The following is a 139,003-nucleotide window of genomic DNA, read 5'->3' as shown; positions in this document are numbered from 1 at the left end:
AATTACATGTAGCAGTCATCAAATTGCTGGATATGACTGGTTTTCTGTGTCTTGAAAATGAACAGAAACTGATCTATTACAGTAAAGATAATTCACTGACATTACTTAAATATACTTCAGATGGTATAAATAAAGTTTAAAGTAGGGGTTGTACAGAATGCTGGCCTTATTTGCAAGGTTAACTTATAGTGACTGTCTGTTGCAGTATAAGTTCTGGAACACATTAAGGGGAGAAAAGAAGACATAGAAGAGTGCTAATTATATTTTGAGTGTCTTTGAACAACTGTTTTAAAAGGATTGTAACCCTGAATTTTAAATGAAGCTAGTTTGAGTAGGCTACTACCTGCACAAAAGCCCAACAGCACAACCTCTGCTTTACAGCTGCCTTTTGTGTCATCTTTACAAATATGTATTAGGAGATGTCAGACCCAGCTGATTTACTGGCAGTAAATGAACCTGTACAACAGGGATTTTGCAAAGCAAGGGCTTTGTCTCCCACTGCCAAAACAACAACCCCAGCATAATATCACAGAACTTTTTCTGCTCCTTGGCCATCAAGAGTTGATCTGATAAGAGCTGTTTTGCAGCGTGGCTGGGAGGGAGAACCATGTCAGACCACACTGGCTATCATGCCACGTTACTGGGAGAAAGGAGACTGAGGCACGTGCAGAGCTTTGAGACACAGGTGTGTTCATGCATCCCTCTGTACTATGAGGTGTGTTAACAGAATTTCTCAAGGTGACACCACTCAGAGACATAAGAATACACAGTTCTCTACCATGCAACAGTGACACTCGAAGTTATGACTGGACCTCATCCAAGAAATAAAGCTGAATGCCTATTTCTTATCCAAGAAATAAAGCTGAGCTTGGCTGACTACAAAAAGGTCCACATGCAAATCAGAGCCCTGCATGTTCTGCAGAACAGCACAGTGTAGCACCAAGCTGTGAAAACCCAGGCTTGTTCTCTGTATGTGAGAGAAAAACCAGGAGAGAATGGAACTGAGAGACTCAGGTGAAGCACCTTTTGCATGTTTTTGTGGTGTTAACCGTGCTCTTGGCTGGACTGACATTGGTAGGCAACATCAGAACATCTAGAACCTTATGAACTGGTCATCAGAATAATTATGATCTGTCTTGAGCTGATCAGAAAGTTCTGAGTGACTAATCAATTTTAATAGTGTGCACTGGTTTTGAGTTCAAGGTTGATTTGAGTCCTTGCTTGGCTACAGGTGCAGCACACAAAATTGAGCAATGACCTTGGATAGAAATGCAATAGTCCTGAACCACTGGGTGTTGAATTAACACACCTCCAGCACTGTCCAAACTTCTCCAGAAAGCTGCAATTATACAGATCTTTCTTTTTGCTTTTCTATCTTTTTTTCCTCCATGTAAATTGTGCCTTGTTGCACAGTTATTTACCCTCTGGTCATATGCTATCATCATTAATAGATTGTTTTAAGGTTCTGGAGTGGCAAAAGTTAATCTTATCTCAAGCTAGCTTGGGAAATACTTGGAAGAGATTTCTGCAGTCAGAGCCCCAGTATTTATTCTGTTGTGACTGCATGTGCTGAATACTCCCACTTAATTCCTAAAGTAAATACTGTTTTTCAGCTTCTTAGCCAATAAGTAATGAATGCGCTGCTGTATTATCCCCTAACTGGTGCCTTTCAAATCGTCTCATGGTCTTTGTTCTCAAATAATCAGGAGTGGGCAGAAGCATGAATGTGGCTGTGTGTATTGGGGAAGAAAATAACTAAGTTGTTTTCAGGTGACTCCTTGGTTACTAACCCCTCTGTCCAAAAAATAGAGAAATTAGAGTGTCTTAAGTTCTGTTTAAAGGTCCACAATTTCATGACTTCTGCAGACAGGAAGTGACATACAAAGCTAAAAGTCCTCCAGAAAACTTGGAATTACCCTTCCAACTGTGGTGCAACAAACCTACAGTGCTCAAAATCCCTGTGGTTCCATGGAAGGACAGCAGCTCTGCCAGGCAGGAGCAAAGCAGGGTTTTACTGGTAAGAGCAAAGACCTTTGGCAGGGACGTTTAAGACCACAGGGTGCTCTCCTTCCATGAGGGTTTGTGTGTCTGACCTTTGAGGTTTGTGTGTATGTGTGGGGTTTGTGGTGGTGCTGTGGTTGTCACCCCTTTCCCAGCACAGCCTTAATTTTACCCTCTAGGGGAAACAATTTTCTGTCAGTACAAATCACTGATCCATACATGGACTGCCTTTTGGAGCTACCTGGAATTTCAGGATGGTGTAGGGCAGTCCTGATATGGCCATGATCATTTCTGCTCCACATTTTCCTGAAAACTGATGCATGTAACAGGTGCAAAGTGCTGAGCCAGGTAATAGGTTTTCCCAGCTTCCACAGGAATGTGTAAGATAAACTTTTAGGACCTTGAGAACTCAGTATAACAAAAAATGCCCAAATTCTGACTGCGTCTTACAATGACGTGAATTCTTTTCACACAGGTTGTTTGAAGGTAGAAATTAAGTGCAGAAGGTTATGTGGTTTTGTGAATGTTTTGGGGAATGTGCATGTGTATAAAAATACTTGTATGTGGATTTTTAGCCCTACTACATTTTAAACTCCCCAGAATCTTGTGCAGTTCTACTTTCTTACATATTTTAATCTTCATCTAAAAATGTCCTTGCAAAAAATCTGCTCTAATTACATTCATTATATCTGAAACTTCATTTGAATTAATCTGTATAAAGGCTTCTGCTCCCTTTCTTTAACTAACATATTTTTGCTATAACTGATTAGATGGGCTGTTTTGTCTGCAAGTTAGCTGCTTTTTGATACCTGATAAAATGAGCTTGTATATATATTTTTTTCTTCCTCACAGAGATTTTAATTCTTTTAACATGAGAATTTCAAAACATTTGGATGAAAGAATATTAAAGAAGCAAATCTGTTGTATAGTTCATAATTACATGTTTTTTTTCTGATTGTTTTGATCATGAAGTCTTACACAGCCAAATGCTAGAACTGTTGAAAAATGTAGAGGAAAATGTAAAGAATGAAATAACCTAAGTCCTACACTTGTTAAGCTAAATATGAGAGGTGAATGAAGCATGGGGTTTATATTAAAATTAAATTCAGAAGACAACTTCATTAGTTGTCTTAGTATTCTCAATATCACTTTAACTTGGAAAGCTAATGTATCAGTGTAGTAGTGTCAACAGTAGTCTAAAAACTTTAAAATAATTGCAAGTTTCTTATATAAAATCTGTTTGACACGGCAGGTAGATGAATGGTACATATTCTTACTTGTTTTTCTATTTATGCACTTTCCAAGCAATATGCACTGAAAATACGTTCAAAACAGGACCTTTTGTTCAAAACTTGCATCTTAGTTACCCACTATGACTTTTAATTAAAGTTATATTTTAACAAACCCCTAGCTTGTGCTTGTTACTTGATATTTGCCATTGTTTCCTGTAGTCTTTCTTTACACAGACAGAGAAGGGAAAAAGAGAAAGATGACCCAGAATTTCTCATTCTGATGGAAGCATTCAAGAGAGCAGAAATATTACAGAATACATTGCAGAAATTCACTTATCATAGACATGAAGAACATTAAATACTGTAAAGGTTACTATTTCTGTTTAGAACTTTATTTTACTGATATAAAACCTGTAAAACCTTACCTCAAATATGTTCATCTGTTTCAAATACATAATAATATTTCACTAACATGAAGCTTATTGATATAAATATAAAACCACCTTTCAGCAAAACAAATAAAACCCCAAAATGACAGAACAGGAATTTACTTCTACATCTCTTGAAGCTGAACACAAAAAGAACAAACTGGGTGTTATTAAAGATTTAAAGAAATAATCTTTACATTACATAGGCTTTTTTTTCTACAAATAGAAGCGTACCTGTTTTATATACAATAATGTGTGGTTGAAGTTTTTGCTTCTGCTTTATATGGTCATACTGCTCCTCAAGCATGCTTACATCCATCCTGGTGAGCTTCTTATCACCATCTGAAACCTGTGGCTCTGAGCTATGAGTCACTGAAAAATTACCAGTCACGTATTTGTAAGCCTTCACCATCTGTTCCAACAAGGAAGAAAAAGCCAAGCAGAAGCAGGACATTTCCTTCATTGTGCTGGCAAAAAAAAAAAACAAATCAGGTGTGAAGCATCTGAAATCTTCCTAAATCAAGGAGTGACTTTCTTCCAAGCACGGTGCCTTGTGTCAGGAGCTGTCAGGTCTGCACTGGAGCTGTGGATGTCACTCAGGTTGTTTTCATGCTGAGTGCCTGGAGCTCCTGCAGACAAGAGTTCAGGATCAGGACTGCATAGCTGGATTCAATGTTTACGTAAGGTTGTGAGCATATGAACCTTTGCCAAAAAAAACAGTGAAGTATAAACCCTCACTGAACACAGCCAAACACAGAAAAGGCTGGGTAATACTGGTTTATGTAGCAAAGTTAATTCTTAAATGCATGCTGTTGTGGAGGCATCCCCAGGCCAGGAGTTCCACCTGGGAAATATTTTTCTTTTTTCCTGTGTATTTTGTGTCTTTACCCCCCACTCTCCTTTCCTTAACTTTCAGTTCCCTTCTTGCTGATGCTTCTTGGGGCAGTGGGGTGGGAGGGGAGGATTTATCAAGCTTTCATACATTTGTGTTTATTGTTGCCTTTCAAATAATATGTTAAAAGTATTCATGCCTGGGTGCAGAGTCAGAAAAGTATGAACCAACAACACTTGGAATTGGGAGGCTGGAGACAGGAATGCCTTACTCTGACTCATTCAGGACTTCTGCTGTTCTCTAAAATGAAATAAACTACAGAAATAATAATTTTGTTAAGGAGAGCTGAGCAAACTTTTAAAATGCATGGTAAGCTGAATTTTAAAACTTAATGTTAACATTATTATCTCACAATGAGGCAAAAATTTGAAAAGCATGTGGCTTTTAATCATATCAGATAAAGTATAACACTTTACCTGGGCTGTGTACTGCAAGTTTTTATCCCTGAAATAGGTCCATCAAGGGCCCAAGAGAGTAGTATGTGAAAAAATTATGCAGTTCAACTGTAGTTTTAATACAATTGTGCATCTGCTCATTCTCATGCAGTGACACATTTTTGGTAAGAGTTTAAAAGGACTATCTAAAAACTAATTTGAGTAAACAGTCGGGTATTTCCTAAGAGCTGCTTTGAATGCAAGACTGAAGTTTTCTAACTAAAATGTCATCCTCTACAGACAATTTACCTTTTGTGTGGCATAAACCAAGTAGAGAAATAAGGTTTGAAAGCCAAACTGTTGATGGAAGGAGCAGAGAATTGTCAGAATGGTTGGCTAAGAAATGCAGGCTAATAATAATAAAGGCAAGGAGGAAAGGCACTGGGCACAGCTCTGACACATCCCTCGTGGCTGGGGGAGTGGAGGCACCAGAGCAGTGTCCTGTGCATCCCCCTGAGCCAGGATCACCCACAGCAGCCCTGGGCACCCACCTGCACCCCATGGAATTGGCAGAGCCTTCAGGGGTGCTGGGGGACCCAGCCAGCTGCTCCCCGAGCTCCTTCCTGGGAGCAAGGCAGGAGCTGCTGGCCTGGAGATGAAGGGTCCGGAGCAGCTGGGGATGAGGCTGCGGGCACAGCAGCAGGAGGTCCCCATGGAACCCTGGGGACACAGGAGCCAGGCAGGTGCTTGTCACAATGGTCTGTGTGAGGTATGGCTGGAGGAAACAGCAGTGGGTTTTTCCAGCTTTGTGGGCTTCAAGTCCTACGATACACTTAGAACTGTGAATCTCCTGTGCTGGACGTGGAGGCTCAGGTGGGTCTGTGCCAACATATCCAGATGTGGTATCCTCCATCAAGCACTGTGGCATTCACATTCGCTGAACAGAGAGAGACATAATTCTCTCTCCCAGGATTTTTCCTGGAGAAGCACAGAGAGAAGAAGAGAAAACAATTCTTATCTCTATTCTCTGCTCCTGTTGTTCTTGCACATGTGGAGTGTGTTAGGGAGATTGTTTACTGAGAGTGAATTCTTAATTGGATTCTGGTGATTGTTGTTTATATTAATTGGCCTATGAGGTCCAAGCTGTGTCCTGACTGTCTAGAGACAGTCACAGGTTTTTGTTTAGTATCTTTTTAGTATTCTTCAGTATCTGTTTAGTACAGTTATAATATAGTAATAATGTAATATAGTATAGTTTTAATAAAGCAATTGTTCAGCCTTCTGAATCAATGGAGTCAGATACCTATCATTCCCAGACATTGGGGTCGCCCTGCATTAGATAAAGCATAACAGAAGTCACTGAATCACAGAATATCCTGAGTTGTGAGGGACCCACAGGGATCATCAAGTCTGAGTGAATGGTCCATACAGGGATCAAACCCACAACCTTGATGTTATTAGCACCATACTCTAACCCACTGAGTTAAAGTCAGTGGAATTGTAGGGAAGATTAGTGGTTTGAAGTTGCCTTGAGTGAAAGAAAATGGTAGTTTCTCTTGGAAATGGATAACACTCCTGTCGCTTTGACAATAGGTTTTTATTTATCCATTGGTCTCTTTTCAAGATACTTTGTGAGGGGATGTTGTATTTTTCTAGCTGAGAAGAGTTTGTGTCTAGAAGGACATAAACCACAGCTGTTAGACTGGTAATAACCACTCACTTATGAAACTTGCACATGTTTGTGGTGCTATTGTGGCACAAGAGAATTTCATAGAATCATGAAATGTTAAGGGTTGAAAGGGACCTTAAGGATCATCTTGTCCCAACTCCCCCTGCCATGGGCTGGGACACTTCCCACTAGATCAGGTTGCTCAAGGAATTGTCCAACCTGGCCTTTAACACTGCCAGAGTTGGGGAATCCACAGCTTCCCTGGGCAATCTGTTCCAATATCTCACCACCCTCAGAATAAAGAATTTCTTCCTAATATCCAGCCTAAACTTCCCCTCTGTCAATCTGTACCCATTACTCCTTGTCCTGTCACTACAAATCCTGATGAAGGGCCTCTCTCCAGCTTCCCTGTAGGCTCCCTTCAGATACTGGAAGGTTGCAATGAGGTCTTCACACAACCTTCTCTTCACTAGGCAGAATGTTAATTAAATCCTCTCTATAAAAGTCAGTTGTGCTACAACAGTTACATCTGTGTAGTTGAGGTGGTTACATTCCCTTTGTGCACACATGGGAAGAACAGGAAGATGTGTTACAGCCTGGTAAGGAAGGTGTGTTGTTACATAGTATCAGGAAACTGAGTAATAAATTCCAGGTTTTGTTTCCTAACAAAATACAAGGGCTGGTTGGGAAGCAACAATATGTTATTATAACATTTATATATAGGAAAAAGATGCAATTTACTAAGACCCATTAAACAACAACAGAAATGAGCAGAGATTGTATTCATTTATTTTAAAAGTTATAAAAATATTAAAGATTTTGTAGTCACAATCTTCTGTAACTAGTAAAAGAAGTAAACCTTCAGCAGGTTGACCCATGTAAGTAGGAGGACTACTTTGCTATTTCAAGTTTTTGACTTAGTTTTAGGTATTACTGAATATCTTAAGACATATAACCCAAACCTCCTTGCAGCTTCAGAAATCCTGGGCCCTTTTCTATTTGGGAAAGGGTAAAAGTTCAATTTGTTGCAGGCTGGCATGCCTTTTGTAGCAGAAATGTGCTGATGTACCCAAAGTGCTGCAGTGGATGATTTCAGAGGAGGCTTTTGGCAGGAGCTTGAAATGTTGCAGCCGTTCTCTCTGCTGAGACTGTTCAACACACTTGAGCTTCCCAGCTGCCTGAGCTCAGCCAGTTCACCTGTTCCTTCATGTTCCTTGGGTTGCACATAAATGATTGATTGAATCAGGCTGAAATCCTGCAGATCTTGGGAATCCCCTTGGAGGTTCTGTGCCTGCAGGTGACAAGACTCTAGATCTGCAGTACAGAGTTCTGGGAAGGCTCAGTAGGCTCACATGTGTAAATCTGCTGTAGATGACTTGTTAATAATTACTCCTGCCTTCCCAATATGCTTGTGTCTTACAGCTGGGTGACCTACCTCAGCTGCAGTCCTTTCCTGCCTTAGCCAGGGAGAGAGCAGTAAATATAATACTCTGACAGACACTGTGGATACTCATGAATTTGGCTTCTCTCTACCTCAGAAAAAGCACATGTCATGTTAGAATTGTTCTGATGTATCATGGCTTTGTTAGATCTACTTTGATACTCTGTCTTCAGCAGTGACAAACACCTGGTGCTCTCTAGCAAGCAGTGCCTCAATTGCCTTGTTTGTCCAGTGTTCTGAGTTGTTGTCACATGGAGTCTGCCTCTGGACCTTCAGGCAGTTGGCTTATACATTGGGACAGGAGATTTAATTAACCTCATTACAGTTTGAGCTGGCATTCAATACAAACATTATTAATGGTCATAAAAGTTACCCAACCTTTTTAAAATTCCAGTCACACAGTTTGACTCTCTGACCTCCTGTGAAAGTGACTTGTGCAGCCTGCCTGTGTGTGTGGCAGGAGGAATTACTGGGATAGCATCCTTAAACCAGAAACACAGGCTCTGTCTTCAGAGATGTGAGCTTCACTTCTCATTAGAAGAGCATTTAACATGTAATGAGTTTATATCTGATCAGAAATCATTATTAGTTATTTGTGCTGCACCATTCCCTCAGCATCAGGAAAAGCCATCACACGTAGTCACGTGAGTGGTTTATACAAGTCAGTCCCCTCCCAAGCAGTGCCATGGGTAAGCAACAGGACCACAAAGCAGGTAAAGGAGCCAGATGGCCAGTGAGACAAAGGGAATGGGCCCAGGTGGTACAGCAGAGAGGAGGAACTGCAAACAGGATTAGCTCAGCCAATCCTATATGCACTGCAGTTTGTTTGCTTCTCAGGGAAAACTTGTGAGCAGAGTCTGCATAGAGTTGTTAAGGCTGGAAGAAGCCTTTAAGATCAGCAAGTCGACCCAGTATCACCATGTTCACCATTAAACAATGTTCTCAGGTGCTATTCCCCAAGTGCTCTGTAACCCTTTCCATGAAAAAAATTCCTAAAATCCAGTCTGAACCTCTCCTGGTGCAATGTGAGGCCATTTCCTCTCATCCTGCCACTTGTTACCCAGGAGAAGAGACCAAGCCCCACCTCACTATGACCTCCTGACAGGAGCTGTAGAGAGTGAGAAGGTCCCCCCTGAGCCTCTTTTTCTCCAGACTGAGCCCCCACAGCTCCATCATCAGACTTGTGGCCCATTCCCAGCTCAGTTGCTCTTTTCTGGACACACTCCAGCAAAGTCTTTCTTGTTGTGACAGGCCCAAAACTGCACTCAGGATCTGAGATATGATTGAATCAATCTCTGGAGGTGTGTATGGGTTTGTGTGTATGTGTGTTTGTGCAGGTACACTTTGCCATCAAGGCATGTCTCTTGTGTCTGTATATATACACAAACACATACACACACACATATATATATATATACATATGTGTGTGGTTTTTTGTGAATAATTTGCAATCAGGATATGATTCATAAATTAAATTGTAGCTCTAATCTCCATGACATCAGAAAATACATGAGGTTAATTGTGACTTTGATGTGTAGTGAGCTGATGCAGCTAATCCTTGTTATGCCACTGGGATAAACTTGAAAACAGATTACACACAGGTTCTGTTCTTACAGCATGGTGGAACAACTTCCTTTTAGGTATTACTAATAAATAAAAATAAATTCCTATTGTCATGCATGCACACCATGTGATTTCTTTTAAAATCAGTCAATCAATCTTTAAATCGAGTTACCTGGAGCTCCAGAGCCCTGTACACTTTCCCAGTATGCAGCAGGTGGCACTATTGGAGTGGCATGACTGTGTTTGCCTGAGACTGACACCTTAGAGATCTCCATTTGGGTTGCTCTAGGTTGCAGAGGAGTACAAGCAGCCAAGCCATTTTCTAGCACTGGCACATGTATCTCTGTGCAGCATCACAGGTTCTGAAAATCTATTGCCATGATTAGGTTTGTGTCAAAACTCGTTCTTTTTTAATTGAACAAATTCCTGATCAAAACATCATCTGAGTGGTTTTCACTTGATTATCCACTAAAGTCTGAAGTGCCCTATTTCCCTTAAGGCTTTTCTTCCATCACAATGGAAACAATTCTTCATTTCCTTGGGGCAAAACAAAATTTGAAATACTTCATAGTCCAAAAGCTGTGTCTTTTAGAACCTGAAGTAGATGTTTACTACCCTTGACCTTGGTTGCAAAATCTCATTTAAAAAGATGCCACTAATTTTATCTCAAACTAATTAATTTGTGTGTAGTAAATTAGTTTCTTTATTAAAAATTGTTTGGAGGACCTTTTAGGAATAATTGTTGATTTAAAGATAATTAAAAATGCTCATAATGCTTAACTGACTGAATGCACTTCCTGTAACACTGGGTTTTACTGCACACCTGAGACTAGAGGTATATTATTCATGATATTTGTGTGCTGAATTATAGACATGTTCAGCACTGTTCATGGAGGTTAAAAAGACAGAATACAAATGTCTGTAGATTTTAACTGGCACTGAGAAGGAGAATCAAAGTTACTGTGTTAGTCCCCTTTCTCTAGCTTTCTATAGTGCTTTTTAAATTTTTATTGAAGTGCAGTCCTCAAGTGTAAGAAAGTGACTATTTTATTGTTAGAAAATGTAATAGCACAAGGAAAGATAGAAACAAGGTGGCTGCTATTATTTGGATTCCAGGTAGTGTTAGTAGAATCAATAGGAATTGTTTACTTTTTAGTGAGATTTTTGATAAGAGCACACACATTTCTATTGTTTGAAAGCACAACCTTAAAGCATGCCCCAGCTATGGCTGTTGTGAGTAGAGCACAGGACTTTCTGATGGGGCAAGATTATTTCTGGTGCTCTCTCTGTGTCCTTGCTAATGGGGTGAAGGATCCTATGGTGGAAGTTTTCAAAATGATCTTGAGATGTTTCCTCTGATCTGATCTTTCCTGTGCTTTGAGATCTAAAGGGCTCAAGTGTGCCAAAGGAAGGGACCAGCTGCCCTTCAGGTCCCTCTGAAGGTTTGATGAGCTTGGGTTGCCTGTAGTCCCTCTTCACATTTCCTTGACAGGATTCTAAATACCCATTTTATTCCTTGTGCCTTTAGGTAAATATAATTAGGTAGTGTTTGTAGGTAGGCATATCCCAAATATCCCTGATCCTGCACTCTGCCTGGGTGTCTCTAAAGCTTAAATCAAGCACACCAAATCAGCATTGAGGATTTCATACCAAATATCTTATGCTTTACATGCTTTTACCAAGAAAGGTTGGACCAGCTGATCCTTGAGGTCCCTTCCGACCTGGTATCCTGTGATTCTGTGATTTAGTACTCACTCATCTGGCTTTGCAGGTGTCAGGAGCTTGGTGCTATCTGCAGTCTCCTTTGCAGAACCACATTCTTTTTTTTTTTTTTTTTTTCTTTTTGTGGATGGTAAATGTGGTCAAACAGAAATGACTGTGTTCCTGCATGTCAAATTCACTGCTACCCTTGAGGAGTTAAATGCAGCAGATGTTCTGTATGTGCTTTTTGTGCCTGACATAAAAACAGCATTTAAAAACCTCTGTTTTTCTGTCTTGACTTGCTGAGGATTAAATCATATTCCTTTGGAGTGTTAGTTGCTACAAAAAGTAAACTGAAATGCTGAAATTGCTTTGTTAGAAGGCTGCTCCCTCTGTTGGTTGTCTCATTGATAGGACTGGAACCTCTCCTGGGCAAACAAACAGCCTCCAAAACTGAGGATCAGGAATTGTTCATTTCATAGCTCTGCTATCCTTGCCCACCAAGAACTTCTGAAATTCCCTTTTAGAAGAGACAATGTGCAGAGGCAAGTCTAAGAAGAAACTGTTCATATTTACCAGTTAGACATTTTAAACAAATGAACTTTTGACATCTTCCCTCACAGTTCCCCTGGCCTCCTTCTCTTCTATACCAACTACTTTTCTGACTGTTTCCTATCCATGGAGTTATGAAGGCTACAGTTCTGGGAGGTGACAACAGCCTGTGGTTATTTGTTCTCCCAGAAGACATAACAGGCATTTAGGAATTCTGTGGGAATTTCAAGCAGCGTCTAAAACAAATTGTGTAAGCTATGTAACTTTTCCACCTAAAAATCTGCCTTCATTTTTCCACCCAAAAACTACAGGATTTTGATTGCAAGATTTTTGGTCCTTCCTGGATGGTGCTGAAAAGAGCAAGGTGGTTATTAGTGTCCAATTCAGGCACTGTTTGAGTAGGAATGAGTTTATCTTTGATTGCTTTTAATCAATAAGATGTACTTATCTGTAAGTGAAGTTTGATAAGAATCAAGTACAGCGTGAAAGAACTGGTTAATGTCTTGTTAATGAAAAGTTTTATCTGGATGACACCATCTTGCTTCTGAGATATTTGCTTTTGAGCACTAAAACACAAACCACTTTGGTATTCATCTTCAAGAAGCACTGCTGGATGCATAAGTTAACTTTAATAAGCCTTGCAAATGTCTGTAGTTAGGATAGTCCTCCAAAGAGGATGGTTAAGTAGTGTTACTATTGTGAGAATGAATATGGTCTTGAAGTCTGTGCAGAGGAGGAAAGTATCCTAAAAATAATTTGTTATTCAGAAGCATCCTTCATTTCCATGCAGAAATCTCATGAGGACTTTGTACTGCACTTCATAATCACTGATAGCCTAACAGAGTCAAGGAAATTACAACTGTAAAACTAGAGTATATAAACTAGAGTGTGTAAAACCAGATACAATTCCACAGTGCCTGATTCAGTACCCACTGAAGTCAAAACATCTTCTGCTGAATTCAACAGAAGTGCAATTGGAGGATTTTATGCACATGATCAAATAAAACCTGCAAACTGACCAATATCCATGAAACTGATGGTAGAGATTGTGTACTGAGCCATCATTTAAACTCTTTTCTTGTACCCATTGTTTTTGTGCTTGTGTGTGCTTTTGTATGGAATCCTGCACCAACTCCTCATAAGCTCTCTGTAAAGGGCAGTAACTGGTTAATGCAGTACCACACCTGGCATATTGAATATGCACATGTCAAAAAATTAACTCAGCCAGTAAGTTTGTGGAGTAATTACTATACTTAAATAATCAACATGTTTGGTCTCTATACAACAACTGTGCTTTGGGCTTCCTCTTGTGGAATTCATTTACAGGGATTTCACTGGATCTTTGATTTTGCCTTTATAGAACCACAGAGTGGGTCAGGTTGGAAGGGAGCACAGTGGGTCATCTGGGCCAACATCCCTGCTCAAGGGCTGTCCTAGTGCACATTGCGTAGAATTGTGTTCAGATGGTCCTGGAAAGTCTCCAGTGAGGGACATTCCACAAGTCCTCAGCCACTCTGGGCAGCCAGCACAACAACAAAGCTCTTGCTCACACTCCGTGTTCATGGCACAGTCAGTAAAAAACCAGCCACCTCAATCCATTTAAACATTCCGTTCTTATTCTTACAGAGTGAAGACTTTGCACTGCTTTTGGAGGAATGGACAAACATAATGGTTACCACAAGATCATGTGCAAAAATAACTTCAACAGATAAGCACATATTTAGGGAAACAAAAACACTTCTGGTATTATAATGCCATCTCAATAAAAAGAACAGAAACTTCATCTTTTATTTTATGGTACTGAGGTATTTTATATTTTCAGTACTTGGTTAAACATTGCTGGAGATTTTGTGATAAGAGGACTTGCAATGCCAAATAGAAAGGGAATGACCTTTTGGGCATTGCCATTGTTCAGATATTGCTCTAGCAGGTAGGTCCAGTGCTCAGGCTGAGACTATTTCTTTTTTTAACGTGATGTGTTAATGTGTTACTGTTGTGTTACTTGGAGCTTAACATTGTAAACATCTCCTTCCTCATTAGCAGCAGTGCACCTGACTCAGGTTTCTTGGCAAAAAAGGTTGGCTTGCATCTGACCCAGCTTACCATGCTTTGTGCTTCTGAGGCTAATTAAAGAGCCACAAGATTTCTTATTGGGCAAAGGATAATTGTGCCAGCAGAGTTAACAATGCTTGTACTGACACAGGCTGCTGTGGTTTATTGCATGTTTGTAACTTAAGTCTCTATTTGCAAGGACTCTTACCTGTCCCATTGCTTCTGCTGGGCCCACCTATACAATGTGGAATACCTGCTTGGGGCTTAGAAACACTTGGCTGCCTGCTACTTAAAATAACTGGTTAGGTGCCCAAAATCTACTTCTGGGAGCAGGAGGATTGTTAGCTTTGTAGTTGCTCATGGGTTTCCTGTGGAGGTGTGAGTCCTTCCACATCCCATTAAATTATGTAGCTGGTATAAATCAGGTTATCTGGACTGCTGTCAATACAGTCACCCTAATTTAGAGCAAAGGCCTGGTCTATCTGCTCTCTAGCTTGGCATGTCTCAGATGATGTGGTGATAATGAAGCCTGGAATTTAGGCTATCACTGTTTTCCAAGGAGTTCCCCTGTGCAAAGCTGAAGAGGGTGGTTAAATCTAAGTTCATATCAGTGAGCAGCTGAGATCAGAGGCAGGGTTTGATACTGGAATTGAGAATAAAAAGTGAAAAATCTCAGTCTGTAGAAATGTGGAATACAGTTAATTTGTGTTTTGCAATGAATTGCTATAAATGTGCAGTTGCAGTTAACTGGCAGTGGGGTAAGAAAAAATAGCTTTAATTGGCATCCTAGTTGTAACTTATCTAAACAGCCAGGGGCCTAGGAAAGCCTGGAAGTATTGCTTCTCCATCAGGTCAGAAACTAGTTAATAGGAAAAGGGGAATAAACTTGCTTTTCCCTTTACTCTGCTCCACTTGTCTTCAGTGATTAATCTGTGCTTTGCCTCGAGCTGGTAATCTGCAGTGGTGACATTTCAATTATAAACGGAATTTTGTCCATCCCCTCTGGAAATTCTGGATTTGTCAGTGCTAAAACCTCACCAGTACATGAATGCAACTTCACTGATAAATGCACAGCTAAACCTTCTTTGCTTTCAGGAGACATTTTTGGAGGCTATGGCATGAATTTGAGTGCAGAAAGAACAGCAGCAATGCACATTTTCCATAGTCAAACAATAAATCTGAGACAATGCTGCTTTGATGAAAAGATGGGCAACAGAGTGACTGGGTGAGGCCTTGATTCTACAAATTTCCTGACTTTCTTTTGAGAAACATGGGCAGTGAAAGTAGCAACAATAACATTCCCACTTTGTCCTTTGGTGGATTCTCCTCCTAACTTGTCTTGGCCCCTTATTCCTAATTAAGACTGATAATACAAGGGAGGTTATTCCAGTCCCAGCTTTTCTGTGCTGTTTAAGTCAAATTATTTCTTGTTTTTTGATACTATTCTGACCTGATTGCTGAAGAATAGAACTGATTCTTACATCCTCACAAGATTGCTTTTTTATTTATAAACTCTGGTTCCCTTTCTACTCGCCAATGCCTCCTTAAAAAAAAAAAAATTAAAATTCACTCATTTTTATTTTTCAGAAGTATTCATCATTCTTACATTCAGACTTCTGCTTCCAGCCTCAGCCTTTGAATCTGTCATTGTTTACAGGGACTGTGAAGCCAATGAAAGGGCTGAGCAAACCTCTCCTCTCTGGCTCACCAGCCACATTCTGCATTAATAAAAAACCCAGCCTCTGTGTGTTATTTGATCCTTTGTTTTCTGGTATAAATTACACGGAGGAAACAGTTCTTGGTAACATTTCAAAAACATTATTTCCTTCACAGCCTCTGGTTAAGTGAGACCTTTGTTCAGGACAGGTTCATCCAGCATGAGCTTTTCAGGGGCAGGCAAATTCCACCACTACCTTGTGGCCATTGTTCAAAAGGTTGTTCTTTACAACAATAACTAGAAATATTGTAAGTATAAACCTTTGGGTGTTAAGGCTTTGAGAAATCGCTGGATATATTTTTAAATGCTCAGTCTATGACAAAATTTGGTAGTATTTTATAGTTAGAATCACAGAATGTTCTGAGTTGGAAGAGACCCACATGGATCATCAAGTCCAACTCTTAAATGAACGCCCCATACAGGGATCAAAGCCACAACCTTGGCATTATCAGTACCATGTTCTGACCAACTGAGCTATCTCAAATGAAGTATCTGTACTGTAAAAATATTTTAAGATCCTGGGCATGCAAAACCTATTTGACTTCATTAAGGCTGTGCTGAGATACTGCCTTGATTGCAGAATGGAAGTGTATTTTAGATAAGTCTTCTTTTGATCAAGGAATACCACTTTGCTGGTCACAGGCAGATAATGCAAAACCCTAAAACCTTCCCAACCCTCCCAAGTGAAAAAAGGCAAACTAGAAAACAACAATTCAGCCAAAGTAACAACAGTGGGTTTTTTAATGGAATGCTGTGTGTGTTTGTGCTGATTAGAGTGTGATACCACAACAGGGCTGTGGGACAGTAATTGCAATAACACGATATTAAAATTTAATTAATTCCTTGGGACTGTGGCTTGAGGTTGCTCTTTTTGATTTGGTTCTGGACCCTGGGTGGCTCCTGCATGGCAGCTCTGGTGTTCTCTCACTGGGCTGGGTACTGCCCCTGGGGGTCCCTGGGTATGGGTGCTGGTTATCCATGCTCAGCTGCTCCATGCACCACCCTGGCACAGTGTGACCCACCATCCCATTGTCCTGATCCCAAGCCCCTCAAGATTTGAACGAGGGTCTGTGTCAAACTTTGCAGTGTTAAACTTAACTTTATTTTAGTTGCTAACCAGTAGCTGTAGCTGGACAGTTAAGATTAAGCAACTGCATTGTGAATTCTGTATGCTTGGCTAATCTGTTGTTTTAAGGAACAGGGAAGACAGTCCCAAGATGAATGGGCTGGACAAGAGCCACCAAGAGTGAATTCAGCAGAATTGAGCAGAAACTGGGGGAAAAGTGATCACAACAGCAAGTAATCTCAACCATCAACTCACTCCTGCTCTAAACGGACTCAAATGCTGGGAAAAGTCATATAATTTGTAACCAATAAAAGCTGACGCCTTTGTTATAATGTATAAACAGTGTAAAGGTTATAATGTATAAACAGTGTAAAGGCTGCGCTCCAGCCTTTTGTGGGTTACCACCCCGCTCCCTGCTTTGCTCAATCTGGAATGAAGGGACGGCATCTCCTCGCCCCGGTGTGTGAGCTGGGGCTGCGCAGCGGGGAACGGGCCGTGTTCGGGACAATCCCACCGCAGCATCACCCCACCACGGCCTCGATCCACCACCACAGCATCACCCCCGAGCTCTAACGGGCCGTGTTCGGGACAATCCCACCGCAGCATCACCACACCACGGCCTCGATCCACCACCACATCACCCCCGGAGCTCCTCCTGGCCCCTCGGTGCGAGGGATGGAGCGCTCGTCCCGCTCCCTGCCCCCTGAGCACTCGTTAACCTCGGGACAATCTCACCGCAGCATCACCCCACCACGGCCTCGATCCACCACCACATCGCCCCCCGAGCTCCTCCTGGCCCCTCGGTGCGAGGGATGGATCTCTCGTCCCTCTCCCTGCCCCCTAAGCACTCATTAACCGCGGTGCCGCCGCTCGGCGGGGCCGGGCCGGCGGCTCCTGCCCCGGGAGGGAGGCCGGGCCAGCAGAGCCGCCCCCTTCCCTCTCCCTGCCCCGGCTCCCGGCTGAGGGCCAGGGCCGTGCCGTGCCATGGCCGCTCCCTGCTACCTGGGCTGGGATTTCAGCACGCAGCAGGTACCGCGCCACCTCCCCCGTCTCTCCCCGGCTCTCCCCTCCCTCGGCCGGCGGCGGGGCTGCCCTTCCCTTCCCTTCCCTTCCCTTCCCTTCCCGCTGCGGGGCTGCGCTGCCCGGTTCGGCTCCGTTCGCGGGCCCGGGCTGCGGCCAGCGGGGGCTGCCCCGGAGGGATGAGCAGGGGATGGCGCCGCCGCCACTGCCGAGCCAGATCGGGGCCAGGCCTTCCCTCTCTCGCCGCTTCCGTCCCCTCCCCGCGCCTTCCGTCCCCGCTCTCCTCCTTCCCCGGGCGGGTTGGGTTCGCCGGGCGGGGCTGCTCGCCGGGCCCGGCCGGGGCTGCGGGGAGCGGGGCGGTGCTCCCTGCCCGGGGCTCGCAGCCGCTGCAGCCCCACACGGCCGGTGCCAAATTATTCACGGAATTACACAATCCTTAGGGCTGGATTGTCCGGAGAGGTTGTGAAGTCTCCGTCGCTGGGGACAGTCAATAGACGTCTACTCAGAATCCTCCCAAAGCAGGCAGGTTGGACCGGATGATGATCCACTATGGTCCCTCCAACCTGACCGATTCTGTGAGTCTGTGGAAGGGACCTCTGGAGATGATCCAGTTCAAACCTCCTGCCAAGGCAGGGTCACCTGGACACAGGAATAGGGCCAGGTGGGTTTGGAATGTACCCAGAGACGGAGACTCCGTGTCCTCCCTGAGCATCCTGTTCCAGTGCTCTGCCAGAGTCAATGTAACAAAGTTCTTCGTCATTTTCAAGCAGAACTTCCTGTATTTTAGCTTATGGCTGTAATAATTCCGGGTGATTTGTGTGTTTTAAGATGTCCATGGCCTGCACACAGTGCATGTACCTGGTTGTTCTCATATCCCCTTCACCTTCATCCCTTTCTGTTTGCCCCATCTGAAGCAGTGGGTTGTATATCCAAATGTGTCCTGCTTCCCCATCCTGCTAGGGATGGTTTAAATCTTGGAGGAGTGCTGTGGTCCTTCTTTTTATGCAGGCTGCATATGGCCCCTCTGCCTGCTGCTGTAGGAGCTGGGATTTGCATCCAAACCCAGATTCCCAGTGTCTTCGTGTGAATCAAGGCTCTGAACCTGGATGTTCAGGTTTCTGCTGGAAATTCTGATTTGTAGTCACAGCCAGATATTGCTGCACTGTGAATAGAATCTCTGCCCAAGTTGTGCAGAGACCTGAACATGTTAAAAATAGGTGTTCGAGCATAAATCACCATTATGGTTGTGCTGAAGTTTGGGAGCTTGAAACGACACATCCAGGTTAGGCTGATCAAGTGTTTTTATGGGGACATGCTGCAAGCAGAGAGCCAATTAAGCTGCAGTGGGTCAGAGCCATTTTTAAGCTAGTGCAGGTTGATAATGAGTTGTGCCAGGGCATAGATAATGGTTCTACACTACTGTGGTAAAAATGGGGATGGCCTTGTTATTTGAATGCAGCTCCTTGAGATGATAGAATTGTAGGTTCTTTGTTAATCAGTTCCTTTAGCAGCAGCTTGCACTCTCCCCCTTGGTTGAAATAGGCACAGAATGTGAGCTGCTTCTTGCTTTTCTTCTCAGCTCTTACTGTCTTTCTGCAGAACTAGGTGAACTTAAGTGAAGATAGATGAGGAAAGGTTGTGGTACCCTTCTAATTTGTGCTTACAAGAAGGCTTAGCTTTGTGGAGTTGGAGATGTTGCTTTCTGTGGCAGTAGCTCAAAATACACTTATATAATGCCCTCTGAGCTTTTCCAAATGGGCAGAATTTAATTTGCTCACCATGTGGGGAGCAGGAAAGGTGTTCAAGGTAGCCTAAAGGGTCTGTGAGGTTCCTTGGCAAGATAAGACAAAAAAAAAGGAAGTGACAAAAAAAAAAAAAAAAAAAAAAAAAAGGGAAGGTGTATGACATCTTTAAGATACTGTATTCTTTGGAGGAATTGGAAAAGCTGGCTACTGTGATGCAAGCTACGAGCCTGGTAACATGTTTGCCATTCTTTAGCACATCCCTGTAGCCTGATCTTGTGCATTACAGGAGAAAGAAAATACAAACAAACAAACCCACATGTTGCTGAATAGGTAACATTGTGGAAATTCACATAATAATTTGTTTAATGTAAAATTATGCCCTACTTTCAGTGAGTTGTATGGATTGGGGTGATTTTTTTTTTCATTTTGTCTGTGGGAATTAAATTATTATAAATGAGTCATCGGTTTTATTCAATTATTGCTAGATTTTGTTAACTTCCTGTTTTATATCTTCTAGTTGAAAGTCATTGCTATCGATGAACAGCTGAGGGTCATTTATGAGGATAATGTTCATTTTGATAAGGACCTTCCAGAATTTAAGTAAGGCTTTTTATATTTTATATTTTACTTGAATAATGTAATTTAAAGCTTTGGAGATTGGGGTGGAGGGGGACTGTTGCCCTTTTTGGTCTCACTGATATTTATGGAGGCATAGAAAAAAATCATGCCATACTCATGTTTCCCACTCTGCAAGAGAAGTATATGCTCTTGCCTTCCTTGAGTGTAAATATAACAAGAGCTCCCAACAGGAGACAAATTAAGAAAATATACTCCAAAATATTACATATAAATAAACCATTATTTTTCTTTTGGAATTTTAGACTTGTGGACATGACTGGGTGGGATGCTCTCAGAACAACATGTAAATTGCATGAGGGGAACATCTAAAAGGCATTTGGGATAAATTCAGTTGTTAAGATGTGGGATGACAGTATTTGCTTACTTAAATGATAGACTAGAATTGACAAATGTCATCCTCCAGTCACAGGTTTCAATAAAACACATTAATTTACTTGATGGTTTAACAGCAGAATTGAACCTCATCTTTGAGGTTCAAGTCACTAATTGTGACAGAAATGATTATGAATCACATGCAGCCAATGAGCAATATCAGCAATGGATTGTATCACAGATCTCTAGGATCAGGGCCTTTCCTTTAAAATCACTTACTTTGCAATTGTGTCAAACATGTCACCTCCTAGGAGCTGGATTTTACTTTTCCATGTTTCAAACACTGATCCTTGCTCTTAACATAAAAGGATTGCAAATTCTCTTGGTCATTATAAACTTGAAGAACTCTACTTGGCAGGGAAAAAAAAATGCTGAATTTACCAGGAGAAAATCCTCTTTTTCTGTAGGACTCAAGGTGGAGTCTACATTCACAGTGACAGACTGACAGTCACTTCACCAGTGCTTATGTGGGTCAAGGTATGAACAAACTTTATATGGATCAACTTTTTCCTTGCTGTTACAGAAATCAAAGTTTGTTGTGAGCAATAGTGGAACTCATCACTCAAATCAACATAGACCTTTTGCTTACATTCTCTTTCTTTGAAGTGTTGTTCTGTGTCTTTGGTATGCAAATAGTGATGCTATCAACAAACATAGTAGAAATTGCTAACATTTTGATGGGTTTTTTGTTTGTTTCTTCACTTTCTACTATTATAGCATTCTACGTGTGAGAAATTCCTTCCTGACTTTCTTTCATTTGAAAAAAAAAAGATTCTTTTTTTTCCATCTCATACACAAATGGGGCAGCTGCCACTTTGCCTTGCTTGAATCTGTGTTTTTGTAGCACCCATATTACTTAAACTATTTAATTGAGAGTAAGCTCTGCTTGATGTTGAGGCTGGTAAGTGGTGAAAGGGCAATTTATTCACTGGTTCCCAGTCAGTAACTTTGACTGATGTTGATTTTGAAGTACAGCTTTTTTTTTTTAATAAAATTTCTTATTTCTGTGCAGATTCTGCAATATTTACATGTAGGCACACAGTTTGGGGTAATTGGGAGTGGGGCTGAGCCTCCTCCCCAATGGGCTACAGCTGTGAAAAGCAGGTGAACAGCATTGACAGCAATGAGCCATGGAGTGCCCAGGTGTATTAATCACCAAAGGGGCCAGAGGACACACAGGTGCAGTGCATTAACATCAGGGGTATAAAAGGCTGGGCTAAAGAACAAGAAGGGCAGATGCCTGCAGACTTCTGAGGTGGGAGGATGGTCCTCTGTATGTGCAGATGCCTGAAGCTTTCTGATGTGCTAAGGTGTTACTGGGTATGAACAAATGCTTAAAGCCTTCTGGAATTGTGTGGTGATGCTCTGTGTGTCATGGCCATCTCAACTGTGACACTTACATGGTACTCTGTAAGTTTTTCCTACTAGAGGGATTTGAATAGTTAAAATGTTAGAAAGGTCACCAAACCCCCAGCTGGTGATCCACAGTAGCTGACAAGGGATTGGTAAATTTGCTTGCAGTTGGTTTTTTGAGCCACAATGAAGAGGCACTGTTGTGATTATTAAATTAATAATATAATGATATAGGTATATATGATGTTTGGAAGTCTTGCAGTGGTCCATTTGTCAAGAGAGTCTGGGAAATGCTGGTCTAAATTAAACTGTTTAAAGATAGAGTAATTTTTTTTGCTTTAAACTTCAGGAAAATGTATCAAGAACAAAATTTACCTAGGTGCTTGAAGTGCTGAAATCACTTGAATTATCTTTCTGTTAAAGACTCTGTGAATTTGTTGACACTGGGGGCACTGGTATTGAGGTTACCTAATGTCTTGTAGGATGGGGTGCAGGGTGTACCCTATTAAGATTTCATAAGTTTTCAAAAGTAAGAGCAGAAAAGATAATCTTTCTTTGTGTCTGGTACTCCTAAAGTGCTTTTTAATGAACTGAAGTTCTTTAATTTTTGCCTCTTATTTAGGATTCAAAGAGTGGATCTTTGTGATTTAGCTTCTTTAAAGATCTTATTTTTCCCCTGTGTGACTCAACTTTTCTTTTATGGAGTCTCACTTAATAAATTAATTTATGTAGATTTTTGAAAAGTCCATAGTCATTAACTAATTTTTCATTATCTGCCAATGAACTCTTATCAGTGATGACATGAACTTACTGTTTAATTCCAGATTGTGAGTATGCATAATTTGATAGGTCGTTACTGTCATTCTTGATTCTGTTTGTTGTTGTAGGCTCTGGATGTGATCTTGGAAAAGATGAAGTCTTCAGGCTTTGACTTCTCTCAAGTCAGAGCAATGTCTGGTGCTGGCCAGGTTAGTTTATACAGAAAAGTTCAGTTTTACTGCATTTCTTTGGTAGAGTATAAGGTTGAGTGATAAATTTAAACAGTTGTATGGCAGAAGACTGTAATGGCATAAAATAAGATCTAAACTTCTACATAAGCATCCACAGACATTCCTCAGGGAAACTGGACACCTGAAGCACACAGAGAAATCACTAGAAGATGGTGGGAGTGGAGGATGAGGTTTGCAATGTAATTGTTTAGATCAGCTTAGTGCAGAACTTCTTGGCTTCATGTTGTTTAAATTCTTTGTTCATTTTGAATTTCAGGCAGATCCAGGTGCTTGTGGAAAATAGTGTAGGAAAACCAGCAAGGAGCACAGTTTGCTAAAAGCACAGTAGCATCCCACTGAGCAGTTTTTTGTTGCCTTGGACAGGGATCTGCACAGAAACAACAAAACCCAAATGATGCAGAAATGACAAAAATGGTTCCATGATTTAGCCTGTAGAGCATAATGCCTTTTTTTATTTATTTATTTTTTTATTTATAGAACCCACCCTGACATTTGGTCAGTTAGCCAGTCTCCTCCTAGTACTCCAATGAATCAACAGAGGCTTTTATAACTTTCACAGATGATATTCAGGGTGAGGACAGCACCAAAGCAACAGCTAATTCTGACATGTGAGGTTTAGGTTATTCATCTTGATGTATCTGGGACTAATTAATCAAACCCCTTGCTTTCATCTCTATGTTTCATTGATTGCAGTTGAAAGTCTGAGTAAAGTGTCTGAAAATAAGAGCTGGTATCAAGGCTCTGTTATGAATTCTTCAGTGGAGCACAAGTTGAGGACTGCCAAGTAACCCCACCTTACTCAAGAGAATAAAGGGAGTGCATTTCCAGACTGCCCATATTCCCTTTATTTTGCCCCCTCCAGCAAGAGGCACAGCCTTGATGGCTCAGGGGTCTCTGCTGAAATAGCACAGAATTACATTTTGACTGTGGAGCCCTGGCTACAGCTCAGAGAGACCTCAAATAAGTTTCTAATGCCATTAGCAACGCAGTAATTGTCCCCACTAGAAAATTCTGTCATTCAAAATATTATTCTGATTTAGGGTCTGCTTTGCTCAGTCTTAAATAAGAGATTTTTGAGACCCTTGATTTGAAATGGGCCATTTTTTGGTCCTGGTGTGGAGAGAGCTCTTTTGTTCCTTAGAATATAAGATCAGGACTTTGAAGCTTTGGAGGGCATCTCCAGCTCCTGTTTGTGTTTCCTACAGCAACATGGGAGTGTGTACTGGAAAAAAGGAAGCATCCAGATTTTAAAGAATGCATCATCTGAACTGCCTTTACATCAATCACTAAAGGTAAGGTGCACAAAAGCTCTGAAGGGAGGGCTACACTGTCCTTTTTCTGATCCTTATACATTGCTTTTCTTCCTCTTGTTTGGCTGGCCTGCAAGCCCCTGCAGCATAAATGAAATGTCGTAGTTATTCCTTCAGTTGCAGGACTTTTGGCATTTCATTTTCTCCTGAATGGCTGTATGTTCTGCTTTAAAAGCTTACAGGTGCCAGTGGGTGTCCCAGGATCTTTCTGTGTCAGAGTAACAGCCTCTTTGTTCTTCTAGAAAATGTAATATTTTTGTAAACAATCTGTAAATATTTTACATTTTAAAAATATTTCTATTAACAAAAAATTGTGGTGAAAAGGACTGCTGTACCTGAGATTCCTTGCAGGATGTGCAAGTGATTTCATAAGAAAATATATCTATTTAAAAAGACCAGTTTACACTTCTATCCTTTCAGAGGCAAGGGTAATGCTGTGTGGACTTAAAATCCTAACCAAGTACCTTGTTGACCTCAATACTTTATGTGTGTGATTGGTGAGCTTTGAACATGGATTTGACAAGCTTTTATTTAAAAAGAAAAATTGGGAGGACTCAGCTTTCCTCTAGAAGACCCTTCTTCCCTTCCTTCAGTGTCAGAAAGGGCAGATATATGTTGAAAGGGAGACTATTGTGTTAAATGTGCTAAGTCATTAGTTTTGTAGCTATCTCATCTGTGCAAAACTCATGGAAATGACATTAAAAGCTGGAATAAATGGTGGATTAAGCCTCAGTTGAATTTCCAGGTGGTTATGCCATGCATTAAGGAGAAATGTGTTGTTAGAGCTGTGGGAAGATAATCTGATGGTTTGTTGTGGAGGGGTTTTGGCTGCCGGAGGATGTGCTGCAGGGTCTGTGCAGTGACAGCAGAAAAAAACCATGTTGCTTCCTTCTGATGCAAAGTTTGGGTTGAACTTTTCATCCCTGGCCAACCTTGTACCCAATATCAGCTTTCTGCAATTGCTGAGAGAAAGGCAGGAGGCATGTCAGAGAGCTGAGCTGATATGAATGGCTGCTGTATTTCATTACTCTAGCAGGGACTTCAGAGATCAGACTTGTTAATAGAGGGTGTTCTTGATTACAGGGCTGTTTTTCAGTCAGTGACAGTCCCATCTGGATGGATTCCAGCACAGCCTCCCAGTGCAGAGCCCTGGAGAAAGCCCTGGGGGGAGCCCAGCACCTGGCCAGTGTCACTGGCTCCAGGGCCTATGAGGTAAGGAAAGGATGGGAGAGAGTTCCCAGCAGAATCCCGTGCTGGAAACAATTCTGTCATTGCAGGGAGCTGCAGCAGGTAGCCATCAGCCATTAACTGTGAGAGACAGAGCTTTTGAAGAAACTCCAACCATACTGTGCTTTGCATTAGCCCCACAAAGGGAGATACAGGAATTTCACTGTGACGTGAACCAAACACTGGAAATTTTGCTTCAGGAAGCAGTTGGAGCATTTGGCCAGGGGTTCCCAAATGCTGTGTTGGGTGGCCATGCTTAAAGTCTCAAGGACCTCATTGTCCCCTGGGAGCATCTTGTGTGGCCACATTTCTACTGGAATGGAAACCCAGTTTGTGTTACACTTTTGTTTAGGGTAAATCCATCCACCTATTTGTGAATCATGCTCTAGGTTACTTCTGCAATTAAAAGATTGGCCTTTTAATATTCCCTGGAGGCTGACAAGCAGCTGTTGACCTAAGAGTGTTTCAGAGGCTTGGGGCACTGTCAGAGATATGCTGTCACTTGTCTCCTCTTCCTGAGTCTTCCCTCCTTGTAACTGTGACAATGAGTTCTGGAGTGGGAGCAGGACTGCCCTGCAGGCACCTCAGCCCCTTGTTTAATCAGAATAAGGCTTTAACCTCCCTGACTGATGTTTCTGAATCATCATTATGGCTGATGTTGAAATCAGACTTTGCATACCACTAACAGTTTATTTTTCACTTGTTAAATGTTAAGGTTTCAGTGTTAAAAGGTTTTTTGATTATCTGACCTAATACATGGATGAAAAATAAATATTCTTACAGCTGTTTTTAGCCTGTGCTGGAGTATATGCTTTGAGTATGTAACTTCTTGCTTTAATTTCAATTCACCTGCCTCACAGGCAGGTACATAGATTGTGTAGCTTAAACCTTTTCAAGGATTTGAAGGCAGCATTTGAATTGTGCTGGTTCCTGTGCACAGAATAAGTGTGATTCATTCCATTGAACTGTCATTTCTGAAATGTAAATTATGGATAGCAATGCTTTTCCACATGCCTTTTTTTCAAAAGGTGAACAAAATTCTCATAATGAGACTATGTGTTATACCCTGTTTAGTGCAGATTGCCTGCTGTGCACTGACTTTCATCATGCATCAGGCAAATTAAATATCCAAAGTGCAGTGTTCTGAACTCATTACACAGAGTTAATGATTATTGACTCCATTTAGGGTTTGTGTTTCTAAGCATTTGCATTTCTTTCTCAGCGTTTTACAGGAAACCAGATAGCAAAGATTTACAGCCAGAATCCTGAGGTCTACAAGCAAACTGAGGTTGGCTTAACTTCAATTCCCTTATTGAAAAACATTGTTGAAAGTCTTTTAAAATTTATTTTGTGCAGATGTTTTTACAGACCTTTTTGCTAAAGATTATTCTGATTCTTGGGTTTGAATTTAAGATGAAAATAGAATTTTTTAAATTCTGTTAAATTATTAGTGGTTAGGCAGATAAAAATCCAACATCAGTTCTACTTTGAGTGTTATACTTCTCGAGCTGGTGAATTGAGCTTTAAACTGAAGTTGTTGAAGGAGGAGAACCTCAGATTATCCCACTCCTATGAGGCTGGTGCCAGAAGGAGAAGGCCAGAGCCTGGAGAGGGATGGCAGGTCAGCAGGAGAGCATCTTTGATGGAACAGATTTAATGTCTGGGCAAGCACACATGGCATGGGAATAAACAGGAGTTAGGGGGTTCTGATCCTTTTGGCATTGTGGAGATATGGTGGGATGCTTCCTGGAGTGTGGGAATGGAAGGATACAGGCTCTCCTAAGCTAGTTCATATTCAAGGATCACCTCCTCCAAGCTCTGAAGTGATGCATCCCAACTAAGATTAAGTCAGGCAAAAACAGCAGGAGGGCTGTGTGGATGAACAAAGTGCTGCTGGACAAACTCAAACACAAAAAGGAAGCCTACAGAAGGTGGAAGTAAAGGCAGTAGCCTGGTAGGAATACAGAGGGCTCTTTGAGCAGTTAGGGATCAGGTCAGGGAAGCTAAAGCCCTGACAAAATTAAGTCTGGCCGGGGATATCAAGGGCAGTGAGAAAAGCATTTATAGCTATGTTGGTGTTAAAAAGAAGATTTTGAGAAATGTAGGCCCTCTTCAAAGGAAATGGGAGACCTGGTTAGCCAGGCTGTGAAGAAGGCCAGGTGCTCAAGGACTTTTCTGCCTTGACCTTCACTGGCAAGAGTTCCAGCCACATCACCTGAGCCACAGCAGGCAAAGGCAGGGACTGGGATGATGAAGAGCCACCCAGTGTAGGAGAGGATTGAGTTCAAGACCATCTAAGGGACCTGAAGCTGCACAAGGACCTGATGAAATACTTCCATAGGTCCTGGGAGGGAACTGGTGAATGAAGTGGCTAAGCCCCTATCCATTGTATTTGAGAAGTTGTGACAGTCTGGTGAAGCTCCCATTGACTGGAAAAGGAGAAACATAGACCCTGTTTTTATAAAGGGGAGTAAGGAAGACCTGGTTTTCCATTACTTCTGTTCTTGATAGCATTTTTTTTTTTTTGTGGGTTTATTTTTTTAAATCTCGCCCCTGTATGAAGCAGTTCATTTCATGAGAAAGTGAATTGCAAATTGACTCTATTTTGTTGGAGAATGCTAGATTTTCAATTTTTTCCCCTTTTCTTTTACATTCTCACTGTAACTAGTAAGGTATGAGATGAAACAGAACCCTTATATGATCTGGTCATAAGCTTAAGACTAAATTTAGAGAAAGATATGTTACTGGGGGGAAGTGGGACTGAGAACTAGTTAAACCAATTTTAGACTTTGAGGGCTGTTTGAACTGATGGCAACTTCTAGCAATAAAACTTATGCAAAATGCATTCAAGCACAAAACATCTCTCTGCCAGAGCTGCTCTTGGGGACCCTCAAGGAGCACTGAACAGCTTGGCAGTCTCAATGACATGTGGAAGGTGGATGTTTTTGCTTCTGCAGGTCAGCTTGCTAAACTGGCTGGCTGATTCACAGTTTAACTTCATCCTTTTTTCCTTCCATTTCAGGCAGCTAGTGCCCACTGGGGCACCACAGAAGGTAGGCCTTTGTTACCTGAGCACAATGTGATGTATTCTTGGGGAGAGATGCACGAAGAGCGAGTGCATCATTAAATTTCCTGGCCATTACAACCACCTCTTAGATCTCTGGCTACAGGCTGCCCTTGAATGCTGTGAAGAAGTGCTTTTGTGATCATTAATAAGAACCTGTCACTTCTGGCTCGCTCCACCTGTAGAAGTTTGATTCTGTTTAGTTATTGGGTGGCAAGCATATTTCTTCTGAGTGAGTCACAGCACAGAATGAGGGATTTGTCTGCTTCTGTGCCAGCTTCTTGGGGTCAGGCAGTTCTTGATCATGCAGAAAGCCTGGTTGTGGCTGGTTAACCTGGTGGTTCACACAGCAGATGTGAAGAGGAGGCAGGTTCATGGTGGATCAGTGTCCTGTGTCCTAGGGGGCATTTTTTGGCCAGCCCTGCAGTTGGATGTTGTGCAGCTGGAGCATGCCCTGAGGCAGAGCTGCAGGCAGGGGCTCAGTTCAAAGCTGTTTATTACCAGCTCCTGGCAGTAATTCCAGGGAGGTCTGGGGGCTCAGCTGGAAGGAAGGCAAGGGGTCCCAAAGAGGTGCTAAAGGTGCCCCAAGAGCTTTGCTGGAGCTTCTGAAAGTTTACAGACCTGTGCTCTGGGTGGGGCAGAGCAGGGTTCTGAGCATTTCCCTGTCATCAACACACAGGTGGTTTTGTGGTGTTGGGGTTTTTTTTCTCCTTAGAAAGTGTTTTTCTTTGAAAATGAGGGTTTTTTTTCCTTTGGAAGTCTTTCTGTGATAGACTGAAGTTGTGGATTCATGCTAACACAGTATGATAACATAGCAGGTGTGTTTTGCATGTTTGAGAAGGCAGAGCTTTTAACAGCTTTTATCATGGGGTTACTTTTAGGTTGATATGTGCTGTATTACTGCAACTGAGTAATCCTTCTAGATGTATATTTGTGTGTTTTCTGGGCCTAATCTTAAGCATCTATTAACATTTGCTGCTTCCAATAATTTTATTTGCATTCTACTTACTTTCTTTGAAGTGAATACTGATGTGACTCACTATTTCTCACTGGTTTTGTTTTTTTTTTTTTTTGCAGAGAATCTCTTTGGTCAGTAGCTTTGCAGCTTCCCTTTTCCTAGGAGCTTATGCACCCATTGATTACAGTGATGGTAAGTATGGGCTTTTTTCATAGTAAGTTTACCAAGGAAATTTTCTTTCCCATCTCCACACATTACAGATTGGGGACAAGGTGTCTGGTGCTTGTTTTCAATCTTTAAATTTTAATGACTAGTATATTAGATTTTAAGCTAAGTTACTCCTTTCAGTTTGATGTTTGCTATGCTCATCTCTCCCCATCATACTGATTCTCACTTCTATCAAATGGATCCACAGAAAAGATTCTTAAATGTAATTATAGTTTTTTTTTTCCATTATTTTGTGATGTATAAAGGAGTGGTGAAAGACCTTCTAGAGGCATCAGAAAGTTGTGGAATCTCAAACTAAACTCCTGAATTCTGATATTTGTTCTTTAGTTTTGCTGGTTTAGCTCAGAGGCGCACAGGATGTGAAAATGTTGTATATTGTGATGATTTCTTCCCCACCTAACTGGAGTATGGATCTACAACAGAAGTATATTTTCAAAACGAACCAGGAAGAAGAAAGCATAAATGAAGCAAAATGCACTAAACCCAGTTAAAAAAAAAATCTTCCATATCTCTCCATTCATCATAACAAAGACAAAAAGGAGACAAGTCTACTGTCTCCCTTTTCTGTTCTGTGTTATCTCAGTTATCCAGCTTTTTAATGGCAATTTAAAATGGCAATTACAAAGGAAAGCATTTTCCTGGGAGCTCTGCTGTTATTTCTAAAAAAACATTTCTGATTTCTGCTCTGAAACTAAGAGAAGGTATATTTCAGAGCTGAAAGGTTAGATAACAAGGCTCTCTACAGAATTTTTGCATTACAGAGTCATGGTTGACGCCCATGTGTTAAGACCAATTCATTTTTTCTCCTTTGTTATTCCATCAAATGTTACAGGAAAAGACAAGACACCTCAATTTTAGCTAATGGACAACTAACTTGCTATCAGAACCTCCAGTTACACTGGAGACCTCAGAAATGGCAAGGCAATCCATGCTTATTTCATACCACTTGTGAGATTATTAGATCTGTTTTCTGGTCCTGTCCTTTTAGCCAAGTATTTCACAGCTGAGGTGTTTTTTTTTTTTTTTTTCTTTTGTGTGTGTGTTATTGCAACAATAACTCCTTGGATATTTGCACTTTGCTCCTCAGCAGGTCCAAATGCTGAGCACTTGGGCTGCTCAGCCACCTACTGTATTTCAAAGAGAGATAGTGAGATATTTAGGTGCTTTTTCTGATAAAGAAACATACTGTTTTTTTATTTTTCAATGAGAATGAAGTTTTAATTTTGATTTGAATGTTTAAAACTATAAGCATTAAAAATATCTCCTGTTTGGGTTTGTTTTTTTAATTTTTTGGTAATGTTACTTTACCTTTTCTGCTTGGAAGCAAGTGGAGGAAAGCCATGCGTCTCCTATTTCAGAATGTGAAAAATTGTTGGAAAACAAAATATTTTAAAGTAAAGAAAATTTAAATCTCCTTAATTGGAATTTTTTTTTCAGAAAATGAGTCACATTTTTCAAACAGCTCCAGGAGAGTGTGCTCTGTTACACCTGTAGGTATTTACAGAACCTGAATAAATGTTATGTGCTGTTCAGAGCATGTAAGAGTATTAAATCTTTGTGTGAAAAAAGATAAGAGAGCTAGGCAGGATGTTACAGTTCTCTTTACAAGACAAAAGATTTTTTGGCATTGTAAGCTATATTTTGCCTCATTCATTCCTTTCTTCTGTTAATATAATGAGAGAGAATTCTAATTCCAGTAATAAAATATAAGTATAGTGGATGCAGTAGTTATTTGGATGCAGCTGAAAAAGTTGTTTTCTTGTCACTTACAATTTCTTGCAAGTCACTTGATCTTTTACTTAGCACCTGTGTATTGTAGTCTAAAATGCATCTCTCAAAATAATATTCAGATAATAGACCTATTTTTCATTTCTGTAGGTTTAACTTCAGGTCATATCATCTTTAAAAGACCCTGTCAAATTGTTTAGCTCTACACAATAACTTATCTCCAAATTGGCAGGTTATTGTGGGAAATGTGCTATTCAGTTTCAGAATTTTTTCTTTTTCTTCTTAAAGGTCCAATCTTTTAAGGTTCAAATAACTTGTGAATGGCTGAATACCCTGAGTGATTGATTTAAAAAAATGAAATTACCTTCTAGTGGGATGAATGATTTTTATTTCTATTCTGCAGGTGTTAAAAGTAAGATACATCTGGGACCTAAGGAGTTGAACACTTGGGGCATTGTTTCTTTTTAGAAGACACCTTAAGGAACAGCAATTCAGCTCTTGACCTAGAGAAACTTTATCTTTTGAAATGCTTTTCTAAGAGCCTTAGGCAAATTGTAGCTTGGCATACTTGTTTCTTGCTGTTCTACCAGAAAAGGATGTGTTGGACTGAAGCTTTCTCCAAAGGGGTTTGGTGGGCTGAATTTACTCCTCCTGTAGCTTGTGTGGTGTTAGTGGTTACAGTTCTCATGGCTTTAGCTCTCTGAAAAGGCAATCCAGGATTGCAGAAACAGATGCACTTAACTGCTTATAAACGTATGCAAATATTGATCTTTGCTTTGTGGATTAATAAAACCAGTTAGTCTGCATGGCTGGCTCATTGTAAAGGAAGTGTTTGTGTTCTCCCCTTTCCCCCCAAGTGTTCAAGCACTTCTGTATTTGTAGTAAATATTAGCAAGTCCTGCTTGTGCTCCTGGTCATTCTGTGCTAAAAGTCAGTGAAATATGGAAATTTATTATTCCATGTTTTGACCTTTTCCTCATTTCTTACTGTGCCATGGCCTTGGCTGTTGACCTTCACTGCTGATGGGGTGATGAGTCAAAGGGCTGCCTTTGATTTTTGCTTGTTTTCTCCCCTTACTCCTCAGATTATTACTGATTTTTGTATGTTGAACTTTGTGGTGTAGATCATGAGCAGAGGTGCTAGAGTTAGGAACTCAGAGTGAATAACTCCTTGTATAATCAGAGGAGAATTCAGTTCTGCTTTTTATTTTCTGCTGAGACTCCAATGCCCACAGGTGGACAGGATGAATCCAGCCCAACAGATTAATAGTTCTTCTAAAACATTTTTTTCACTAATAGTTCTTCTAAAACAGTTTTTTCACATTTTTAAAATTAGTTTGAGGCTGGGGCAAATTGCCTCACCTGTCTTTTCTCAGGGCATGTGAAAGTCTTTGTGCCACTGCATCTACCAGTTAATAAACTAAATTTTTGTTTCTGTAATGTAAACATTCAGTTATAAAGATTAGAGGCTTTTCTGTTTAATGTAGGAAAAATTGAAGGCTGCCCTAATGTCTTGTAAAATTGTATTGGAGGATTCTGGTGAAGTATTTCTCTAGGCTTGTGGAGTGTGGACTAAGAAGGATGATAAAAACTAAACAAAAACCTGCAGAAAACAACAGCTAATCTTTCTGTAGAGGAATTCTATTTATTTAATGATGCTGTTCCTCACTTCTTTAGTTTAGTGAAGAGGTTTTTGGCCTTTTAAATCATGGACTCTTCCAGGAAAATTTATAAATTTGTGTATTTCCTTGTAGAAAAGTCCTGTTATGCCTGAGAGCATGAAACATGTGGCTGCCTCTGAAAAGCGCAGGTGGTGACTCTGGGCTGAGTTTACCTTGTCAGGACAGAGTTTACCCTGGGAAGGAGGGAATGGCTGGAACTAAGAGTGATCTCTTATAGAGACATGAGAGATGCTGGATTAAATCTTGCCATCTTTCCTTTTCTGGGTGTGTAGTAGTGATTTTGATGGTAGAAAAGGGATCCTTTGCCTGTGGGAGGGTTGTTGCACTTCGTGCTCGGTCAAATTCCTGCTGCTTCAATGTAGACCAAATCTTTTAAATCTGTTTAATTTGCCTGAAATGGAATTGATTGATTTGGATAAAATTAATTCTATTTTTATGTTATTAAGTGTAATCCAAATATCCTGCTGTTTGGCTTGGGTTATTCCAGTGTTTCAGCTCAAGTGTGCAGCACTTTCTGTTTAAAACACCATGTGGAGCACTAGGTCCAGACAACACTGGGGGTGCTTAGGATTGTACTGATAAATATAAAGTTTGTTTATAAATGCTATTAAACCAATTTTTAAGCCTGTATGAAAAAGTCTGCTGGGAGTTGATAGGGTGGGCTCACTTGTGCTTGCAGAGTGTGTGTGGAGTGTATTGAAGGCTCTTTCTCAGAGCAGAAGCACTGCTGGAGCTTTGTGATGTGCTGCCTGAGGTGGGGCTTCAATCCTTTTCTTCCTCTGCATCCCAGCACTGCAAGCCAAGTCTTGTTCCACAGGAACTGCATGTGGCATCAACTTCACCATCTTTATGATTTGAAAAGCTTAAAAATGTATTGAGCAGAAGGAAATATCAGGTTTTCCACTGTGCTCAACTGAGGATGTAGCTGTGTTTCTGAGATAAATAAATTGAGGGCTAAGCAGTCCTTGGAATGAAATTGGTATTAATCTAGAATAAGACTACTCTATCCCTGAGCAGCACTAACCAGAAATACAGATTTTCAAGTCTAATCAAATGTGCAATTAAAGGCATCTTGGAATCATAAGCCAGTGGTCTGGAGTGCTCAGTATGTTATATAGGTTTGGCCACTAACCAACTTCAATTAGCTTTTAAACCAGCAATAAAACAGTGAGAAAAGAGCAATGAGAATCCAAACCAAAATTGTAAAGGCCTTTCCCAGATCTAATGATAGTTCTGGTGAGAAAACAGGTGACCCAAATCAGTTATTTAGGGGTTTTTTTGCATCCTGTGAATAATTTCACAGAATCTGACCTTAAGAGGTACTTGCAGATGTTGCAGACTTCAGTTGGGCTGCTCAGCATGCTTGAAAATCATGGCTTTGCTATTCAAAACCGGGTACCAAATTTTCCTCAAAATTAGAGGCTTTATTTGAGAAATTGAAAAGGGAAATGTTGATATGGAGGAAGATTAGTCAGTGTGGATTTAGATGCTAATAGGATACTCTGCTCAAAGGCAGGAGTAATGTAAAACCATCCCACTGAGGGGAGAATTTCTTCACTTTTAGGTCTCTGCTGAGCACAATGCATCTTCAAGGGACATTGCTCCATCACTTCTATGAAGTCCTTGTCTAAGGTGGAAGATTTAGGGGGGAGTTGATGGGGAGGCATTGATTGTCTTTACTCATAATCTGTGAATTGCCTAGTGCCTTGTACATCAGAGAAGCATTTTCTGCTACTTTTGCAGGTGAAAGCTCTCCAGAGGTTAAATTCTTAGTACCTTTAATTCTTAGAAGAGCTGAAACCATTCTCTTTAAATGGGAAACATACACCTGTAAGTTTTCTGTTGTCGGAATTTTCTGGTCTCTTGCTTAATCCTGTGTGCTTCCTCTTTTGATCTGTTCTTGTAGGTTCTGGTATGAACTTGCTGCAGATTTGGGAAAAGGCATGGTCAAAGCCCTGCCTTGATGCTTGTGCCCCTGGATTAGAGGAGAGACTAGGATGCCCTGTCCCATCCCACTCAGTCCTGGTATGTCCCTGGCCAGAAGAGTTGTAAGCAGCAAGAGGAGCTTTGCTGGGAGTTCTGCTAATGGCGCTTGGAGTGCATTTTTGTGTGCAATGCTGCTGCTTTAATATTTCCAGCTGTGTTGTGAAGGTGTTAATCAAGTCTTTGGGAACTGGCACCCATCATAGCTTTGGTCTCCTTGGGTTCTTGCATGCTCTGGGCTGTGTGAGAGACTTTGTGGTGGATGCTCCAATTATAAGAATTTTTGGGGTCCTCTCCCACACCCCAGAGCACCTGGTCACTGCAGAGCTGTGCATGGGAGTTTATTGCTGCAGAAACAGAACCCAACATTTGCATTTCTCAACAGAGATCTTGTTTTAAGCTGTTTGTAGAGTTAATGAGGTAATCTTTGTGAATAATTTGGGATATTTAAAGCTCCTGAGTTCATCTAGCTTAATGGTGAAATCAAATCAAGCCTCACATCTCCTGAGTCAATGAGTTTAGTCTTACTACCCAGCACAAAAGCAGCTATTCTTTAGCTGTGCACATGTGAGGCAGTGGAGATACCCATCACCTGAGCCCTCTGAACTCACTGCTGGTCTGTAATGGAGAGGAACATATTAAAAAAAAACCTTATAGATGTCCTTGTGTTTTTTTATGGATAGTTTTCTTCTGTTTTTTCTCAATGGCTATCAAATGTGGCTTAAAAGAATACAGTTCTTGACCTCTAAAATAATAGGGGTCATATTCCAGCATTTGATGCTGTGATGTATATTAATGTTGTGTTTCCTCTTATGTTTGCATTGAATTTCTAATTTCTAGCTATTAATATTCATGTATATGTGCAAAACAGATAGATGTGTTTATGGTACTTGATGTGAATAACTGAAGAAAGACCCAAAGCTAAAATGCTGTTGTTTACTAGCCTACTTTCAAATCTAATCTGAGGGTATTCCTGTGAGGTTCTGAACAACTACAATGAAAAAAGTGTATTAAAAATTTTTAAAATATTCATTTATACCTTAAATGTTCAGAAATTGTTCCTGTAGCTGCTCTAGGGTTTTTCAGTTCCATGTTACAATCCATTGTCATATATTGTAAGATTGCATTCCATTTTTTTTGAGCTTTTTTTCCTCTCTTTCTTTCCTTAGGGGCCCATTTCTCCATATTATAGTCAACGTTATGGGTTTAGCCCAGACTGTAAAATAGTAGCATTTACAGGAGACAATCCAGGTGAGATGATTAACTGTGCAAGATTCAGTGGATATGATTATGTATGTACTCAAATTCTAAATCTATCTTTCTGGTTCTCAGATGCTGCCTATAAAATGAAGGAATATTGTTTTTATCAGCATTAATTCCTCTTTCCAACACCCTTCCATCACTGATTCTTTTGCGATAGAGATATCTCGGATAGGCTGTGTATGACATTAAATTAATTCTCTTTTGCCAAGTAATCAGAGGTGAATTCATTTGCCTCTTGATAACTTTAGTTTTTGTTATGAGAAACCATCCCTACTATGAACTGCTAACATTTTATCTTAGAAAATATGAATTTTAAAAATGCTCTTGTATCTTTCCAAGTGAAAAGTTGGAGATGGACCTTGTTGGCTTTCTTTAAGAGCTACCCTTTTGTCAGACTGATAGATCTCAGTACAAGGGAAGGTGTTAATTCAGGGTCCATTTTTTGAATCCTGGAGACTGTTTCAGTGTAAAGCAAATGTTTGTTTCTCCAGACTGTGAAAATAAAATACTTCCTATATTACAGTAGCTTATGCAGGTTTGAATCATGATAGAAGTTCATTATGATGGATTTTACATTCTTATTCTGGGAGTTGGGTAAACTCTGCATTTCCCAAAAGTCCATTTTTTTTCTTCTAGACACCCAAGTTCAACTTTGTCCAATAAATATGTGATTAATCTGATGAAAGTGGGAATGTTGCTCCTTTAAAGTGTGTTGTTAATCAAGGGTCCACTGCATATAAAACCTGAATACATAAACCATCAGAAAAATCATGCTGTTCTGTAGTCTTGTCTTGAGCATTTTGATTTTATTAAAATAAAAATCACACCCTCACCAAAAAGTTTTGCCCATATTTTATGGTGGATAACCCAAGGCCACTGGGAGCATACTTGCCATTTATATTGTACTTTGAGATGGTGTTTGTAATGTGCTATGATGTCTCAGGTAGCAGGCTGCAATTAAGTCAAAGAACTACCTTTGTACCTGGGATTCTTTTTGCTTTCAGCATCACTGGCAGGGATGAGACTTCAAGAAGGAGACATTGCAGTAAGTCAAAACACTCTCCTGAAAACTGTCCTTGGATGCTTGAAATACCTGAAATGTAAATAGCTGCAGGTTGCCAGTTAAATATACCTGCTAGTGTGGATTTGCTGCTTATTGGATTCATGCTTGTTCTATTTCTATCAATCTGTAAGCTGCCTGAAAGATTTTAAGTAAACTCTTGTGACTATTTTTAACTAACACTGCAGACATTAAAACCTAAGTCTCCATCCAGTATGTATTTCACTGGCATGACAGCCTAAGTCAGAGCTAGCTTCAGCACGAATCCAATTGACTTAATGTGTAATTTAAAAACAATTAGTGGCAATAACAAATGGTTTTAATTTAATTTCTGTATTGCTTTCCATGCACATTGTGATAAGGCTTCAATTATTTTTTTTCCCCTGCAGATTAGCCTTGGCACAAGTGACACATTGTTCCTGTGGATCCAAGAGCCAACTCCTGCCTTAGAAGGTCATATTCTCTGCAATCCTGTTGATTCTCAAACATATATGGCCCTTTTATGGTAATATAATTTATTTTTTTACATCTGGGATCGATAACATATATTTCTTTCTCTGTGTTAGTGCTTTTTATTTCTTTTGTGAGATGATAATGAATAGAACATTCAGCATTCTCTACGGTATATGGCAATCTACTGCTGAAACATTTCCATCAACCTTACAGCATTCCTATTGTTTAATCTGAGGAATTGAAAGTGCAGAGTTGTGGAGGATAAATCCTCATGGCAATAAAAAGCTGAAATTATTTCGGTGTACGGATAGAGCCAGGTCTCTGTGTATCTCAGGTAATGCATTTAATGTGCAGGAATAACAAATCTGCTGAGATGGAATGTGAAATGTGTAGAGCCTGACCAGGCTGTGGAACTTCTGTGCTCCTCTAGTGGTCCAGAGGGGTCATAATGGAGTAAGTGAAGATTCCCTTTCCAGAGAGGAGCATAATCAGTGCTGTTCAGGGATGCATTAGGGCTGTGCTTCAGGAAAATATTGAGATCTCAGAAACCCAGCTGAGAAAATCATCCTCATGGTAGCTTTTGGCTGCTGTGATTTGGGAGTTGTTTGGCCCTTTGTCAGCCAAGGAGGTTGGACGGGAGCTGTGTTTGCCCTCACTGAACCACTGTATTCTGGATTAAAATTTCCAATCCAGGTCAAGTATTTGCAAGTAATATACTGATAAATTTTGTGTCTAAATGCCCTGGATTATAGATGCTTGAAACTCAGAACTTCAGCAAAGCTCAAGTCTGCCCTGGAGCTGTAGTGTTGAATCCCACCTGCACAGTAGTAGATGACAGTGGGAACAGTGTTCATGAAGTTGAGTTCAAAACCAAGATGTCAATTGCGAGTTACTGAGTTTTGTTTTGTGATTTCCCAGCGGGTTTTGTTTGTTATGTTTGGTTTTGTGTGGGATTTTTTTGTTTGTTTGCTTTGTTTTTAATTTACATTTGAGTTTTTCTTCTACCCAGTGTTTTCTTTACTTTTGTTTTGTAAAAGAGCTATATAAACAACCTGTTCATAATAGGAAAGCAGATACTGAGGCATTTTTCTGAATAAATGTTACACTGCTGTTCTTTCACTGCAGCTTAACATGCAGTTTGGTGCTGGTGGCCTTGGCAGTGCTGAGTTAATCCTTCCTGCTCCTTCTGTGTAGTAATTTTTGAGCTGACCCTGCCCCTTTGGCACCAAGGCCTCTCTATTTCTAGAATATTAGAGTTAATAGGGGACCCTCAGTAGAAAATGAATGCCTGAGCTACCAGACAGAATATTTATATAGAAAACTCAAATAGCTTCAGCTGGTGCTACTGAGCAAGTTCAAAGATTTCCTTGCCCTCATTTTTGATATTTCTGTGCCTCTTCTGCTGAGCTGCTCTGATAACTGTGCTGGAGAGTGTTCAAACTGCTTCCCCCTGGGTTCAAGTCCAGTGCTGCAGTATTTTGCAGGAGTGTGATATTCACAAAGAAGGTGACAGCATGAACTGTGCAAAGACCATAAAAAATGAAGAGATGCACATTTTACTGCATGTTTTGCTAACTGGCTGTGGTGCTTTCCTTTGCCAGATCCTGGCACAGAGCTAGACCTCATCATAATTCTTGTTGGACCCAAGCTGGTTCCATACAGGTACCATGTTCCTGAAATCATAAATGCAACGTGGGGACACTCCTGCTGCTCCTTGCAGAGTCATCTCTGAGTGGTGGCAGGACACCTCTGAGGAGGGGTCTCAGCTGTGCAGAGCTGGGTTTGGCATGGCCTGCCATGGATCTAACCTGACTCACTGGAGAAATGCATACCCCCATCTCTGCACTGTGCTCCCCAGAACCTCCTGGAAAAGCTTTCTCTTATCTTGCTCTTCCTTCTCTATCTCCTTTCATAATGAAGTGTTTATATATTCTAACTTGCCCAGCTTTAATTCAGCTGATAAACTAAACAACAACGTCAAGTAAACAAAATGCTTTTAAAATCTAGAGCTAAATGTTTTGGAAAATACATGTGGTGTGTTTATGTGTTTCAGTTTTAAGAATGGCTCTCTGATGAGAGAGAGGATCAGAGATGAGTGTGCTTCAGGCTCCTGGGATGAATTCTCCAAAGCCTTATCATCAACTGATGCTGGAAACAGTGGAAACTTGGGTATGAACCTTAGCAGGGCTGGGACTTGGAGGGTTTGCTTAGACTCATGCTGCAGTAGGTGTTGTACCTCCTTTTTACTTGGGTCATCATAAAGGTCAGGAATCAAGTTAACTAGAGCAGGAGAAATTCCTAATGTGTACTTGGAAATGCTCTGTTGACAACCTAAGTGTCATCACAGTGTTTTCCTTCAATGTTCACTGACTAAGAAAATTATATTTATGGATCTCCTGTGGTTGTTGGAAGGGTGTTAGTAATATCTTAGCTGTACAATGTTTAAAACTAGTAATTTCTGAAGGAGGTTTTCATTAAAGTTTATTTCTTTTTCTGAAGACTGAAATCAAGTGAATTAAGTACTTCCATATTATTTCTTAGTCATTACTCTAGAATCTTGTTCATGCATGTGTACAAAGCAATGATGTCAAGGGATGCCTGGATTTCCTGCATTTTCCCTAGTGTGTGTCACAGAATCATTTAATCTCTGTTTTTTCCCCCATGTTATGGTTAGTAAGTGAAATGTAACAAAATTCTGATGATAGAAATATTTTAAAAATACTGTTAATCTCATGGATTTGAAGTTTTTCATTATTTTCTCTCCCAGAGTTTAACATTTTACAAGTCTAATATATAGCTCTGAAATAAGCTATTGAAAAGTGAGCATGTGTCTAATCAAGATTAAAATGGATGCATTGCAGAGCAGGGTATGAAATCATCACCATCATCTCAGGTGTGAATTGATATAGGTAAAATTAATGGAAAAATTATAGGCAGCAAAGTTTTTAAATGTAGATATTTAAGCTATAGAAGGGTTCACTCCTCAGCAAAGTGAATTTAAGGTAGAGCCTCTTGACACTTTGAGATTAGATTTTTCATTTTTAGAAGCTCTGTTATGTTGTCTGTCAAATCCAGTCTCTGTGGGGTATTAAAATGACCAGGAATCTCTTTTCACTAGAAGACAAATCAATTCTAGTGTTTTAGAAAATGGGAAGAAATTATTCTAAAACCCCAAAGTCAGCCAGTTTAGACAATATTAAAAAAATTGGAAGTTGATGAAAATATTGTTACTGAACCAGGACAGTGCCTTAAAGTTTTAAAGCTTGCGTTATACTCACTTGAATATCTCACTCTTCTATAAAATGGGTGTTTCATGAAAGTCTAGGTACTAGAATAACCTCTGGGTGTATCTGTATCAAATGCAGTAATCTCCATAATTTAAGTGCCTGGGGGGGAGCAAAGCAAAGGCATAGCTGGTTAAATACCCCCCTTTTATTCCTTGCTCCCTGTGCTCCCTGTGGTGTGGGGAGGGGCCTCTGGGGAGGTTTGGAGGTCAGGATTGGAATGTTGGGATGTGCTTCCCCTGCAGATCTGTGGCACACAGAGATGCTTACTGGCAACTTTGCAGAATGTTTAACCAGAAAGGTTATGTGTGCTAAAGCAGTGTTATTTTGGGTTTTATTTTGCCACTAATCACAGGTCTGCTAGGGCAGCACAGTTTTGTTCCAAGGTTAGAACCTCAGAAACTCTCCTTAGTTTCTTAGCCATTTTGTTCAGTTTTTCTGTCCTCATTTTTTTCCTGGTCTTCTTTCTTGAATATCTTTTCTGACCAACCCAAAGAAATCTTTGTCTAGCTGCCTACAAAGCATTACAGCATTTCTTCAGATCTCATCAAAACTATTCAGAGACCAGCTCTGCTTCGTGACTTAAAATAGCTGATGTTCTCTAATAAGCTCATGAAATCTAATCCAGGGTATGAAATGTTCCAATATTCCTGTACTCTTCTTACCAACTTCCCATTTTTTCTGTGTGTGGTTTTTTTCTCTTTTCACCCTTGCACATGACCTACTCAGAATATTTATACTATGAGTTATGTATTAGCTGTGTTACATCCACCACAGTACACACATTTGCAAGTATCCTCTCTCGTAGCCTTGGTGTTTATTAAATTTTTGGCATATTTAATATCCACACTTGGGAAACTTAGAGAAACATAGAATTGTAGAATATCCTGAGTTGGCAGGGATTGTTAAAGTCCAGATCCTGGCTCTGCACAGGAGAGCCCCAAGAATCCCACCACATGGCTCAGAACACTAAGAAGCTGATGTGTGGACTGAAATTAGTAAAGAAACAGGCTGTGTGGTGGCTCATATGTCCAAATACATGATAAAATATCTATTATCATTTTAGCTGTGTGCAGAAATAAGATTCCAGCTTTGGGCCTGGAAGCAAACATGACATCTTTAATGTTTCTTGATGCAGGTTTCTACTTTGATGTGATGGAAATTACTCCTGAAGCAGTTGGGGTTCACAGATTCAACAGAGACAACCAAAAGGTAGTAATAATCTGGTTAATGTCTCAAACTTTGACGGAGTGCTGTCAAGGCTTCAACTCTTTACCATTATATATTTTTTCTTTCTGTCTGAAATATTTGTCCAGTTTCATTTATTGATGCAAGTCCCTGGAATGATTTTCATAAGGAAGTATTTGGTCTGTAGCTTGAGAGCATCTACAGAGCAATGTCTGAACTAGAACTTATATGGTATTATTTTCATGATAAACTTTCTTTACTGGAAAATGTGGATTTACTGAAACCAATGCTGTCTTTGAGACAGGATTAACTTTAAGCTTACTGAGAACTTAGTACATGTACATGACTTAGTCCTTGTTTATTAAATTTTAAACACATAGATAAGGGTGTGTTGGAACTTTAGGCTGTAATATTTTGTCTATATATGTGTGAACTTAAAGACCTCATTTTGCTGTCCTGCATGACTTGGAGTAACCTACAAGTCACAGAATGGTATTTAAGTAAGCTCAGGCTCAAGTCCAAGTGGAATAAAATAGAAATTAAGTAATGGGAAGTTCTTTGTATATTGTTGTTGTTTTTTTTTTTTTTTTTGAGGAATGGCTGTTGTTTAAATGCCTGGCTTTCTGGGTGGTACTGAAACTCAGGAGCTGTCTTTGATCAATCATGACTCCCAGTCGATCAGACCTCACGTAGGCGAACAGAGATTGATGCTATCTGGTGTTTGCAGTGCAGCTCTACTCTCTTAAGTGTTGGCTGTTAAATGAATGCTTAATCACTTCTAGCTGTTACACAAATGTAGGCACTTACTGCAGTGTGTGGAGAAACTCAACTTTGTGTGAAGGATTCCCTCTATTTGTTTGCAGTTCAATGTTCTCCTGCTTCTGTTGCCTCCTTGATGAAAGGACCAAAAATGTTATGGATAGAAACAAAATAAATTAATGAAAAGACTACGTGGTTTCACTTTTGTGCAGACAGAAATAGATTTAGACTTCTATGACATTGCTTAATTCATCTGAATTTTATATAATTTTATCTTCTATAATTGCTTTAATTTTATATTTCTGCAATATTGATTCCTAAGCAGCTCTTGGTGCTGGGAAATGCCTGGGGAAGAGTTTACAACTTGCCCTAAACTTCTTCATTGTGCATCAACTTCAAGTTTGATGTATTTGCCAACAGCATTGAGGATATGGGTTGTGTTCTCTGTCATGAGGCTTTAGGTCCATCTTGTGTGTATGAGTGAAGAACTGGGCCTAGATGAGAGCAGACTTGAGGGTGAAGGCAAGAGTATCAACTGTAAACCTGTTTTTAACCACTCTGCAGCTTGGCAGTGTGTGCTGGGTAAGGAGTTGTTAATTCATTCCCTCTTTGGTACAGGTTCCAAGGTTTCCAAAGGAAGTAGAAATACGAGCACTGATTGAAGGGCAGTTCATGGCCAAGAGGATTCATGCTGAAAAGCTGGGATATAAAGTCTGTAAGTATGATGAAAACTAACTAATGGACTGGGGGCCAAAGGCAGTAATGTCACTGCTGTCATCCCTGTCCTGCCTGATGGATACAGAAACTGGTATGAACTCTGAGTTTGGTCTCTTGGAAAAAATATTGATGGTGTGTTGGGTGCAAGTTTTTGTAGATGGCAACATTAGAAGGACCACCAAGGAGGTTTAGCTTTACAAAGATTTCTTTTTCAAGTATTCTTGCTGTTTCGTTGTTTCTGAGCTGCATTGTCTATTTTTAAATAAGAGTTTGGCCTTTGATAGATTGTTAAGTGAAAAGACCACCAGCCTTCTGCCTGAAGCACAAGACTGTAACTCAGAAAATCTGAAATCTATGTTCAGTTCTTGGATCTGCCATTAGCTGGTCACACACCTTTTTACCTCAGTTTTCTCTTAATAAGGCAGAAGCCCTTTCCCTGTCTTGTGATTTAGAAAGCCAGAGCTCCAGCTTCCTAGAATTTAGGATAGTTTTTAGCACATTGGAACAGCAATGTCAGCCAGTATTTTACCTAGAAAGTGGGTTCAGATCATTACTAGGTGTACAATTATACAAAAATAAGAGGCAAACCTGTAAGATTTTTATTGATGTTTTCTGACAGTGTGTCAGCCAGTGGTATCTTTAACACGCTGAATTAACTCATCTAGAGGATTTTTAATAAATATTTTATTTCAAAAAAATCATAGTATTTTTATTTACATCCTGATCTCCTTCTTCACAAGTCATTCCTACCCCCAGGCTTTTATCAATAATCATGAAGGACAGAATATTTTTACTGTTTATTTTTAAAAGAGAACTCCAGGAGCTGAAAGTTGAAAAAATGCAGAGATCCTGGAACAAATCACAAGGCTTGACAACACCACCTCATAAATTTATGTTGTAAAGGTTTTTGTGTTCTATATTTTCTTATATAGTTGAAACTGTATTTATTTGTGGGGATTATTATGGAGACAGGCAGAGTTTCAAATAGACTGTGTTTAAAGTGCCTGTTTATCCTTCATTCTTAGATTCTGCTTCACCAAAATCTTGGTTTATATAGCCCAGAAAGCTCATGGCTGAGGGTACTTTTGCAGTCTGTAAATGTCAGGGGTTAGACAAACACCAGAGTGTGAGAAGAACTATTTGGGATATCAGACAACCCTGACACAGGAATAAATGGGGATAAATTATCTGCAAATACATTTAGGCTGAGTAGGACAGCTAAAAATCCAAATAGTTTTAGGATGTGGCTTAATAAGCTTTGAGAATACATCATTAGTATTTTTTAAAATGCTGTAGATGCCTACAGTGAAAAGGAGACAGGTGTGATTGGATTATATTCCTATGGATTCTTTGGAATGTTAGATACTTTTTTGTTGCATCCCTAGGGCCTTTTAGCTATTTGGTAACTTAACAGATGAGTTGCTTTCAAAAAGAACTGCTGTACATAGTGTAGGCTGTGTGCATCTCCCACTTCTCCTCAGTGGTATTATTTAAATGTCATACTTTGTTGTTTGTGTAGTGATGGCAGGCTCACATCTGCATTTGTTGTGTGACAGCTCTGAAAACAGGGTGTGTTCTCAATGTGTTTCAGGGTAAGGATGAGCATTGTGGGAATTACTCCAGCATTGCCAGGCTTTGTCTTGTTTAATAGCTGCTGGTTTTCAGGCTGCCTTTTTTTTTTTTCTTTCCTTTTAATGTGATTTAAAAGCTTATTTATTTTTTGGATTAAATATGCAGTCAGGACCCTTGTGTTTATTCAATTCCTTGTAGGCCTTGCCTACATGGGGGATTTACTTTGATATTTCCAGGAATCAAGCTGATTTACATTCAGAAATATAATCACAGCAGGGTAAATCTTGGCTTTTTTTTTGTTATTGCTGTTGTTTGCACTGATAGGAGAATACAGTAAGAAGTGCTCACAAGCTCTGGAAGGTTCTATGATGACACCCATTAAATCAATGCATGAGAGAAATGGATGTGGCATGGTCAGTCACAACAAATGCCTTGGTGGGGTGCCCTGAGGTTTGTGTGGTGCTGTCACAGTGGTGCATATGAGTCAGAAACCTGGCTAAGAATTTCCCTAGCTCTGGCACCGAGGTGCTGGAAAATGATTTTGGCAGCTCTGAACCTGCCTCTCTGTTCTTGGGCCAAATGCAGTTTGGATGGTTGTAATCAGAAAAGCAACAGCGTACGTGAGAGAGAATTCTGTAAAAACAAACAAATAAAAACTGCCATATAGAGTTCTTGGTTATGCACTGTGAACATGACAAACATTAGATAATCCCTTAGAATTAGCTCCCAGTTAATGAATATATTATCTTGCAAGGAGCAGTATTTTGAATCCTCAGTCTAGCTTGTGCTGTGGGAAGGAATGCAATGATGCTGAAAGAGCTTTTTATATGTGAGCTTTTATTTCTAGCTGGATGTGTCCAGCACATTATAAATCTGATATCAATGACAAATAATAATTTAAAATGCCCCTTAAAGCAGCTCCTCATGTGCTGTTTGTGCTGCCTGTGACATGAGCTCAGATGTCAGTGTGCCTTTGGTGCCAGTAGAGGGCAGGGGATTCTGTCTCATGAATTTTGTCTCCGAGGATGGGATGTGTCAGCCTTGTTCTGAAAATGGCACACAGTCACCAGATGATCCTTAGGAGAAAGGTTAAACCTCATATTAATTGTGATTTAAGGGCTTTCAAAGTGTGTGTCACTCTGTTCTAATTGCTCTAATCTTTCTCAATCAGGTTTCAGAGGAAATCATTCAGTAACACCCTGTATCCTGTTTTGCTTATGTGCTTAAGGGGTGGACTGAGTGTTGAATCTAGAAACAAACAAGTGAAGTTTGGTCTGTCCCTGTTGTTTACATCCTCCCATTCAGAGATTCATGAAGATAAGGTGAGGGTTTGCTGTTCTGCCTTTATTTTCCTGAATTTTGATGGTATCATAAATGCCTTCTATTTTTTCACTTCCTTTTACTGCTTGCAGCCATCCCCCTTGGAAAGCCAAGCTCTCAACTGCAGTTCAGAGGCTGGACTTACAGAGAGCCATTCTTGCTGCATGGTTAGGGAACTCTCTGAAGTCAAAACCATGGTAACTTTGTGGAGAAATGACAGTGTCTGCAGCTCAGTGACACTGGTGGTCACAGCAGCTATAAAGCTGTCAGTGGTACAGACTGATCTGCCAGTATATACTTCAATAATCTTGATGATCACTTCAGAGTTGCTTCTGTTCCTGACCAAGCAATCCTAAACTTCATCCTAAAACTGACACTGGCTGGAGAATGTTGCCATGGTTCTTGCTTGGATCTAGTGAGGCTGTCCTGGGGAAAACCCGCAAAACTGAATAATTTAGGGGGCAAAATCCATTCTTCACCTTACTGATGGGTGAAGTAAATATGCCATGATGTATGTTACATATGCTGAAGGAAAGCAGCACACAGGTAAAGGCTCTGTGCTGATCACACATGTAGTCAAATATGTAAATTATATTTTGCTCTAGAATGTAGGAACCTTCATGACAATGGCAATCTGAGCTCTGGGTCAACACATGTTGGATCAGGTGTGTGCTAGAGTTGTGTTAAGTCAGCTTTTGTGGGACTGCAGCAGCAATTAATAAATCCTGCCATGTAGGAAGGCTGATTATCTGGGGTGGAGTCTGTGTTGAAGCTGTTAACTTGGACAGAGCTTTGTGGCTTGTTTTTGTGCCTGTCAGTGACTCCATAATACTCCAATTGCCCAAGGTGCTGTTCTGTCCCCTTTATACCTTCAGGAATCTGATTCTGCCACCTAACTGTGCTCAGCAGGGGCAGGTGGGTAGAAGGTGCCACATTTTATGAGTGCAGGCTTTGTCCATAAAACCTTGTGTGTGTGAATATTGTGTAATTTATAGTTTCTTACATAAATCCATCACTCACAAATGATGTTGGTGCCTTGAATACTAGAGACTGTATTGGTGCTTAAGTGCTGGCTGGGGTGACACTGACATCCCTGGGGCTTTGCACTGCTCTGAGAATCAGCTGATTTTTTTTCAATGGGGTGCATTCTTGGAAAAAAATAGCAGTCCTGAAGTGCTAAGAAGAAAAAGAGCGATGTCAGAGCATGCTGGGCCTGATTTCTCAGGGATTAGAGTGGGGACTTGCATTTCTGAAGAACTCAGTTTAAGATTACATGAGGGTAAACCCCAAGGCGATGAATTTTCTTTTTCTTCAGGTGATGTTTTCTTCTGATGCTCTTCTCAGCAGGCTGGAGGTAGCAGTAATGTGTGGCTTATTTCCTGCAGGGAAGGCAGTCTGATGGAGTCAGGGATACTCAGAAAATAGAATCAAGGAATCATTAAGGTTGGAGAATTCCTCCAAGATCATCATATCCAACATTTGACCTAACACCACCATGCCCACTAAGACATCTCATGAAATGACATGCCTACATGTTTTTTTAACACTTCCAGGGACAGTGACTCCACCACTTCCCTTGTTCCAAACTATCACTTAGTACAACATGGAGCAGTTGTGTTTCATTGTTCCTGTTCTCATGTGGAGGCACAGAAACCCAAAGGTGAGACCTGAGGCTGTTACTCCACAACAAAATATTGGATTAGAGGATGCAGTACCTCTCCTTCTTAGCAAGGCAGGGTGTCACTGGTCCTTGGGATGCTTCAGGGATGCCTTTGTGTCTGGCTGTGAGACAGATTTTCCTGTTGGTGGTTGTCCTTGACTGTCTGGCGTTTGTGACTGTGCTCTCCAAAACTCCTGTGAGTTATTGGGAGAATGGGGATTCTTGTTCTGTCAGCCTTTGCCTGCACTGCTGAGTGTGTGTTTACTCCAGTTGTAGCAGTGTTTTGGCTGAAATAAGGAGCACTGGGAGTGAGGCCATTTTGTAGTTGCATACAGATTAAATTGATGTTTATGCCCTGTGGGATTTAAATTTCTTAGAGAAATCAATACTAAAATGTTGTGTTGGCTTTGTGCTTGTCTCTTGCTGTTTGCTGCTGAGAGTGCTGATGGTGTTTCAGCAGCACGAGGGTGCTGGCTTTGTTAGGGGCCTTTTGCTTCAGCAAGCTTGTAAAAACAGCTTAAAAATTATTAGAAGACAGTGACAGGTTGAAGATTTCTTTTTGGAACAGTAGTGAATAGCAGTAACAGCCAGATTCAAATGTGGAACAGAGATGGGGCAGAGTGTGCTGCTTGGCATGCAGTACAAACAGAAATGCCTTGCCATTACATCTTAAACCTATATTTCTGAGGGAGGAGTGTTGGCTCAAAAAGTACTTTGAAATTCATCAGAGGCAGGATCTTCCTCCTGGATAAGCCAGTCATTCTGCTGCAGAGGATATTTGTATTTTCTGATGAAACTTCTGCCTGATAAGAGTGCCAGTGTGAGATGGGCAATAGCTTGCCAAGAACTTGACTCTATCCACTTTTATTTTTCACAGAGCATCAGACTTCTATCACGTAGCTGAGCCTTCAAGGCATGATCAAGCAAGGCTTGGTTTTAAGCCAGTGATCTGGAAAGGTTGGTTAGCTCATTACCAATTCCCTGACCAAGTATTTCACAAAAAATTGGCTTTTTATTATTACTTGGCTCAGGAGAGTAAAGTATTAGTTTAACTAATTTTTCAAGGGTTAGATAAAATGTCTCTGAAGGAAATGACCTCATGTGCTATAAGGAAGCTGCTGACGTGCTCTAGAATTTTTCATGCAGAGGCCATTGTCTTGCTTTTATTTGCTTTATTGTTGTCATACATATACAGGAAACACAATGAAGACAGAAAATCTGAAGAGTTAATAAAAAAGATTAGAAAGGGTACTATCTGTCTTTCTTTTCTGTGACACCATGATAAAATGCTGTCATTCTTTGAACAATTGCTTTTAATGTTTGGTCAGCAAAAGACCAAGTATGTAAATGGTTCAATTCCTGTGCCCTGATGTTGGGAGAGATTGTTTATGGCTCTGTCAGTGGATGTACTGTTCAGGCAGTACTCAGAAAAATAGTCAAGCTGTCAGATTGCTGGGTTTGTTAGAGCTTTGTGGATCTCTGGAAGCTGGGGACCTGGAGATCAGCTGGGTTATCTACTAAATCTCCTTTTATTGCTTGTTTTTTGAGACTGATCTACAGTTTTAAATCCAATTAGATTAGCAAGGGAATGACATGACTGCAGTCTATAACTGCCTTCTTGGGGAAAGGAAACTTGATAGTATAGGACTCTTGGGCCTTACAGACAGAAACATTATGGTTCAATAACTGGAAGCTGAAAGCAGGCAAACCTCAAATGACAAGGAAGGTGCAGATTTTTAACAGAAACTGAAATCAAACTGCAGCAATTGACAGTGGTGTAGTGAATTCTTTAGCACTGGCAGTTTTAAGAACAAGATTTTTTTCCCCCACCCTAAAACTAGGTGCACTGATCTAAAGAGATAATTTGTTATGGAAGAGTGAGTTTAAAAGGTGAGAGTTTTCCATTCCCTCCTGGACACATGGCAATCTGTAAGAAAAAGAAGTTAACCTGATTTACAGCTATATAACACTGCTGTGTAGTAATCATTTATACCCATAGCAGCTTCTGGTATCACTGTAAATGAAGGCCTGTTTTCATAATCCTTCTGCTTGTAAAATACTACATTTACCCCTAGTTGACACTTAGTCAAATGCTACGTATTTATTACTTTAAATCTTTCTCCTGGTGTGTTCCTGTATTTTCATTTTTGTTGCTCAAATGTGACAGTCCTGTTAGTGAACTCTACTCAGCTCTCCCAAGACTTTCCTAGTCCTTCCAGCTGTTTTCTTTTTTTTTTCCCTGTTTTAAGGTTATTCAGCTGCTTTTACACATCTCAGGTTATGCATCACTCCTGAACATTGAGTGTCTCAATGCTTTCAGCTGCATCAACCCACACCTGAGGTTTTCAGTGTTAACAGGGGTTCCTACTAGACAAGCCATTCTTTTCCTGCTTCCTCTATTTGCTTGCATATACAGGGACTTTTAGCTGTGATTGCTGCATGAATTTTAGGCAAGGCAATTTTCCCTTACTTGAAAAGAGATTTCTGCCTAAATTTCAAAAACAATTTTGGATATCTAAAGCTTTGTTTCCATCCAGATTTTGATTTCCAGAGGACAGCTACACAGTGCTTACCCAGATTATCTCAAGGAAAAAATAGCCAGCCACCTCCCACATTTCTTGTTTAAGTAAGACCCAAGTAAAGTTCACACAATTGTGGACAAGAGTTATTTTGCTTTTGACTTGCATAACTTCAATTCTCTTCAGACATGAGGAATTAATTTGTGCAACTTTTAAAATTTTTCTTATTTCTGGCCTGTGTTTTTCAAGACCACACATGAAGGGAATTCTTTAAACTATAATGTTATTTAACCTGTATGTGGTGTCTAACTTATGCACTAGCACGGATATGTGTGGGCAATGTAAAATGACAGGTATCAGCCCCAAGGTTTTCCCAACCTCAGTTTAGTCCGAGTGTAAAAGGTGGCAAAAGGTGGAAAGTTAATGAAAAACAACCTTCAAGTGCACTGTGTACTTCTCCAGTTGTCTGAGGTAAGAACAGAAATGTGTTACCTTTGCACTTGGAGGCTGGAATTCGGGATCAGTGAAAGGACCAACCCAAGGGAGAAAATTGTGTGTGTGTAAGAGTGAGATTAGAGCATCCACAGAATTAAGATCCCAGCTTCTGGACAGTGATATAACTTTTCTCTTTGATGTTCAAAAGGCTGGACTTGACAGTGTCTTGCAGTGACCTCCAGCTTGTCTGTGCTATAACTTTCCTAGCTGGAAAATCCAAAGAATGGATAAAAGAGCACAAAGAAAGTTTGCTTGAATCTGAAATTGTCTTTTTCTGACTGCAGTTAGAGTGATTGTACAGCATCAGACAAAGTAAAACTAAACTCAGGAGTACCTGCTGAGCATTGTACATCAATTACTACACAAGTAGAAAGTGAGTTAAAAATGGCCACTTCTCTACCACTTCTTTTGGTTTTAAAGTATTTGTGTTCTATTTGGCAGTATCTGAAGATTAATAAGAAATGTCAAGAAATCTATGAAAGCTGGAAATTTGAAATTAAAAATAGAAGTATGAATATACATACAAGCAAAGAGTAGATTTGTAATGGTTTTATTTTTCATAGTATTTCAAAGTGAATTAGTTCTTTAGAGAATACTTCTACTGCAGATAATTTCACTTGTCAATATTTATCTGAAATGTTCCTAAACTGTGGCTTAGCACCTCATGCTTCACCTCTTATTGTGCCTATTTCCATGGAATCTTCTGAAATGCATATTTATTAGACATTTTCAGAAGTTCTGGTGGGTGGAAGTTCAATTAGCTCCTAGTTGTAGAAATCAGCTGCATCTTTCTCAAATATAAACATTTTCCATTTCCACTTTTGCAGTAACACTAACAAATGAACTGACTTGTGAACACGTTCAGTTTCTAAAGTTGGTAGCCAAAGTTTGTGTGCTTGTCTATCTTGCCAAGGCACTCCATCATTTAGGGTGCTCTTATAGCTTATTTTCAACAGCTTAGTATCACTTTTGTTGCATTTTAACAATGGGTTTTGTTGGTAGAGGGCTTTGTACCCTGGAGGTATCCAGGTCCTGGGGACTCCATTTCAGGGCATCCCTCCTTTGTGTTTCCAGGAGAGGTCACTCAGCTCCTTCCCTCTCCATTGCCAACATCTGTTACTGAGCAGGGTAGTAGTCAGGATTTATCTGTACACAGCCATTTTCTCGGTGGAAAGCTTAAAATATACAGAAATGTTGTATATTTTATCCTGTGTGGCAGCAGCCCTGTGAGTGCTGTTGGAATGAAGGTGGTCACTGGTCACAGAGCCTGAGGGATTTTGAAGGATATTTTCAAAAGCATCCATTCTCTTCACCTAAGGTGCTCTTGACTTTTTTTTTTTCCCTGTGTTTATTCTGGTCAAAAATGAACTTTTTGTTATTTTGAAGTAGTTCTAATTATAATGGCAATACAAATGTACAAGTGAAGAGCTGCTTGACTAATCTCTTCAAATTAAGAGCACTTCTAGTTAAATGACTTAAGGTTACCTGCAAATGAACAGTTTTACTGCTGAGAGAGTGATACAAAGCTCATATGGGGCACTTAATTTTGTGAACACAAAGGCTTAGTACCCACTGAAATGGAGGTGAACATCTGAAACCATTGTTTTTAAGTATGACACATTAGAATAAGGAATTGCTGGCGTGTCTGTTGGAAAATGTGGAACTTTGTTTATAAGTAAACTGCAAGAAATAACTCCTTTAATAATCATGTGCATCTGATGCTTTGGAGCAATGCCACAAAATTGTGAAAAAAGTGATTAAAGGGATGGTGTACCTAAGAGTTTCACATAAAAGGCTCAAAGAACAATTACCCAAGTTGAATGCAGTGTTTTAAAAACAGCTTCATCCATTTTCCTGACTTTTTTGTGCCTTTCCTCTAAATAACTCTAATGTATATTAATTAATTGCTTGAAATAATACCAATAAATCTAACAAGGTTTGTCTAAAGCTTCACTGCACAAAGGAAACTTCATGTTTGTTTCAGTGGTGAGAGAAAAAAATCATTTACTGAAAATATTAAGAAAGCTAATATTAATTTAGATGGAACTTAATGAAATCTTTAATGGCTTTTTAAAATTATTTTCCTTAGATTGTAATTTGAATTAAATCATTACTATTGTTAAATTAGTTAAACACTAAATTAAGAAATGCAAATGAAGTGAGCCCAAAATCCAATGTGGTTATTGTTTTTATTGATATATGTAGGCTAGTGGTGCGGAGCAAATTCCAATTATATCTGATCTGTTATTTGCAGTACAAGTTCCTGACTCTTCATTAAGTGTAATGCATTAGATTAAATGCTTTGTTCAATAGGAGCTTGGAAAATACCACTATTACAATAAACCTCTTGCTGCTCTGGCCTCTTTGTTTGGGCTGTTAGCACTGTGTATAATGCAGGCTTCAAGGCTTTCTGGTTTAAAGTTTGAAAATCCTGCCCAGCTGTGATCATCAGAGGAAGATAAATGTAGGTAGCAGAGTCACAGGAGGCCCAGGAGTGAGGGAGAGTTGCTGAAGGCAACTCCATTACATACATGAGTTCACCTGAATAAATGTTCAGTGGCTTCTGTTTTGCTAACTTTAAATACTGGTAGCTAGTGAGAAAAATGCTCCTTTCACATGATATATCTCTCCATGATTAAAACATCCAAAATAAATGAAGCATGCCTCCACATATCAGAACTGGATTGATCCAACTTGTTCTTTATCCTTTGGTTTATATTTTTTATAGTTTTTGTATTTATAAAACACTGACTGGAATGAGTAGAAATCCAGGGAGGAGAGAGGAAAATGTGTGTGCCATTTTGGGCTTGCCTGCATTGTGCACAGCCAAAGTACTCGTCTGTGTCAAAGCTCATTTTTCACTTTTAAGCTGCTGTTTTCCTCAGGAGCTCTTCAGGAAGGTGAAATGAAGCACCTCAGCTGCCAAACGTCCCAGTGACTGTCCCATGTGGAGAGAGGACACCATAACCAGGGGTAGGTCTGGCTGCATGACTGGGCAAGCTGGGCACACGTGGTGGGACCCACATTCCTGAGCTGTGCCGGGCTTGTCCTGTGCCTCTGCATCCATCCTGTGCTGCGTGGCTCTGCATCAGGTGATGGGGCTTCTCAGGTGCTCTCCAGAGCTCCTGTTTGAGCTGAAAGATTCATTTTTATACACATTATTATACACATGTGGAAGAACCTGCCTGTCCTGTTGAGCCCCATGCAGAAGTGCTCTTTGTCAGCATTAGTGATAAAAAATACTTTCAGCTTGGTGTGCTCCTCAGTTCAGTTTATTCTGGTGGTGTCAAGGCACCTGTCCAGCCCTAGTGGAGGAGCTGCCTCTGCTCTGGCTGCTCTGCATTGGCAGCAGGGTGTAGAGACAAAAACCATGAGACCTCATCACTGTTTTTCAGCCTTCTGGGAAGCACTGTTGCATTTGGGAATGCATGCAGGCAGGGTGCTGGCAGAGCAGTGGTGACAGCTGATGTTTGCAGCAGAGGCTCTGGTTTCACTCTACACAGATCTCTTCTTTCTCCCAGTGTATGAGGTGTAAGCAGTGCAAGTAGCTCCATAACCATGTGAGTACAACTGATTTAGCTTCAGTCTCTGGTTAACCTTTTCCTGGCAGAATAACTGTTTGATTCACATCAGAATTGATGTGATAGAGGCTTGTGAGGTGTTTGCTGCTCTGTTTTAGCCTAATGTGGTGGGCATAGTTAGTGTGTTCAAGTGCTAGTTGGCTTTGGAGATGGGGTTCCAATGCTGGAATTTAGTTTTTGTTTATGTCCACACCAGGAGTGTGTGGCAAAGTAGGACAAGACATTGAGCACTGAGCATGTTTTGTGAGCCTTCTTCCCAGATACTAGATGAATTTTTGCCCATTGTACTCCAAATATGGAAACCCAATCTTTTTCCCATACTGTCTTTGTCCTCCTTTTTGTTTCAGTTTCTTGGAATTCTGAATCATCCTGCATTCAGAGCCATTCTAAGGGTTCTGTGGAGGCACTAAAAGACACCAGAATGTTTTATTACTGGAAAGAATTAAAATCCCCTGTTTTCTGCATCATGATGAGGACCCTAAGGATATTTGCCATGTTGCTTTGTTTTGTGCATTTGAATGCTCAATAACTGCTACCATACAATTAGCAAAATGCTTCCCTTTCTTGGTTTCCTCCAATGCTCCTCATTGCACAAATCCATGGAGTGTGGCTGCAGAATGAGTCTCTGAAATGCTTTTATCTGTCATGGTAGCCTATTCATCCCGCTGTATTCCCACGGTCATCCTTGATCTGTGCTGGGAATAGAAATGAGACCATTCTGGCTGGAAAAAAACCTCCTGGATGTTGTGCTGGCATTGCTGCTGAGGGTGGTGGCAGCTGGAGAGTGTCTCCTCACAGTGGTGGTGTGTATGGAGGAGTTTCTGGGTTGGAGACAGATCTTTACCTTCCAGGAGATGTCTTGTGGTTTTGAGGCTGACATTGCTTGGCCTATTCCTCTTGAGGATTTTTGAATATGCTGTTACAGAGATGATTTTAGGTACTTCTCCCCGGTTTAGGGGCCTTTTTGCCACACTGCTGTCAGAGGATAACTAGACTACCGGAATGATTCTCTGGCCTTCTAGGACCATGTTGCAACGGCAACATCTTGTACTTGAACTGAATTGAACATTGTGGCAGCAGCAACCTGCAAAGAATGAGGATCTCAGCACCCAGGCAGAGCAAGCAGAGGTTATTTTCAATGCATACTGTGAAATGGGAATCAGTTGTGGAGAAGCCCTGGAAGCACTGGCAGAGAGGAAGCGTGGTTGGTGTTGACCTTTAAGGTTTGACCATGCTGCACAACAGGAGCTTGTGCTGCTTCCTCCTGCAAATCAGTGTCAATGAAAGCACTGGGTTATGAATAGTGCAGCTGCTATGAATAGTGAGGATAAGTAGTGCTGGATTAGAATATAAATCTTAATCAGGATTAAGCCTCAGCAAATATGTATCTATGAAGCAGAATGTGCTGTATGAATAGGGAAGAAGCCATATAAACAGATTCTGTAAGTTCAGAGACAGCCCTGCTTCAGTCTGCGAGTAGTTGTGCCCTTTTACACTCCAAGGAGCGTTCTTGTTGCACTGGATGTGAGGCTTTTCTTTGAAATCAAATTTGTTCACAGAATTGTAGGACTGTTTGGGTTGGAAGGGACCTCTGGAGATCATCCAGTCTCACTCCCCAGCTAGGACAGGGTCACCTGGAGCAGGTGACAAGGGAATGTGCCCAGGTGGGTTTGGAATGTCTCCAGGGAGAGAGACTCCACAATGCCCTGGGCAGCTGTTCCAGTGCTCTGCTCTGTTTGTTGGCCCACAGCTGAGAAAAACTTGCTGCACCATTTGTGAAGGATTCACTCACCCCATCTGAAATTCAGAGCTGAAATGAAATGTGAGCAAGAGGAAGAACCATGTAGCAGTAGAGGCTCATTTGTTTTCACATGAATACGTTAGAGCAAAATCTCACTTTCATGAATCAGCATTTCCTTTGTCAATAGCTTTCAATATTAAACAGTAAGGTGACACCAGGATTACATTGGAGGAAAAGTAAATTAAACTGCAACAAAAGATTCTAGAGGGTAAATTGACACTTCAGGTCTTGATTTAGGTTCAGCTACAGAGCAGAGAGGGAATAACTGTTTCCTCCCCACAGTGTTTCAAATTGTTTTGTGACTGAGAGATAAAAAGGACATTTCCAGATCCTCAGTGGATACCAGCTCATCCAAAGCCCACACTGTATTGAGAAATTATTCTGTTATTCCCTTCCATGTTCTCTGAAAATTGTAACACTCAGTTTGCCAAGATATGGAGCATATAGTGGTGCACATCCCTTGTTGCCTAGAAAGAAAATAGCTGATGTTTTAATATCCTCATGTGCTGAAATTTCATATTCTTCTGCTGAAGTGCACTGTTTCCTCCTCTTCCTTCTTGCCAAATCCATTTTGTGTTTCCACACATTAACCTCTTCCTGACCTAGTGCTGCTCATGCATGAAATGCCCAAGTGCTTCTGGGCTGCAAGCACAGCAGTTATCTGATGTGTTAGTCTTGACAATGATGCAAAGGAAATGCCCAGGTGTATGAATGTTACCAATAATTTTAGTAAACAGTCCCTGGAAGTTATTTATGGATGTGTATTTTGGTGGAAAGGCAGACTTTAAATATTCTGAAACTGTTTTTAAAATTACACAGGTGTCCCTGCTATTCTGATCTTAGTAGCAGAAATTATTTTACCTTGAGACACATTTGGTTGATACACATAAGTATCCATGGGTTTGCATAAATACAAGTACATGCACTTCTTGACTTGTCAGTGTAGTGGCAGCTTCTCCCTCACACTTAATTGTGTGGGTCTCCTGTATTCTTTCATTTGCCATTACAAGTTCAGATGGCTACTCCTGAGATGTTTTCAAAGTTCACAGAAAGTTTAGAAGGCAAACCAAACCAAAAGGGAACACACTTTCTGCAGGATTGTTGGTGGAAATTCAGCTGTTTCTTTAGCTGTAGAATAGGTTCTGTGGAGCCAATAGCAGTGAAGCTTCCCTATGCTTCAATTGCAGCTGTGACTTAAGGAAGCATCTTTGGAAGAAAATGCAGATATCTTTATAAAAAAGGACTTTACCTTTAGTCTGACTGTGATGGTGTTCACAGGGGTCTGAGGATGAGGGAAGAGATGAGGATCTGACTCCATGTTTTGGAGGCTCGATTTATTATTTTATGATATATAGTATATTAAAACTATACTAAAAGAATAGAAGAAAGGATTTCATCAGAAGGCTGGCTAAGAATAGAAAAGGAAGGAATGAATAACAAAGGCTCGTGGCTCAGACAGAGTCTGATCCAGCTGACTGTGATTGGCCATTAATTAGAAACAACCACATGAGACCAATCCCAGATGCACCTGTTGCATTCCACAGCAGCAAACCATTGTTTACATTTTGCTCCTGAGGCCTCTCAGCTTCTCAGGAGAAAAAATCCTAAGGAAAGGATTTTTCAGAAAATATCATGGCTACAGTCTGACCTTTTTTTTTGTTTTGTTTTTATTGTGAACCTAGGTTTAAATACAGACATTGTCATCTCCTTGTTGATACTAATGATGCTACTTGTGTTTAGGCATGTTCTGAAGCAGTTTCCTAAGTTGCTACCTTGAATTTTGCACCTCCTCCTGAAAGCCACTAAGAAAACTGAGTCGTGTCATTTGTGAGCCAGTGTGTGCTTAGCAATTCCTGGCAGAAATCCCTTGAACAGGGGAGTGAGTCTGTCAGAGCAGGGAATTTTCAGCAGTGAGACCCCCAGTGTGTCAGTCACTGTGAGTACACTGAGAGAGGTCTTGTGATCTAATGAAAAAAGGCCAAAGAGGTGAACTGTGCAACACACTTCTCCACCCAGTGTACACCTAATCCTGTCTTGCACATTCAGCTCTATCTCCAGGCTTATCCTCTGCTGTGATGATGAGAAGCTCATGCTTGTGACTTGAATAAATCATGGAAGTTGCATGTTAAACAGAGGAATGGTCCATTGGGAGCCTCATCAAATTCAGCAAGGAAAAATGTCAAGTCTTGCACCTGGGGCACATAGACTCCCTGCCTTGATAAGGATCTGGGGGAAAGCTCAGCTGAAAAGGGTGTGGGAGGCCTAGCTAAAAATGAGCCAGCAGTGTGTTCTTGCAGCAAGGAAGGCTGAGAACATGCAGGCTGTACCAACAGAAGCACAGCCAGGCAGTTGAGGGAGAAGAATTAATGTCCTTTATTCAGCAGCCCAGTAGATGACATCTGGAGTGCTGTGACTGATTTGGGGCCCCTTAATGTAAGAAATTTATTGACAAACTGTACCAAGAGCCACCAAAATGCCTTGTGGCTGGAGGACCTGCTCTGGGCAGAGGCTGGAGAAGCTGGGCTTGCTCAGCCCTAAGAACAGGAGGCTTTAGGGGGGGCCTCATGGCAGCTTGTTGAGGCGCTCTTGTCTGAAGTACACAGCAAAAAAAGGTGAGACCATGTCCATAAACTGATAGAGGAGAGTTTCTAATGGGGCATATAAAAAAAGAGATCACAGGGAGGAGTATAAATATAAAACATTTTATTAGTGAGCTCTTGTTAACTGAAGGTCTTAAAACCTTGTCTGGGAAATGTAACACGACAAGGCTAATTTTATGTTGTCCTCCTCCTGAATAAAGTTGGTATATTGACCTAGTTCTGTCACTCTGCAGCCATGAGCCAATTGGATCCCTCAGCTGCAATCCCATCTCATTTTGCCTTCTTTGGAGAGATAGAGCTAATTACAGTAGGTACTCCATCCAAATTTTTATGGATTAATTTACAGCATGATGAACAGAGTCAGTGATGGAGACGCAACCAAGGAAGTGAGGGGGTGCTGCTCTGACCTTGTCACTCACAAGATGTGGAGACATACTGCTCTTTTCCCAGATGGCTTTTGAGTTTTACAGAAAGTCAGTGACAAGTTTAATTATTTCTGACAAACAGAGAATGCTTTCTCTTCTATCTGCCTTGTGTTCTACCCTTCATGACAGTGGAAGAAGGCAAAGCAGCATTTTGACCAGCCACCCTTTGGGAGGGATATTTTGGACTGAAGTTTTGGGGTTGAAGTCCAGAGTTTTGGCTCCAGTTGGCTCAGTGCTGTCAGGATCAGATATTTCTGATGCAAGAAGGTGCTTAGGTACCTCTCAAGTCAATGAAACTTCAGTGCCTGCCTAAATAATGTTTGGCAAAGAGATGTTTTCTCAGCAATCAAGATGTAGTTTACATGCTCTATGGCATTTGATAACTCCTGCTAAACAGAGAAGATTAATGTGAAGTTGCATTAGCACGTGGGTAAAAAGGTCAAGATTGTTGCAGTCTCCAGAATTATGATAAATATAATTAAGGTTGTAAGACTTTTGTCTTTTTATAACTTTTGAAACAAAATTATTGAGGTGGGGAATGGCTCCACTTGGACATTTGGGGCTGGTAAAATCAAATATTTCATTGCAAGATTTGAAGGTGCCTTATTTTCTGGCTTGATAGTGAATTTTTTAAACACCCATTGTAAAATACTTTCATGTATTTTGTGACAGGGCAAGGAAAATGGAACAAGCTGTGCCTTCCCAGCTGAAAAGTCTTTTGCATCACCTCTGGCTTGACCTGATTTGCAAGCTTTTGTTCAAAAGAGAATTAAGGAGAGGTTCTTTAGAGAGTGCTTTCAAGAGATGAAATTGTTTTGCTGTTGTTTGTGAAGGCAAAAAGTGGTTATCCTGAGTTAGGCTGAAGGCAGAGCTAGGCCAAAGTCTTCCTCTGACAGTGGCCAGTCTCTCACACACAGGCAAGGCTTGAACATCCTCCTGCTCTGCAGCTTAGCAGCTTCTCAAAACTCAGTTTGTTTTTTTTTTTTATGTAACATTTGTTGATGGGCTTTTCCCCATGATTTCTTTAAAAGCATGTAGGTTTTTGGCACTCACGGTATCCTGCAGCACTGAGCTTCACCTGAGCTGTGCATTGTGTGAGATGTCCCTGGCTTGTTTTTGTGTTAAGCATGTCACCTGATAAATTCATTTGCACCTTGGTAGGATTTGTACTATGAGAAGCAGAAAAGAGTAATCCTGTATTTATCTTCTCTGACTTCCTGTGCCCTGCTGGCCTCCTCCTGGTATCCCCTCAGCCTTTTCTTTTCTTGGCTGAGTAATTGTCATCAGGATTACTCAAGTCTGGTTGGGAGCTGTCCCACCTTTGATCAGCCTTGTGGGGTCTCTCTATATTGTTTCCATTTCTCCTATGTTCTTTTTGAGATGTAAGAGTGGTGCTACACTGAGTATTCAGACTCAACTTTTATTTAACTGGTGGCAAACTTCTGTTTCTGGCTTTATTACTTTTATAAAAGTTTTTAATGTACTTGCTTTTCCGATTTTTTTTGAGTCTTGATCTGGGATTTGCATGAAATTTTAAAAATTCACCATGCTTTACTCAAAGGTAACACTTCAGAGTCTGTTAGGTGTGCAAATTCAGGTCTCTTCGGTGTTGGGTTTATTGACCAAATCTCTGCTTTTCCCCAAGTTACCTTTCACTAGCAGCTGTGAAAACTGATTGCTTATTTCTATCCTTTGTGTCATATCTTTAAAAAAAAATCATTAATTTGTGAGACCAGTTCCATTCTTGTCCTTTGGCAGCCTTCTTTCTACAAGAAGCTTTGGTGAAGGACCTCATCTAAATACCTGTTGGAGATTTACACTTGTGTAAAGCATTTGTTTTCCACAGGTAACATTATAATAATTGGGCATTCCAGTTGTGTACAACTTTTGCTTAGGTAACATGATTTGTTCTAAACATCCCTTGTTGACCTCCTGAACCCATGGATTTTGTGCTAAAGTCAAAAGTTGCTTTTTTTTCCTAGGGTTCTTGAGATGTTGTAGCATAAAGCAGATGTGAGCATGATGTTTAGCCTAATATTTATTAGTTTCTTAATTTATCCTAATACAGGGATAACTGTAGGGTGTCATGGTTCCTGTATTGCCTGTCCAGGCAGTCTGTGAGATCTTTGTGTGTGTTTTGATCGCTGCCATCCTCCTGGGCAAGGGGGCTGTTGTATGGTCCTGGTATTGATGTGATATTCAGATCATATGGATTGTGTTACAAGTTGGTACAAATAACTGCTTTGTCTGCTCTGGCTTCAGGTTTTCATTAGTGTATGGCAACACTCACTGCTGTGGTTTTCCTATATCTTTGCAATATAATTTGTTCTTTTATTTTACAGCATGTAATGATTGCCTGCCTTTCACCAGTGTGTTGATTCTATCAATATCCTCATTGAAAACTAGGAATTTTAAGCCTTTCTATCTTATTTTTTTACATTTCTAGTGTCAATATAACAGCACTTCCACACTTAGCTCAGTAGCTTATTTTCGTGCTATGATTAAAATGGAATTGTGTCCTCTTTGTGGTTACTTGTTAAGATGTATTAATGTCTGCCCTATCCTTTATTTATAGATACAAAGTTTTAATGATTTCAGCCCTAGAAAATGTGTAATTTACATCTATGCCAGCCTTACTGTACTTCTAAGTCTAAGGATTCTCTTGTAAGATTATTAATTGTAAATGCTGGTAATTTGGTACCAGTTTGATTGGAGAAAAGCATCTTTTATGTATAAGTAGAATTCCAAAAGTTCCTACAGTTCCTGCTGAAACAAAAGTTTGTAGTAAAAACGAGGAGAGAGTTACACCAGAATGGAGGTTTTTTTTTTAAACACTAGCTGAAATATTTGACAGACTTTATTAATGGAAAGAGATTTGTTAGAACAGGTGAATATTGTTGATATACAGTAATCTGTGGATACTGGAAAGGCAGAGTGGGAGTTACCAAAGCAATGGGCATTCAGGTGTTGGCTGTGACTTTGGAAGAACTAAGCCATAAAAGAACATTTTATTCTTCTTGTGACTTGGCAAAAGACATTCAGAGTCCTCAGCAGAGGGGAGAATCAGGCTAAAAAAGGCAGATTCATGGTATATGGGTAGGATTTGGTTGTAGGAATTTGAAAGTTGAAGACAGTAAGCTAAGCAGCTTAACATCTTCAGAATAAGAGGGAGTGAAGCTTGTAAGTGCGTCAAGCTGTTTGCTTAGATCTGGACTAAGGAGCTTAAGTAGCTTATAACACCACAAGCTCCTGAGCTCCAGAGGAAGGGACTTACAAGCTGTGCAACAGCCACACTTCAAAGGCCTTACAAGTACAGCTGATGAATCCTGCAGGGCTTCTGGGGAGCGTGTCAAGTGAATGTGTCCATCTGTCTGTCTGTTTCCCTGCCGCATCCAAGCGCTTCCTTTTGTTTCCCCCTTACAAAGTTACAGAGCACTCTCCCCCCTGGAGTTATCACAGTGTTAAATACCAGGCACTTGGAAGTCAGGAGGTTCTGAAATTTAATTTAGTCGTGTCCTTTATGCATATTCTGTCCTTTTTACTCACTTAAAAACCATAGTATTATGCATGCTGGGATGTACCACTTGTTTTTCTGATTAAATGTATGAGGACCTTGAAAATGGAGAGTTCCCTGCTTACAATGGGGGACAGAAAATTATCTCAATTGTATGATGTCAAAATGCAAATTTGCTATCTTCAGGGTCTTCATCTCTAAATTTGGTTCTTGTTGAAGCCTTTAGGACTAGATCATCACAGCTTGCAAAGTTGCCCTGTGTTGCTGCTGTCCCACCCAATTCCCACTGAAATCAGTAGACTTGGTTGGAGTCAAAGGCTCCTGCAAAGTAGAGATGGCTACTTTCACAAAGTTTTGCTCTCCAAAATAGCTGTGATATCCTCAAGAGTGTCATTACTTACTAGTCAAAAAAATTACCTTTATAATGGTACTTTCTTGAGTAATTTTGTCATCTTAAGCTTGTTCTGTCCTGATTTTATTAAGCCTACTGAAGATGCACTTTAAACTAGAGGCATATGACCACATTTCTGGTTTGCTCTAACTCCTTGCTCCACAGCTATTTAGTTTCTATATATTTCAAAGTAGATCCATACTTGCAGTTTAGTATTTTTGTCTGTATAGACTGAAGCATATGATGACAAAAAATGGATCTTTGTACGTTAATATCTCACCCAGACTGATTTTGCAAAGTAGCCTTTTAGGATATTTTGCGCTGTTTGCAGTTACATGTAGTGTTATACTAAGGGTAATTCAAATCAGTGTGGAAGAGGATAGAAATGATCTCAGGATCTCTCCTAGTCAGAGCAGGGCCAGTTGGAGGAGATGTCCCAGGACTGTGTCCAGTTTGGGTTTGAGTCACAGAAGGGTTTGGGTTGGAAGGGATCTTCAAGGTAATTTCATTCCAACCCCTGCCATGGGCAGGGACACCTTCCACTATCCCAGGTTGCTCCAAGCCCCAGCCAACCTGGCCTTGGACACTTCCAGGGATGAGGCGCTCACAAGTCTTCTGGGCAACCAGGGGGTGTCTTAATGCCCTCACAGTAAAGCACTTTTTCTTCATAGCTAATCTAAACCTACCCTTGTTTCAAAGGGTAGAAGTTCCAGAGCCTCTTTGGGAAACCTGCTGCAGAATTTTTTAAAAAAAGTCCATCTTTGAATGAAAGGATTTTTTTCTTTTTCAGTTTGTGCCCTTTGCCTCTTGTTCTATCACCGGACAGTACAGAGAAGAATTTCTTGTCTTACTCTCCCTCATCAAGTATTTATTATGCTCATTGATAAGACTCCCTGTGAGTTTTCTCTCCTCCAGGCTGAGCAGTCCCAGCTCTCTCAGCCTTTCCTTGGATGCCAGATGTTCAAGTCTCTGAATCATCTGCACATTCTTCCCCTGGGCTCACTCCAGTGTGTCCATGTCCTTGCAGTCTCTTGCCCAGCCTGGACCCAGCCCTGCTGTGGTGGGCAGCTCCTCATCCTGTTCTTTCTTGTGCTACCCAGGATGCTGCAAGGGCACAGGGCTGGATTTCTTTGCCTTGCTGTACTCCAGGATTCTCAGATCTTTTTCTGCTAAGCTGCTTCCCAGCTGATCTTCAGCCAGTTGGTGCTCGGGGTGTTTCCTCTCTGGTTGCAGGACTTTGCACTTCCATTTATTGAACTGGATGAGGCTCCTGTTGAGGCTCCTGTCCATTCCTTCAGCCTGCTGAGGTCCTGCTGCTGGCAGCACAACCCTCTTGTGTGTCAGCACTCCCCTCAGCTTTGTGTCACCTGCAAACTTGCTGAGGACTCACTTTGTCCCATCATCAAGGTTGATAATATTGAACAACATCAGACCAGTGCTCACCACTAGTGAGTTGCCTGCAGCTGGAGTTTGTGCCACTGTTCACAACGTTTAAGTCCAGCACTTCAGCCAGTTTTCAGTCCACCTCACTGCCCATGTATCTAGTCTGCACTTCATCAGCTTGTCAGTGAAGATCTTGGGGGAGACAGGGTCAAATGTCTTGCTAAAATAGAGATAAACAACATCCCCTGCTTTCTCCTCATCCATCAAACCAGTCATCTCATCTTAGAAGGCTGTGCTGACCAATGCCAGTCACGTTTCTATCCTTTGTATGTTTGGAAATGGTCTCCAGGAGGTTTTGCTCCATCTTCCCAAGGATCAAGGTGAGACTGACTGACCTGTAATTCCTGGTGTCCTCCTCTTTGCCATTATTGAAGACAGAAGCCACATTTGCTTTCCTCCAGTCCTGAGGAGCCTCCCTGAATTGCCATGACCTTTCAAAGATAAGAGAGTGTTCTCACAATTATGTCAACCCACTGCCTCAGCATTCAGGGGGTGCATCCCATGAGGTCCCAAGATGTCTGTGCATTCAATTTATAGAATATTCCCTAACATGGTCTCTTCCATTGAGTTTGCTCTGGATTTCCCTCCTGCCCTCATGGACCTGCCATTCCTGAAAGCAAATCAGACTGAGGCAAAATCAGCATGGATGGTTTTGGTCCTTCATCACCCAGTCCTATTCCCTGGCTGTCTGTGTCTCTGTGTGTGTTTACTTGTGGGCTCCTTTCCAAACAAACAAGCCTGAGTTTTGTGCAGATTTCCCAGACAAGCTTTTCCTGTTCATGGCTCAGGATGTCAGCCAGCTGCCCCAGTGAGCCAGCAATTCAATTCCAGGGGAAGTTCAGCTTGGGTGAAAACAAAGACAGCAGTACACGTTTTTCTTTGGGTTTTTAATTACTTCCGTCTCTGTATCTGAAGCATTTTTCTTAAAAATATTTCACTTTGCAGGTGTTGCCTCACAGACTTTCTCTCATCATAACTTTTCTTATCATCTGTAGCCATTAAGGAGTTCAAAATTCTTTTGGCAGGGGGGTTAACACAGGTGCCCTGGAGCAACTCCCATTGGGATAATTACATTCTTTTTAAAGTCCCCTTTTTGTCAGGTGTTATCTTAGCGTTCATTTCACGTCAGGAGTTGCTGTGTTGTGCTGTGCTGTCTGCCAGAGAGGGAGGTATTTCACTGTGGACTTTTCTAGGGCTGAAACTTCTGTATGCAAAGTAATTTTTTTTTTTAATACTGGAAGGACAATCCAATAAACCATTTTCTTTCTTATTGGAAATTGAAATAATGTTGCTTTTTTTGGATGGAAAGACGTGTAGAGGCTGGATTTTTGTCTCATTGATTGTCAAGCAGAGCCCTGGCTGCAGCTCACAGTGAAAACATGGGGTGATTTCAGTGCTGCTTTGACCCTCAGGAGACTTGGCCTGCAGTCCTAGTTCATCTAGATGAGTATCTTCTATTTTTCTCACCTTTGAAATCAGGATGCTGATAATTCCTATCTGTTAAGGGTGTTCTGAGCACGAATTGACTATTTTTAGACTGGGATTATCAACTCCCTCAGTTGTTAAATGGGAAATGAGATTCAGACCCAGCAATTTCTTTTTTTGGTGCTTAATTCTCAGATGAAAGATCTGCTAAGGACCCTGAACACCAACATGTGTGAGGGTCCAGACCTGGATCACTGAAGTTTTCAGGTTCACAGAGGTTGATTTGCAGCTTGGATGAGATGTTTGTGCACAAGCAGAGGAGAATAAACTAGATTGACACTCTGTTCTGGAGAGCAGCAGTTCTTGCTTCTGCAAACTTTGAAACATATGGTTTGCATTTCTGTGTGGTAGGAAAATGGAAGATGCTTGGTAGGGCTCCCATGGTTTCTTTTGGGAGTTTGTGGAAGGAAATAGTAGCTGATAGGCCATGAAGCCTTTGCATGGTGAGCACGATGTCTCTGATATGTCAGATCTCTGACACATGTAGTGCACAGGAGACCAGGGCCCATATGGTAAACCTTGATGCATTTTGTATTCCTCCCTTGCCAGCCAGTCAAAATCTGAGCTTAAGAAAGGAAACATGAAAGCAGAAATCTGACCATATGGCAACCCTAATTAAGGGGGTGATGTTAGTTTTTTTTCTACCTTCAAACTTAATGCAGTCATGGTGACCTCAGTGCTCTTTGCTTTCCTATGGTGCATTTCAGCATGAAAAGTTTACTTTCCTGAGCAGGGAGACTGAGGGAGCATTTGCAATCAAACACTTGTGGTTTTGTTTCATAGGAAATTATATGCTTTCAAAATTTCTGTCAAAAAATTCAAACTGTCTCATAGTTAAAGTCACTTTTTAGGTGGCATTTGTGAGGAAACATCAAGGATGCATCTCCTTTAGGAGACTGAGATCCCTTTTTTTGAGTGATAACAGAAATGATTCTTGAACCTAAATTTAACATAAATCAAGCCAGTATCTTTGCTATTGGGTTTTGAGTCAGTCTGTCTTCTGCTTGGGGCTATTCTGCCTCTTATAAAATATTCACCAATCCAGAGAGACAGTGTGACTTTGTTTAACTTGATGGTGAAAGAAAATCTGCAGGATAGAGCAGATCCTGGTTCAAGTTCTGTCCCTGCTCTAAATCAGGGGATTTATGTCCTAACCGAGTCCATAGGCAACAAGGTGATAGTGTTTACTTACTGTCTTTGGGATCTTTCTTCAGTAGCACATTTTTCAATGTGGCCTTGAAAAACTCCTCAGTTAGCTGTTCTGGTCCAACAAAATGTATCTAGCAGAAAAATTCTTGACCAACTCCTTCAGGATTACTTGATAAGTTATGAGTTACAGAACAAAGATGCTGATATGTTCCAGGTACATACAGTTTCCCAATTTATTTAGTCAGTCTTTGCTGAAGTCAGCACTTTGGATTTTCAGCTTATTTGCTGCTGCTATATCCCTAATTTGCATGAGACCATGTAAAGAGAGGGTCTAACACTGTCTTTCTCATGACCAGACCTTTGTTTTTCCCTTTTTGTGTGATTTTTCCATAATTTAGATAGCTTGACAGTGTGTCTTAGTGGATTTTTAATTTTGCAGAACTTTAAGTCGATTTGCTGTTGAAAAATTAACCAGTCCATGCCCTTGAAAAGTCATTGCATCTGTTATTGCCTCCACATGTGATAAGTTTAAGAAAATGATTAGCAAAGGTGTCACTCATTTCTGCATGCTGTATATCAGATCAGACTGGCTGTGAAGTAGTGAACCATATTAAAGCTGTGAAATCAGCCCTGCTCTACAGGGACTACAACCAGCTGCACCAATTTTACTATTTTTTTTCCCTTGCAGATTCAGGAATGATTGGAATGGAGTTTGACAGTTTATTTACAGATTTGCTGTGACTGACAGGATGCCAGAGGGGAAATGTTTGTACTCCCTGAAGATAGTTTTTAGTAACTAAGGCTAAATATCTGACAGGACTTCTGTTACAAAACAGAGTGTGATCAACAGTTGTGTTACTGCAGAATTCAGTGCAGTTTTTCATTTAACATACAGCTAAAAATACAGAACTAAAGCCAGCACTTGCTTTAATGTAAAATGTCTCCACAGAGAAGTGTGACACTGGTGAATTCAAACTTTCCAGTCCACTACTAATCCCTCATCCCCGTAAGAAACTGGGGAAAGGAGGATGAAAACTGCTCACATGCCACTTTCTTTCCTCTTGATCATTGATTTTCAAGCTTAAAATTTCTAGGGTCCCTAAATTTTTCATTGTGGGACTGGACTTCTTGCATGGTAAGTTCAAGTCTCCTTGGCAACCAGTGTGTTTCTTTTACATTATGGGCTGCCAGGAGTTCATGGACCATGCACTGAAAACTTGCACCCATGTGTGAGATGTTAAGGTTCTTTGAGTTTAACCTTGAAATGAAGAAAACAAAATTAATCTTGTTTTCCCTTACATTCATCCTTTGGCTTTTTAACTAGTGTGAGTGTGAATTTTCTTTTTCATGCTCATTCTTTTTCTGATTCCCAGTGTAAATCCACAGTAACCTAATGTATCCTTGTGGTGTATAGAAATCTTACACAATAGTAATTTGAAAACAGAAACCTTTTAAAAGAAGATGCATTAACTATATAATGTATTATGTACACTATATAGGTAGTAATATTATACTTTTTATTCCCAGAATTCATATTAAACTTTTAGTCAGGAAAGTATTTTTTGTTCATTAGGAGCTCTTTGTTCATTTATGAGGCACAGAAGCTTTTGTACATTGCAAAGGTTAACTGTGCTCAGAGTAAAGGTACTTGAATAAATTGTTTTATGGGTAGCAGAGGTTGAAGGTGGGCAGATTTGTCTAGCATAGAGGAAAAAAACCTTTTATTAGATCGTTAGGTGCTAAGAAGTGCTGCCAACTTGCCAAATGTAATCTGAGTATTCGTGAGCAAGAAATACTGAAATATTGCAGGAGACAGAAAAGAGGCACCTGAGTGCCTGTGTCCTTACTTGTATTTAAGATAGTCCTGGTTATGTCAAGTGTGACAAATTTTAGTAGGGTTAATTTTTTCTTAATTTTGTTGTTTTTCTGGCTGTATTGATAACCTACTGCAGACTGTATTATTTGCTGTATGTTTTTGTCATAATAAGATTGTGCACCAAGGGAGAGATGTAGAACCCAATGAGTGCGGAATAAATGAAAAAAGGCAAAATAGGCCTTTCCCAGTCATGATCTTCTGGTAAAAAAGTCCCTTTTTTAATACTGATATGTGAAGAATGGTTTACAGAAAGACCTGAATACATTGTGCTGTACCACAGCCCTAGGGAAGATTTCTCTGGTTATCACCAGGCTGAGCTCATCTTCCCAGTGATGGGGCTCTTCCAAGAGAGTCTTTATTCTGGTGATGCCTCAGGTTTTAACTTTTATGTTTTTCAGATTCTGTGGTGTTTTAGAGTGTAGTTCTGAGCTTCATATCAGGGCATGGTGAGCTCTCTTCACAGAGCAGGGAGACAAAACAATTCCTTCTCTAGCTGGGGACCAAGGACAAATGATCCAAATCTCAGGCCCAAGAGCACAAACAGCATGGACTGAAGAGAGAAAAGCAAGAAGGATGGGACTTCATAGGTTAAAACTGTAATTAGACAATTAACTCCAATATGCAAATGGAGCAGAACTTATAAAAGTGAGAGACCCTGTGACTGGTGGTCCATTTTGTGGCCATTTTGGGTTAATTTTGGGTGCAGCCCTGGCTGAGCTCTTGTGCTGCCCAAGGTGGATCCATTGAGGCCTTCAAATAAATCCCAACTTTATTCTTTATTTAACTCCATCTAGTCTCTGTTCTAGGTCAGCCTTCACAAGGCATCACTGGATGCTACAGGGCAATTCTTATTTGCCTTTTTTAATTGTTGGTAATAAAAACCATACTTCTGAGAACAGAGACTGTTCCAGCTTGGCCCTTTCCTGGTGAATTCTGTTTTCATTAGGCTGCATGGCCATGGTTGTTCTGGACCTGTGCTCTGGTAATCCTGGCTGCAGTGACTTTTCTGTTGTGGCAGAGTGAAGATTTTCTGTGTCTGCACTATTGTCATCCACACAGTCAAGGAGTTCCTCAGGGAATGGGAATGGTGGTTAACCTATTCCTGTGTCTTGCTGTCCTATCAGAATCTTTTCTTGCAACAAGTCCAACTTTGGTGTGTCACAGCCTAAAACTGCCAGGCTCCCTCCTGTCTGTGCTGGCTGTGGAGTGGCAGTGATGGCTTTCTCTGCCTGTTTTTATCCATGCAGTCAAGCAGTTCCTCAGGGAATGGGAATGTCCAGTGTCCAGCTCTGGCCCCTCAGCTTGGGAAGGACCTTGGGAACTGAGCACATCCAGAGGGGACAATGAGGCTGGAGAGGGGCTGGAACACAAACCCTGTAAGGAACCCCTGAGGGAGCTGGGGGTGCTCAGCCTGGAGCAAAGGAGACTCAGGGCTGCCCTCCTCACTCTCTGCAGCTCCTGAAAGGTGCCTGTGCTCAGCTGGCCCTGGGCTCTTTCTCCAGCAGCACTGACACAACCAGAGCACACAGTCCCAAGCTGTGCCACGGGAAATCTAGGTTGGATATTAGGAAAAAGCTTTTAATGGAAAGGGTGATAAAGTTCTGGAATGGCTGCCCGGGGAGGTGGTGGAGTCCCCATCCCTGGGTGTGTTTAACAAAGCCTGGATGTGGCACTGGGTGCCAGGGTTTAGTTGAGGTGTTGGGGCTGGGTTGGGCTCGATGATCTTTAAGGTCTCTTCCAACCCGTGGATTCTGGTTGTGGCTCTGTGGCTCTCTGGTGCCTTTTAAGACTTCACAAAAGTGGCCAGAATAGTTAAAGAGCAGTCAGTGGCCAGTGTGCCTGAAATTATAGTTGAAGTTCTTCAGCAGCTGGATTATGTTATTAAAAAAGGATTAGATGATATAGCAGGAATGGAGTGCTTTGAGATCAGCAGCAGAGCTGTGAACTGGAATCATGAGCATTACTAAGACTGTCATCCAGTGCCTGAAGACAAAAGTATAATTACCATCAGAAGGTCATTTTTCTAAGCAAAGGACAGTTGTAAACTGCCTTTACCAGGAAAAAAAAAATCACTATTTGTTGCATTGCATCATTGAATTATTCATCAAGATCAGACACTTTCTTGTTCAATTTACTTTGTCATTTTCTTCTGGCTTATTCTCAGCAGTTTGGATGAAAATATAACACAGTAGCACCTGCTTACAAGAGACATTCAATTCACTGGATGTCTTGATTGGAAAGACATTTGCTCTGGTCCAAGGTAAAGTCAAATGCTCTTTGTTTTAATGGGAAATTCATGTTTTATGGACAAATAGCTAGAATTGGTGTTATGATACCTTTCTCTTAACCTGGTCTTATTACTTTAGTGAGTTATTTCAGACCCTTCATTTAGAATAAATGAGATCTACTCATGGATCAGGTCCTGCATCTTTTCTTCTGTTCTATACAGCCTGTGTTGAAACAAGTGTTTTCTCAGCAGTAAGATTTGATTGTTGAGAAAGGTGTAAACATTCCTTTTTCTGAAATTGCTTCATGTATATAGGTGAAAATAACACTCTTAGGCAATTCTAGGCATGGTTAGATTATTTCAAGACCCTGGTCAGAGTACTGAGATGAGTAAATAATTTCTTTGTCACTTCACAAGCTTTCCTTCTTATGCACATGTATATAGAGAAACTCAGAGACACAAGATGAATAGAATTTGCCCCCATATGTTCCTCTCCCTTTTTTTCTCTTTTGTTGATTTCCCCCATCATTTACTTCGTTTGCATATTTCAGTGTTTCATACCATGGTGCCTGAGTCAATTTTCTTTTGAATAATTAAACAGGTACATGCCCTTGGAAAGTCATTGCACCCTTTATTGCCACTTAATGTGTTAACTGTGAGAAATTGGGAAAAGATGCTGTACATTTTTGTTGACTGCTGTTTTTTGTGGGGATTGGATGTGGTGAAGTGAAAGGGACTCACAGAGTATGCTCCATTTTGGTGAACCACATCTCAGGTACCCAGAGTGGAAAATCCTATCCTTTTGCATTAAAAAAAAAACAAAACTGAGCACCCTCTTACTTTACCAACAATAATGATAATAATAAAAAAAATAAAAATTAAAAATAGTTTCAGTGGCTATTCAGTGATGTCTCATACTTAGCTGGGGCTGGGTTTTAGGTAGTGGAAGATTTTGGCCTTTGCAGAAGAAAATTCAAAGAAAAGAATGGGCCCTGAGTCCTCTGTGCTGTGTTTTGGGGAGAAGGGGAGTTTTTGTCAATTTGGGACAGGAGGAGTTTTTCAGCTTTTTAATGAAGATAGCTGAGACTTCTCTGGAGGGGATGACAGAGGCAGGTGGGGAATGGGGTGGATAACACTGAGCTGCTCTAGGGAAGGCTGGGCTAACAGGGAACTTTCTGAAAGCACCGGAGAGCTCCAGGATGTCATTTAAACCCTGAGCCAGGTGAGCTGGAGCATAGCTGTGCTCCAGATGCAGCTCTAGCAGTGATTTTATAGGGGTTTGTTAAAATTGTGCTGGCTTTTGGATAAATGAGTCACTGTTTCTGTTGTAAGAACAAGGAGTGTGTGCCAGGGTAGGCCAATGACAAAATGTGCTCTGCTAAATTGCATTTTATTGTACTATTGTCTGGTAGTCATGCTTTACTTTACCCACTCCTTTTTCTAGAGAATACACTTAATTGTATACATATTTCGATGTCTTTGGTCACTCTAAATGACATTTAAATGTTGGTTTGCCTTCATTGCTCATTCAAGCTCTACTCTTTGCAATTAGGGTGTTACTAGAAATTTATATTGATTTCTATGTGGGTTTTTTTTTCTTTTCTTAGGATAGGACATATCTCTCCTTAAATGCTACAAAATAAACCAAGGCAGTTTTTGTTTTTTAATGCCAGCAAATAGGTTTTTGGGATTGTGTGGCTCATTACTCAGCATGCAGAGACATCTGGGGAGAGATCCCAGCTGATCCCTGTGGCCAAGGCAGCTGCTGGACTCCAGCTCTGTAGCAGGGAGGTGAAATCTCTTCTCTAGCTGTGAAAGGCTGAGAATTCCTTTAAAACATAAAACTGCTTGGTCAAGCTTGGGGAAAAAGTGCAGACTGTGTCTTATGCTTTTGATGTGTGAGTTGATTAATAAATGTAGAAATAGGAGGAAAAGGTTATGGCAGGGTGGGTTTGGGTTCAGTGCAATCAATAGTGATTTATCCAGAGAAAAGGGGCTCCATCCATTGAGACAGCTCTCTTCTCCTGGCCTTTGGAAGAACTTTCCATAGAATTGCTCAGCTGTGCTTAAAATATCCCCATGTCAGCAAGGCTGATATGTTCAGCCAAATGCTAAATGAAACACGCCTGATTTTGGGGTTCATCAGTGGAAAAAAACATGGGGTTTATGGCAGCAGTTTATAAAAGAGCAGCCTCTTGAATTATGGAGATTAACATCTCAGGGAAGGCTACAGGCACAAAGCCTACCTAAAAAATGATCATTGGTTAAAAGGCATCAGTGCCTTGGAGATAAAGAACTGCTATAGGTTGTCAAAGAGATTATCAAAATCCCTCAATCCAGACAGTGTTAATGATGCAGATCATGAAATGTGTGGTGACTGAGACTTAAATGTGTATTTTGATATGGATTGTATGATCACTCATCAAAGGATTCAGACCTGTTTCTTTTTAAAGAGTGTTTTCTTTACTATCTGAATCAAATATGTCAGCTCTGCAATCTGTGGCAGGTTAATTGAAATGCAGCGAGAGTGCAAAATCTGAATCAAGCATGAGGTTGGCAAACTTTTTTTATTCTTTTATTTTTGCAGATCTCTAAAAAGTAAGTGCTTAACTTGAGAACTGTTGGTGAAATTAGTGTGATTTTTTCCATCCTTCCTCAGATTGAAAGTATTTGGGCCATAAAAGAATAATTTCAAAGATGTCTTATTTGGCTAGATTGAGTGAAGGTATATCAGGAACTTGAGGAATATCTTATTATTAGTAGAGTTGTAGTTAAGTTTCAGTGGCCAGTGAATGGACTTCATCTGACTTGAGTAAAATTCTGCAAGACTCATGCTAAAAATATGCCAAGGTAATTTTTGTCATCTCCTTTTTCCTCAGAAACTATTATTCAGTTATACTTGGTGACACTGTGAGTGCACATTAGAGGGAGGCATTTCCAACGATGGCTAAAGCAAAGGTTCAGGGTATTTCAGGCTCATCCTTTGTGAGCTGTTCTGGTTGTTCTGCCAGACCCATGTGCATCCCTGCCTGTCAGAATCCTGTGCCAGAGCCTCACTGGGCTCCTGCCTTTACATCCACTGAGATCCTCAGGCACCATCAGCAGGAGAAAAACAAACCCACCAAACATGGATCTGTAAAAATTACAGAGTGAGGGGCTGAAGATGTTCTTTTCTTCTCCTTAGCTGAACCTTTGGTTCCCATTGCAATTTTAGTCTTTAACTTTTATTGATTGTACAGGGAATGTGAGGGCAACAGGCGATGGTCCAGGTACAAGGATGTTGCACCAGGTCCATGTGTGCACAACACAGCTGCAGGGGATTGGAATAATAGGAATTATTATAAATAATTAATATTATATAATATATAATAGAATTATTAATATAAATAAAAGGAATAAAAAGCCCTTTGTCATCAGAAAGTCCCCACTTTTCAGTGGCATGAAGCTATTAGGGTGTGTGAGAGAGTATATTTGTGCTGAGGGGTTGTATTGTTCAGTAGCCAACAGTGCACCCCTCCTAGATCTAATATTTCATTTAAAAGCAATTTGCCTGAATGAAATAAAATATGCATGATGGGTGAACACAGATGAGCTCTGTTAATGTATTCTAATTAACTTGCTAAAAATATTTTAAAATCTTAATAAGCTTAAAGAGAATTTCTGATGATCAGATGCAATGTTAATGAGCATGGTATAAAAACATAAGAAGGTAAAGTGAAAAGCTGATTGGCAGTTGCAGTGCTGTCTGTATACCTAACAGCTTTCTTGGACAAAAGAAAGATCTTTGGGTTAAATTTTACCTTTTGTCTTGGTAGCTAATTTCTCAAGATCTATTTCTAGAAAGTTTAATGAGCAAAAGATTAAAAAAAAAAGGAATGTACCTGTTTGATTTGGGGTGTAGTGTGAATTTTATTGCTTAATTATGCCTTAGAAAAACATGCTAAGGACATTTATTATAAAGTATCTGTGTTCTTTGTGTGTGGGAGAATGACTCTTTCCCTTTTATAGATGCCATAAATCTCTGATTGTAGTCCTTTTTCTCTCCAGGCTATTAGGTTTCTGCAGACTGTATTTCATTCCTTAGCACCTATAGTTGCTTGGCAACAACATCTGATTTACATGAACCCAGCCCTGTGAATGAATAGTTACCTGGAACCTTTCTGAGCAGAAACCCTGAGAAACGCAGCAGCTCTCCCATTCACCGTGACAATTATTAGGAAATATTAATTGCTTCTCTCTATTCATCTTCCCATAGCTTTTGTTTTTCAGTTAAATGGGAACAAACTGTATTCTCTGTTTAGTTCTGGCCTGCCAGAGGTCACAGAATTCATTTATAAATAATCCACTTGGAAAGGAGGAGATTTATTAATAACAGAAGGCTTTAGTGCTGCTCAGAGACCCAACTGGTACAAGTGGTCCCCAGTGCTGTGTTCTTTAGGTACAGGAAGAATGAGTTCAGAGGAGTGAAGTAACTCAGCACAGTCACATAGAGCAGGTCAGCATGATTTTTTTTTTCCTCTGTGAGTAGGTCTGGTGTAGTTTTTAGGGAGAAAAATGTTACTGCCTCGATTTATTTTCTTCTCTTCTTGATATATGGAACTTAACTGAACAAACCAAACAAACAGATTTTCTGCTATCTCAGCTCTTGTTTGGTGAGCAGTTACACCATCCTATCAATGAATTTTATTCTTGTGAAGTACTTTTCAAGCTGTAGATTTTTTCTATTGAGAGAAGTAGGAGGTATGAAAGACAAAAATCAAGAAGAAAAATTCCTCACAAGTCACTGAATGAACACAAACCAGCCTTCCTGGACTAGGAGATGAAAAGCTACAGGCAATATTTGTGGATGCCAAAACAGTTGTAATAATTCTTTTGAAAAAATGTTTAAAGAAAACACTCAAATTGCCTTGTTTTGGGAGTTCTTTTCTGGTTTGCTTGTTTTTTTTTCTTTTGTTTTTTTTTTTTTTTTATCAGGCTTATCCTTTGCAAAAATAAAGTATTGCTTGGGCTTGACTCTTTTCTGTTGCATTTCCAGAGGCTTTTATTGCTGCTGTTGATAAGGCACAAAGGCTGGTGTGGAGGGAAGCAGAGCAGACCTGAGACCTGGTAGAGATATGCTTTGAAAATCTAGATCCCAAACTCATTTTTCTCCCAGGTTTGTTGTGCTTTGTGTTTCTCTAGAGTCAAAATACTTGATAGCACATTCTTTTTTCTCATCACTTGAGTGGCATTCAAGGTCAGGTCATTGCACCCTGTGCCTTTTAATTACATCCTGTGGCTTTGGGTAATGCTGAACTTGCAGCTCATTATTATTATATTTTCTCCTGTGGACATGTCTTGCTACTGATGCTCATGCTCTGCAGATTAACTAATGCAAAATTGAATGCATTTTTGATCTAAGTAATGAAGAGGCCTTTGTTCTGTTCTTGCTTGTTCTTCTGATTTTGTGTGACCTTGGTTGGCTCATTTATCTCCTTGCTCGCTTTTCTCATTTTAACCTTCAATGGATGGTGTCATATGTTGATTGGCCGATGTAATTTTCCATTTCCCTTAGAAGATTTTTCAAGGCTGGATATTGGTGTACGAGGACAAATCTTTATTAAAAACTGTGTTCTTTGTCTTCCTGAATAAGTCAGTAACAAGCATTATTTACTGAAGGGTGATCTGTAAAGCCCCATGTGGTACTTACGCACATCAGAATTGTGATATGTGTGGGAGGGTGTGTATTTTGCTGAGTTTCAAGCACAAGTTTCTCTTGTGTCAGAATACTTTGAGGAGACACTGAACTGTGCTGCAATGCCTACAGAGCACATTGAAAAAATTGCTTTTAGTCAGTGGGGAATGCCTAAGGTAGCAGCAGTCTTTTTATTAAAACTAATTTGTGAGCATATCTTGCATGTGCCTGTCTCTGCTGAGTGTCCCACCTTAGCCTGGGAGCTGAGCAGCAGGAATTGTCGGGAGGCACTGGGATGTAGCTCAGGGCAGAACCTTGAGCTCACTGTGATGGGGACCACAGGACACTCCTCTCACATGGCCCTGCAGGGAATGTGCCTGTTGGAGCTACAGACAGAGCCAGAACATTCCCTCCAAAAAGTTCTCCCAGGAGGTTTTCCAATGCAAGGTCCTCTGTGAGTTATCAGGAGTTTTTATAAGCTGGTAAATATCTGTATAGGTTATCATGCAGTCAGGCACTTCTGGGACAGACATTTTTAGTGCTCTTACCAACTCTGCCCTTTGCTTTGATAGTGGTTTCAGAGGTGAAGACCAAGGCAATGGTATTAGACCAGCAGCACTAAGCATCAGTGGTTTGTGGTCTTGAAATTATGCCTTTTAATGAGTGGCAGAACATAATATCCTTAGCTTAAAAGAAATAGAAGATGTAATTTAATTGTGGTCTGTAAAGTGCCAACATGTGAAGGAGAAACCTAATTTTAATAGTAACATTTTGACCGGAAGGCTAAAGCCACAAAGATTAAGTGACTAGAAGTTTAAAGAATAAAAATATAAATTATGGGAAGAGTGCAACTATTTAAAGGTATTAAACATGAAAACAGCCAGTAGGCACAGCAAATTCTCAGTCACTTTAGCTGAGATTCTGTGTCTCTTTAAGGTCCCTGTAGCTCAGTGATTACAGATCTGGACTCTGGGATCACTGTATGGAATTTGTGTGTTCTCATTTAGGGAAATGGTTCACTCTGATTTTTTACTGTTTTGGAGCTGTCTGCAGGTATGTTATTAAAAAACTGGATGTGATGGTCAGATTTAACATGCCTGGTTTACATCTCCTCTAGGTTTTGTTTTCAGACTGGCACCACCTGTTTAAGAACATTTTTTGGGAATCAGTTAATTTCTCACATTGGTTCCAGATCTCTTGTTGATTTGCCAAATAACAGGAATTCTGCAGTGGAAGGTGGAGGTGTTGCCAAGAGTCTCATGAATAATTGTGGCAACATAGGGTAAATCAAAGCAGGGTTATTCTTTGTTAGGTTAAGCCTTTAATTGGAGCCTTGGCTACTTTATAGATGTTTGAACAACTGCTGAATAGTTTTTGTGGTTATTAGCATTTTCCCCAACACACAGTTCTTATAATATCCAAACTTTGGGTAACAAAAGCGGAAACTGAGTGGCCAAAAAAAAAAAATAAACTTGATGGAAGCAGTTACAGCAGTACATAAATCCTTTTTACCTTACTACTTCATGAAATGTTACTTATTTTTTCTTTAATGAATTCAATGAGAACCTAGAAATTAAATGAGCAAAAGATAGCAAAGTTCATTAATTACTTCTAGTAATAATGTCTTCAGAAGAGGACTTCCCTCAATCCATTTTCAGTGTTGACCAAACAGATCTTGTGTTCATAGAATCACAGAAATTCTTGGGTTGGAAGTGACCGGAAGATCATCCGGTTCCAACCCCTCTGCTGTTTCTTGCATCTCTTTCCTTAAAAGCCTCAGAGAAATATTTTTCCAAAATATTCAACCTTTACCTACAAAATTTATTTGTCTGAATCTGCTGCCTTTTTTTCCCCTTTGCTGTAAGCTCTAGTGCTGAGCTGTGCAGTTTTTTTTTTAAAACCTTACCTTTGGAATTTGTCCCAGGCTTCATCATAACCTTCTGCCAAATAGAGATCTGTGTCTAAAAAAAAAAAATTAAAAATCGCTGTGAATTGATAAGCAATTGCAGCTCTGCAGCATTTCTACAAGAATTGCAAATATTTCAGAAGCCTTGTTGCCAGCTTCAATGTATATGTTATAACAATGTTATGACTATTGATCTGCTTGTTCCCAAAGAAGTCTTTACCACTCATGTACCAAAGTTTTCCCTGCAGTATAATTCTGCTGCAGTCAAGGAAATTTAATTGTATCTTGAGTAGACTTTGTTTCTCTGGAGTACCTCTTGGGCTGTGTGGGGTTTTTTTGGGGTGATCTGCAGTAATTTAAACTGCTCTTAAGAGGTAATTTATGTGCATGTTTTTCTCTGTTTATTTCTTCTTGAAATCCACCAAGAAGGAGAAGGCTTTGGGTCAACATTAAATTTTAAATTAATCTCTGAGTTGAGCTAGGCTAGGAGGATTTTCAATAAATGATTTTGTGTCTTCAAGCTTCAGGTTCTGAAATCCTAAAGTTTTGTCTTGATTGAAATAAAGTCTTAGGAAAGCCAAATTTGACATTTTCATGAAGAACAATTTCTTGAGAACATAAGGTGGCCTGTGACTATCAGTGGCTCATGAGCCTTGGTTACTAAACTGCTCCTACTCTGTTTCCACTTGATTGTTGCTCCTCTGCTCATTTTAGTGCTGTTATTCTTGCCTTGCAGCAGTGTGAGCAAGAAGAATCATGCCTGGTCTCCCCCACATCATTGTAGAGACTTTATCAATGTAAGTAGCATAAATGTTGAGAATATTAGGCAAATTTGTCATTGCTTCTGAGAAAATCCAGACTTTTTCCCCCCTCTGTTGAATTACAGCTGATTTAATGGTAGCTCTACTACAGTGGCCTTAGAGGCTTATGATCAATTCTATCTGTAAAAGTTGTTTTTCTTCCCCAGGCACTGCATTTAAAAAATAAGACTGAATTTTGTGTCTGGAAAATTCCTGACAAACATTTGAGCAATACTCAGTGAAATTAAAGCATGTTACAAAAGATATGAAAGCTTCTTCACTTGCCAGTTAAAAAGCAACCATCCTCTATGGCAAACCTGGCTTGCTTTTGTCAGTAATAAATTAGCTGATGCTTCAAAGTGAAAGTCAGAAACACATCTAAAAAAGTTTTTGAATGTCTTTTACTTGGGCAGTTGTATTTGTCTAAATTAAAAAGGAAAAGGAGAAAAAGAGTACATTCCAGTTTCCATTACTCTTGCCTCATTCATGTGGATATTGTTTAGGACCCAGTCCTAGAAGTGTCAGGGACATAAAAGGCCATATTTACAAAGGGTTTAGATAAGAGAAATCTTTTACCATAGCAGGAGTTAAATTTCAGTGTCTTTATATGAATAAAGAAGATTAACATGAATTTTGGAAGAGTTAATAAGCGAGGAGGATGATTTTGAAATATTTGTTTGATAAATGGGACAAAAACCCATTTTTTTTTTCTTGAATGAAAAGCTAGCAAATACTGTTTAAAAAATTATAGTCTTTGAAGTTAATCAGAGAAATAAAGGAGGGGCTTTTCTTGTTGCTTGCAAATTGTAAATTGCAGTTATTTGCAATCATGCTTATAACTGGCGTGGGTTCATGTGCATAATCAGCTGCTTTTTGAATACATGTTCTATTGTTCTGTTTTATTTATGGATTCACTTGTGATGAGAAGGATGTTATGAAGCTGTTTGGATGAATTCTTGGAATTGTCTTTTAAGAGTTTTGAAAGTCAGCATGTGCCTAGAGTTTGGGGTACAAATCAGGACTGTGGGTAGCACTGAAAATTTAGATGAAAAAGTTGAAGGGTTTTCAGCCTCAAAATGGAAGGTCAAATTCTGGTTTTGGACTTTGAGGTGCATGAACCAGCAAAATTCTGTAGTAGCACACACACCATTTCTGTCCTGTTGAAATACAGCAAGATCCAAAAGCCCTGAGGTCAGGAGTCATCCCACCAATTCCAGCATCTGGATCTGTCACCAGTCTGATCTGACCCATTCCTGGTGGGACAGGAGGCTGAATTTCAACCTCCTGCAAGTCTCCCTCTACCAATGATGTGGCAGAAGATTTTGGTGACAATTATCACCATTACCCTTCTGACTGGTGAGTTTGCTAATGTAAATATTTTTCTTGATAGTTAGATTTATCATCATAGAATCACAGAATGCCCTCAGTTGGAAGGGACCCACAAGGATCACAGTCCAACTCCTGGCCCTGTGCAGGACCATCCCCAAGAGTCACCTCATGTGAGCAAGAGCATTGTCCAAACACTTCTTGAGCTCTGTCAGATTTGGTGCTGTGACCACTGCCCTGGGGAGCCTGTTCAGTGCCCAACCACCCTGTGGGTGAAGAACCTTTTTCTAATATCCAACCTAAACCTCCCCTGACACAACTTCAGGCCATTCCCTCAGGTTCTGTCACTGTCACACAGAGCAGAGATCAGTGCCTGCCCCTCCTGTGTTTGTAAATATACAGTCATGCAGGACTGCAGTTTTTTTGGGACCACTGACAATGCTGAACATATATCATTGTAATGTCCTTCTATTCTCAGTGACAGATTTTTTTTTCTTTTCTCTATGTACCTTTCAATAAAAGCAACATTTTGGCTGAAAGCAAGAGACAGGAGGTGAACTTTAACATCACTCAGTTCTTGCTGTATCTCTGTGGAAGGCACAGTGAGTATTTTTGTGTGCATAGTAATGTGCACATAGAGCGTGCTGCCTTCTCAGCCTTGTGGGAAAGTGCCTTTTGCTCAGACTTCCCACATAAACTTCTTTACTTGGGGCTTTGTCCCTCCTCCTGTCCAGTGGGAACCATTATTTTAACTCTATTTTGTTAGGCCAATCACCATGTTCAACAGAAGACAATAGATCTCCAGAAGATGTACATATGGCAGAACAACACTGTGCCATGTGCTGCTGTAACCCTTCTAGACAGGGTTAAAATTCAGCATCAGCTCTCTAAAAAAATAATTAGTTTTTCAATAAGAAGGAAATAAACTGGTTGGTTAGGTAGTATGCAGGGAGCTTTTAATTAAAAGATGCTTAAATCTGATTCTCTCAACTGTTAAAGAATTGAATTCTTGAATTATGTTTGCTACTGTTGTTGGGGATTTTTTAGTAAGACTGTGAAGTTCTCTTTGTGCAGTGCTGTAGAGGATGGATGGTAGCTCCTGACAGATTCAAGCACAGCTGGCTGAGAACAACTGCTGGTGATGGATGAACAATGTCTCTGTTAATGCCTTTTATACATAAATGATGGGCTTGCTTTATTTATTTATAAGATGTATCCAATTACACATCTCAGAGCAAATGTCCACTGTTCACTAAAGCACACGCTATTGGCATTAAAAAGACAATCCCTGAAATCAGTGATCAATGTATTTTCCTTGCTCTTTGGAGAGAGACTGAAACAAGAAGTAAACCTAAAATTCAGCAAATTCCAGAAGTTTAGAGACAATCCTTGTCTGTAAAAAGTGACTGAAACTCAAGGAGGAGTGATGTTGTCTCTGCCATTGCAGAGCACCCCATTCACCTGAGATTTTGCTCCCCTGTGGCCTGGATGGATCAGTCCCACCTGCTGAGCAGCTCAGAGTCTGTCATCCCACAGTGATGGCTGAAGCTCACTTGGCTGTAACCTGCTGGGATGTCTTTCAGTGGAGAGAGTTATCTTATTTACTCAAAGAGGAGGAGAATGAATGGTTTTGCCCTTCATGTAGCTTCAGCAGAGGTTTTTGGTTGGTTTTACTCACGAGTGGATCCAATTTAGAACATGAGCTATCTAACCAATGTTAGAAACTTCACAGTGTAAATTAAGTTAGTTTCTTTTATCAAGTAGGTTAGGTATATTCTGAAATACTTCTTAGTGTTTTGCTGCAAAAGAATTAGTCTGGATTGAGGTGGGTGTGCAGATAGCAACATGCTAAACAATTTTACACTTGTGATCTGGCTTGGCCTCTTGGGAGACACCTAACTCAGCTGATAGTGGGGTTAATGCTTACTTGTTTGGGGTCTGTATTACATAGAAAATGCACTGTAAATTTGCCCCTATGTTTCTGATAACTTATGGATTGCCCTATATTTCTGATAACTTATTGATACAGAAGTCTTTTGAATTACAATGATAGCATGAATTTATAATGTAGCCAAAACCTGAAGGTGCTGACCTAGCAAGGAGAAAGCCTCCTGTCCATTCCTGGATTCCAAATGCAAACTTTTGGGAGCAGAAGCCCTGAGACAGAGAGCTGGTGTGCAGATGGCAGAGCAGGAAGCAGCTGAGCTGGGCTGTGTTTGCTGCTCTCACAGGGTAGTTGCTGTTTGGCTTTGGCACTTTGATGTTGCCCACTTTTCTTTCCTGATGGTGGGAGCCCAGCAGGGGCCCCTTTCCAGAGGCACTGGAGAGCAAGCCTGGCTTATTCTTTGGTTGGAGCTGCTGGAAAGTGTAGCCTGTGTGTCTGTTTCTCATCCTGTCCTGCTGTCTGTCTCTGAAATGTGGTGTTTTCACATTGGATGTGGTAGTTCTGCAAGAGTTTATATTCTCAACAAGGCAGAATTGTGACTACCAGGCAAATAATTTAGAGTTTGGTTTGGTTTCTAGGAACAGAGGCTTACTAGTTATTTTTCACTGGTTTCTGTGCTATTATGTTGTTGTGATAATCTTGGCAGGAATCTGTCACTCTGTGTTGGTATAATTGAAACTTGTTTTCCCTGAGGAATCACTCTGCTGTTTGTTTTATTTGTTTACTGACATTGACAGAGATCCTAATGGCTTTTAAAACCCAATTTGTGCATCACTGAATATCCTCCAAAGAGGAAAATAAAATTACATTTATCAGTTAAACAGGGTCTCCCATGCAATGCTTTGTCTGGGTCTTGGCCTCCACCTGAGCACCCAGATGGGGGTATGGAAGTGGTGTGGTGAGCTGCATCTTCTGATTGTTTCTAATTCTGTCTTCAGGGCTTTTGTCATTAAGATACTTGAAAGGATAAATGACAATAAGTTATTTAGGGCATCAGTGTAAGTTGCCCAACTTTGCCTTCTGAGAAATAAATTATCTTTAGCTTTTATTAAAAAGGAAGTTAAGATAACAAAACAATAACCACAGTGAAATTTCCCTTTTGGGAGGGTATACATGATGGTATCACTTATTATTGTCATAAATCGGGGTAATTAAGTGTTTAGTTTTTTTTTTAATGTACAATATCAAAGTGTTTATGCATTTATTTTGTTTTAAGCCTTTGAGGAACTTCAGTGAGAACATTTGGACTGTTTATGTTTGGAATGCCTTGCTGAATTGTGATTGTGGATAGCTGTGGCTTGTTGCACGCTGTGCTCCTGAGGAGCACGCACACAAATGAATGGTGAGGCAGACATTCAGGAATGTAGAAGAAAGGATGGGTTTCTTTAAGCCTAAAGAACACAGGGTATATTTTTTAACTCCCCCAAAGCTGTGGGTTTGCACTGGATGAAGATTCAGAATTTTTATTTTATTTTAGTGATTTAGACCATCTCTAATTGCCTTTTGACACACTTCCTTGTCACTCAAGCGCATGGGGATTGCCCAGGTTTCAGTGAACTCTGACTGTGAACGTCATGAGGAGATAAGTTTGGAAAATACTGCTGATTTTAAAGGTTATCTGTCAGTTTGTATATATACAGCTATGTGCCAAACCAATCTGACCTCAAACCAGAGCTGTAATATAATAACACTGCCTTTCTTACTCTGTATCTCCTTTGCAAATCTCCCTGACACTGATAGCACTACAATAATAATGGATCTGCAATATTTATGTTGCCTCTTCTAAGGAAGAGTTCTAATGAAAATTTACAGTGCCTTGGAAAAGTGGGTAATTAGTGTTATCTCCTTTTTTACAGAAGGTAAATTAGAGGTACAGAGGGAGAACCCTGGCTCCCACCTCCTTGTTCTCACTGTACTTGGTTCAGTAGCACAAATCTTGACCACATGCACTGTCAGTCTGATATGTACTTTTTATTGCATTGCAGTGCCTAGAACGAGGATTTTGGCTACTGGTGGTGCATCCCACAATAAAAAGATCTTACAGGTAAGTAGAAAATTAAATCCTGAACTGAGCTTGCAGTTGCATCTCCATTTTTATTTTGCTTTACTGAATCCCCTGCAGCTGCACTGAAGGTGTGGATATGGAATTGTGAATCTGCTGCAGCTCTTCAGGGTTGTTCATCAGGTTTAGTGTGAAAACCTTTAGCCCAGTGCTAATTTTACATTGAACTCAGAGTTTTTTTTCACACTTGACTGCTTTTCTGAATGTGTATCTGAAGCACTGATGATTTCTAGGTCTCATCACTTAAATCAATCAGCAAAGAAATTACAAAGAAACTTCTTATGTAATACCTGAGGGGGTTTTTTTGTCATTCAGGTCAAAGTTGAACCATTGGTTTCTTTCAGCTGAAGGGGAATTATGCTGGTGGTAAACATTGAAAAATCCAACAACCAAAACAAATACACACCCTCATACAAACCTCAACCCCCTGCCTTTGTGTTACTTATTAGCATCCTGTAATTTTCTGGGAGGAGGCTACACTTTGGTTGGATTGTTGTTTGTTCCCAACCTCCTCTTTTGCTGCTGCTGCACATCCAGCCTGGGTAAGAGGCTTCATCCATCTTGTGGAGAGCAGAGAATCCTGTGCTCTCTGCTTCTGCCCACTGAGACCTGGCAAAGCCTCACTCACAAACAGTGAGAGGCCTCTCACCTGGCTGTGACAGCACAGAGAGAGACATCTGGGCTGGGATTGATCCTGCCCAAATCCACTCAGCTGTGGTGGGATGTCTGGTTATGATCTGTCAGCCCTGTAGCAGCTGGGGGAGATCCCCCCCTGTTGCAGTGCAGAGGAAAGCAACAAAAACCCAATTGGGTTGGTGTTTTAACTTAACAAATGTAAAGTCTCCTCCTGGGGAATTTTCTGGGCTCCAGGGGCTGCCTTGACAAGCTCCCCTTTAACACAGGCTCCAACACTCACCTGGAGGTAGACATGTACACCAGAAGTCCTAATCTTGGGCTAGGTCTTGTCACTGGTGATGGTTGTGAGAAATGATACTCACATCCAAAAATTTAAAAGGTTTATTAAAACCTTTTTAAAAAAATACCACAGAAAACTGAATAGAGAAAATAATACAGTAACAGGAGCAAAGGATTTTTTCCCACCATGATAAAATTTTTAACCCTTTAGCCCCTCCCAAAGTCTTGTCCATGGACTCCTTCTTTGCTGTCCAGTGGTGGAGATCACTTTCTTACCTCTTGATTAGAGCCCGGGTGTTGCCATAGTAATGAGCCAACCCTCCCAAGTACCCAAGCCATCCTGTGATAACAATGCAAGGAGGGGGTAAAACATAATATAAATTTTAATAAAAGGCAAAATAACAAACTTTTTACAGAGAAAAACTGACCTAGGTGCAAGAGGCTTTCTTGCCCTCGGTAAAACACCTCATGAAAGTGATTAGTTTCTTTGTTTTCTTTTTTTTAGTAAATTGCTCAGGCAGGACTTTTTGGCTCTTGTCTAATTAGCAATCTTGAAGTTTGAGGTGAAGTCTCCCAGGCCTATGAGATGCCTTTTTAACCTAATCGAGGAGAGAAACTTCTGAGCTTATTTCCTTTTTAAAAGAACAAAGAATAGTTTTGTCACTCCATCAACAAGGGGCACATTCCTACAGTCAATCTATAAAAGTTATACATAATATTCACCATTTCATTGTGAGAGTCAACCATCACATGGCTCATCTATCACATAGTGAACACAGGGTGAAATGTTTTCTGGAGATTCCACTCCCTTCCCATCAGCTCCAGAGAGTCAGGGCCAGCCTCAGCTGCACACCATTCTCTTTGACAATTGCAGGCAATTCTCTGCTCCACAAAACCTGAGCTGGATTAAATGGAAGAGCAAAAGAGAAAAAGATCTGTGTTCTCCTAAGGCATCTAAACCACATGTGTGTGTAACTGCTGCCTGTAGAGCTGATTGGGGAGCAGCAAATTTGGCATGTTTTGCCTGCAGATGTCACTTCTCTTCATCTGCTTTGGTTACTTTGCCTAAGAATGTGACATTGGAAAATTAACTGATTGGTTAATTGCTTAAAACATTGGTCTTTACAGGAGTAATTCTGCTAAGGGTACATCAGGAAATATTGGATTTACAGATGAGTTTGTTTTTAAAGCTGTATTTCAGTTTGGGTGCCAGGAGGATCTCCTTGCTGTGCAATGAAGGCAGAGAAACAAATGTTCTTAAAATACATAATTTGGTGACAGACACAGCTGAAAAATCATGGGATTGGGAGACTGGTGGCTGGGGTGCTTGATCTTCACGTATAACAATTCAGCTGGTTTTAAAACTCATTAGAAGTGCCTTAAAATAATATGATCAATACAGTGTCATTCACTTAATTCAATCACTGGTTAATTGGATCTTTCTTTTTAATTTAATCAAAACCTCAGAAACCATATCAGCTGCATAAAGAATAACAGCTTCCACCCTTATCATGGTCAATTTTGGATAATTTGTTTCAGGGCTACAAAGGACTATCATTTAATTAATCAACGTTCATGAACTCCTATATTTTACACCACAAAGGAGACAACTTAGGAAAATCTGTTAAAAAAATTTAGTAGGGCAGCTTTCTCCACAGTTCCAGGAAGCTTTTTATAACATAGGTGGTGCTTGATTAATTGCCACATGGAACACAGTGAATTATCTTAAGCAGTAGTACCTCAAACAGTTTCTTTTTAAGTTATTTGTGAGAGATACCACAGTTCCAAATGACTTACCAAATATATGAACTTTGAATCATTTTTATTTTATAATCGTGGTAAAAAAATGTTATTTGCTAAATTATTAAAATGTTATTTGTAGTATTGCAGCACTTTGCAATCAGTGTAGAGTAGAGCTGCATTGTATGAGACTTCTCAGAGATACAAAAAAAAAATTGTTGTCCAAAAGATTGTACAATTTAAACTTAAGAAATTCTTGCTAGAGATGAGGTGAAGATATAGGTGGGGAATGTGTTGAAACAAAGTGGTAGCATTGGCTGGTAGGATGGGCAGTGGGACTAGAGCTCTGTGACCTTACCATTTCCAGAGTACTTTTTAATAGATTACCATGATTTATTTTTCATTTGTTCTCTAGCATTGAAGCTCACGTGCTGCTCAATGCTTGCTTGCAAATGAAATTAGCCAAACCTGACTTTTCTGTCTTACCGGAAGCAGTTTTAAGTGTATAAGCTCAGGCTTCCACTGGGTTCTAGTTAGCAAACAGCCACTTTCATTTAAATTGTGAAAATCAGTGATTTTCAAAGGTTTTGATTTGAAGAGTCTCCACAAAATTTCAGAGAAAGAAAAATCCTTTAGAAATAGCAGGTACTATATATTTCTATAGGTGATATGGATTGAATTTCTTAGTCTTCTTTTATGGAGCCCTGGGGTCCATCCCCAGCAGGGTTATAAATTCCAGGATCAGGGTTGTCTTGCACTAATCCAAATGGTTTGGAATTCTGGACATTCTGGCTTTATTTTAGACTCAACTGACATCTGAATTGCTTCCTGCTTCTTGCATTGCTCAGCCTGAGGGGCACTTGCAGTCCTAGAAGTGATGAAACCAAAATGGAAAGCATTTGTTGACAATGTTTTTGGAAAGGAATTATTAAACCCCCTATGCCCCTATCCAAATATATCTTAATTTTTCCCATTCTGTATTATTTTCCTAAACCTAAACTGTGGGGAAGAGCAGATGTGAGGTGCTGATGGTGTTGATTTCAATGCAGAACGATGTGTGGTCGAATAACTTTAGTATCTGTTGGATACCATAATAATTTCTTTGCCTGTAAAATTTTATTTGTACTACTCAAGCCAAATGTCTCAATATATCTTCATAGCTAAGATTGCCTTAAAAACAGGAAAACTGGTAAATTTGGAGACTGTGTAATCAGCTCCTGTGGCGTTCTCCCTGCTGACCATAATAGGATGGGAATGGTGGAGATGAAGAAAGGCTTAGCAGGCCTTCATGTTGCTGGAGGTTTGGTTTTATCCAAGTTTAGAACTGAGGAGCTGTGACTGGTTCTTCTCTCTTTCCTTCCTTCCTCTTCTCTCTTTCCTTCCCACTTAAATCAGCCTTAACAGGATGGCAGCAAACAGGCTCCAGCTGTGGGCTCCTGAGCAGCTCTCCTTGCCCTGACATAAGCCTTTAGCATGGGCTGACTGTCTGAGCTTTTGAGGAATGATGCTTGAACCAGGGCTCCTCTGGACTGTAACCAGGAGATCTGGAGAGAAATGGGACTTTATTTCCTGGCTAAAGTTACATCTGTAGCTCAGAATTACCAATACCCTGTGGTGTGACAGGTTCAGGCCTCACTGTTGCCTGCAGTGCTTCTTTCCACGGGTTCCTGAGTGCTTGGCTGGGGCTTGGGACAGCTGCTTGTTTTCCTGAGCAGTGATGAAGGATTTTTCCTTTCCCTTTGTGTTTCACGGATGCTTTGATGCCCCTCAGGTCCTGTCCGACGTGTTCAACGCACCCGTGTTCACCATTGACACGGCCAACTCTGCTTGTCTGGGAAGTGCTTACAGAGCAATCCATGGTAAGGCTGCCAGGAGACTCTTGTGAGCAGTCAGGGAATTTAATTTCACTTGGATAATACTTGGGATTAATGTTACTGGGCATGAGGGGGGAGTAAAGCTGTGCACATCTGACTGGAAGGTCATACAGGTCAAAGAGGGATGTTTGCTCTTAGTACACTTGGATTAGGGCAGAGAATATAATTTACATTGTAATTCCAAGCCTGGTGGCTGCTTCTCAACCAAGGGATGGGGTGTGGGAAGTATTGGCACTGTCCAAGGAAGGTCTAGGACCTTCACATGTTGCGTTGTTACATCCATGGAAGAATACAGCCAACTGAAGGTGCTGGTGCAGCCTGCTGCCCCAGTTTGGGGACTGGGCTGTAAACTGGATGCTGAAATGGCTAAACCAAACAAAAGGTTGATCCCAGCAAAGATGATCATTGAGGGCAGGGACAACAAGACCTATAATACTGCTGGCCAATATTAAATCTATATTTATCTTCCAGCTTTTAAACATCAAGTTGAATGATTTGCAAGGTGTCCTGGGCTCCATGCACTTTCTCTTGTAAAAGCAGGAATCTTAGGATACTCTTAGGTTGGCCAGTCATCTTGCCTGTTGTACTACACCACTCACTGTAATATGAGTCCAAGCCCCAGGATTTACATGTTAATGAACTTATTAATTAATGCATGTGGGTGTGTGTCAAGGATGGGCCATCAGCTATTTAAAATTTTAATCCCAACCATGAATTTTTATGCATATATTTTAAAATGGTTTCTAGTATCTTACAACTAAACAATTAAAGGAGTGTGGAAGTCCTTGTTTAGGTCAACTTCAGTTAGCCTCAGTTTTTTAAATTTGAATCTTTAGGATTTGGGCCTTGAGACATGGGTAACTTTTCTAAAACTTCATGTAACACCATGGGATTGCAACAGGCATGGAAAAGATAGCACCAACCATCAGAAAAAATCAGCCAAGTTTTAATTTTAGAAGCAAATTCTGCTGTCACATTATAGCATCTAAAGACTACACGATCTCTTGCATCTGAAAACAGCACAGAAAATTGCACGACCAAAACCTGAATTGGTGTGTTTAATGCACACAGCATGCTCTCCTCTTTATCTCCAGAAAAGGCACAAGGGTTCTGTCAGGCCAAGCAGGCTTTTGCAGGACAGTGGAAACACTTGGATTATCTTTATATTTGATGCCACAATGGGATCATTTTTGCACCTTATGGGTTGAGTTTCCAAACTGTTTTTCTTTATACTTTATACTTTAAACTTTCCCTTCAGCTTCAGAAGCCTCCCAGCACTTAGTGCTGCAGGCAGGTTCCTTGCCCTCGAATGCATGTGAAATGTGGAGCCACCATTAAAGTTTGTGCAGATATTTTGTGTGTGTGTGAGATGTGTATTCCCTCTGCCAGCTTGGCATATGAGCTGTGGAGGCTTGGCTGACAGAGCGTTTAGCAAGGATTTCGGCTGCTGTGCTGATGCAGGGACTCCTGGGCTCACATCCTCTGCCAGCCAAGCCCCAGGGTGTTTGCTGTGTGTGTTCCTAAATGGCATTTTTGATTGATGCTTTCAGCTGCCTCACTCTTGGCCAGGCAAAAGAATTGAGGAAAAATGGGGACTTGCTAATATAAATGAAATGCTGATGGCAAAGGCTCTTTAATAATATTGCAATGTGCATCTGGGGTGTTTTGCAGTTAGCCTGGGGTTCTTAGCAGGTGTGCAGGGAGCTCCTGAAATGCTTTGTGATTTGCTCACAAAGCAAAATGCTATCATAGCAGAACTCCCCTATTATTCTGCTTCCTTACATATAAATATATTTCATAATTTGTAGCATATTTTCTTAAGTGTTTTCATTTCTCTTCATTTTTATGTTTAGTCACATTTTGTCCTTGAATCCCTTGCTTCCACCTATTTTCACTGCTGTTTACTGTATTGTTGTAACCATAAATAATTACTGATATTGTTGAGTAGCATTTCTGCTGCTTACCTGTTTCCCAGGGTACAAATTGAGTGATTGGCAAAAACTCAATCACAGAGTCCCCACTTCCCAGGCTAGCTCATAGGAATGTAAGATCTTCTGCCATTTATCCTTCAATCCTGAATGCTGACCTGACCAGGGAAGATCAATATAATGTATTAATTTGCCAGGGAGTCAAGGCACACCCCTATGGTGTTTTTTTGTATTGATCACGATTGTGATTCTTATTGCAGGACTTGTAGCTGAGAGGAATGTGCCCTTGGCTGATGTTGTGAAATTAGCACCAGAGCCCAGATTGGCTGTTACACCCACCCCAGGGGCTGAGGAGGTGAGCAAGTTTGGAAATACCATTTTTCTTTTCATTTCCTGTCTGCTTCAAAATGTAGTGGTTTGCTAATTCTTCTGGTAAAATAAATTAATTTAGGAAACTCTTGGTAACACAGTTCTTATTCCTTGTTGTAAAGACAGATTTGATTTTGAGGGGTATTTGGTGTTGTAATGATGCAATAATCTGATCCCACCATCCAGGTCTGTGAGAATGACTTTTCCTAACAAGGTGTGATCAGAGAGCAGAATATCTTCCTTAAGGGACAGAAAAAAATATAAAATAGATTGAATTTGAATACAGGACATTCAGGTTGTAACTGATAATACTGAAAAAATTAATAATCTGGACTTGTTTGCAGCAAGCAGCATGGACAAAAGAGTGGTGATTGTGCTTTCTGGCTTCTTGGAAAACATCTCCAAAACCCCTTCCTGTCTGTAAACAGTGCTCACAATTGTATGTAATCACTGGTAGCTCCTCTGAAACCATGGCAGCTGGGAGGATTCAGTAGGCACAGCTCTTTGGTCCTGTGCCCATCCTGTGAGTTTTGGCACGTCTGAAGGTGAGGTTTGTGCTTTATGGCCCACGTAGACAAAGCAGAGGAGAGAGTCATTGCTGGTAACTCTGTGATTCCAGCCCTTGTAAAACCAAGGAAGGAATCATTGTCTCAGGCTCTCCAGTGCAGCCCTGCACGTCTCACACCCAGCCAAAGGCTTTAGTTTACAACAGCTTTTCAAATATAATGCACAGTATAAATAAACAATACAATATAGCAAGATTCCTGGAGAACACATGTTTAAATAACAAAGGTGAATCTCACCAAGGTCTTCAGCTGTGCAAAAGCTTCTTTTACATCAGCACAGCCTTACACACTCTACCATTTATGAGATTTGGAAGTGGCCTAACTACAGGCAACAAGGTTTTAAAGCTTTTATTTAAACTGGGAAATTAATGATCTGCCAAAACTACTAACTCCCAGCTACATGTGTAGAGGAGCACCAGATATCATCATGAGTAATAATAGAAATGATCATGCTGCATTGTGCCTGCCAGCATATTATTTAATTATTAACTGAGATGGAGGAGCTTGGTAATCGAATAGAAGTCCCCTTCAGAAATATTAAGACATTGAATAATTTAAACTTGATTGATCTGATCTCATTTACTCAACCTTCCCCCCTCATTTTAAAAGATAAAATAATTAACAGCAGTGGCCTGTGCCACGTGTGTTGCAGCTGGAGTTCTCTGCAGGGAGCACAGCACAGGAGCAGCTCCCTGGTGTCTGATTCAACCTCACGTCGCTGCCCTGTTTCTCCCCAAAATGCTGTGTGCTGAAAAGCTGGGCTGGAGGTGGGGAGTGCTCAGAGACCTGCTTCTGACCCCCTGGTGCTGCTTCAGCTATAAAACTCAAGGGCAGAGAATACAGCTGTCACTCACAGGGGCCTTGCAAGCACCTTGCACCCCTGCAGGGGCCAAGCAAACCCAACTGGAGAGATCACTGGGGAATTCAGCTCCCTCTTTCTGCTTTGCTCTCTGCATAAAATGGCCTGGAAGCTAAAAGAGTTAATTATCTCCTTCTCAATACTTTCCTTTTCCACATGGTTAGACCTGGCTCTCCTTGCACATATCTTTTATTGGTTTTAAATGATGTACAGTGGTGAATTGTTGCCCCAGTAGATAGGAATGAATGGCAGGGAGGCAGTGGCCAAGCACCATGGAAAGGAGTAGCCATTCCTGCTCTTTAGCTTAGCTTTCCAGCTTCATTCCATTAAAATCAGCTTCTTGCAATTACATATTCCACACCATTTCTTTTTTCTTCCTGCCTTATAATTTTGCAGTTGATGGTGGATTCCCTGGCTAGTTTCATGGCTGTGAAACTGCAGAAAGCCAGAGGGCCTGTCAGCAATACAGTGTGCTAGCATGAACAGTGCAGCAAAAATTCATAATGTAATGAGTCAGTTTGATTCTGTTTCATACAGAGCTGCATCTCCCTGTCCATCCAATTTCATTCTGTTGAGGTTAGAGCCTTTCACTTAAATGATAGTTCTTTTTATAAACTTCAAAGTCATCCTGAGGTTAAGTCCTGTCTTGCTGAGGAGCTCTTCTGAAAGAGTCTGGCTCACCAATGTGAAATTCCCCCAACCACTTCTTTACATTTTTTGGACAGCTACAGCTAGATCTTGGCAGGGTGGAGAAAAAACAGGTCATAACACAGCAATCTGCTCTGGTTTTATCCTTTCTTCCTGGTATAGGTTGGAGACAATGTGTTAGATCATTGGAGAGAGGAAAACCTCCTATAGACAGAGGTCAGATGGAACAGTTTGATGTAGCTTCTCCTTCCTTGCCAAGGCCTATGCCCACAGCAGGGGTTTCCAGGAACCAAAAATGCAAAAAGCTTCTCTTTGATTTCTGAGGGATCATTTGTGATAATGAATGTGATTTTAAAAAGCAAGGGCAGGGCACACAAAGCAGCTCTTCTAGTTCAATTAAACTGATGGGCAGGTAAAATAGAATAAAGTCACAAGATAGGGAACACAGGGCTTGTGGTGGGCCATGAATCAGTAGTTAGTGGAAACTGAAGTCTCAAAAGTTCCAACTTGCCTGGCAACAATGTGACTCTGTCCTGCAGCAGACCATGGTGCCTTGAAGAGACCATTTCAAAGAGGATGAATCCCTCTCTGTGGGTATGACCCCAAGTCTCTTAGCTGAACCTGATTTCCCAGTATTTTTGTAGGATAATGGTATTAATCTGAGCTTGTTTCTAATTCTGTCAATACCCAAATGGGTCATGAGGTGTTCTGGTGGGAACCACTGTGGTGGTACTCCTTGGTCACTCACTCAACTAGACTAGCTCAAGTCAGTCATCTCTGGGTTAATCTGATTAATCCTTCTTCCTTTTTTTTTCCAGCATAGCAAAAATTAAAGAGTCATTTCACCTCTTTGGGGCCTCCTCTTTTCCCCGAGGAAAAAGATTAATCAGAACCACTAAGCATGACAAAAATAACCAGGAGATTCTAGAGCAATAAATAGATGTTAACAGACAGAAATAATCTGTTATTTCAGCATTAGAATTCAGATCTATTTTAGTAATCTATTAAAACAGGGATGGTTGGCTAGTTGGTTAATTAAGCAAAAATAAAACATGAGAGGGAACATGATTGTCTGGGAGTTGGTCACTTGTGTTTATATAAGCTATGTGACAGTGCCAGATTGGTTGTGATATTGTCCTGTGGGGTTTTGCAGGGAGAAGGCATAGGGCAGCTCACTACCTCTGGATGTGTGATTTTTGATTGCATTATTGACTCTGCTGAGATGTATTAATCTTGCAAAAATTCAGGAAGGGAAAATGTAAACCTAACAGGTTTTCTTGACTTTGGTGAATTGCCTTGTAAGTGGGTGGATTTATAGAAATGACCCTATTACCCAGGAAGGTTATAATGACCTATTTATTGATTTAAAATAATTGTATTTTGTTGAGTTAGATTTTGGAGGGGGGAGGTTGTTTTCTAGAATTGGTTTAGGTTGGTTATTTAGTGCAAAGTAGGTAATAATAATACAACCACAAAAATATAATAGGTATTGATAGAAGTTTGATTAAGGTGATTTGTGTAGCCAATAATTTTTTAAACTGATTAAGATGGGCTTGCAGAATAGATATCTGAAGTAAAGAATGTAATTGTTTCAGGTGTGGTTCCTTGGAGAAGTCTTCAGAGTATTTCAGAACACTGTTTTATTGTTTCTGCTTTATGAGTATTCTTTCTCTGTTAAGAATAATGAACAACTGCTATGATTTGAAAAATAAAAGAACCCTTGATTTCTTGAGCAAATCTCTATGACTAATTTGACTTTGGTTTTTTTAAAAAAAGGAACATATCAAAAGTAGCAAGTGTTTGTGAGAGACTGATTAATTTTAATCTATTCAGGGTAGATTAAATGTACTCGGGTAGATTAAAATTAGATAATCATCAGCATCATCTCTGTGATTTGTAAATTTTGAATTGCTCCAGTGATTGGCTAAGAGAGCATTGCAGGAGACAGGAGGAATCCATGTGGATTGTCACTTGTAGTAATAATTTGTAGCTGCTTTTGCTCTTAGAAGGTGGCAGGGACAATCTAAACAGTAAAAGCCCAGTTGAGTACATAGGCTGGTAATGTGGTGAGATGTAGTAACAGGATGAAACATTTGATTTGCTCTAGAGAACAAGGTAGCATTGTACAAATGCAGTTTTCAGAGAGGGCAAGTTAAATTATTCCCTTTTATTATGTATTATTAATCATTAGCATTTTCTTTAGTTGTGGGACTGTCAGAATGTGACCAAATTGTCCCAGGAGAGAAGTTTAGGGTTTGTAAATGAAACAGTCAGAGTACTGTCATCATTGTGGAGTAAGCTATAAAGATAAGCTGGAGAAAGGGCCATAATTAAGCAAGGACAATTAAATTATGGACAATAATAAGGTTTGTGTTGTGATACATGTAATTACTTTTATTAAATATCATGGTTTGATAGATTAGGTTTGAGGCTATGGCAGAGAGGGAATTTATGTCCTTGGGTTTTTATGCATTACTGAGAGTCCTTTATTCCCTTTGGACCTCAATTATAAGAATGCATCTCTGTAATTGCCTCAGGAAAGAGACTCCCAGAACTGCACAGGAGGAGTTGCCCAAGGTTCTGTGGAGGCACTTTAGTCATGACAGACGTGGAGAATCACCTTCCACAGACACACCTGGGTGCACACTCAGGCCATGCTCTGGGCTGGTGCTGTTTGGATTTTCTCTGTGTTTCATGGGAGCTGCACTGTTCCAGGCCTCAGCTGGCATGAAAAATACTGCTTGTGAAAAGCCTGTGGTACTGCTGCACTTATCAGCTATGATGTACTGGTGGTATTACAGCCAAATTCCCTGAGGAGGAGGAATTTAAGGCTTTGCTTATCCCTCTGAACTGCACAGCTTTTTACCCCAAAGAGCAGGAATAGAGTACAGGAAGTATTCTTGACTATTTGCAATTTTTTTCATACGGTCCATAATGCAGGATTCATTTACACCAATGGCTGAGAAGCTTATTGCAAATGCCTGAATTTTCTCAATTAGCAAACTAAGTGCTTAAGTCCAATACACAGGAAAAGAAACTGTGTCAGTAAATGTGGTTGTTCATTTATTTTGATACATTTTAATTTAGAGTGATGTATTAACAATAATACTTCTCAGCCTTCTGGTAAATGTGTGTATTTTGTAAGCTGCACTTACCAATGCAGCTTTGCTGTGCTGAATCTTTGCTGAGAAGCACTTAGCACTTATCAAATTTACAGAATAGTGAAATAAGAAATAGCCAGTCTTCATTACAGATGCTTCAGTGAATAGAGGAGCTGGTTTTATTTGAAATACTGATACTCCCAGCATAGCCATAGTTGCCTGCTCAATGTTTTGTTTACTCTGATGTGCATATTTACCAGAAATGGGAGCAATATTTTCATGTTCTTTGGGAATATGAAAAGATTATATATGTGTACTTCTCTGGGCCCTCCAGGCCCTCATGTAGTTAGTTAAAAATACCATGCTGAGTAATGTGACATTTCATAATAGTGGTGCATTTTATTTTCTAACCCCATAAATCTGCATAAACCTCCAGGATCTCAGTATCACTGTCCTGTGGAGAAGAGGAGCTGGGGCACACACATGTTAAATGCCTGACCTGGGGTCACTGAATGAGTCTGTTGCAGAGGCAGGAGTGAGTAGGATTCTCTGCTTTAATCAGTGGAAGACACTGTAAGACTCAGTCACTGTGAGATGGCTTTAAAAACCATTTTCTGATATCTTAGCTAACAAACAGTGTCTCTTCCACTTGCTGTGGATGCTCCTTCTCTTCTACCCCTTCTCATACTTAATCTGTTATAGAAATGTAGAAATGAAACTTTAATTTGTATAACATCTGGTTTGTAAAAAGGAAGGAGTTGGTCAAAACTAGATCCATCTGCAGAATGTGTCCATTAAGTCACTTCCACCTGCTGTTGTGGAAGGTGGAAATGGGAATGAAGAGATAAATCCAGTTTTCACTGGTCTATCTTAAACTATCATTCAGCAGAAGGGAAACATAAAAACCGGGTACTTTGCCATCAGTTGAAACAGAAAACAAAAACCCACTGGTTTTTATTTCCTAGATGAGAAAACTTTGTGGGTTTTTTTTTTTTTATTCTGGGAAGGTGTGGCTGTTACAGACACTGAGGCTACTGCAGGACAGTACAGAGACCTGCCCAGGGAGAAGCTGGTCTCCTACTACATCCCCATAGTTTACACCTGAAACATTTTCCTCCTGAATTTTTCATACTTGTACACACACTGTTGTTGGCTGAAAAGGATAAACCACATTGAAATGCTAGATCTCTCTTACTGATGAGAGCAGTAATTCAGTTTGCTGGCTGTGATTCATTATGGCTCTATAACCTCTCTGAACCTGGAGCCAGGAGTGAGGCTGCCCTGATTATGAGTCAGTGCAGAGAGCTTGTGGACAGACTGGCAGCCTCTAGGATTCACTGTGGCAGGGATGTGACCTTATGGCATCCTCCTAGGGACTGCTCAAGCCTATACCAGACCCTGTGCTGGCTCCTGCCATTCCCTTCTTTGTGCTGGAGCCAGCAAATGTGCAGAGCTGTTCTGGTATGGCTTGTCACAGTGCTGGTTTTATTAGAGGGACAGATAAGGGAGGAGATAAGGAGAAAGGTGCATCTCCAAGATCTAGGTGAAGTACAGTTTTTGGCTGGAGCCAGAGCAGAGATTTATTCAGGGTTTCTCATGGATCTCACCCATATCTGAAAGTGCAGGATGTGTCTGAGTCCGGGGTTTTGAATACATTTGAGTCGTGATTCTTCTTTTTATGGTTGTAACAATACTGTACCTAAAAACTCCTGGAAAATTCTAGCTAGGAAACTACAAACAAGCTACTCAGATACTTGGTGTAGCTGTGGCTAAAAGCTGGGTCTGCATTTGTCCCTGTGGGCCTGGGGAGCAAGGAACATGGCCATGGAGCAGCCTGTGGATGGGAAAGGATGTGGCTGTGAAAGATGTGGAGTAGAGAAGCAGCTCAAGCAGGTACAGGAGTCTGAGAGGGAGTGTGAGGTGCATTTTAGAAGGCCCTGGTCAGCACATTGGCCAAGGAGGGCCCAGCTGACTGTGCTGAAGGGTGCAGTGGGGTGATTAGTGAGGCAGAGGAGGAGGGGACAGAGGCAGTGATCCATCCTGGGGCAGTGGAGGGAGGCAAGGACAGGAGTTCTGCCTGGGTGATTAGCACAGCTATTACTGAGGGGGCATGTCACACTGGGAGAGGTGACTTTAGCTGAGCTGCTTCTGCTGGAAGTAATGGCTTCTGCTTATTGCAAGAACCCAGTCACAATAAGAACAACCTGTGCATGTCATAAAATTAAGCTGTAAAGGCGATGGTAAAAAGGACTGTGACATTCAAAGAGGGAAAATTCTGCAGCGTTTTCATGAGCAAATTGGGGAAAAAACAGCCCAAACCTTCAGGTACCTGTGAAGATGCTGCATTTTTCATGTCTGAAGATGCTTTTTAACTACAGTGTAATTTAAAAATCTAATTTTTCAATGAGACATATTTATTTCTTTTTCCTTTTCAGCTCTATCGTCCACTTCTGAAAAGATATGCTGAGCTTGAACAGAAGGTTATCTACAACCCAGCCTCTTCTTGTCTTGTGAAATAGAAGCAAATAAAATTTATATGCTGTCTGAGCAGACTCCCAAGGAGAAGATCAGAAGAGATTTGCTCAGAATTTACTGGAGCTGTTTAAATCATTTCGTTCCTCTTTGTAGACAAATAATTTTTAAATGTCTGTGTTTGAGTGTGTTGGTGGGGAAAAAATTACATTGTGATTGAAAACCTGATTTTAAAAGCATCATATTGCTCTGTGTGTTTGTGGCCTCAATTTTTCTTAGGTACTTTTCAGACTGTGCTTGCTGTTTCGGAGAGCTGGGTGACAAAGTCAAGTTCCTCGTCTATGTGAGTCACTCTACCCATCTCTGTCAGCTTTGATTCCATGTGTTTGGCATGCCAGCCTCTGCATACCTGTCTAGCAAAGTATCTCAATTCCTCAGTTTCTCTTGACTAAATGTTGAGACTATCTTTCTTTTCATCTGTGACTTGGAGATGTTTATATCTTTGCCCACACAGAAAGCATAAGCACACTGACTTAATCCCATCTTCTTTAATATATGGAGGAGGCTGATTAAAGTCTTTAAAGACTCCCTGGGATCCTCTGAGAAGGGAAATTCTTGTCACATGATACTATGGAAAGCCTGTTGTGTGATAAAGCATGATATGGCAGGGGTTTACAGATTGTTGAAAGCACAGAGATCTTTGTGATACAGACACCACTGCGCAATGTTTTACTTGACATCAGTTTTGTAAAAAAAGAAAGAGACCAAACATGGGAAGTTTCATACACCTCCTTTCTGCTTCAGAAAGCAGGGTCAGTCCCTCTGCACACTAACTTGGGGTTACTCTCTTTCTTCCTCCTCCTTGTCATGGCTGTGAAATTCTGTGTCATGCTCTGCTCCAAACAGGGCAGAAAGATAATTTTTTTTCTTACACTCCCAATATCCCATTTCTTTCTTGGAGATCTTGAGTAGAACAGCTTGATTGTCTTGCTCTGTTGCTACTGCTTCACTTCAAACATTTTAGTCCAGATTAAGTAGCCTCTAGCTGAAAAAATCTTAGAAAATGTGAGCTAGGAGATCTTTCTGCAAAGATGTATGGAAGTTGCAGAATTTGAATGAACATCCCTGTGCAAGTGAGAACACTTTACTGCATTCTGTGGAGCTGGTATCTTTCCCTTAGGATAAAATTTCTCCTGGGAATAAAGAAGATTGTTTAATGAAAGTGACTGAAGCCTCTCTTCCCTTCCTGTAGAAGCTGTAATGTGTCTTGGGAATAAGCCAGGGAATTGTAGAGAGTAGAGGATCTCTTTATTGACTGAGAGCTGGATTGTGCCCTGCTGGAGCTGGATGACTCAAGTTCATATTCTTCACATTCTGGAGGCATAGGAGCACTCTCCCTGTCCCTGCCACATCCTGTTGAGAGTGGGAACCCCTTACTATGACTCACCTCTGGAGTGGCCAGGGAATGCTCACATTCCTCTTTTGGTCTCTCTTTTATATTTAAGTGCTCCACTTTTGAGTACAAACAGTACCTTCTTTTCTTCATGACTGAATAATTACAACTTCTCCTGATATTAGCATGATTACTCAGGAAGGTCAGGAATTAAATTTCCGAGTTGCTAAAGCAGAATTCTTTTAAGCAATTGCTTTAAAAGGTGGCATTAGAAATTCACATCTATCTCTATGTGCTTATTATTCTGGGTCCAGAGGTACAGTGCTAAAGCATATAATACTTCTTGCAGGCCTCCACTGTCAGCAGTTGCTTTGTCATTGAGCAAGGCTGTAGAGAAATACAGAAGGATTAATGAATGCAAGTTAAACAGTGCCTGCCAGTTTAAGCAGCATTGCCATCATCATTAGCCTGAAGTTCTGCCAGGTTAGTGGTTGGCTTGATGTCAAAGTTAACCACAAAGGGAAGGGGTTTGGAGAGGTCACAGAACCACAGAATGGGTCAGGTTGGAAGGGGCCACAGGGATCATCTCATCCCACCTCCCTGCTCCAAGAGGGTTAACCCAAGGCACACAGCACAGGATTGTGTCCAGATGGTTCTGGAATATCTCCAGTGAGGGAGACTCCACACCCTCTCTGAGTGATCTGATCCAGTGCTTGGTCACTGCCCAGTAAAGAGGTTCTTCCTCAGGTTCAGGTGGAACTTTCTGGGCATCAGTTTCTGCCCATTCCTCTTGTCCCATTGTGGGTGCCACTGAGCAGAGCCTGAAGGAAAGCCTGATCTATGTCAAGGCTGAAACAGCTCCAGTTCCTCACCCTTTCCTTGTAGGAGACATTCTCCAGACCCTTGATGAGCAAAGAAAGGTCTTCCCCCTGACATTCATTTACCCTGCTCTCCTGGGTCAGAGATTCCTGAGGTCTAGTCTTGTTGGTGAGGACTGAGGAAAGGAAAGCATTCAGTAACTCTGGCTTCTCTACATCTTTCAGCTTTGTGCAGTTTTGGTGACAATTTCTTGAGTAGCTCATTCGTTTTGTCAGGGTGAGATGATTATTGTCTCCTGTAGCTTTCTGGCTTTATTTGCTTGTGAAATGCAAGGCTCAAGATCAGTTTCTTACTCAGCTGGGGAAGATTAAAGATCCCATTTCCCAGCTCATAGAACATTGTAGAACATTTCTAGTTAATATCTTGGCTCCTAGCAAAGTATTTTGTGGTGCTTGTAGGATATTGTCTGGATGATTTAACTACTTTCTGGGCTTGAGCTCTTCTCTGGATAGAGAGAGGAGACACTTCTTTGCCTGTTGGGCTGGGCTGGGGCTCTCTGACATGTCCCACATTAGCACTAAAGCACTGTGTCCTCAGGGCAGCTGATGCACAGTGTGTTTGCTGCAGGAGCCCCTGAGAAAAGATGCAGGGTCTGAAGAGTGAGCCACCACTGAATTATAGTATTGCTGTGATGATGGGTTTATTAGGGCTGGCCTCTGAGGAACAGTGTCTGGAGTACAAGAATTTATAGACAAGCTTTTTTTTTCAGCTCACCCAAGTTGCACATGTTCACTGACTAGTGTCTGATAGAATAAGACTCAATAAATCTCCCTCTTGAAAAGTCCTTTGAAGAAATTCTGCTGTAAGACTTCTACTACTCTTTTATTTTTGTCCTTCTAGGAAAGCACAACAGCTCACCAAGGAAACACAGGTTCTTGCTCTTACATCCCTTTAAAAAAAGTGATGGAAGGATCTGGTGCCCTTTGGTTTCCAAAACCATGTGGGCTTTTTGCCAGCTTCTCTACCTTCTGGTACTCTGGTTGTCTGGAGCAAAGGTGGTGTTGTGGCATCAGCTGGACTCGATGATCGTGGAGCTGTTTTCCAACTTCGGTGATTCTACAACTTAACAGCTTAGCTAAGAGAAACCTAAAGGCGAGGCAACAGCTTCTGCCTTGAAATATTTGATGGAGGTTGATTCCCTCCCTCCTCCACAGGGGACCTTATTGTTCTTCAAGGTGAGCAACACAGCATGCCCATCTTGCCTAGATGAAAGTTCAGCTTCTGTGTTTAAATATCTGATGAACAATTCCCAGTCTAGAATAACTTGATGGAAAATTGATCTCACCTCCTCTAAAAAAACCCCAAACCCTTGATTGCCACAAAGAGATTGTTCCTCGCTGTCTTGCCTGCAGCTCCTGTGCCACACAGGTAAATCTGCTCTAGATTGGAGGTGGGTCATGGAGTTACCTGGAAAAATCCAAACACCTTTCCCAGCTCGATGGCCCTGTGCTCTCAGCAGTCAATCAGAGCTTAACTGGATTCACCCACAAGCTCTTGCTGTACAACAACCCAAAGACAAACAGTTTTCTTTGCAGACTCAAGTCTTTTGTGATGCAGCTGGAAACAAACAGGGAAAGATGTTTGTTTTTTCTTAAGGGATCAGTCTGAGAGAGTTGGAGCTCTGATTGAATAAGTAATGTACTGAAAAAAAATCTATGCTGTGTCGGTGCTTTAATAAGTAATTGAGCTGAATACTGCTGTGTGTGATCCTGGGGGGACCTTTTTGTTTTGCAACTTGCTTTTCCTTTGGAGTTGAGCTCCCACCACAGATCACAGAGCAGTGCAGTGAAGGATGTACATCTAAAGCCACAAAAAGCCAAAGCAGGACTTTGAACAAATAATTTGTTTTATCCTCATTTCTATTACCTTGATCCCCAGACTGCTGCAGGCAGGTTAGGGGCTGAGGGGAAAAAAGACCAACGTTTTAGAGAACTAAACTATCTGGTCTTGGTGTTGTCATCAATGCCAGGCCAGTTTAGAACCTCCTCTTTAGGAGAAAGGGACTAATTTGGATTTTTCTTCTCCTGGGTTGATGATTTTTCATGTAACCACTATGATTTTGGTTTTGGTGAAATCTTGACCTCATGTTAACCCTCATGTTAAATTTGCATTTCAATGCAAATTGAAATGGCCAAACAAATGGCAAAGGAAAATAGGCAGAGCATTCACTCATCTGATACCAGGGCATCACTGTTCTGTGAGGAGGATTTCCCTAACAACCTTCTCTGAAGGTGACTGTAGTCCTCATTCCATGTGGCTTGAAATTTTATACTCCTGTGCAAATTTGGTACAAAATAATGTCTGCACCAAAGAATCTTACCTCTTTATTACTTTAAGCTTATTTTGTGTAGGTCAAAAGCACTATGTGATGTGCAAGGCAAAAGAAGTCTGAGTGAATTCTTTGGGTAACCCCTGCTCGCCTTCCATACTTTGCAGTCTGGATCAAGCCTCTGGTTGGTCAGTTCAAATGGTTTAGCTTTCAGCCATCACAGCTTACATTGCTAGAATGTAATATTTTTAGATTGTTTTCCCTCATATAATAATTTTTTTCCTCTTTTGCTGCAGATAACTACCTTTTCTTGTAGATGATTTACCCTGTTGGCTGTTTCCATTTCTGAGGGGTGCTGAGAATTTCTCTTATGTGACACTTTGCTGAAATCCAGCCCCAAGAGTAATTTTGCTTTTCTTGTTCTTCTGCTTCTCTGCCACTTCTAAAAGCTGGCCTTGACAAACAGAACAATGTTTTTGTGGTGATCCCAGGCTTCTGGGAACTTCTCAACCACTGTGGAAACTCAGTGACTTGCTTCAGTGTTCTTGAAGCACATATTCTGAGGAAAGGTTGAAGGAGCAGCTATCACTGCCTATGGATACTGCTACAATCTCTGATTCCAGTCTCTCACTGAGTCACTGTCTTGGTTTGGAAAGACAGGAGTCTGCTAAGGAAGGCAGGAGCCTCCCCTGAAATGGAAAATGTAAACCCCCTCCCTCAGAATTGTTATAAATTTTAAATTAGGGGGCTCTCAGGCAAAAATATGGGAGCAGAAATAGCAGTTCTTTATTAGGGAAGAAAATAAAAAGATAAAATAACCAATGCAGTAAACTAGAACAACACTGACAGAGTCAGAACCCAACCTGACACCCTGTGGGTCAGGCTGTTGGCAGCAGTCCCATTGGAATTGTGGCTGCAGCCGTCCTGCAGTGTCAGGGGTGGCTCTGCTGGAGCAGGGATCCTGTAGAAAGGTGCAGTCTCTTCCTCTGAAGATCCAGTGGAAGAAGAGGCAGCTGCTGTTCCTCTGGGGAATCCAGTGGAGAAGCTGTGCTGGTGTTCCAGAATCTCCAGATTATATCCAGGTAGGAATGCTTGGCTCCTCCCTCTGGGCTCACATCTCCCAGTGGGATGCTGTAGTTCTTATCAGCCATGCAGTGACATTCAATAGCTGTTATCAGCAGATGTCCCCCCGGAGAGAGGATTGGGTGTGGAAGAGATAAGGAAAACTTCTCACTTAACAGAAGACAACTGCCATACAGATGGCAAATAAAATACAATTTGCTTGGCAATCCAGGACAATCACCTCATCCACTGATGTGTCAGCCTGCCTATAAGCCCATTAGACATGATGATCAATCACCAGCCTGACTACTTTGGGGATGTCATTAATTGTGTGAGATGTTTTTTTCTCTAATATTTTTGGATGACAGGAATTTGTGACACATTCTTAAGATGCTTTTATTTGGTATATGATAGCAGAATACTCTGTAATGAATCCATCTGGTTGTCGCTCCTCTTTTAGCATCTCATCAGCCAAACAGGAGTCTGGTCATTCAGGTGTGGGATTCATCTGACCAGTGTAGACATCTCTGTCTGCTGTCATATGGGCTCCTTTAGCAATCAAAGGAGGGGACCACGAGGGAGAGGAGTTTCTGGCTGTTGTTCATCTTAACTTGTGGCAGATGTCTACAACAGATCAGGTGATTCGTCTCCCGAGTGAGCAGTTTCTCCCTACTGAGTAGAAAGGCAGTGGTGTGGAGAAGAGGACAGAAAAAGCTGATTTCTCTTGTGCCAAAACTCCTGAAGACTTGATTGAAAGCTTGTCTCAGTTTTGGAGATGAGATTTGTCCCCATTTATCACTCTACAGCTGGAAAGCTTTCTTATTCCATGACTGCTCTGTCTTTACTGTCAAACCCATGAGACTGACCTCTCCAACTCCTCTCAGACACACCTGCATGGAGGTACCCAGCAGACACAGCTTGAGAGCTTTGTTACTCACATTCTTGCTTTTTGTCCTTTATTTGCATTCCCTTGCTTGTGTTTATCCCTTCAAGCTGGACTCTCCCAGGCATTTGTGTTATGCCTGCAAGCTCAGAACCCTGGTTCAGTGAAAGGCAGATCCCTTAGGACTGAGACAAGCTTTGCACAGGAAAACAGAGGAAAACAAAGGTCTGCTCCACTTGCTGTTGGAGGACACTGTTTACTCTCTGATTGACATGTATGCACTTCCCTCCTGAAACCTCAACTCTCTTCCAGGTCTGGTAAATACTGGTGTTTTGGAAGGTGGGATTCTCCTTAAAAAGTCATCCAAGCCATGCTGTGTAACAACTTTGATATCACAGCTTATGCTACCTGGGAGTATCTCTTCACATGGCTGTCACAGATGTTAGGTTAGTGTGGGACATTCCCCTGTCACTCCTGAAATAATTTCTTTGCTGGGTTACTGCCGTGCTTGAGGACAGTTGCACATAGCAGAAACACCCTTTTGATCAAGAAAGATGTTGTTGAAAGGCAACAATATGTTTTCCCAATTTCCATTTCTCAGTTAAATTATTTGGGTCCCTGCAATTTTTGCCCCTTAGAAGGAGCACCTACCCAAGCAGAGGAAAGAGAAGACATTGAATGCAGGTAATCCAATATGTGATTTAGTCAGAGAGTTCAACTGAGTGAATAAGCAAATAAACTTCATTTCAATCTCTGCCTTGCTGTGAAAGTATTTTATTTTCCTCAGAGTGATTCTTGGCTGAGAAAATACAGCTGTTGTTTTTCATTTGTGGATGGTGTCCCTGCCCATGACAAAGGGATTGGAACTATATGATCTTAAGGTCCCTTCTTACCCAAACCATTCTGGGATTCTGTGTTTGGCAGACTCTCTCAAAAACCTTTCAGCACAGACTAATTTTGCTGTTTGTCCAGTGAATACAGATTTTTTGTGTTGATCTGTGTTGTGTGTGGTTTTGGCATGATTTATAAATGGACTGGTTAAACAAGTGTTGCTACAACTGCCCCTGCCTGTTGTCAACCCTCCTTGTTCATGGGCTTCCACAGAAAGAAAGATGAGCCTCTATAGGACAAAGGACTTCCCATAAAGACCAGAGTAAAGGTTAAAAGGCTTTTTTCCCTTCCCTCTTGGCCCAAAAACTTTTTTGTAACTCAGGTTTGCTGGACAGGCAGTATTGGATTATCTATAGTATGAGTGGTTTGAAGTGAAGGATGCTAATGTTCAGCCATATTGTCTGGATGAGAAATCACTGAGGTGAGACTGGACAGGCAATTTGTATCAAGTTCTGCATTTTTTAATTCATACTCTGAATCTTTAATTGACAAAGCAAATTAACTTGCTCAGATGACTGAGAACCATGTTTAGATGGGGAGGGAGAATTCATCTGGACTCGGGAATTCTTGGTGAGGAGAGCCAGGCACTCAGAGGCTCTTGGCTCTTTTTTTCTGGCCTGATGCATCCTGACTTTTTCCCCTACAGCAGCTCAGGTTTACAGCAGACATGGGAACTTCTCCCTCCCTGAGGTTCCTGCAGCCTGTCAAATGTGGTCTGCAAACTGGCACCTGGGGTCAAACCCACCAGGCAGGGGGAGCACCCAGAGCTCCCTGCTCACGGTGATAGGCTGTCATCCTGAGGCTGTTGTCCAAAAGGTTGTCTGCTGTGCATCTGCTGGACATCAGGCTCTCTTTGGGGGCTGAATCATGGTCCCTCTTGGATCTGCCTTAGAGTAGAGTTCAACCTTCAGCAAGAGTAAAGGAGGTAAAAGGTAAAAAACATACTAATTTTTTTACATGATGCCTAAGAACTGTGAGTATGACCTGGCCATGAAGAAGGTGAATGTTATCCTGGACTTCACCTGTCTGCCTTTCCAGTTGAGGTGGAGCATTGCCTCATGAAGAACTTTGGTAAGACCCTGCCAGATCTGCTCTCTTCTGCTGAAGAAAGAAGAATTAAAACTGGAACAAGTGAAGGAGGGGCTGGTACCTTGATCAAGGGAAGGGCTGTCCTAGGAGAGCAGGCTGAAAGTTTAACTTGCTTTGCCAGAAGCATGAAGAAGTTGAGTTATTCAGTAAAACTTATTTATTGGGTTATTCAGTAAAAATCCTTCATGTTGGGGGTGGAGAAAGCTCTTCAAGCCAAAGAACAGTGTTGGCACACGAGCAAGTGACACATACTGATTGGGAATAAATTTGCACTGGAAATTAGGAGCAAGGTGGGGGTGAGTCGCTTAAGGACCTCTTGTTCTCTGTGTGTGGTGCCAGGAATGCAGAGCCCCACACCTGCAGCACAATGCTGTGGGGTGTAACAAGGTGTTAGAAATCCTGTGTGAAAACTGGTTTGGACCAACAGTGACCTTTAGAGAAACTGTTGTTTGCTGTGTGGACAGAGCAGGTTTTCACACTTGACCTCTTCCTTCTTGACTGTGTTTGGTTTGTGGGAAGGAAAAAATAAAGAAGGAACAAATAATGGAAAGATTCCAACTCTACTTCTTAATCTTGGGACATGTAATAGCCCAGTTTGCAATCAGTTTGTTGGGCTGGTCCTCTACAAACAAGAGGAATTTACCTCACGGCAATCTTTCCTCACTAGAACCCTGCAAAAGGAAGTGAGGTTTAATTAGCATTTTAAAGTGGACAGCCTTGAAGTTAATGATATTCAATAAAGAAAAATTGTTTTAACCTTATTTGCACTTTTCAATTTACTTATTAGAGGCCATCTGTTATATTTTAAGCAAGAGCACTGGGAGCTAAACTCTCAGATTGTCAAATGAGCTTTTAACTGGCTAAGCAGAAGGGAAAGAACAGGCTGCCTTAAATGAGCAGTTAGGCTGTTTTTCTTCAATTTCTCACTTTTGTGTCAAAAAGCAAATGGTCACCCTTTCAAGAAACAGTCAAGTTGCGACAATGACATCTGTTTTTACAGGAGCTGATGAGTCTTGGCCAATGTCACTTGTCCTCAGATCTCAGATATGCTCTAAGAAATTCAAAAAGCCAAAAGTGAGATGAAACTGGTGAGGGTGTGAAGGGCAGGAATAAGAATTTCTATAAGTAAATCACCAGGAAAGGGAAAATGGGAACATATTGATTTGCTGCTGAATGTGTTGGCCAGCCTAGTGACAAAGGGCATAGGGAAAGCTTTGCCTTTGGCATTACTGGCAAGGTCTGCTGTCAAACCTCTTCATTTTTGTGCCTAGGAGCAGGATTTAGGAAAGGCAGGTGCCACCTGTCATAGGGGAGGATCAGTTTAGGGACTGGTGAAGCAAAATGGGCATACATGGGTGCATGGGACCAGGTGGGATGTGTTGAAGGGTGCTGAGGAAGATGGTTGATGCCATTGCAAGATTGTTCAATGGGATCTCTGAAAGGTGGGTGTAATTATGGAAGGTCCCCAGGGACTGGGGAAGAGGCTGATGTCAAGGCCATCTTCAGGCAAGGAGGGCCTAAGAAAACTGCAGGCTGGTCAGCTTCACCTTTGTCTCCACGAAGTCACAGACCAAATCTCCTTGGGGACCATTTTTAGGCATGGGAAGGCCAAGAAGTCACTGTGGAATGTGGGGACCTGATCTCCATTGATTGTCACAGGATTTTGACTCCTAAGCTTAGCTCTCTTAAGCTTGAGCAGATTCCCACCAGAACCTCTGAGAAACTGGGTATTTTTCCTCTGTTCCTGGCCAAAACAGGAACCTTTGGTAGGACAAGAGTCAAACCTTGGTCTCCCAGGCCTCATGAGAATAATATAAATGCTGGGTAACCCATAATTCCTCCTAAAGGGTTGGGAAAGGAGAACAAAGTGTGCTCTCCACATCTACTGAGAAATGTATGGGATCCAGTACAACTCCTGCAGTGCACCTGGATTTGGGACTGTGCATTCATGTATGGTTGTTTGGATTCAGAGGTGTTGCTATAATAGATAAACTGTTGTCCACCTGGGCAGAGGCTCTGAATCCTGATCTCTGGGGAATTTGGCTGTGGTGGCTGCAAGGTTGCCATGCCCAGATTGGGGTTGGGATAATCGCTTTAATCCCTTTTGCAAACGAATGCAAATTGTGATCAATGCCATGGAGCAGGAATGCAAATTGCTTCAGCCTGAATCCCTCTGAACTGGAAATCTGAAGACAGATCCCACAATTGCTTGAAAATTTAGCTCTCAGGCTGAAGTTGTGAGATTTTTTTTTCTCTCTGTGAGATTTTGTGTGTATCCCAGATTTTCTGGGGACTGACCCACCAGCTGCTGGTGGTGCCAGGCTTGCTCCACAGCCAGCTGTGATTTTGTCCTGTGTGGTGAGATATGGCAACAGAAGGAGGGAGAAATGATCCAAACAAAAGAAACAGGGCAGAAATGTAAACTAGATCACATTGATTCATGTCACCTCTTGATCATCATTGAAGAAAATCCCCACTAAACCAAATGAACTATGAAGTATCTGTAGCAGTGAAATCTGTCTGCCAACAATGTTATTGTAAAACACAGTCATGGGTACTGTTAGTTTGCTGTAAGCACTGAAGCTGAATGAGTGGGCAGTAAAATAGCTTTTATAAAACCTGTCTTTTGTGTCATTCCAAGTCAAAAATGCTATTTGGTGTTCAGATCTATAGATTAAAAAAAGACCCACACCACAACTTGGGGTGACTTTTGTTTTAAGACTCTTTTAAATTTATAACTGAGCTGGCTAAAATGCTTTTCATCAAAGTACAAAAGTTTCATGCTGTAATTAATGGCAAGTGATATCTAATGCAATAAAACACCATCATTTGAGTGTTCTTACAAGACTATTTATGACTGGATATTGAAACTGATAATGATTCTGCCATTTGTCCTCATAATTTATTATTCCAAGGAGAGGCAAGTGGTGTTAAGGGTTCACGATCCGTTTTATGGATAAAGTGCTGAATTCAGCTTTTTATTGGTGTAAATGACAATGTTTGGCTCTCTGTGGAAAATGAGCTTGTGATAGTGAGTGCAGGTCCTATGGAGGGGTGGAGGTGGGGGGTGTTGATGCTCTTTCTCAGGGAGCTGAAGCCTCTGGCTGTGTGATCTGGTTGCAGGTAGCTTTACTGGGAACAACGCAAAGGCTCGGTTGCCATCCCAGCAGGATCCCTTGGAAGACCAGGTCAGGATTTTTCTGAAAACCTTCTGCCTGGTTTCTCAGATAGATGATATCTTGAGGTATCACCTTGGGCGGCCAATGCTGAATTCACTATAAGGAGCCTAATCCAAAGTCCATGGAAGATAACGGAAAGAATTAACGACTCAGGTAAAATCTTGTGTCAAGCCAAAACAAAACTCTACCCTGGAGGAGACTTCCCTTGGTCTTGTAAATTGGCAGCCAGGCTGTGTCTCTCTGAGCACAGCCCCTTCATATTGTGCCAGGCCAATTTATGGAACTCTCAGGCTCTGATCCTCACCTTATTCAGGCTCATGGAAACATGGAAGAATTTCTTTTAGGTCAATATTGATGCAACTAATGGAAAATTTGAATGAAAGACCTTGTCTTTTTTTTTTTTTTTGATTGCTATCTGAAGAATAGAGATTATACTTTGTTCTGACAGACTCCCAGCCCTGAGAATACAGATTTTTGGTTTTCCCCAGCCTGCTGTTAATTTGCTGTGGAATAAGGTCCTGTAGGTAAAGATTTGCATTTCCATCAATAGCCCTAGCAGCAATCTAATGAGTTTCTTGCCGTTTTGCAAATAACTTGCAGTGAATCTGATGGCAGAGAGTCAGGGAGCAGGATGTGGCCCATTGTCTTTGCTTTTCAAGAGCTACAGTCACCTTCCTCTTCCCTTCCACCTCCTCTCGTTCATTCTAATCAGCATGTCAACAGGGAGGGCACTCCTTTATTGGAGGTTATCCATGTCAAGGGAAGTTATGTTTCCATCACTACCTGGGGGCCCATCAGCAGATGAAGATGGAGAGCAGTGACTCAGAATGACTTTGAAGCAACGCCCAGCAGCAGCTGAAGACAAGAACGTAACCTCAGCTGACATTTAAAATAACCTGATTCACAAATAAAGCTGTTCTGCTAAATTATGCATCTTTTTACTCTTGTCTGTTCTTAAAGGAAAGGGACTGGGTGAGTGTTTTCTGTGAGTGTCTCTGCTTTTCCCTGTGCTGGGAGCTGAGTGACAGATGCACACTGATGGAGCAGAGTGGATTGATTTTTGTGGCTGTGGTACTTTATACTGAAAAGAAATATAGCTTTTAAAATGATGGAGGGCCCCTTTCAGAGAAAAAAAGTGAGGTGTATGGGTCAGTTTTGCTGAATGCCCCTTAATTATCTGCTTTGAGTTAAGCATGTGTTTAAATGCTTTGTTGACCAGCATTGATGGGAGTACACTTAACAGTAAGTTTGAGTTGAACTAAGTAATGGCTAAAGAAAAAGCAAGAAGAATAAGATAATAGGGAAAATGAGAAAAGAAATCTATCTCTGTTTTAGTTATTGAAACCAATAAATAATGTGCTATGTTTAAATCTTGTTCCCTAATGGCACAAACACAGGTTAAGTGCCATTGCTTGAGCACTCCTCTCTTTTCCCAGCTGAGATGTGGGGACAGTGAGATGCTGGTTGGTAGTGGACTGTGAGTCAGCAGTGAGCCAGGACAGCCAAAAAGACAAAATCCATTCTGTGGTGCCTCAAACACAGCAGGACCAGCTGCTCAGAAGAGGTGATTGTCCTACTCTTCTCAGTGTTGGTGTGGCCTCATCTGGAGCACTGGGGGCAGTTCTGGGCCCTGCAATTTAAGAAGGGTGTGAAGGTCTTTGAATGTGTCTTGGGGAGAGAACAAAGCAGAGGAGGGAATGTCCTGTGAGAAGCTGATGAGGGCTTTGAGTTTGTCCTGTTCAGAGAAAAGGAGGCTGGGGGGTGACCTCATTGCTCTCTAGAGCTTCCTGAGGAGGGCAAGTGGAGAGTGAGGTACTGAGCTCTTCCCTCTGGGATTCAGTGACTGTGTGGGAATGGTTGAAAACTGCACTGGAGGAGGTTAGATGGGACATTATGAAGCATTTTGTTACTGAGAGGTGGTCAAACACTGGAACAGACTTTCCAGAGATTTGGTCCATGCCACAAGCCTGTCAGTGTTCAAGAGGCTTTTGGACAGTACTTTAGTAACAAGTTTTACCATGGTCAGCCCTGAACTAGTCAGGGAGTTGAAGAGAGTGGTCTTTGTATGTCCTTTCTAACTGAAACAGTCTATTCTCCTCTCCCTCTCCCTCTCCCTCTCCTCTCCTCTCCTCTCCTCTCCTCTCCTCTCCTCTCCTCTCCTCTCCTCTCCTCTCCTCTCCTCTCCTCTCCTCTCCTCTCCTCTCCTCTCCTCTCCTCTCCTCTCCTCTCCTCTCCTCTCCTCTCCTCTCCTCTCCTCTCCTCTCCTCTCCTCTCCTCTCCTCTCCTCTCCTCTCCTCTCCTCTCCTCTCCTCTCCTCTCCTCTCCCTGTCCCATTTACTGGTTCCAGCTCCTCAGTTTTACAACAGTCAGGCTGTTTCTCTCATCATCACTGATTTCACTCTGCTCTCACCAACACAGCCCCTTGTCACCTTCCTGAGGTCCTGTGGCCAAGCCTTTGCCAGATGCAATTTCCACAAGGGAGATGCATTGATTGACCTTGAGCAATGGCTTGCCCTCCAGCTTTCCTTTAATGGCTCTTATTCAATATTTTTGGAGAGGGCAGAGGGAAGATGAAAGATGTCCCATTTGATTTGGGTATCACTGTATTAGTTCTCCTACTGCAGCAGCACTGAGCAGCTGTGGGTGTGGATCACTGAGTTGTTGCACTAGCATAGATCAAGTATCAGGTTTGGACACCAGTTTCTCTTCCTTTTGTGACTTAAGTGCATAACTAGAAAATATAAACCAGTTTTACATGCTCAGTTGTCTGTTTGCTACTCTTCTTTAGATTCTTGCTGTGGCAGGCAGGATAGAGAGCCACCAAGACCTGTTTTCAAAGTGATGTCCTCTGAAGCACTGCTTCTGTCAAGTTTCTATGTCCAGATTATCTTTCTGTGGGTTCCCAGAAAGATTCAAGCATCACACATGTCAAGGGAGCTGTGGTTTGCAAGTGGAAGGGCTGATATAAGGGAGTTCTTTTAATGTTTATCCTCCTGCCCTGCCTCCCAAAAAAGCTGTTGCTTCTGATGGGGGCTGGTGATCTGGGCATAACTTTGAAGCCTTGGATGTGGCTCGAGTCACCTCTGACACCTTTAGCTCACTGAATTCAGTATACTCATTTCTGGTGAGTCTCTGGTTTGAAAATTATAGTTGATTTTAAGAAGAAATCTTATGTCTCTAAGAGGTGGAGGGGGAAAATCACTCTTTTGTGAATATGTTGATCAGTTGAGATCAGTCTGTTCCATGGATTAGCTCTGTGAACATGTGTCCACATCACAAAATGGCTGTGCAATTTAGCATGACAGGCAAAAGGTTTTTTTTGAGGTTATTGAGGGGATATACTGGCTGATCTGCCTGTGAGAACTTGCACAGATCCTGGCTCAGCCTCTGTTTTTTGTGTTCCTGCATCTCTTACACTAACTAGCAATAAAAATTTAAGCCGTGTAACAAAATTACTTTTGTTTCAGGGGCCAAGCGAATGTTCCAGGTTTTGTGTTTATTTATAGGAGATGAACTTGCTTGTGAGATGGGTTTTGTAAAATTGGATCCAGCTTTACCCAGAGCTGAGCCAGATCCATGGCTTACATTACTGGCAGCTGGTTTTCATAGGAAATATCCTCCTGGTTCAGAGGAGCACAGGACACAGAGGAGGGTGGTGAGGATGCAAGAGGTGTGATGCAGGAGAAAACCACATGGCCCTGGTTTTTTTCCCCTACCCAAGCAGAGTCCTCTGGTGTTGGACTAACAGGATAAGGAAGAGCATGAGCTTGTAGAGAGGTGAGGGGTGGTGTCTTTGAGGGGACCAATGGAAATGCCCTGAATTTCTGCCAGGGGAGGTTTTGATTGGATATTGGTAAAAATTTCTTCACTGAAAGGGCTGTCAAGGATTGGAAAAGGCTGCCCAGGGCAGTGGTGGAGTCATCATCCTGGAAGGGGATGTAAAAGATGTGTAGATATGGCACTGTGGGACATAGTGGTGGGACGGGCAGTGCTGGGTTGAGGTTTAGGCTTGATGATCTTAGAGGTATTTTCCTAAATGATTCTATGAGGGATGAGGGTACAGGACTGTTCTGAGGTGACAAGCTGGCCCTCAACCAAACACAAAACTCTGTGAAGATCACAGAAACCTCTAACCCATCAAAATGCCAGTAGTGATGTGTCAGGCAGGGTGACCTTCACTGGCACAAAGGTTGGTTAGATTCCATGTCTTCAAGGTCAACAGGGACAGTCACAATAATGTAGTTGCTGTACCACTCATGTGGCCTTTTGGGACTTGGCCCTGTCCTGTCTCTGATGGCTGTAGCTGCTCCTAGGACCTACATCCCACCTACACCATCACAGGTGCTGAAGGTCAGGCCACCAACCACTGTTCCACTGCCACGTGGCCTGACCCCAGAACGCTTTTGCTTTCAAAGCCCTGGGAGAAAAGGACATTTTGCTCAGTAGTGTTTGTGGAGGTGGTCCCAGTGTACGGGAGGGGATGGTGCTCTCTGGGTTGGGGTGTTTTATCTCCTCTTGCCTGGGCTCTGTGTTGGTTCCTTGGTTGGGAATCATCATCCTGAGGAATACAAGGGTGCCTGTTTGCCATTCATGGAGCAGCACTGCTCCGATGACACAGCAAACATTACCCAAAAGTTCACTGGAGGACAGTGAAGGTGATTAGGAATGGAAGAAAGTTGTTTTTCTTCCAGAGACTTGAGAGCCAAATCATAAAAAGTGAAATGTGATTGGGTGGCTGTGGCTGTGCCTACACTGCTGGGTACGGGCTAGACTGGACACCCTGGCCTGTCCTTGGCAGTTTTGTTTTTTTAATTCAGATTCTCTTAATACAAATGTCCCACCCCAGATGTCACACAGTCAGCTAAATCTGCTCTCTTCCAGCTTAATGCTGTCCAACAGCAACATGTCTAATTTCCCAGCATGTGCCCTGGGACGCATCAGTTTTCATGCCCAGCCCTGCACATGTGGCACTGCCAGTGATGGTGGCCCTGAAGCTCTGGCATTGGCATTTCTTTACCCTCAGCCACACCAGGTCCCCAAAGCTTTGAAAATCTCCTTTAAAGCCCCTTTGGGCTGTGCATCTCCTTCTGAGTGGGCTCACACACACTGGATGTCTTGGGACACGGCAGGCTCATCACGAGGAGATGCTGCTCACACTAATGAGTTTCGTGTCTTGCTACAGTGGATGGTAATTAAAGGGGGTTGATGAGACAGAGCCTGTGGGCACGGGTGGTCCGTGTGGGGGTGAGGAAAGAGGCTGCTGAGGAGCAGAGCTGGGTGAGGAGGGATGAGCTTTTCTCAGAGTGTCACACTAGAGGGTGCCAGATGGCTTTCCTCCACCTTGCTGCCTTCCCTCGCTCACGTTTGGACACGTTTGGCTTTGTGCATCTTGAAGGCTCCTTCCACCCCCTAAATGCTCATTGTCTGCACACAGCATTGCTGCTGACCGGGTGCAGAGCACTGTTTTCCACCCTGAAAAGCATGCCATGGATATGTGGTGTCCTCCTATGCACAGCCTGGCTTGGTCACAAAGCCAGAGCTGCACCTTGAAATTCAGCAGTGGCCAAAGAGCAAATTGGTCAGATTGTGGAGTGTGCAGGAAGCATCCCTGGTCTTCAATAGGGAGCCCAGAGGCTGCCCTGGTCTTGGACAGGGAGTCACAACAGGAGAGTTGGGGATTATCCCCCATTATGCCATGGCAGGTTCATGGGCTTCCCTGTGGATCCCCTCCAGTCAGTACATCATAGCTCTGATGGGATGCTGCTCCCATTGCTGGCTCTTTATGGCCCTTTTGCCTGTCCCCCAGACCATAAACAAGCACCTCCTGTTGTTCCTGTGCTCTGGAGATGTCCCTCCCAAGGGCAGGAGGTTGAACTCATTCCTCTGGATTTCCTTCTTGCTGCTTTCAGGTGCATTTCAGGCTGAGGTCTGTCTGAATTCTGCTCCTGTCCTCTTGTACATTTGCACCCCTTTAGGACTTGATCCCATCAGGCATTTTACAAGCAAGTTCTTCACCCTTCATCAAAGGCATGAATAAAGACTCTGGGCAGACACAAATCTGGGGCAAACATCTGCAGTTTTGGGAGTGAGCCATCACTAACCACTTTGTATCTTGTCTTTCAACCACTTGTGCCTTTACCTCCATAGATTTTGTGCAACCTGGCGCCATCATCTTTCTGGGCCTGAAGCACCCACAGGATGAATTGACCAAGACCCATGGATCTGCCTATGGACTCTATCGAGCAGTCCCGTCCCTGCAAAGACAATCTCACCCTGGTGGGGATCTAGGCCAAGCTTTCTGAAGTGACTATAATTCATGAGGACAGCAGCTTTTCCTTCCAAACTGGTTGATGGGTGTGTTCAGTGTACACAACTCTCATCCACATTAATTGGAAACCCTTGGAAATAATTCTCCTTCTCAGAAAAGTGGGGTTGGAATTGCTGATCCCTGTAGGCTTGAGATTGTCTCTTAATTTGAGACTTGGAGATTCTATAAAAGAAGGGGAAGTATATGAGGCAGATGGGAGGAAATAATTATCAACTTCAAATCCCTTGAACTGCAATCTCACCCATGCACAACACACTCTTCCTCACATTCCAAGCAGAACTTTTACTACCCAAAAGATATGCCTATAAGGACTCCCATTCTGTAAAATCTCTAGTGATAGAGGTTGGATATTGCAGGGGTGGGTGGCAAACTATTGAGTAGGTAAAGCTGCATAAAGGTAAATCAGACACAACCTGATTCCTGCATACCAGCAGGATAAATGTTTCTTCAGTGGGAAATACCTCCAGCTCCGTTCCTTGCCATTGTGCACAGTTCAAGGGATGGCTTTCCCTCTTCCTCTTGTTGCTGTCACCATTGGAGCCAGACCTGTGTGTTAACTCTTTCTTGCCCCATGTGGGTAAATTAGAGCAGAAATGATGTGGGGTGTAATCAAAGCTGCCAATTAGAATTATGTTTGGTTATACATAATAAGCCTAATTAGAACCCAGTATAGATCTGCTGGAACTCAATGAATTTCACTGTGGATGGATTTGGTCCAGTGTTTTCATGCCATTTGCATGTGTCTGTAAATGGCTAATGTGTGACAACCCAGTGGCATCACAGAACAATGCAGGAAGGGGAGATGTGTTTTATCCAATCCTCTCTGCTTGTTCCTTCATCCAGCATTCTGCATTCATATTTGCCCAATTTTATTTTAGAGTGTGGATAGTATCAGGAATGACTGGCCTATCTAAACATCTCATTTGATTTTTCTAAAGGTTTTGGCGATGCTGTTTTATCATCCTCTGAGCTTCAGAGGGATGAGAAAGGACTTTCCCCCAGCTGCTTAAAAACCCCCTGCCACATATTCATTGCTCCTTACAACAAGCCAAGCTCAGAGGGGTTTTGTAAGCAGCTGTGGGTCCTGCTTCTCACTGCTGTGTCAGCTCATCCTCTCTGGAGGTGAATCTTTCAGACCAGTGCTCAGCATACACAACACCTTTCTGCCCAGGTTGTCCTGGTGCTGTTAGTGAAGTGTTTGATGAGTAACTTGTGGCTTGGTGGACAGCAGGATGATGAGACATGTCCTGTGCTCTCTCCATCAGGCTCAGCTTGTGTCCTGACCCATGTCCCGTGTCCCTGCATGGATCAGAGTGGCAGCATCACACTGGAGCAAGGGCGAGTAACCTGCCAAGGGTCTTGAGGATGCTGGCTGATGGAGGGCCCATAGGAATTTTCTTTCATTTCCCAAAACAATGCCTGGGACTGGCTGCTGAGTACCACAACTTTAGTGTCTGATTCAGCATAATTTATTTAATTTTTTCTTATGATTGCATCAGAATAAAAAATTCAGAATAAAATTCAATTCTTCTTCTCCTTCCTAAACTGAGACCTCACTGTTTGAAAAAAATAGTGTCACTTCTCTCATGTCTCAATTAGCGGGGTCCTCTAATCCTACCAAATTTTGCAAGCTTTAAATATTCATGCTTAAAATGCAAAGGAAGGCAAAATGGGAATATTCCTTTATTTCAGCACCCTTGCCTCTCCATTGTCAGTGAGCAAGGATGTCCCTTAGGTTGTGGTGGTACAGAAAGCAGATGCCCAGGGCCCTGCAGTCTACAAAGTGTATGGCCAAGACTTTGAAATAAGTTATTCTTATTGTGATTCTTGTTTATAACACTAGATTCATTGTTTGTAATTTTGTTCAGTGGCATCCAATCAATAGCAGACAATAAAATATTATTTCAAGTGGTGTAGACATTCCACGAGAATGTGATTGATTGCTTTAATTTCTGCCTTCCTCAGTGTTTTTACTAAACCCTGTCTTCATTTCTTTCATTCTGCCTAGTTCTCTTCAGCATCAGTTGTTAAATAAAGTGACATATTTATTATATCAGCTTTATTTGACAGATTGTGGGGTGACATATTTCAGATTAATTTTTTCATTTATAGATGTATGTGTGTGTGAAATTATACATATATATATATACACACACTGTATAAAATCAGTGTGTGCCTGAGTATACTGCAGGCCAGAATTTCCAAGCACAACTGGAGGTTTTAGGTGGTGGTTTTAGCTGCCTAAATTGACACCCTTCCACTAGTCTAAAATCAATTGCCGGCAAGTATATGATCATGCAATTTAAGTGACATGTTATATGAAGTTCTCATGGCCAGATGAGGTTTATTATCTCTTCAGATGGCTGCAGAAACAGACCACACAGCACTCCTGGTTTTCTGTGTCTGACAGACAGCTTAACTGCCCACCACTAAAAATTTTTATATTAAAACAAGCCCTGTAAGGTGGCTTTAACATGTGTTTTGCCGAGTTATTCCAAAAATGTCTGGAAAAGTTCCTTTTTGTCAAAATTCCAGGGAATTTTGTGGAGCTATTTCTGGTAATCATCAAACCCTCTTGGAGCACTTTTGTTCCTGTAAGTCTGGTGTGTGCAGGGCATGGAGATTAAAACCAAGCTCTTTGGGTGGTGTGCATTGACTTTATCCACTTATTCCATGTAAGGATATGGGCCATGATATTTAGTGCACCTCCTAAATTACAGCCTAAATGAGCTTTCTCCCATAAATATTGCATGATTTTAAGTCAGGTGCTCCAGAACCTTGATAGCCTGTCCCAAAAACCCAGTGTTGTGGGGAACATGACAGCTGCTTCCAGCTTTAGCTGGTCTTGATATTGGGCTGTAAATCCCAGCCTTGGTGGAGGATTGAGCATTGCTTCAGAATGTGCCCAGTGTGCTTTGGGTAAGGAATTTCATAGCTGGAGAACATCTGGGTGCTGTTAAACATCCATTCTTGATCTTCAGACAACTCCATTTTTTGTGCTGATCTGAGTTTCACATTTAAAATGGTAATTGTCTGAACTTGTTTAGCAATTTAGGATGTTCTCATAGCAGGGAAGCATTAAATACTACACAGGCTCTGAACCACATATTGAAAATGGAGCACATTCATGTTTCTTTCCTAATCCTTTCAAAATGTTGTTGGAGTAGGGTTTAAGCCCAGCCAGCCCCCTTTTCATGAACATAGCTTGTTTTCTCTGAGCTAAAAAAACCCCGCAACCACCAAACAACCAACAAATAAATCCTATTACTCCAGAATATGATTAGTGTTCTGGTTTGAGTTATAAATCCCCTTCATTTAAAATGCACTGTTGCTACAAGTTAGGATTTGAAAGTACAATCATGCAAATGCCATTTGCAATGTTTTCACTTTAGTAACCTTGGCAATACTGCAAACAGCTCTCCTGTTTGATACACACAGGTTGGGAATTTCAATTGTAAAGCAGAGAGGGGGATGCTGCCAATTTGTGCTGCTCCTGGGAGGGGAAGAGGTCATTCCTGGGGTAAAATTTGGTTGCTGCAGGAGTCATCCCTTTTTAGTCCACCCCATTCTAGATATTGGTGCTTTGTTTTATGTTGTTCTATGCTGGTTATATCCAGCTTTACAATATTTAAACCCCTTGTATAAATCAAAATCATGGAGCATAAATATTTATCAGCACAAGAAATACACTGCACAGGAAACAATCTCAGGAGCAGAACAAGCCAAATATTGCTCATAAAGGCAAAACCAGTGGGTTACGTTTCCATACCATCCAGAATTAGTGTAAAGCTGTCACAACCCAAGGATCTTAATTCCCTCTTGATTTGATATTAAACATCCCAGACCAGCATGGATGTTCATGCTGTGGCCACTTTTTCCTCAGGGCTGGTGCAGGGGGCAGTAGGGCTTCCCCTGGGTGCATCTCCGTTCTGAACAATGACCCATCTCTGCAGGCTCACAGCCCCAAAAATTGGCGTGGTCCTGCACTGCTTGACCGGCCCACAATGGCTGCGGGTTGTTTTGGTGGCCCTAGCAAGGCTGGTCACATCTGAACAATGTATTCCTGCCTGGTGGATTGTGGAAGATGCTTTCTAGGTGCCTTCTTGTGAGTGTGGAAAAGCTAGAATTACTTCTTGCAAGTAGAAAAGTCCCTGTAAGACATGGCAGGACACTTGTCTTTGTCAGTCATTCCCTGCTGAAAGACAAGCTGGCCAGATAATTCCCCTTCGTAGAGGCCCCTTCCTGATAATCATTTTCGGACAGCAGCAAAGGAAGAAGAAAAAACTTGCAGGGGAATATATGAGGGACATGGTGTGGTCACTCAAAAAACCCAGAAAAATTTCTTTCCAATATACTAGCAAGTGCAGGCACATGCACCAAGCTTGCAAAAATTGATCCCCGCTGAAGGCCAAAAGAGATAAGAAGGACTTAGAAAGACATTGGAATGGAGATACCAGCAAAGGAACTGCAATTGGAGGAGAAAAAAAAAGAAAATTGGGAAATTTGGGCAATTTAGTGAAAATAGGAACATGGACCGGGATTCTATCAGAGCAGTGCAAAGGACCAAAACATGGCAAAACTTAGCTCCCAGATGTTGCAAAAGCTGGGGAAAAAGTCAAGGAGGAAGACACAAGCTGGAGGGGAAGATATGAGGGACATGGTATGGCCACTCAAAAAAAAAAAAATCAAAAAGAAAACTATCTCACCCATATGCTATCAAGTGCAGGCAGATGCAGCAAAGCTTGCCAAAATTGATCCCCGCTGAAGGCCAAAAGAGATAAGGACTTAGAAAGACGTTGGAATGGAGCTACCAGCAAAGGAATTGCAATTGGAGGAGAAAAAAAAAGAAAATTGGGAAATTTGGGCAATTTAGTGACAATAGGAACATGGACCGGGATTCTATCAGAGCAGTGCAAAGGACCAAAACATGGCAAAACTAAGCTCCCAGATGTTGCAAAAGCTGGGGAAAAAGACAAGGAGGAAGACAAAACTTGGAGAGGAAGATATAAAAGACATGGCATGGATGCTTAAAAAAATTGGAAAAAAAAAAGAAAAAAACCTTTCCCAAAGTCCAAGGCATCAAAAGGCATGGCATGTCATCAAGTGCAGGGACATGCACCAAAGATTCCTCTCATTGAAATCGCAAGATTCCGTTTCCCTTCCCGAAAGGAAATTGGTAATAATTTGTGGGATAGGTGTTTCTTCCATCTGTGTGTACAGGTGATCCTGTCTGGATCTGTGGGCTCTGAGGGAGATTCATCCCACACAGATACCCAACACCCCAGACAGAAGAGGTTGTGCTCAGGAAAGTTTTTTACCATGGGAATCATGTTTTGCACCAATCTCCACACAAGTATTCCCAGTCCCTTTTTCATCACTTGTGGTACAGCAATGCTCAAAGTGTTGGATATATTCCCCTGTGCTCACTGCTGTCTTTCTAGACTTAAAGGGCAATTTGGGAAATAGGGTTTCCAGTGCAAAACTATTACTTGGAAAACAATAATTCATCATTTTGGGAAATCATGTTTTATGCAAGGGAGGGATAAGGCACTGAACCAGGCTTATTGTTGTCAGGCTGCTTAATGTCTGCTCTCCAGCAGCTTCCCCAGGATTACAGACCTCCTAATAAGGTCTCAGCTGTGCTTAGAGACTGTCTCTGGGATGCTGAGATACTTCAGGATCTGTGGTCATGTTGTCTGTGTCTGACTCGCTTCTGGTTAAAAAGCCACCTGGAAGTCAACACAAGTGCTTTATGGACTTGTTGAAATCCTCCCTCAAAACTTGTTAGGTCAGTGTTATTAAATTCAAAAGGGTTTGGAGTAGGATGTCTGGAAGCAGACACCTTCCAGGTGCTGCAGCCACAGGGGTGAAGCATGCAGCACCTGGAAACAAAGACATTATTTGGATGCTCTCCTGTTTATGGAAACTCCATAAAATTCAATGACAACAGGAGCAAGAGCATTCTCTAAGCACCAGATAAAAAGCTTTGGGTTTTTTTTTTCCCTGCATACTGTAGAATTTAATACATATGAAGATTGCTTCTATGAGTGTCATTAACAACTTTCTGTTAAGTTCTGTTGTCAAGGTCTGAAACAGAAAACATGCAGTTGCTATCACAACATGTAGAGCATCCTTCTAAGGATTTTTTTCCTCTATTATCCATAAAAGAAGCGTGTTCTAAATCAGTTAAGGCTACCCTTTTGTAATATTTTCCATTCTCCACTAATCCTCATGTTGTCAGAGGCCTTCAAGTCAGCTATGATGAAAATGCCTCCATTTGGTGGCTTAGGATCTAAAATTCACCCTCTAAATGAAATTACCCAGACACGATTTAGTGTTTTTGATAGACATTACAGTGCTGAAACGACAATGTGCAAACATATCCTGTCTAGTGGTTGTGTTGTGGACAAATCCCAAACCATGAGCTTCTGCAAGGAAAAGGGCTGGAGGGAAAATTTCCATACATGCTGGCAATGCAACAGGCATGCTAATTAATTGGGCTGTTTGCTGCTCTGGATCTCAAAGGACCCGGATCTGCCCAGGGATTTCTTAATTCTTTCCCTCATTTCCCCCTTGTTTAGTTGTTTTGCTTTTTTCTTCTGGCCTTCACCTGTTTGCTCTTGTGGGAACAGCTATTAAAGGCTCTGAGGAGGCTGTCAGTGAGTAATTGCTAGCACCCAGTAATTAGTTGAACTAATCAGAAGTGGTTAATTGTGATGGGATAATAAATGTAGTAGCCCACCACTGTGGTTTGCAGAAGGGAGGTGAAGATGTTTGGGTGAATTTTAGCACTTATTAGTAGGTAATGAATGGGGCCTGGGGAAGGGCTGTGGGTCCTCATTCAGTAAATATGTTGACTCTTGATATCCTGATGTTGAGGCACCTCCAGTCCCTGAGCTGATGTGAAGGTGCCTGGCTTCCAGGTTTCTTTACCCCACTGTGGTTTGTCATTCCTTACACCAGCTCTGAGTTATAAGCTGCATGGCTTCCAGGTTTCTTTACCCCACTGAGGTTTGCCACTCCTTATACCAGCTCTGAGTTCCAGTCCAGAGGGTTGCAGTGCACACTGGGTCAGGAAACTCCTACTGTCTTTCCTTGCCCCTTGTTTATAGAGGTGGCTCTGATCTGGAACAAGGTCTGAAATCACCACCCTGGACATTGATGAGGATCTCTACACCCTGAGTCCTCTGCTCGGAGAACTCTAAACCCTGAGAACTTGCATTGCTCCCTTTTGACTTGGCTTGCTCTGATAAAGGGCCCATTTTGTGATCCCTGACTTGTGACACAGCAGGCTTTGGCACATCCTGAGACACCAGTCTCTTGTTTCAAAGCTCCTACATCAAGCAGTGAGTGACTTTTTATACCTAGGAAACAAGTGCAGACACTCCACAGAGGATGGCTGGGGTGGGGAGAGCTCTTCAGCAGAGAGTGTTGTGCTACATCCTTTCTCCTCACTGAAATTTTAGACAGCACCCCTGTCTTCCTGCTACTCCATGCCTTTGTTTCTGAAGCAGCATGGTCTGTTCTGTGCTTGGACAATTTCCCTGACTCTGTGTTCTCCTTGGTTATGCATCTCATCTAGAAGTAACCTTTGTATTTTGTTCTCCTACTGCTGACCAAAATTCTAGACCATGGGCCACTTGTGTCAGCTTTGATCATCTGTTGCCACAAAGCTTTGTTTTTTTCTTTTATAAACAGGGGCTGCAAAGAAGTGCTGGATTTAAAGCAATAATGGGGAAACAAACCACCTTTTTTACCACTTTCTCTCCTGAGGACGGACCTTATTTAAATGGGGGCTCCTGTTGCTGTCCTATGCAGAGTTTGTGTAGAAACCTCTGACAGGATTGTCAAAAGTAGGTCATGGAAGCTGAAAGTTCATGTTGGAAGGGCAGAATTTCTGGCCAGAGAGAAATATCCTCATCTGGAGTACCTGAAGATGGGATGAGTTTGGTGGTCACCCCAGAGACAAGAAACTGAATCTCACACCAATACCATGGCTTGAAACTCTGCTGCATCCTGCACTTCTTGCCTTGCTCACAGTTTATTGCTTATTGCACATGTGTTGTTTTTCTCCTCTTGCACCTTTCCCACTTCATATGGATAGTGGAAGGACCATTGAGCAGGAGGAAGGTAGGAAAGAGATTTTCTTATTTTTGTCCCCCCTTCCATCTCCCCTTTGAATGTCACAAGACTGGAAGGTTTCTTCTTTGCAGAACCAGATTTAAAACACCCTGTAGTGATCACTGTTTCCTATGACGCTGAGCGCTCCTGGGAGGTCTCTATCCTGCCCCAGGGGAGGTGAGGGATGTGACTGCATCTGTGAATCCCAGTGCCTGTTTCCCACAAAGAAACATTCCTTTATTTTGACATTGTTTTGTTGTTTTTTTTTTTTTTTTTCTGGTCACATTATTAGTTTTTCTATTTTAAAGACCACTGAAACATTGCCTCTAAGATTAACTTGCCACTCCTCTCCTGTGATGTGTTGGAGACCCTTTGGGGCAGCTTATCTTCAAAGAAAGTCAGTTTTTCCTGTTTTACTTGAGGACTTTCATCACTCCTTCTTCAACCTGGGAAAAAACCCCCAAGCCCTAAACAAGCTCATGTGCAGGAGCCCAGGCAAACTGGATTATACTGAAAGGACAAGACACAAACTGTACCTTGCACTGCCAAGCCAACGAAGCTCAAATCTATTCCAATTTTAATTCCTTTTAAACACCTAGACAACCTGTACAGCTTAGAGAAAATCTAGTTTTCCTTGTCTATACATGGTGTTTGCTGTTTGCCTTTCTCTTGATGTGTCCTCTTCTCTGCCTGTCCTTGGCAAGAGGGAAACTGTCACTTCTTGAGCATTAGAGAAAAGCTTCTCACACTGTAGACTTATAAATAATAATAGAAACCTATAAGTGTTCATTCAGTAAATGCACATTAAGCACCATCCTATCTGGAAGAAGTATTCATATTTTATGAGAGACTCTGCACAGCCACCTAGGCACACATAATACAGAGGAGTTTTGAGCAGGTGATCAGATAGCAATCTAGGCCATAAACTGTGTTTTTTCTTCAGGAGTGGGGACCTGTTTTGTTTGCCCAGAATCACTCCTGCTTCCTGACATCAAGTGTAGCACAAGGTTCAGAGGGTACATGCATGAGTGTGGAGTCATCTTCAGTTCTCACTAAATCTCAACATAGACAGTTTTGCCACAAATGTAACATTAGAAACAATCAACAGATGTTAAAGATGTGTTGTACTAATGACCTATTTCATATTCAAGTTCAGTTCCGAATTCCCTTCTCAGCCACTAATCTGCATAACATTTTATTCACGCTCATTAGCCATCAGGAGATTCTAACTCAGCAAAAGTGGATATTAATCAATTTCCCCTTTGATAATGAATGGATACGACACCAAAAACCATTGTAAGCTTCCCTGTACTTGCTGCAGTACCTGGAAAGAGTGTGTTGTGCAGCCCAGTCACTTCATATCTGACAAGGATGCCTTGGGGGAATTCTTGTGTTTGATTTCAGTGGAATAAATGAGCCCTGCAGAGAGGCAGTAAAAAATATGAGACCATGAGTGCATGCTAATGAACCTGCCTAACTGTGAAGGTATCCAAAACCTCCCCAAAATGCTGCCTGAAGCCCAGGAACCTCTTCAGTTAGCAGCTGAAGCCTTCAAATCTGCAGGAGTGCTACCAAGAGGGAAAGAGAAACAGAGTAAGAACCAGCATGACCAGTAATCAAAAATTGTTCTAAATCTGGTCTAAAAAATTGGTTCTAAATCTGACTGATGCTTGCATCCTGCCCCTGACCTAGTCCATGTCAAACTGCACCACCAAAACCAGTAGCCACCACCTATCACTTAAATGGAAAGCAAATGATAGCCCAGCATAGCCCCACATGCATGTCTGGAGAAGACCAGAACATTTTCATGACCGAAAGCTGTTGAGTAGACTGGGTTTGTTTGGTTTTTTTTGTCCTTATTTTTAACTCTGTTGGAAAGCTTTTGCTTGGGAAACATGGAGTTTGTTTTCACCTCTAAAGGGAGATGTCTCGATGTCAATGAAATCTGTAATGGTGATGGCACAGAGAAACCCAGCAAAAATAAGTGTGGCACATTGTTAAGGGAGGGAGACTTCAACATGAAGATTAATTTGGAATGACCTGTTTCTACAGAGTCCAACTAGACCTGGAGAAACTTCGAGTTCTGGTGTTTATTTTTGAATGTGTCATGCTAAGCACGATGAATCTTGTTTACCTTCAGCTGTCAGACCTAGGACAGGGTGGATTTGTCTCTGCACGGGGGAAAAAGGTGCTGGGGAAGGTCTTTCTCACCCCCCTCTGCTCTGGATCTGGAGGGACTCTGTGTCTTACAGCTCAGAGTTGTGATTTTAAGTAATTCCAGGACAAAGCCAAGGCTCAGTTAATAATGTAAGACAATTCTGGGAGTGGGGGTAGGGGGCAGCCTGCTGTTCCTTGTATTGATCAGGAATTAATGTCTAACCTTTGAAAATGCAGTGGAGAATCTCAGCATGATTGTGAAACCCTACTTTGTGCTGTGATCAGTTACCTCTGGGGACCCACGGGGCTCAGCCTGCTGATTACAGATGCATTAGGAAAAACCTGAATTTTCAATTTTTCACATGAATCTTATAAAGTGAAACGGACTCCTGCTGGGATTTATGGAAACTGGTTTACTCTCCACTGCACTCAGTACATCTACTTAGCTAAGCTGGGAGAGTGCTTCAACCAGAGAGGCACTGCAAGAATTATTCCACCCTCAGCAAGTTAATTGCTGCATCGTCAAGTGGCATGGTTATCCATCCTATTCCTTCTGCTTTCTCTCTCTTTTTTTTCTCCCCTCTTCCTCTCCAAGAGCTGATGTGTGATGTCTTTTATTTTTTTTCCTCCTCCTTGCCATCTGTTTCATGTTTGTAACTTGCAGAGGGTGGGTGTGTGGTAGTGGAGCTTGTGATGAAGTTTGCTGGTGGAGGCATTTCTTTCACTCTGTTAATTAGATTTGTGTTTTCGTTACTCCCAGTTCTAAGGGCCATGCAAATAGGACTAAATTATGCATTAGTGATGTGCCCCAGTGTTTAAAACATTCTTATTGTTGGGGGACACCAGCTCCATCCTCTATTCCTCCCTTTCATGGAATTCAATTATACTTAAACTATTAACATGGAAAGTCTAAAAATTCTATTAAAATGTCAGTTTAATAAATCTTCCTAGGTTTAATCTTTCATTTCTGGACCAGGGGAAGGGGAGGATGAATTATGACAGTTTTAAGCTTTCCCTGAGCAGCCCCTGTGTGTTAAATTGTCTGTAACTGTCAGAGTGTTTCTGAACTCATCTATATTGGTAAAACAATCTGAGGCAATAGCAGAGTGCCCGGGGTATTCACTACAATCAAGCACTTCATGTCCAGGTCTAAAACATGCCACAATTGGAGGAATTTGGACCCAGTTCTTTCTTTCCAGCCATTACAGAGAAGCAAAGGAAATGGGATGCTTTATGCTTGCTCTCCACTCCCTGCTCCAGGCTCTCAAATATGGGTTTAGCTGGCTTTGGACGCGTGATTTGGACCCAGCACTATTTACAACTGATTAGATTGTTGTTTTTAATTCCTCTCTTCTTCCATGTGCCACTTCAGAAATACCAAGGGACTGTCAATCATTCTGGTTGGTATCCCATGGTGCTTGAGTACCATGTGAGCATCTCCTGTGAGCAAAGATTTCTCCTCCCCCTCTTTTTCTGCTTTTAATAAATGCTGAAATCGTGTCTCTCCTGTTTGCTTCAGCTAACTCTTGATTTGAAGCTGTTCCAGTGTCTAACACACAGGGAGGTTTTTATTATTTCCTCTTGGCATTCCTGTGCTTGAAAATCAGGACTCACATAGGACCATATAAAGAGATTGCAATGGTTTAGCCCAAATAAAGAAAATCCAGCTCTTATTCCTGCACTCTCATGGCTGTAACACAGAGGATGCAGGTGTAGGGATGGTTCTGAGACCTGGGACATGAACAGAGCTTCCAGGAATGTTTTGTGACAGGGCTGCTCTATCAGGTGAAGACTCAAGAGCTAAACATCCCTTGGTGGGGGGTCTTGTGAACATTGTCTGGGAGGGAAAAGAAGATCCAGGGGTGGGTGATATTTTTTATGAGGCAATTAGTAGTCCTGCTCTGCCTGTCCCATAAAAATGTGGATTGCTAGTCTGTAGATGGTGATGGTTGCAGAGAGCTGTGAGTGTCAGGTCTGACCAGGCTTGAAGGGGCTCAGCTGGGGTTCCTCTGGAAAGCAATGGATCGTGATTTGTGCTGGCTCTGCAGGCCTTGCTCATGTGTTGGGGTGCAGATCCAGCACTGGGAGAAAATCCAATTACTGTGGGCTCTTCAGAGGATGGATGATGAGGAGAAAAAAATCCAGCTGCCCCTCCATGGTGCAGTCTGATGCCAGAGTCAATGCACATGAGGATCTATATTGAAATGGAAGAGACTTTCATTAGTTTCTTGGCTTTGCTGGGGTTCCCTGTGTGCTCTCAGCAAAATGCCTGCACAGCAGGAAAATGTGGTTGGCATGGGCATATGGCTTATGGCACTTCTGCCATATCAGCAATGAAGGATCTCTGACAGAAGACAGCTCCATGTGGAAAATGCTGCTGTGGCTGTTGGTGGCACAGCACAGAATGAAGAATAATTCCCCCCAGATGTCCAGCTGACCAGTGACCCTGTGGTGACCTGGCAAGCATGGCATTGCTTCTCCAAAATGGAAATGGGAACAGTCTGGCACAGCACACCAAAAAAATCAAAATTCTTGCCTCCGTCTTGCTCATATTCTCAATTTCTCCCAATACTTAAGCTCAGGAGGGCTGAATTGTCCTATTCCAGCCCTGGATATGGGGAAAGTAAGTGACCAGCAAAAAGGATCAAAATGTTCTTGGTGGATTCTAGGAAGAAAGAGGTGATAAATAGTACTGGTTGAATGCCTTGGTCAGCTGGGCTGTGGTGTGTAGCTAATGCCAGGCTGCAGGGAGAGTGTTGGGGCACAGAGTTTTGTTTGGGTGAATAAACCATGCATGTTCATGGAATATTAATTAATAATAAATGAACATGCATGAATTATTCATGCTCATAAAAGCAAATTTGCCCTGAAGGCATAACACAAGATAGGTTTTAAGAAGGTTTGTTTTTGCTGGGTTTTTTTTTTAGCTAAGGGATGGATTTGTATAGGGCATAACTGATTTGTGGTAATTTGAATCCAAATGCAGTGTGACTGCCACAGCCAAGCCAGTGTATCTCAGCACACTGAACAGGCACTCCTGCTTCCTCTAATGCTATTTCAGTCGTTCATTTGTCTTCCAAGATGCATATAGGGACCTACTTGCTCTGAGTCCCATTTGACTCTGGCAGGTCAGAAAGGGTCCCCTGGGTTAACACCGTTGCTGTTGGAACAGGGATAGATTTGTCCCTGCACGTTTGTTCTGCTGACAGATTTGTTCCAGCAGCGTGCAGCACAGATGTCTCATACATGATGCAGGATTCAGGTGAGATTTGAAGCAGTGAGCTGGTGCAGGAAATGCTGCCTCTCTATTTAAACTCCAGGTTATGCTAAACAGGCCAGCAGAACATTTGCTGCACCAGGGTCCGTCCTTCTGGACAGCACAATAAACCCCATTATAAGGATTTAAATTAAAAAAAATGCTGTGTATCTTAGTGATGTGCCACCCTGCCATAAGAGGCTGAAAATTGTCCCTAACTTAGGTGGTATCTGACTCACCTTGGGCTTCACTTTTCCAAGGCAAAAAGGATGGCTGTAAGCACTACATGTAGGCCAGGTATCACTGTGGGACTCTCACCATGTTCACTGTGCTCTGTAAAGGCTGACCTTGCAGGGGCCAGGGGCAGAATGTGTTGTAGCCAGGCAAAGAAATATGCAAATGTGTGCAGTCTCTTTCTAAGTGCCCTGCTCTGTCACTGCCCTACAAAGTGAAATGCGAAGTTTTTCTCCCTGTCTGAGGCCATTAGAGATTCTCAGGCTGCCATCCTGTTAGATCCTAACACAGTTAGAAACATAGCCCCCACCTATCTACATCCCTGCCCAAGTTTCATGTCAAGATATTCTGGCATCTCCTGATCAGGTGTGGGAAAACTGGGTAAGCAGGATGGTGCTGCACTTGTCCAAAAGCTGCCTATTGATGGTGAGTAATTTGTAGCTCTCCCTGGGTGCTAAAACCTCTCCAAAATATCATCCTGTTACTCCCAGGAAAGGAGCTGTCTGGGTACATGTGTGACATTGTGGCTCAAGCCCCTTTTCTCCCTCCCTGGGCTCCTTGCACACTCCCAGCCTTCTCATGTTTTGCACTTATGGTCAAAAATTGCAGCTGGCTTCTAAGGTGCACTGTCCCTGCTCCACAAAGACACCACAGTTTGGCCAAAGTGTTGTCTCTGGGCAGGCAAATGTGGCCATGGTGTGTCAGTGACCAGCTGGGGAAAGGAACTGTGAAAATTAAGGATAGTTTGAGCATTTTCTGAGTGCTGCTGGATACATCTTGTGGGCCGGCAGGATGGCAGGTGCACAGGAAAGGATGTAGACTGGCACACCATAAACATGGTGCTTGCCAGCCTCCCAGCCATCATTTCAGGGGAAAACATCAGGGAACGTTAGAAATAGAGGAGAGATCCCCAGACACAACTCAGGTCTGCTATGAATCTGGCCTCAAGCCATCAAAATAATCTTAAACTCCTTTTTATTTCCTTTCCTATTTTTTTTTTCCCCAGAAGCATGTGCTGACTTCCTCAGCTAATAAAGAGCAGGGCCATAAACTCTGCTGCCTTTCCCTGGCAAAGCCATTCCCTTTGGTGAGCTGTTTCCTCTTGTCTTCATCTTCCTGTTATTACATGTTTAGTTTCTGCTTTTCCAGCAATCCTTCTCTGCTGAGCTGCTGCGGTTTGATCTCTTCTTTTTCTGATTCCACAACAAACATGTTTTAAAGCCTTTGCTGCTGGTCTGCAGACAGTTTTTCCAGGAAAAGTGCTTCATGTATTACAACTTAAAACAGGGGTGGATTTTTCAGGATTTAACGTCTTGGGACCTAAGCCTTTGGTCTCCTCTTTCATATGGTCATGAAGGCAGATAAACGGGAGTGATTTCAGTAATTTATATATTAAGAAGTAATAATCTTTGCAACCACTTTATCCATCCCAATGCTTTTAACTTTGATCTTTCTGTTTTCTAGTAACACCTTGTATGTTTTTCAGACCTCTTCACCTTTCAGAGATAATCATCCCTGATGACTCCTTTGAATGCTTCTCTCAGCTAAAGAGAAACAGTGTCTGAATGCCACTGCACCATCCAATAATCCAACTATCTCCACGATTAACTGAGATAGTTTTTGGTGTTCGAGGGTAGGGCAGAAAAGGGAAAAAGCTCTCTAGACCTTGAAAGCTGCTTTGTCCTTGCACAATGGCAATCTGAAGCCCCGGGTCTTGCTGTGTTTAGAAGTCAGTAAATTTACTAGTTAACATTCTTCACCCAATTAAAAAGCCCTTGATCTGAGCCCATCAATAGATTTTGGTATCTATAGAAATCTTGGCCTTACGCTGAAAGATTCAGCTATTTCCTTCTCTCCCTTCAGACTGAGTCTCAGTAGGGATGAGATGCTGTTTGGCAAAATGGGCTTGGCCACTCTGCTGGGCTGTGCTGGGAGCCCCACTGGGAGGCTGCAGCTGGGAGCTGGGCTTAATTGCAATAATTTACTGGGCTGGGTAATTATCGGATTAAGGGTCAGTGTTGTAGCGCTGAGGGAAGGCACTGACAGAAGAAGGGGTCTTGTCCCAGGAAGAATCTGGCAAGGCTATTACAAAAGCAGCAAAGGCATCTGTGGTACCTCTTTTTGAAAGGTCACACAGCGTAGGGAACAAGGCAGCTACAGACCAACATTTACTTTACTCTCTTTAGGCTATAAACAAGGAGGTAAGAAGAGAAACATTTTTATTTATTTTTATTTCACCTTGTAACAGCATAGAGACAGTCAGTGTTATGTTGTCTCACTTTCACCTCTTGCTATAAATACCTTCTCAGCCCACTTGGTTTGCATTTTAATTATTTTCTCTGTCTGGCACTTTTCACCTGTTGAGCTGTCTATTGTTGTTGATGTTTTGTAAAGGCAGATAAAAGCTGAGCATCACTGTGAACTGGACATCCGAGTTCATGTTGGAAAATGCATATGAAAGTTTTCCTCATAAGAGAAAACCCTGAAGTGAAAACTGAATTAAGCCAGTTTTTCCTAAGATCACTGGCACAGAAAGATGCACTGATGTCTTGAATTGACCTAAATCCAGTACTTTACAATGTTAAGACCTATTTAAGTGACTTTCTCAAGAGGTTTAGGCACATGTACCCTCTTGAAAGACCCTGCTGAAATTGTGAGCCTTAATAATCTCTAATCATTCTCCTCTCCTGAGAAACACTTTCATCATCAGTTGTCTCATTAGACCAACTCCCTTTCTTCTTTGCAAGATGAAACCCCCTTGTTAGTCTTGTGTGTGTGGTACATCTGGGTTTTGGAGTGCTGGGAGGTGGCAACAGAATGTATGATGGGGAGGTGACACCAAGAAGCCAATTCCTAAAGCCTGCCCTTGCTAGGCAGTGCCATGGCAGAGCTTACTGGATAATGCTCTCTGCACTCACAACTGCCCCAGCTTGGCGTGGGCAGGAGCTGGAGAGGAAGGGTCAGACAGGGCAAGGGAATGAGCCCCTGTGGCTTGAAGGGAAGGCACAGCTCAGGGACTGTCATCTCTCAGCTCTCACACTGAAAGTGAAGGGGCAGGTGAGGTCTGAGCAGCACAGGCCTCTGCAACACTCTCCCCCTTCTGCTCTGCTCTTTAGCAGCCCAGCTCTAAAGCCAGAGAAGTCATCACCCCAGGGAGGCTACAGGGTTTCATGTTGGAACCCAGGACATTCCTCTGACTGCCCTGTATGGCTCAAGACCCTGGCAAAGGGGCTCAGAGACCTTGGCATGGAGTCAAAGACACCTGTGCCTTTGATTTTAACCCATGGAAAAAATTACCAACTTTATGTGAGGATTTACAAGCCACAAGAGTTTGAGTAGAATGATACTTTGTCACAGGGGGAAAAAGTAGAATTTTGGGGATTTAGAATGGAGGTTCAAGAGGCAAGACGGAGGAATCTGGGTGTGTCCTCTCCTCCTCCTCCTCCTCCTCCTCCTCCTCCTCCTCCTCCTCCTTCTCCTCCTTCTTCTTCTTCTTCTTGTCCTCCATCTTCTGCTGGGATGGTGACACTTTTGGATTGGTTTAGACTAGAGACACACTGTCTAACATAGATGATAGGTATTGGAAAATTACTGTAAATAAAGTACACGTAGTTCTCAGTATAAAAAACTAACAGTGCCCCAAGGGCAGTCAGTGTGCCTCAACCTGACCTGCTGGACAGACCTCAGCAGGTCAGAGAAAGAATGTATTAGATAAGAGAAAATAAACAACCTTGAGAACCAGAGCCGAGGAACCGCGACTTCTTCTTCAGTCGCAGGGCTGGGAAAAAAGACTCTTTAATACCTCAAGAGCCATTTCAGCAACACAAAACCTGAAAGTTTCACATCCAAAAACACAGCTCAGATGTGATTCTGTTTTGTCTGCCATGTGTTTGTCTGCTTTTCCTAAACCCTCAAGTCTCTCGGTCGGGGCGGATGGGATTCGTCTCATCAAAGTGGCATCTGCAGTGTCGGTGCTGACTTCAGCAGCAGTCACCCGGGGCTCCCAAAGGCTCTGCAGGGATGGAGCCAAGGCAGCTGAAGGAGTCCAGGGCATGATTCATCTCTTCTGAAAGTGGATGTCTAAAATAGGTCTGGAAAGTTGTGCTCGGGAAGTGCCGATTTCCCTGGGCTGGCTGTGAAAGGAGCTGACGGTGATTAGCTCAACATCCCTGTTGAGGATATCTGTGTCTAGTCAGATGAATCCTACCCAGATGGCTTTTGGCTGTGTTTGTACACAGAGCTCAGCACAGGGGGGCCGTATCCTCAGTCGCCGTGGATGTTACTGTGATATAAATAATACCACCACCACCACTGAGGGCACGTACTGTACATCCCTCGTTATCCCAGCTCCACAGACATACATCCTCCCATCTTCTGGGGCTCCATCTGTATTTGTTAATATCATCAGAACGGGGGGGCGGACATGTGTGGGTGAGCGAGTGTGCGGTGTCCTGTATGAACAGGTTGAGATGGGCTGATATGATCAGACAGCTCTTCTGCATCCTGATTGATTGAGGTGTTCTGTTTCCACATTAACTTGCAATAAAGTGCTCTCTGATGCCGATATGCATTCATCATGTGCAATTGTGGAGACTGTTTATAACTTAATTTACTCCAAGGTAATGATGATTATATCTAAACATTTACGGAGAGGTCAGTGCAAGTAAATTTCTCAGTAATTTCGTTTTGCTTTTCTTTCTCTTTTCCTTCTCTTTTCTTCAGCCAGCCAAATTATCTCAATGCTCCCTACAGACCTTCTGCTAATTCCTTTGTTTGCAGTGACAGTTAGTGGAGAAAGAAGGCTGATTAACTGCAGGCAGCCTCTGCATTGAGCAAGCCAGCAGTCTAACCAGAGGTGCACACTGAGTCTCTGCCTTTTATTTTAATTTTGACCCGCAGGGATGTCATGGGCCAGAGCTGTCTATTAGGATATATCTGAATCCTGTGTGTGTTTGTGTGAGTTAGCAATGCTAAGCAAAGCTTCCCACTAACACTGTTAAAATTGATACTTTCTGCAGACGTGAGAGGGGGTGGCATCTGTGCCGCACTAGTTGTTCATCTGATGATGATCTGCTCAGTGCAGACCAGGGGTGATCACTTTTAGGGTGGGTGCAGTCAAGAAACCAAGTTATTTATGGCACCTTGGGGTGTTTGTTAATTTTGGGTTGTGGGCTTCTTCTTCCATTTCTTCTGTTTGTTCTTTTTCTGTGCTCTATTTCTCATGTGATATAGTCTACTAAGGGGATTCCATTTCTTCTAGGAGGATTTAGCCCAATGGGGCTGTGGTCTGTAGATGATACCCAGCCTGTCTGCTAATATTTAGAACTGACTGGCGCTGGAATTTTTCACCCAGGAATTTTTTTGAGGCAGTGTGGAAAATGGACCATTTTGTTATCTCTGAGGGAATAGGAATTTCACAATTTTGATATGAAACAGCTGAGAGGATGTTTCATTTTGATGTCTTATGAAAAACATCTGGGGATCCCTGAGCTTCTTGGCTCCCCCTGCTCCATAGGCAGAGCTCCAACACATCACATTATCCCTTTCCTTCTTCTCCTCCTTCAGCCATGTCTGTGTACTTGTGTGATCCTGAGAGCTGTTCTTTGTTCAGGAGTTTTTGTCACTAGGCAAGCAATGAACCCCAAGTGTGTCCCTCAGGCAATGGGATGCCTGGATCCTGGATGAGTGGTGAACCCAGAAAGAAGATGGATGCTGATATCCTCGATCTCATGAAGATGGCACTTCATGGGATTGAGGATAAGGGTGGGTAAGATGGGTCTGTAGGATCTAATTGTCTCGTGCTCTCTTGGACATCAGCATCAGCACAGGAGGATTCATTTCTGCTCAAGAGGTGCAGCCACCCACCAGCCAATGGCTGTTGTCAGCTTTGGGGGGCTGGCAGTGGATGTGACTTGTGGCAGTTTTGGACCTAAATGCTCTGCAGAAAGGTGCTGCAGTCTTCCCTTGAGTTTGGCCACCACTGGTACTCTTATTGCTGCATCCTATCACAGTGATCCACATTACCTTTACAATTTACCCTAGTCCTGCTTTAAATACTGCTTTACTTCCATCCCTGGCATGAACTCTTCAAATATTTTCTCCTTTTCCTTTTCCAGTTCTATTTTCCTTGGAGGAGCAGTAGAAGCCCAGTAGCCATGCCTTCCTGAGCAAGGATCATCGCCTTTTTTTCCTCACCCTGTGCTATGCCACAGCAGAGGGATGCCCAAGCTCTGTGGCTGCTGATAAGTGATTGCTCCATGCATCTATTGGTGATTTGGTGGTGAGGACGTGTTTTCAAATGTTCCTCAGAACATTGGATCATCCAGCTGTGGCCCTCAGCTGCCTGGATCCAGCTGGAATAAGGACCTGTCTTGCAGTTCAGTCTTTATGACGAGGAGAATGGCAATGCATAAATCCACTGTCATTCTGAATCAAATGCTAGAAGAGAGAAAAGATATTGAACCACAGAGGGGGAAAAAAATTATGAGTGCAATCTGCTCCATTAAAAATTTCATAGGCTGTTACCTTTACAGTGCAATTAGCTGAGTGATTCTGGTGCTGTTGGAAGGCAAAGCAGTGGATAATCAGAGGCAGAAATGCCTGTGCAGGTACATTTGCAGAAAACCTTTCGGTTATAGCTGCTCCTCACGCGTTCCCAGCACGCTGGTAAGTCACCAACTGTTGATCGCTTCCCTTCAGCCTCACTTTTCTCCTTTGCTTGTGTTTCCTCCCACAAGTCCAACAAGCCCCGGCCCCTGTGCCTTGATGTCTTTGTTCCCGGTGCAGCTGCTGTGGGACAGTGGCACAATGGGACCCGTCAGCGCTGGGGAGCGGGGCGGGGGCTGCTGCAGGCAGGCAGAGGGGGGCTTTTGTCATCAGGGAGTGTTTGCCACCTCTGATGCCAATCACTTTGGAAGAGTTAATGCTGACACGGAAAGCAGCGAGAGGGCTTTTCATGTGAATTCTGACAGAAAGAAAGGGATCCTGGGAGCCACAGAAGTATGTTTCCATGGCTGAGTGCTTTGTACCAAGTTTGTGGTTTCTTTTTAATGCAAACTGATGGCCTTTTTTCCACTGCAATACTGGGGGAAACTGCCCATTTCTTTGATAAATGGCCTGATTCCAGTCTTGCTTGCACCAGACATGCAGGAGGAGGCATCAGGGGATAGGCTTTCCCCATGCAGAAAAATGTTTGGGGTTAATTCTTTGCATTTCATCATGAGGACTCTAAGCCATGAGACTTATCTCAAAGCAGAAAGATTTTACCACCCAGTGTTTGACACTTGAGC

The 139,003-nt window shown here is 41.6% G+C and overlaps 2 protein-coding genes across 2 annotated transcripts in view; one reads left to right on the top strand and one right to left on the bottom strand.

The window, feature by feature from the left end:
- The window catches only part of C1H9orf152 (chromosome 1 C9orf152 homolog), a 5,476-nt gene extending 1,352 nt beyond the window's left edge, over window positions 1-4,124 (bottom strand). Inside the window, exon 1 of the mRNA XM_066557123.1 lies at window positions 3,896-4,124. Within this exon, the coding sequence (XP_066413220.1) occupies window positions 3,896-4,124 (229 nt within the window). The remainder of the gene's footprint in view (window positions 1-3,895) is intronic.
- Window positions 4,125-17,485: 13,361 nt separating this feature from the next.
- On the top strand, window positions 17,486-100,212 carry XYLB (xylulokinase). Its single transcript, XM_066550821.1, has 19 exons — window positions 17,486-17,717; window positions 19,971-20,053; window positions 20,872-20,941; window positions 22,705-22,785; window positions 24,033-24,119; window positions 25,221-25,349; window positions 26,587-26,652; window positions 29,506-29,578; window positions 34,930-35,048; window positions 36,176-36,257; window positions 37,274-37,314; window positions 37,719-37,834; window positions 39,836-39,951; window positions 42,205-42,278; window positions 43,632-43,728; window positions 85,425-85,483; window positions 89,928-90,015; window positions 92,219-92,313; window positions 99,937-100,212. Exons 1-19 carry the CDS (start codon window positions 17,673-17,675, stop codon window positions 100,018-100,020), a joined length of 1,605 nt encoding a protein of 534 aa, XP_066406918.1. The 5' UTR covers window positions 17,486-17,672; the 3' UTR covers window positions 100,021-100,212.
- The last annotated feature ends 38,791 nt before the right edge of the window (window positions 100,213-139,003 follow it).

This window comes from Molothrus aeneus, chromosome 1 (genome assembly GCF_037042795.1).
Source record: "Molothrus aeneus isolate 106 chromosome 1, BPBGC_Maene_1.0, whole genome shotgun sequence".
Classification (NCBI taxonomy): domain Eukaryota; kingdom Metazoa; phylum Chordata; class Aves; order Passeriformes; family Icteridae; genus Molothrus; species Molothrus aeneus.
This window is presented reverse-complemented; position numbering and strand designations above follow the sequence as displayed.

Excerpts from the sequence above, each read along its gene's own strand:
- XYLB (XM_066550821.1), top strand. The coding sequence starts at position 17,673 with ATGGCCGCTCCCTGCTACCTGGGCTGGGATTTCAGCACGCAGCAG. Across the intron at positions 35,049-36,175 it reads TCCCATCCCACTCAGTCCTG|GGGCCCATTTCTCCATATTA; the intron begins GTATGTCCCTGG and ends TTCTTTCCTTAG. Across the intron at positions 36,258-37,273 it reads ATTTACAGGAGACAATCCAG|CATCACTGGCAGGGATGAGA; the intron begins GTGAGATGATTA and ends TTTTGCTTTCAG.